Here is a 121,896-nt window from a genome sequence, read left to right on the forward strand (position 1 = left end):
TGTCCATCTCACAGGAACCTTTATTTTTAACAAGCTGGAATTTTGTTTTTTTAAACTAATAACTGAGGACCTTGGTCTTTGTGCAAACTGTTTGATGGAGAGGTCAAAGTCCTTCTCTTTCACACCCTTACTCACAAGTTTGTTCATTTCTGACATTTTGTGAGTGGTGTCCAACGTTCAACGGATATGCTCATATTTTCAAATGTTGATGAGGCATTTGGCCTTCTTGCTCCCCCAGGTCAACCCATGACCTGTTTTGATGGAAAAGGTTAACTTGCAAATGTTTGTGTTCTGAAGTCGGCTTACCATAATGCAAAGTGCAACCAGTGCTCATGGTTTTAACTATGCACTGGGAACAAATAGAGCTAATATCAAGTAATTACAACACTTTACAAGATTGTAGTTTTATCCAATAGACAAATACTACAAGATTTCAATCTATCAACATAATCAAAGCATATTAAGGGAGCTACAGGTGTACAGACATTTTGGTTTAACTGGCTGCTGGGTGAATGAATTTACTGATCATTAATGTAAATAACAGTCATACAACTCTACAGTCTTGAAAGGTTAGAGGAGGGGCAACAGCTTAGCCTGTGAGGCCAAGGTTGAGAGATTTAACCAACCACCTGCTGAAACTAGAGAAATCATTCACCCTAATTATAAAGTCATGAATTGATTGTAAAATAAAATTATAGATGTTTTTTAAACATATAACTGAAATTTATCACACATGAATAAATGTAATCAAATTAAGACACGTCATACTGTTGGACTGACTGTGCCGCTCTACTTGTTCCTTAAAAAAAGGAGGTTGCAGACACTGGTCAAATACCAACTAGCCCTGTGGTTTGAATCAACAGACCCCTTTGTCCCATAATGTGTTGATTTGGTGGATTTTATATGAACCCTTACCACAAATTCTGCTCAGTAATCCTACTCACTCTCACAGACTGAAAAAGTTTCTTTTATCACAGAGCTGCTACAGACAGACTTCAGATGATGTAATGAAGTCTTTGGAGTCAACAATGCATCGAGGCCAATATGGATTAAAAGTCTAACTCCAGTGGCTCGATATAGTGCCGATACATTACGTCACCCTTGTGTGCTGTTATTCATTTCTTGCAGCGTAATTGAAGCAGCCGCAGATGATGTCATCTAAACACAGGACTTCCATTCAGAAGTTGTTTTGTTGCTCCCGTACACGACCGGGTCCGGGCAGACCGGCCCCATCACCATAACTCTAATAAATGGACTGGATACTGCAGGCTGAGAGAGCGCTTGGCCTCCGCTGAGGAGATTGGCAGGTGTTTGATATTCAGGGAAGGCAATCCCCCCCCTGCATCTGTGTCTCTCAGTCCCCGAAAAATGCACGACTGAGACTAAATTATAGACTACCAGACTTGGAACCTGTTTGCAACGGCGGTGAGTCATCTTAGAGAGACAATGACGGAGGTGACTACCTCTAACCCATGTGCTCATGAGATTAATGACCTATCAGCCCGTTTATTGACACAAACAAAATGACTCCTCTTTACTTCTGCCAAGGGTCTCTCTCTGCCTCTCCTTCCTGGCCTGTGTAATGTGCCTCGCTCCGTCACCCTGTCCCCCTCTCTCTGATGTGGTGGCCAAGGTTAGAGAGGAGCAACGAGAAAGGGTGGGGAGTCGGAAAAGACAGGAAGAGGGGGGTCTAAACAAATCTCTGTCCTGCCAGGACGTCCTCCTGCCAAGGTTTGTCTCGGGTTGGAGGAGATGAAGGAAGGCGGGGCTGGGCGGGGAGGGAGGCGTGGAGGCGGGGAGGGGGTGGGGAATGACGTGATCCCCTTTATCCCGGCCAATAAAACAGAGTGGCCAGTGAGATCCGGATCCGTACGTGCCGTCAAATTCAATAAGGTAGTGCTTTAATGTTTTCTTTTAATCAACCAAATTGCATTACACACTGCCTCCTCCATGAGGCTCCACAGTGAAGAGGAACAGGGGACAGAGGAGTCGGGACTGTTTGTGTGAGGCAGGGGGGGCTTGATGCATCCAGGGGGCATTCCCAGAATCTAAAGGCGTTTTGGGGATGACCTGATGTTGCATGTTTTCTGAAGAGCATGTACTGCTCAAAACGCTCTTCCTTGACTCTTGCTTCGCTGAGGAAGCAGGGGCCAGAGTGGAGTCAGGGTCAGACTGAGGACAGACAAGGTGTACAGACAGACTACGTCATAGCGGCGATGAATGCCAGCACAACTTTCAGAGCAGCTTCTTTTAAGGCAGAACACACTCCATCCTGGATGATCGTGTCTCTTATTATGAGCAATGCCTTTGACAGTGCCTTCCTTTCCTCCTCCTAAACCTCCTTTCTTCCTTCAACTTCCTCCTCATCATTCTCCCCTCCTCACCCTCAATGACCTCACTCCTCCTCCCTTCCTTCCTCAACATATGACTCATCCTTTTGTACATCGGGAATGCTCTTCTAAACACTTCTTCATCAAAGTCCCTTTCCCTTCTTCGTGGCAGGGCGAGGGATTGTGTGTCTGCGTCATGTACCGTAGTAATCACAAATCGCCGGATCAGCTTGCTGCCCCAGTCCTCCAGAGTTACCAGGATTGTAATTCTGATTGGGGTTTTTCAGCTGGATGTTTCGTTCCACCTTGGATCAGACCCTGCTGTTGTGGCCCCGGAGGATTACAGCCTGCTGCCGCTGTCGGCCGTTCATCCGTGGACAGATGAAACTTCACAGAAGCAGTAATCCATCGAAGAAGGGAGGCTTTGCTGCTCAGCTGCCTCAGCCACAACTCTTAGGCCAACTGACATTTAACGTAATGATCAGTCAGAGTGGCCGAGCGTTTACACACAGGAGAGGTTTCCCGAATGCAATTAGACCTCAGTTGTAGCATGAGCTAAAAATGAATCACCAAAGACAATGCAATGGTGTGATTCCACTCTCTGTCTAATGGTAAACTGTGAATGGAGTGACTGGAAGAGAAGCCTCAGTCTCAGCTGTGATATTACAGTGGTTTCTCCTCCAAGCTTGAAGGGATGACCACAGTAACAATCTACTGCACAGTGTATAGTCTAGGATGCAGATCTTGGTTTTTAGCAATCCATCCTGGCATGAGTCATTTACAGTATGCTATTAAACAGAGGAGTTATACAAACCTACAAAACTACAAGAGCACAACATAAGGATATCGTGCCTCATTGGAGTGATGTTGACCGTCATTGGCTGCCATTACAAGCCAAATTTGAACTCGTAAAAAGTAGTTGATCTATCTTGTTTTTAAAACAGGAAGTATCTGATGTCTTCCCCTGTCCTATCCTTATATATCTTTTTTAAATTACAGTTTTGATGTGTCTGAAATTAAACGAGAACCAATCTTCTGTATCCATTGTAATTATTCCCCAAACTCAATCTAATTTTGGTAAACTTTTCGAAAGGCAGTTGCATGTATGTCAGTGGAAAAGTGAAGGGTATCAAATACTTTCATTGGCATTAATGTACCATTACACTGTGTTTAATCCAATGAACAAAACGACTTTGGCAGCAGGGAATTCCATTCCCTTTGTGATTACTCCATCATTAAACATAATTTGTGTTTTGTAAGATTTTGGTGTGGGCTGCACGGTGGTGCTACAGTTGCAGCTGCAGCCTCATAGCAAGAATGCCACTGGTTCGATTCCCAGCTTGGCCGGTGGGCTTTTCTGTGTGGAGCTTGCATGTTCTCCCCATGCATGCGCGGGTTGTCTACAGGTACTCCTCACACAGACCAAATACACGCTTGTCAAGTTAATTGATCACTCTTAAGTGTCAGCAGGTACGTCTATATGTCAGCCATTTGATTGACTGGCAACCAGTCCAGGGTGTACCCCACCTCTTGCCCAATGACAGCTGGGTGACCCTGAACAGGATGAGCGGTTCAGAAAATGAATGAATGAATGATTTTGGTATTTGAACTATTTGTTACATGTGATATGCTGACATAAATGTTGGAGAAGTGATCAGGCTGTTGGGGCCATTGAAGTATTTTTTTTTTTTTACTCCACCTGTTTACAAAACATACAATTAATCTAGGGATAAAATGGTAAAGTTCTGGGGCCACTGATGGCATGCCACATTTTTCTTCATAATCCTCTTTTAATCTGCCAGTCTAGTGACAAGTGCTGCATGTGCCAACATAGCTGTCAAACACAACATCACAGAAAAATGCACAACTCCACGTGAATTATCACAAAAGTCCAAATAACAAAAAAAATGTTATAGCAAAAAGTATTTTTTAACACGAAATTATAAAATAAAATTATATTTTAAAAAAAATAGTTTTGCTTGTAGTTTAAATGTACCGGTATCCCATCTGTTATGGTGGCAGAAGCAGGCTTTGTGACACTGGATTGTTTTGGCTCCACTTTTTGGGAGCTTTCATGCCATCCAGCCTCTCATACAGTCTGACATGATAACTCAAATGAACTGGAAGAATCACGTTTCAAGACTGCACTTTGTGTGATAGTAATCAAACACTCGACAGAAATTTCAGGATTATTCTGAAAAAGTTTCTTTACCTACAGTAAAAGAACATTTTCTGAGTAGCCTGTTAATGTGATGTATTTTATGTTTCATCTCTGTGCAAAGCAGTCAATGATTTAAGACAGATTGAAAATTACATGCTATGAATTAAAATAATTCATTTTAAACACAATTAGTTCTAACAGCCGTCAGAGACTTGGCAAAGACTTGTGCGACAGCTTCACAGACGAGCAGAAATGTCACCTCATACAGTGAAAACATCGGGGAAGACAAAGTGAAACGACAAAAGAAACAACAACAACAACAAGCTGCATGGTTCGTGTTGAACCTGCCCTCCGAGGTCCCTGATGGGTGGATGACTTCAGCTGCAAAGTCACTTTGACTCAGTGAATCAGGAATCAGGTAACGGGATCAGGCTTCATTAGGTGACTTCAGCCGAGCTGGCAGACGGCCAGGTGAGCTGGACGCACAAATGGACATTGATTTTTCAATAAGGCCCTGAAGCTGTCAGCCAACCAGGCTATGGTGATATCTTCTCTCACGGGGATGGCCTTCTCCCGGTGATGGCCTGACTGGCACCCGACCGCAGGCCACCACATAGGCACCCACTTCATCTGCAGTTCAGCACATCCCCTCAACCCTGCCCTATGCCCCTCATACTGCCCTTAATGTGTATAAATGAGAAAACTGGAGTGCTGCTGAGGCTATAAAACCCAGCTATAAAACTAAAAATGGACATCAACACAGACATATGACGTTCTTTAGATGTTGATCTCTTAGTTGAAAAGTTGAGCCGTGTGTTTGATGGATACCCCACTGAGACCAGTACTCCATGGTTTCAGAGGGGTGAAAGTGGAATCATGTTTTCCCCTTAGCTCATCTCTAGCATGAGGATCACGTCTGGTTCTCAACTGGCCTCTTTGACCCAGGACGGATACAACACTTGATATTCTGGCTAACCTGCCCTGAGCCTGAGCAGTCAGTTCCTCTCGTCTCAGTCAGCAATAAGGAAAAAAAAGAAACTTATAAAAATGATTAGTCTCCCTTGCCCCCTCGTTCCACTTCAGGAGTTGTCCCAAAACTCTGAGTTTGCCATGAGACAGTTTCTTGACCCAGAAAGGTTTGAGTCATCAAAACAAAGATCCTCCTCTGTTTGTTCATTCTGTGACTCAAGGGAACAAACTGTGACCAGCGTGAAGGTTCAAATACCGCAATGTTATTGTGAAATCCTCAGAGCTGCTTGATCTTTACAAGTGTGAAGTGGTGTTTAGAAATGTTTGCAACTAATAACTTTGTCTGGATCTGGGATGAATGACTTTTTATACTCATCAAAAGCAGCCAACATGTATCCATGACCCAATATTCAGCTACAAAATTCTCAACCCGGGCATCGTTTCAGCCAAGAAGGGGGATCTTGGTGGGATCATATTCTGGCTGGGCTGGCTGGTTTTCTGCAATTTATCTGTGTTTGAACAAAGAATAAGGCGCTTTAATTAAATGTCCAGCAGTTGAAACATTGAACTGTTAAACCAGGAGAACATAAATCTTTCACTCAGACAGGAACATCCAGGTGAGCAGCACTTCATTTAGGAAGTTAGCGTCCCTGAATCAACAAAGAGCGGCTCATAAAACCTCCAGTTTAAACTGGATATCAGGGCTGTAAAAGAATCACCTGCAGTCTTTTGGAGTTATTTTGCCCTCATGCATCAATCAAGTCACAGTTTAATGCTCGGACTGGCCAGATTTTAATTTTTCTTTGAGCTTTATTGGAATTTGATTTGCCAAGATAAAGTTAAAGCCATTAATCTTGCTCTCCCCACGCGTCCCTTCCAATAAACTCAGTGAAATTGGCGTCAATTTCTCCCTGCCCTGAACCTCTCAGATGTGAATGAGTGTGTAGGTATTTGATGACACAATTTTGTGCTTAATTCAAATATTTGCAGTCCGAATGGAACATCGAGTGAAAGTGCTGCAGACGTTTGAAATGCAGATGAAAACCGCAGCCTTAATCACTTTCACAGTTCTCAACAAAGGTCCAGAGAAATGGTGGCGATGCAGCTTCCTGCACGTTTTCATTAGATATTAGTGATTCAAATTTATTCAAGTCCACTTTCTAATAAAGGACTGACAGTAGGCCATTCAAATCCTCCAGTAAAGCATATCCTTACTTTGAGTGGCAAAGCACCTAACTGCAATTATAAAATGAAAAGTCACATTGTTTTCACATGGCTGCAGTGTGATCACTTCTTTTTCAAAAGGAACTGACTCTGCTCAGTCATCTTTCCTCCTCTGTTCCCCGTGCAACTCCAACTTTAAGACTCCTTCCACATCTGTCAACATCACTTACCCAAGGCTGTCCTCTGTGTCTCCATAACCGCCACCATTGCAGTGGCTGCGACAAACACACGCACCCTCACTTCCCTAACTGCCTCCCATGCTCCGTCATTGTCCCAGCGTGGCCCGAGCTCCACTCACAGCGTCTGCCACACAAGTCGCAAACGGAAGTGCGGCTAACACAAGTCCCCTGGCTCACACAACCACCGTTTCACTTCACCCCTATTCTATTACCCACACATTTCTTAGACACATTTTCTCAAACTGACTAGATTCCTGCAACAATTAAAGGCATTTCTCTCATTCTCTCTTCTTTTCTTCTTTATCCTTTTGGCAGGAGGCACGGCCATGTTGGTCAGGTTGTTTCAGTGTTCTCCGGCCAAAAGTGACACAACCAATCGAAGGATGCAGCCATGATCTGACAAATAAAAGGAACAAAGGATTAGAGGGAGAAGGACGTCTGGGGTTCGTGAAGCAGTGGGAATCACACAGGGCGTGCCATTGTTTCTCAACCACCGATAGTTTTTGGCAGCCGTCGTGTCTTTTCTTCCCCAAACCAAAAAGCCATCCTCCTCTGGCAGGGACTCATAAAAGAGACATAAAGGGGTGAAAACAAGAAGCAATTGTGTAGCTTGAGGGTTGTTGCTGTACTGCACTGAACTGGGTTCTTAACCCACCTCTGGGGTGAAAGAGTGATGGTGAGGTGAGGTGAGCTCTGTCGTACGCTGGGGATGTTTTAAGTCAGTGTAAGGGGTCACGTGTGCTTGTCTCATGTGATAAATATATTGTAATAGCAAGATGGTTGGTTGGTTGGTTGCAGTTCAGAAGATGTTTGTTTCAGAGTTCAGAAACAGACATTTGAGAGCCCAGAGCTTTGCTCTAGCCTCATATAAAAAGAATCCAGACAGAGTGAAAGAAAGTTTGATTCTACTTTTTGTACTACAGTAATTTGATCTAAGGTTTTTTTCTTTTTTACTTTACCTTGAGATTTTTAAACTTTTTTTCCTCACAATTTATGCTGACTTTTCATGTCATCTTTCTGTAAAAATCTACCAGAACTTTACATCAGACAAGCAACTGTATCAGTTCATATTATGTCTGCTATAAATTGTGGTAAATTTGAATAATAAGTGGCTTTTTCCAGAAAAAAGAGTCAGTTTTGTTTGTTTTGTCATGTTTTTTTTCTGTATTTTTACTTTTTTGGAGTCAGAACACTGACAGTATGATTTGGTATTGTAAAAAGAAATTTGACATTGTAGAAAAGTTAAATTGAAACTGAAAACAAGTATTGGCACTGTAAAATGCAGACTTGGAAAAAAAATACAGACTTAAAAAAAAAACACTATTTTTTGAGGATTTTTTTTTTTTAATGTTATTAAGTGTTTTTCAATACCAATATTCAGATATGTTTTTAAACATTTTTGTTATTATTTGAGCGTCACTGGTTTTCAGTTTCAACTCTCTTTTTTTTCAGTCTCAACTTACTGGCAGTGTTTTGGAGGGGAGGGGTGCGGTTTGGGGGTGGGGCTTGGAGCACAAGGTCGCTTCCAGGTTTTCAGGAGAGGAGAGTGTCTCTGTCAGCTACCGGCAACTTGTTGCCCCCACGGCTGTGATCGTACACTGGACAGTAATGGATGCAAGTTCAACTCAAACTGCAAACCCTCAGAAAGTCTGTTTCTCTCAGTCAGTGTTTTTAGGGTCTGGCTGTGGCACTTTTTTGTTTTTTTTTCGTCTGTCAATCTTCGAGCGGATTAAGGCCATTTTTTGATGAAGTAAGGTCAAGATTTATAGGGATAGTTTGGGTTTTTTGACATGAACCTGTATGGCATCCTCATCTATAGTTATGAACATCAGCACTGACTTACCCCTGTCAGCGTCCTGTGACCCGAGATCTGGTGCGGTTTTGGTCCAGACGAAAGTAGTCCGGCAACATAGCTAGGGTCACGAAAATAAAAAGTTTTTCCTCTCAAAACAATTTGTGTCCAAAAGAGTGATAAATTTGCATCACAAAACTGCAAACCGGAAAAAAGTCAGACTCCGTTATCGATTGGCACTACTTTCTGGTGCGTATCACTGCGCCGCGTGGTGCATCCAGCTGACCGGCGCACGTTGTCACTGTCATTACAACTTAAAAAAGTTAACGATAACATGTCTGACTACGACACTGATGAAGATGACATTACATTTAGCACAGAGCCAAGGGGATTTATTTATGAACCTGAATATACTGATGCTGAAATTCATCAGATGGCGTTAGAACAGGTAGAGAGAGAGACAAGGCACAGTCATGTCGCTCCTAGAGCCACAGCTGGAGCCGTGAAAGAGAGGGTGACAGACAAATGCTGGTTCACTTGTCAGAACTGTGCAGTCATGTCGACAGAGGTGGAGTGCTACTCTACCCGTTCTAACTCCATCTGACGAATTTCAGCATCAGTATATTCAGGTTCATAAATAAATCCTCTTGGCTCTGTGCTAAATGTTATGTCATCTTCATCAGTGTCGTAGTCAGACATGTTATTGTTAACATTTTTAAGTTGTAATGACGGTGACAACGCGTACCGGTCAGCTGGAGGCACTGCGTTGCGCAGTAATACACACCAGAAAGTAGTGCCAATCGAGCTGATGTACGTAACTATAGATAAGGATGCCATACAGGTTCATGTCAAAAAACCCGAACTATCCCTTTAAGTTGAAATGACGAGAAAAAGAAGGCCCTGGGGTTCACTGGTAGTACACAGGGTACAGTCAGCTCCTCAACAGCAACAGGCGCGACCAACAGTAGTAGGAGCTGCCATACAGGAGCCTAAACGACAGTTTCAGGATACATGTATGTGTGACAGGGTCAGTCTTTGACTTTTTTATGGCATGTGGTCATTGTGTCCGTTTGTTGTTGTCACCAAAAATAAAATATGATCTGGTTTGTATGCTGTTTGTTTTATTTTGAAAGTCATCTGGCGTATTTAGATTGTTTCCGGGCGCAACTTCCTGTCCTGCTGACGAATCACAGCTCCAGCATTCGGCAAAATATTACAGCAGTATAGATTCTGCAATCTTCCGGACCGGCCAGACAACCAGCAACAAGGCAGATCCAGTGTAAGTTGATTCACTGTCTTGAACAGGCACTTGCCTGATCCGGTGCCGTGACAGAGTGGAGCCAGGCTGAATATGCCTCTGGTGTGTTTCAGCCATTGGATTAATATCCCAAAATAGCAAAATGAATTCTGGCGTTGCAATGGAATGACTTTAAGTCTGAACAGTTCTTCAATCTTTCTCATGCTTCAGGTCAACAGAGTAGATGAATGCATGTTGTGCAGCAATGAATGTGTCTAAAAGCAGTTTGGACAGATTCCCATCATGTTTTCTCCCTGAACACTGGCTGGGACAAATCACTGTCATGGATGAGGCTGTTTTTCTGGCCTCTCAGCAGCAAATGTACTGCTGTAATGGCGTAACAGGCCACTTTATCATTGAAGCTGAGGGACAGGACAGAGGGAGACAGAGGTACAGGGTAATGGAGACGGCCAACATTGGACTCCGTTTAATATCATTAACTGCATGTCCACTTCCATTTGTTCCCAGGCTTAGACGTATGTGTGTGTGTGTGTGTGTGAGAGAGAGAGAGAGAGAGAGAGAACAAAGTGTCAGAGAAAGGAGACATAGGACAAATACAAAATCCTCAGACAGCTGGACAATGTCAGATCCATCCACGTGAAGAGTGCATGCTTTGGAAAGTCTCAGCAAATTATTTACGACTTTACCGCTGCTTTCATGACCAGAGCACTCATCCAAACATCATTAACTAACGCCACACAAATCCTGTCTCCTCCATACAGCCAGGTGCACAGAGGGCACAGCAGGACAAATGTAAAATACCCCAGCAATCAAGAGCTGAAAGGTTTTTGATGATGTCCAGGTTGGAAAGTCCTAAATATTCCCACCTACGCTTCAGGTCAATAAAGTTAATCATAAAAGGCTATTTATTTTAGGCTTTCAGAGTTTGGTTTCCATCTCTATTTCTCGTGGGAAAGGTCCGTGGTCAAAAAATAAAACACATGCTTCTTTTGCTTGATCCACAAATGTAAATTGTCTAAATGATGTTGTTGAAGGGGCTTTTTAACAGGCCCATGGAGGATACTGGAACAGGCCGGGAGCCCTGAAAAGAGCGCTGGGTGGCTGATGGCTCTTGCAGCCGAGCAGGTCCTGAGAGGGGTTCGTGTAAATCGACGCTGAGAGAGTGAGAGCTTATTGTTAGTAATTAGGGAGAGATGAAATTGAATGCGATTCCTACAGCAGTACAGCATGCTGCGCTAATGTAACAAGGCGCTCATCAAGTCCATGCCACAAAGCCATTATGAAAAACATCTGTTTCAACATCTCCCACTTCCCATCGCAATGTGCTTGAGAGGATTGTGGCACTGTGACCTTGACGGTGTTCCGTTTTTACTCAACCTCAGTGGCTTTTTCCGTGCCAGTACCTCTGCTGGCTTCGAGGCAGAATTATGACCATGGAGGTTTGCTATTGTTCTGTTATGACTGCTAACCGTGACTATTTTCTGACAGTCAGAAATGTGGTTATTCCCATTATGCTATAACAGGGCAGGGGGTATGGACGATTGACTGTGTTGTGGTGTTTTGTCAAATAAATGAAATGGGGACCATGTTTCTGGAATTTTCTAACAATGAATAAGCGAGCGCTAATTAGGTAGCATTAACAGAAAAGTCTCAGTAAATATGTAAACTTGTTCTGGAGCTGAAGTGGATGTATCTGCTGTTATTGGCCTGCACTTCACATGATTTTGTGGGGTAAAAGGAAATAGACGTGTGTGTGCTCAAGGTTGAATGCACAAAGCAAACTGCACAAATGATATTCATGTATACAACTGCCTGCACAGTTCTGCAGCCATGTAGTATGCTCCAGTTTTATAACTTATTGTGAGTGAGATGTGAGCCAACAGCATTGCCCCCGTCACATAGCTGCACTGTGCACTCTCATCCTGACAGCATGAGATTCTGTCCCCATGACATATGGGATAGAAATTTCACAGTTTATATAGAATAGAAAAGAAAATACTTTATTTATCTCTGAGGGGAAAATCAGGAGGAGTCACAGCAGCAATCAAGAAAACAAAAGTAAGAGAGTCTATAGAAAGTGCAAAAAGGTCCATAAGAAAATAGATGATGACAGCTTGTCCATCATTGTCCAGTTCAGCCAGTCTCCACCTCCACAGGGTCCAGGACTGAGCTTCTTCAGTCTGTTCAGTCTCTGTCTCCTGGATCCTGTCTGGGATAGTAGGTGAAGTTCTTCCAATGTGGTGTTGGTGTCTGGTGATATCTCTGTCAGCCATGTCTGTGAATAGCATGATGCTACTCTTCCCTCTGTTGCTGGGTTAGCATGGCTAGCTTGTGCATCTTATTGGAGATAGATCTTACGTTCCCATAATGATGGATGGAAGGACAGGTCCATGTCGTCACTTCTTAGCTCACGCCTGAGAACCAGTACGATGTCCTCACCGCCTCCTCCTCACCTTGTGGGGAAACATCAGGTCTTGCACCAGTAAGCATTGACATGCTACAGACTGCTAACAGCTGATTTCACATGTAAACAATGCAGCCATGGTTACACGTAGGATCTCCAGACAAACACAGAAGAAAAATAGCAAAAATATCACTGAAAAGACAAAAAGTTTGGTGTCCATGGCCAATAAATGAGCCATACAAAAAAATGATCCACTCCAAATACAAAGATTATGAAAAAGAGACAAAAAAAAAAATGGACAAAGAAGACAGAGCTGCTGGCAGCCACAACCAACAGGGCAGCGCCTAGCAATACATACAAGGTATTTCCTAAAGCAACTTAAAGTGAGCCAGCATGAAGCAGTTCATCCAGCTATGATAAAAAACACTTATCACGTTTAATGTCACAACCTGTTTGAGCCACAGACGCCTCAGGATGATTTAACACTAATAATATCATAAATAATTCTGTCAAAGTAATATTAATAGACTTTATACACATATAGTATCACCCAGGTCACCCAGTGGTAGAGTATTTAACTTAATCACTGAGTCAAGAGTGTAATAATGCCTTTAAATGCTCCAGTGCAAATGTAAATAGGTTTTAAGCTAACTGTGGGAATACACCAGATGTGCCTCAGCTCCGTTTCCGCTCTATCTCCATTGCGCGTTGACTGCGTACATCATCGCAGACCAACTGCTTGTTTAGTGTTTTACCTTTGCAGGACACCAGAAAGTTTCTATGCTTCCCACTTCATACAAGAGCCCCATTGTTGTTTGTGCTGTACAACCTCAAACCTGTTGAATCCTGGCCCCGCCCATTACGTTGATTTGTTGTTGTAGTCAATTTGAATATGATCTGGTTTTGAGACAGTTTGTTTTATTTTGAAAGTCACTGGGCATTTTCAGGTAGTTTACATTCACTATTACCTGTCCCACTTGATCTACTTTTTGTTAATTGACGCATCACAGCTCTGGCATCTGGCAAAATAGGATTAATGCTAATATTGTACATAGCCTCTTTACAAATATAAATAAGTAAATGAGTAAAAATGAAATTTAAGAAGAGTAAATAATGGCTAATTTAGAAGTGTGCAGATAGCACTGGTGAACAGACACACTATATAGAAAAGCGCTATATAAGCTCAAGTCCATTTACCATTATGTTTGCAGTTTGTGGAGCCTTTCACCCTCAGTGTGTACTTTAGGTTGCGTCTCTTTGGCTCTTTGCACTGGTTAAAGTGGTCCTAAAGCCGCACTAACCTTTCCTTATTTAGGTACTCTTTTTCTTTCTTTCTTTCTTCTTTTTAAAATGTACAATTTGACATCTCAGACTGAAAGAATCCCATTTGAAGGCCTGCTTCATATACAAGACCACAGTTGATATGATTCCTTCTGCAGTAAATTTAAATAGTTCAAATTTCAGGACTTGTGATTTTCAATGTATTGAATACCATGAATGATATAACACAGCTGACCTATGGATAAGTCCCTCCCTCTAATGTGATGACCCAATCACAGTTTGTTTAGCCTGTCCATACACTTGGACATTCACTGCCTGTACATCTATTGAAATGCTTTGCAGAAAGTCAGTTTCAGTTTTATGAGGTTTTTGTGAGATTTTCAGTTTAAAAATGGATGAAATGGTGTTGATGGGGTACATGCAAGTTCAACACAACGTATCCTGAGAGGCTGCACAAAAGAGTGTGTTTTTTAACCCGTTCTTAAGACACATCTTAACCGAGAAAAGTGTCTTCTTTGGATAAAGATGTGCGATAGACCGCAACAACAACTCTACATGAATAACATGAACAGGGATGTTTACATGTGTTCTAACATAGGCTGACATTTTGTTTTAGGTGGCATATTGCAACTTAGTTGGAAAGAAACATAAAGCTATCTTTATTTAACACTAGAACTGCCACTGCAGTCTGATGGACAATTTGGGATTTCCCCTAATGTTGGCTTAAGTTAGCCTACTGTTAGCTCTTAGCTGCATCTTTAACCATGTTTCTTTGTTGGTTGGATTTCATTTGCCTATTTTATTCTAGTTTTTGTACTTTAGTACATTATTGTTAGCTGTCGTCTAAAGGGCTCTAGTTAAAGTAACGTTAACATCCGGGGCTTAGCTTCATTACCTTATCTGCAATAGTCTAAATAACAAAGGTTGGCAAATGTTGCCCTGAATGATTCAAGGTAAATACTGTCGCACTAAACAGAGACACTCTTAATAAAGATGATAAAGGCGGTTATAATTTTCTCACGAACAATGCAAGTCCTCAAACTTTTTGTTTGAGATGGTGATGGCAATGAGATTTAGTTTATCACATTTGCACCTGGACCTTGAATATTCATTGTTTGTCCGGTGAGCGGAGGCGGGGTTGGCTTAGCTATAGGTCAACTGAGTGGAATTCATCATCAGTTTTATTTAAGCTGGGTCCTTCGACAGTGAAACGTCAAAAAGCTTTCATTGGGCTTAAAAACATGTAAATACAGTGCAGGTTTGACAGCAATCAAAAATCTAAGATTTAAGCTAAGAGAAGACCTAAGATAGAATCAAACTTAGCTTACCTTCTCTTTCTCTATGAAGTCATTTTTCATTCAGTGAAGTTGGGAAACAGTGTTAGCCGTGCAGGCTGCAACTAAATCCAAGACCTTGGTGGTTGAAACAACCTCTGTTCATGTTAGCCTCCCCAGGACGCTGTAAGCTGTGTTCAGACACGAAGCAAAGCAATTTAACCCCTGGGCTGTTTGAGTGGTCTGTGTTTACAGCAAGTTCACAAAGGGCTTTATATTTTGTGAGAATTATAGACTGTATAAAAAAAGCATGCTGCACATTCAGAGCTCTCCCTGGTGACTGGCTGCAGTATAGATTTAAAAAGCACGCCACAACGCTACTATTTCAACAGATGGTCCATTCGTCAAACTGTTAGACGATAATACACATCATTTTTTTCAAACGTGTTTTATGTCAAAGTACTTCTCATCAGCCTAATTTTTGTGCAATATTCACGTTTGTTTTTACAATATTATTAAGAAATGACTTTGAACGTAGCTTCAAAGTGCATGATTTCTGCAGCAGCATCAACAACTTGACATTTCCTTCGAGTACATTGATACGATGAATTTTATCAAGTCTTTTGCTGAATTGACTTTAATTTAGTGAAGCATGACCCTGAGATGTGCTCTACAGCATCTTGAGACTTAGGAGAGACGTAAAGAGGAACACTTATGTCATGCTATGTCCTTCGCCCTTCTTTAGGCTGGTTTTCAGAAGCTGTACGACGAGACCTGAATGCCCAAAGCTGCTGGATCACATCTGTTACCGACTCCTGGCAAAGCACCTCTTCCATTATACCTCTGCCTCAGAGGAAGTCTCCTCATAGATCACCTTTAGTGCCTTGCTTACACTTTATTCTCCTCATAAACAATTCTTAAAGGTAGCAGGACAAGAGCCTTGCAGAAAGTTTACACAATAGCACTGCAGAAGACATATATCTTTCCCAAGTAACTTCTTATGACAGTCATTTATAATTTTCACAACATCCTGACATGTTTTATTTCACTTTGTAAACACAATAAATTCTTTGCTGACCGTCATTTCAGAATAAATTACAGATAAATCAACTCTGTCAGACTGCGGGAGAAATGTAGGGAATAAAATGGAAGGAAACACAAGTAGGGCTTCTGGGTATTGTTACACATTCTCGCTGGTTTTTCTTGCTATCTTTGACATTTTTGCATGCTTCTCCTTGGGTTTGGGCATAAAAAAACTGTGTGGACTCAATGCTGGGCAGAAGGAGTCACTGAGAAACCAAAATATTATTTCATGGAAACCTAATACGTGGGTACAAGTCTGACAGCTAATAAGTTGGCGTGTGTCCTTGCTATGCATCACCCACAGAGGGACACCCGCTGGTGTGTGAAATCCTCTGGATGACCTCATTTTTTGGGACCAGCTTTTAAACGAAAGCACCTTTCTGCTCTCCTACACAAAGTATATATATGAAAAACAAATCACTGATCGAGTCCAGTGTGAGTGGATTCATCGAGATTAGGGAGGCTGTGGCCTTGCACTTCTATTGTTCCTCATTTTTGTTTTCAAACTTATAACTTAACAAAGACACCCTTCCAGGATGGTTTACACTGGCCAAGCCATCAGTATGGGCCTTGAAAGCCCTGGTGCAGAGGTCTGCCTGGTGTTCATGTGGTCCAAGATTTCCGGAAGGTAGCACAAAGACAGCCACAGCACCTAATGCTGTGTCATAGCCCTGTGCTAGCATAATTATAATGTCAGTCCGTTTAAAAAAAGCAGTCTTACGGGAATTTAAGGGCCCCAATACTGCATCAGCAGCATGCGCTGGGGCCATGGGGCCATAAAACACTCATCTGTGACCAGCAGTAAAAGAAGCAGCAGAGAGAGAAAAAAAATGGCCTTCTGACAACACAGTATTTAGTGCAATAATAATCACACCCCATTTTTGCTTTTATTGCATGTAGGCTTGATGGATTCATTGCCTCAAGGAGAGAACACATGGAAATGTAGTTGTCATGGGTGTGTGTGTGTGTGTGTGTGTGTGTGTGTGTGTGTGTGTGTGTGTGTGTGTGTGTGTGTGTGTGTGTGTGTGTGTGACTATGGCAGCACTGTTTCCAAGGACTTTCCTCACTCATGCAGAGCCAGAAGTGTGTCTTATGTTTGGAAACATGGAAGGTTAGAGATGCCTCTGCACTATCTGTTGTGTGAGTCACTCCCACTGTATCTGTTTCTTAATGTTTGAGGTTTTAAACTGGAAACTTTGAACAAAACACAACTTATTCTCACAGGGACGCTGGGAGTTTCAAGTAACTGACGGACACCTGTGTAAATGAATAGTGTAGCTTTTTAGTAACAGCAGGATCAGTTCAGGCACACTGCCATTTATCTTTCATTATGACTTGTCATCATTTCACCAGGCTACTCTGTTTAATATCTGACATTATTAATAGTTAAAGCCCGAGGGTGAAATTATGACTTTTAAATGTGCTTTTCCTCCTCTAACAGTTTGTGCAAAAGCCAAAAAGACCAATGTGCAGCATGCCAAAGCCAATGAAATTAAAGAGTATTTTAATTTCATCGGGACATGGGCCTAGATGAAAGGCCTTCATCATCATCATCAACATCATAATCATCATCATGACCAGTTGCTCGTAAAAAGACAGAATCTGTACCAACTTGAAAAGCAACCAGAAGAAGATTAATTTTGTTCTCTCTGCTTTATTAGAGTGAAGTGACAGGTAACTTTTCACTAACTAGTCTTTCAAACTGCCCTCTCATGTAAAAGCTAAAAGGCTGATTCAGGTCACTGTTTTAGCACATCATGCTGCACTTATCTGTGTTAGAGGGGCTTATTTATCCTCACCGGTGGTCTGACCACAAAACAGATAATCTGGAAAAACAGTTGGATATGATCATTACCCGGGACGCGTCTGTCAGAAATAATAAAGAACAGTCTGAGGTCAATCTGAGTGCATCTTCTTCATAAGAAACCACAGAAGAGAGACTGAGGGAATGACCAGCAGTGACCTTTAGACGTTTTTAACAGCATCTGCTTATCCAAACAGAAGCAGCCACAGCTGGTAATATTAGCCATACTAAATCTATGAAACTACTAAAACTTTGCTGATTGATTTTATAGCAAGACCTTTTACCAATTTATAGGTTGTATTAGATGCTTGGCTCTGATTGGTTGGAATCCCTCAACTATGGTAAGTAACCCTGATTAGGATGAGGAGTGTCCGGGATAACCAGATCATATCAGTCATATCAGCTCAAGGAAAAGTCTGGCACATTTATTTATGTGTTTATGTAATATGTATGATCTCACCTCCTCCAGTGAACAATGTGGCAAAAACTTTCTGATAGAATCAAGTAAAAAATAGAGAATGATTTTAGTGGGGCTGGGACAATATGCTATTCTTACGATTCAATTTTAGTACCCTTTTTTTTTTGGTGCGGATTTGATTTAAATTGGGTTTTTTTTTTAATATTTACTATTTTTGCTATTTTTAGGTAGATTTTTTTAACACCAGAGCATGTGAAAAACTTAAATAGTGATGCTAATGTCTACAGACTTTATTTGGAGCCATATTTTCCCATTAAATGCACATCACGTGAGTGAGAGAAAAAACATTTCACCCTGCTGTGTTCTGCTGGAGAAATGTGCTAACTTTTTTCCAACCCAGTTTATAAAAAAGACTTCAATGAAAAATTTGAATTTGACGGAATATATATATATATATATATATATATATATATATATATATATATATATATATATATATCTATATATATATATATATATATATATATATATATATATATATATATATATATATATATATATATATTTATATATATATATATATATATATATATATATATATATATATATATATATATATATTTTTTTTTTTTTTTTTTTTTTTTTTTTTTTTTTTTGACAAAGATCCCCGATTTTGATATTGATATTGTCAAAGAAAAAATTCTGGTATATTGATGTTTTATTTTTTCTCCCACCCCTAGTTTTTGGCACTACTCTTAATTTCTTCTGAGCAGAAACGAGCAAAGAAACACACAAGGAGATGAGTGAAAGAGACATCAGACAAATGAAAGAAAACAGATGCCAAGAAACCACAAATCCCAGAAATATATGAGTTTGGTCGTGTTACTGGTTGAATACAAACAGGTATCCATGCTATTTTCCGCATCTGTAAAGAAAGGAAACAGAAAAATGCTGTTCAGACTTTATCTGGAAGTCTAATGTGACTTGGCATGTTAAAATAAGTAAAAATTGTTAAGTTATATATTATTCAATAGCTACAGTTGAAGTTTGTTGTTGCACATGGTTGGAAGCCATACCAGCCTTCCAACTGAAGTCTGTGTGAATAAATAAAAAGTAATAAGCTCTGTTTTGGGGCTTCATTTTATTTAAAGGATAGGACAGTTGACAGAGCAGGACACGAGAGCAGGAGAATGAGGAAGTGGCACTGGGCTAGAATTGAACTGGGATTGCGTGCTGTATCGGTGTATATGGTGGCCCTGAGAGCTCAGAGCGCTGCAACCTAAGAAAACACATGCAAAAAGATAAAACACAAGCAAATTAAGGAAACATCTTCATCAATTTGACACCACGCACACAGCATTTAGAAAACGTACTGCGAACACTAAAATGCAGCACATTAAAAAACACGCAAATACATCCCAACACAACAGAAGTGTTTCCAGAGGATGCTTAAAAGTGATGCACATGTCCCGACATGTTAGTTGTTGCTGCAGATTTTCAGTCACAGTTCTATTGCACATACACCAATACAATGTTGAATAAATCAAAAACACCTACTTTTTACCTATTTTTTTAACACAACTGATGGTGAGAAAACCATAATAGAGCTGTTACTGAAAATCTTTGTAAACAACAAACGTGTCTGGACATGTGCATCACTATTAAGTGTCCTCTGGAAATACTAGCATTGTGTAGTGGTTAGGGATGGGTATCTTTCACATTTTTCAATACGGTACCCATACCTGGTACCTGGCAATCAGTACGGGTACTCAGCGGTACCAATTTTCTGTATTTTCTGTGCTACTGTCATAAAAAAAATATCAATTTATTGAAGAATAAAATGTGTTTTTTTTTGTTTGTTTTTGTTTTTTTCAATTTAACATATTTATTCTTCAATATATAACCTTTCAATGATGTGTTCATGTCCAGCATGGAAAATTACCCACTCTTCCACTCCCTTACAGTCACAAGGATGTGTTTAGATACCTAAACATGGTACCTTTTGATTTTATGTGAATCAGTACCTAGTACTTTTGACAGAATTTGGTCAGTACCTATAAAAGTACCTAACTCAGTACACATCCCTAGTTGTATTTGCAGCTTTAAGTTTTTTCTGTTTTGTGTTGTGTTGTGGTTATTGCAGCGAGTTTTCTAAATGTTGTGCACATGTTGTCAAATTGATTAATATTTTTTCTTAATTTGCTTGTGTTTTGTCTTTTTGCATGTGTTTTCTTAAGTTGCAGGGCTGTGAGCTCTCAGGGCCACTGTAGATGAAACATTTTTAAATTATGAAAGCATCCAGAGATTAGTATGTAATGTCAGCTTGTCTGTATCTTGAGTTGTTAGGCTGGTAATATCTACAGGAAAGAAGATTTATACTGAGCAGGTGGTTATGTGGTTAGACGAGACCCCAACATGAAGCTTGTTAAAACAAAAAGGAGCAGAGAGGCCTGAACACAACATATTGAACTATGGGAAGTACAGGATGAGTCACTGTGTGATATCATGTGGTTTAGGATACAATGCCCATGATAATGATTCAGTCATGATACAGGGTTTCTGTGATCAATGACAAAACAAAATGTATTGTGAAAGGTGGCAGGAAGTGCATTGGTTTAATAGGATTACATGAGACCACTGCCTCGTGGAGTCACAAAGCGGTGACACGGTGAATCAGGTTGGATTGGAAATCAGTTCAGAGAGCAGTATTAATTTTTGATTAAACTGTTGATATTATTAGTATGCAAAAAACAATATCATACAAGCCAGAGTCTGATAGGATAGGAATATTTTATGGTTTGATAATTGTGTATAACACCAAGTTAAAAAATCATATGAGGTGGATATGAAGGGAACATCGTTTACACCATGGGAGGAATTTGATCTGTGTTAATCAGCAAACTGTGGGCTGTGTCTGTTTGTTCTGTGGCTCTGAGTTAATCAGCATAAATATATAAATACAGGCCAAGAGTAGTCATTCCCTCAAAAAATTAGGGGGTGTTTCTTTGTCAATACAAGACAATGTTATTCTAGTGTGTTACTTTATCTCTTGTTCTTGTAAAAATGTTGATTTAAGCTGCTGTAATGTCTGTTGTAGCCTTCACAGTGTTTGGGACAAATAAAAGCTTTGGAGATAAAATAAATTGGTAAAGTCTAATCATTTCAAGTGTGAAATCCTTTAATGAGGAATCCTGCAGATAACAACAGAAATCACGTAATTTGAGCTCTGTTGTTTTGAGCTGAGGATTGAACCTGGGTCACTGCAGTTATGAGCAAAAAGTACAGAGCCCCCTCCACACCAACCACAACAGTCTTACTTTCCACAGCGCTATTTCTGTGTCAAACCACTGCCTGTTTCTAGTCATGTCTCCTTCATGTAATCCTTTTGTGGTGGGAAAATGTACTTCTCACTTGTACACTTTAAGATGTTGGGCCATTTCAGCCAAATGTAAGAACACCACACTCTCAGGATCGTCACAGGATTTATCGCTCATTGGAAATGATAACAGTGCATATGCTGTCGATGCCATTTGGAATTAAAATGAAAATAGAAAATAGTCTGGGATTTTCCCAAAGATAAAAATACAGCAAAGCTGACTGCATTATATAATATTTGTCCAGTAAAGGTACGTAAAACTCGTCTGTATTGCCAGTCACGAAAAAAAAAGGAGAAATCTGACCACACAGAGTGATATCAAAAATGCAGGCTCTGCCTTTTTGATGTGAATGGAGACAAAATGATGTTTGTCTTCATTCATGCCCCATCCAATTGCAAGAGGAGAAAGAAGTGTGTAAGTATGAAAGTCTGTGGTTTTGTGTTATGCCTTAGAGCCCGATGCAGTGGGACTAAAAGGAAAATTATCAGCCAGGAGATTTGGAGCTCATGCAGAACTTCAATTTGATGAGTTAAGTATAAATTGCTATAGTCCAATCTGATAGAGCATTGCACTTAAATCAAATAACGATGGCCAAAGCAGAAGTTTTTACTAGTTGAAACGCAATATTCTGAGAACTTCATTGAGTTCAATCATCTGTTCAATGTTAAATTATAAAACTCAGCAGGTTTGCCAAGATTGCCAATTGATATCAATGTACATCTCAGTTAGAGCGAACATGCTTCTAATGTAGCGTATCGGACAAAGATCTGGTAGACAAACACAAACACACACACACACACACACACACACACACACAGCTAACACCGCATGGAATGCTTTCAAATATCTGACCTCATGTGATCCTTAGTTCACACGGAAACATCCCAGATACTCAAGAGTCTGATGCTGTGATCAAGGAAAGAGTCCAAAGGGCCTGAGCCAATAAAAAGCTGTGGAAGGTGTCCAGTATTTCTGGACAATTGTTGAATAAGAAGTTCTTGGCTCCGTTTGCTCTCTCCATCTGAGCAAAGGTTTGGGCTGGAGGCCTGTCTTCACAGTCTTGACAGGATGCCATGGGAGCAGGCCACAGCAGAAAAACAGGTCAATACTGACTGTTAATGCCGTGATTGGATGGTTTGTGGTCCAACCATTTGGAAGACTGAACAAAATAACATTTTACTGGGGTTCATAAACCTCTGGTGGATGTTCGAATGGCTCCTCCATAAAACCGAAAGTGTCGAAGGCGGGACATTAAAGCCAAAGCTGCAGCATGACAAAATGTATGGAGCTGCAGAGTTTCAGAGGAGTCTCACACTTGGCTGGAGAATGAGACACCAGTGCCTCTGGTGTTATATGGGCAATATAAAAAGCCAGTTAAGATCAATGAGTGCTAGATAACAAGCACTTAAGAGAGGATACAGTGTTTAACAGAGCAGAATGATAAAGTATATAAAACTGTTCACGGAAAGCTGGAAAAAAAATCACATCTTTAATACTCAGTAGTTTGTGTAGTCATTTGGACTTTTACTTTTGATCGTCCCCATCAATAACTTTTCTACCTTCATTCTTTTCTTTCGATTTCTTTCTTTTGATTTTCACTTCCTGTATTAATAGCTTAATTTTTTGTTTTTCTATTCTGTATAATCAATCAATCAATCAAACTTTATCTGTATAGCACTTTTCATACAGAACTTTGTAATAAAAACTGCTTTACATGGGAAAAAAATACATTCAGTATACACACTCACTTACTCAAATACATAAAGACATGAAAACAAAACTTAGAAAACAGAATTAGAGGACTTAGGACATGCCATCTAGAATTAAAATGAGGAAACACAGGAGCTAAAACTAAAATAGTAATTAATAAATTAAAAATAAATAAATAAATAACAAATACTCAAAAATATTAAAGGGTAAAATAAGTACATTTTTAAATACATACATAAATAAATAAATAAATAAATAAATAAATAAATAAATAAATAAATAAAATGATATAACAAAATAAAATAAAAGTTGGATAAATAATATGGTAAAAGGAGAAAGTGTAACATCAGGTGCATAGTAAAATCAGCTAAAATAGGATACTAAAAGGAAAAGCTTTAAATTTTAATTAATAAAAAAAAATAATAAAAAAAAATCTGAACTGAAATGTAGAGATAAAATAAAATAAGAGGGTTACAATAAGTTAAAATATAATATAAAATGATAAAGGGAGGTCTTGAGTTTTTTTTTTAAAATATGTACAAAAATATTACAAAAAGATGTAGAAAAAAGTGGGTCAGAGTCGGCAGCACAACCAACTTTCTTTAAAAAGGGGAGTTGCATGGACAGTTTTTGAAAGGTGGTAAAAGGGATACCTGGCAAAGCAGATGACAAAAGTTGATCAGACCCAGATGTGGACAAACAATGTCACCAGGAGTCAAAACATAGAAGGAAATTTGTCCTCTCCTGTCTCTTGAAATGGGGAGGTAGGTAACCAGGTTCAGGTGGCTTCATGTTCAGGCACTGCCTGCCCTTTCTGTGTCCTAACAGACTCTTCTCTTTGTTTTTTCCTTCTCTCTTCTCTCCTCCTTTTATTAAAAAAGATGGGGAGGAAGCACAAACAGCCTGACCTGCTTGGGGTGAGCTCTGGCTCAAACAAACTTCTCGCCAAGACTCTGCCTTTCCCTGTCCTCTGACATCATTTTACAGACTCTTCCCTCCACATTCTTTATCTCCTCTCTTGTTTCTTCTTATTCTTTAATGAGAAAGAAGGTTTAGGTTGAGCATAGAGCTGTCTTGTGTTTCTACAGATTTTTTTTCCCGTTAGTTTATCTTTTTCTCTGTAGTTGATACACGTGTATGGCTGGAGGTGAGAGCCAGCGTGAGGGGGTTAGTTCAGAGATGCTGGAGCCGACTCTTCAGCCTCCTCGAGGTGTTGTGAGCCTAACTTGATGAAACACTTGTGAAGGGAGGTGTTTATTTGATAACCCCGGTGATGTACTGGCTCTCATTGCCTATCTGCCTCCATCTGTCTTCATGCTTGAGTCGTAAAGGACATTAGGGGCCGTGTGGTAGGCGATGTAATTTATCAGTATAAATATTGGAATAAGGGTGTGATTAGATGGGTTCTCTCTCAGAGCACTTATCCTTTCATTGGAGCACGAGCACCATGTGTGTATGTGTGTGAAGACAAAAACAAGGCAAAGAAACAGCAGAGAAAGGAAGCAAGTTCCTGTCACAACAGCAAGGACAAGATGTTGTTTTTCTTTTTTCTGGAAGCAGAAGAGCAAATGGATTATGAGTCATTCTGATGTATCCGTGAAGTCTTTATTGATAGTATTGAAGGCTGACTCATCTGATGAGCTGGAGTCCTATCCAACAGGGAAGCCAGCAGACCAAAACACATCTGTTTATTGAGTTCAGTAAGTGGTTCATCATCTGATTTGATGTGATTTGAGCAAGTGCTTCCCATTGAGAAGACAAATGTTAGACTGATGTCTTGTGTACTAACAATGAACTGATGGTAGTTTGGAGTTGATCAAAAGCCAGTACAAAGTGGATACTTTGAGGTCAGGTTGAAAATGCTGTTAGCTCAAGAGGATGTTCTTGACTTCTGGTTTTCATTATGTGCACTGGGAGGATTGGGCTCGATCAAAGGAACAAAGTACACATTATAGCATCAAATACATCTGGTTAGTAGTTTTATTTGCATCGCTAAGAAATATCTGAGCATATGTACTGGCTTGGACTTGTTTATTACCTGACATGTTCTTACTCTGTCATGGTTGGTTAGTTTCTTCTGCCCCAAACTGTTTATTTTTCTTCTGTCTGACAGGAAAGGCACCTTCATCTTTAAGTAGCAGATAACACCTGCTGCTCCATCACCACTTTGCCCGCTCTGCTTGAGGTGAAAGTAACACACGTTTACACGCACATGTGGAATTTGGCCCTTTGGTGTTGGAAAGATGATACTTTAAGGAGTGTGGCGAACTCCAGAACGGAAGCCCTGCTGTGACCAATATATAACCCAGCATGAGTCATCCCGCCAAGACCCCACGGATATGTCGACCTGCTCTTTTGTACTGTAGCTGCATCTGTTGGGCCCCTTCCAGCTAAGGTTTGCATCTCGCCCTCTCTGATCATCTTCAGATGTTCCTCTTCTTCCTTGGGGACAGTGCAAAGGTGGAGAACAGGAAAGAGGTATGGAGAATCAGTCATCTCTCAAAGGCCCTGGGTGTTTCATTTTATACACTGCTTCCTGATCTAATGCCACTGATTTGATTTGTGTAAGATAGAGATACACTTCAGGGATGCTTTACTCACTCAGCAGCTTTGAATTATTTTTAAGGGGTGTGTGCTGGTGTGTGAGTGTGTCGGGGTAGGAATGAATGGTTAGACTCTCATTGTGATCGGACAATGGACAATAAGAAAGACAGATGTAATGATAAAATCAATCAGGGTCTAATACATGGTCCCATCACATGGCTCACCACAGCCGTTATTCCAAAGATATCACCATTTCAGTTTGAAGAAATTAAACAGAGCCACAGCTTAGGTTCTTTCCCACCGTGCCGTCCAGTCCAGTGTGGTCGGAGAGAGCCACAGGGATTGGAAGGACAGTCTGGCTGACCCTTACCTCAAAGAAAATCCCCCTCAGGTGCCAGAGGCTTCCAAAAAGGAGCTAATGTTACATTAGATCTTCCCACACTGATTTCAGGTGTCTAGCTGAGGTTTGGCTTTTCATGGCACTGTTTCAGATGAACTGAATCCTGTTGCACCACAGGAAGTAAACGGCATTATTCAGTAAAACACTAAGCTGTGTCTTCAGACCTCTAACACCTTGCATGCAGGGGACATGCTAATGCTAAGCTACAATATGAACACTGCAAAAATCTGAAATCTTATCCAGTGTTTTTGTCTTGTAAGTGAAAATCTTATTATTATATTCAAAATGAGCCACATTCAACTTACCAGTCCAGAAAGATTATTTTACTTCAAGTTTTAAAAGACAAAAATGAGGTTGGAATGCTTGTAACAAGTTTAAAAAAATCTGTCAAAAGAACAAGAGAAAGTTGCTAGAAAATTTGTTTGAAATTACAACAATGTCTTGATACAAGTAACTTTTCTCTTATTCCATTAGCAGATTTTTTTTACAAGCAAACTAATTTGAAACAGCATTTTTCTGGACTGGTCAGGGAAACGTGGCTCATATTAAGTCTAAAAAGAAATTTTCTATTGAAAATAAGATGAAATCACTTGATAAGATTTCAGTTTTTTGCAGTGATCTCTTGCAGATCTTGGTAGCTTTTGACATGATATCAACAGTAAAACAGCTGAAAAGAAGCGACTACGGATAGCCTCTAACACCACACCAGAACACAAGTGGAGCTATTCCTTTCAGGATAATGTTTGTTGTGATTTGGTGATATATAAATAAAGATTGAAGATATAACGTGCTATGTCAGGCTCAACGCTTGGACCACTTTCACTGGATATACTTCAGTGTTTTATTGCATAGGACATTTCCTACTGTCTTTTATTTATTTTTGTTTGTTTGTTTGTTTTTTTTAATGCTGGACATCTGTTAGCTACTTTGACAGGGGAGCTGTTTAGCTTTGTGCTGTGTCAGTGCTGATGCCTATCTGATCACAGTTTGTCCAAACCAATAAATAAAACTGAAATGATTGTTGAGAGTAACAATTAAAGCTGTAGCAATCAAACATCATGGATTATACATCATGTCCTCCCTGCATACACATACTTGTGGCTCAATCATGCATGGGTGGCTAGAGTGACCTCACCCTTTGTAATCTGAGCCATACTCTATTTGACCATGTGTTCACATGTATATTTATTTTTGAGCCTACACAGTTGTAAACTCAGCATGTTAGAAAATTTTCACCTTAATATTTTCTTCATCCATGCAGTCCATTCAGTTAAATGTACTTTGTTGCAATGGAAATAAAGTGATTTGGAAAATCATCTGTCATTAAGAACTCAGAAGATGTCCCTGTAAGAAATGCATTGTCACAAGGTAACCCCGATAGACACTGGTTCACAGACCTCATTCATCCCTCATCCCCAACCTCTCCCACTCTTTTTAACAGTACACCTATCTATAAAGGCAAGAAAAAGACCCTCAAAAAAGTGTAATTTACTTAAGCAGAGAAGCTTCATAATCATGCAAAACTGTCAATCCTTTTTTTACCTGGCAACTTTTTGGTCCAACAGTCAATGAAAGTCCCACCACCAGTAAATGCACCACTTTAAAGTTACACCAAAAACACATTGTCTACATACTTGAGTTACTCATTAAATGATTTTCCTGACATTCATCCAGCAAAGCAACTTTCAGTGTCAGTCTTAAAGGAATGTAATATGCAGATCTGGTTGAAAGTATGAAGTTCTGTCCCGTTCAGTGTTATGACTGCATGTCCATCGTCATGGTTAACACACAAGTACATGTGTGTCATGTGGGATGGAGAACATTCTTGTACTTGCCTTCAGTCTTAATGCTGCCGTCCACTCCTCTGGAAAGCAGTCAGAGACAAAACAAAAGGAGAGGATGAAATAACATTTGCTTAATATACAATAGCAATACCCTGGGTATGCTTGTCAGACAACTGCTGGGGGAAGATGGACAGTGAGATTCTGTGTCCTCTGTGGTCCGAAAATGTGATGAATCCAAAATACCCACATATTTTCCCAGACACCCTATCTCTTTCACACTCCACTTCAGCCAGCAGGCCATATGTATTGTACTTCACGCTTCCCAAGCCCTGACTTGCCTTCTCCTGACCACCACTTCCTACCACAAGACCCCTACTGCTCAACAAGGCCCCGAGGCCAGACCAATCGTCTACCCAACACTAATGGCTCTGTTCAGAAACTGAGATTTTAGCAACTGAGCCAAGCACTCTCCAGGAGTCAAATTTGACATGGAGACCTGGAGACCATTCTCGCAGACTCCACAACACAGGGGCAGATCTGACACCCCCTGCATTTCTCTCTACCACTCAACAGCAACCTAATTTTTTTGAAGAGGAGATTTTAGGATACGAGTTGCCTTAGAAGGATTCTTGGAAGGTCCTTATTTCATGGGATCTATTTGGAGACCAAGACAAAGCACAAGGCTTAACTTCAGAGTCCTACACTGGGTCTTACCAGAAGAATGGATGGATACAGTTGATTAGAGGTTTCTATTTTTGGCCATGCAAGCAGCAAGGCTTTAAGGATGGCAAAATCAGTTCATCAATCAGTCCAACATAGCAGTCCGAACTGAAATACTTCAACCAAAAACTGATGGATTGCCGTATTGGGCTGTACAGACATTCATGTTTCCCAAAGGATCAAGCCTAAACACTTTTTCAAACCACAATATTTCCCTTCAGTGCCACCAGCACGTCAAAGTTTCCCCTTTCCCTGTCAGAAATCTCTCCATCTACAAGACTGATTGACACAATACTTTGCACAACCATTCATGGTTTCTAGATAATGCATCCCAGACAATCCACGGACTGTTTGCTCAGCACCATGATGTGAGGTTCAAGAGTGAGATGTCTTCACAGTTTTTGGACAGATTGGCATAAAAGTTGGACAGTCATAATTCACATAATATTAACTGGTTTATTTAAGACTTCAACTGAAATCCATCATAAGGTAAACTCCTGAAGATCAAGCTAGCAGACAACAGTGTAAGATAAAGGAGGGTTCAGTGGCAATGCCTGAAAATAAGAAGTGCAAAGACATAATATTTGATAATGTCTTCAGTGATACACATTGATGTCAAAATACTCTCATAAATTTTTACTGCTGTCTAATATTTGTTGAAGAATAGTGTGCACGGGACTGGGAAAACTGACTGAATGAATACATGTTTTTCACAGCTGAATTATTTTTACCCAACATATAATAAAACAGTAAAGTACACTCTGCTCTAAAGTGCACATCTGCAGAACATTGACTCTAATGATCACTCGGAAATGAGATGGGAATTGATGGTTATTTAAGGGTCAGTCGCTCTGGAAGTCCGAGCATCGCACGCAAGTGCTGCGCTCTCTGCCTTAACAACTCGTTGACTACTTCCTTCATCTCTATGAGCAGCTTGGAAACAGAACTCTGTGTGCGCCATGTATTTTCTAGATTGTATTCCATCTACTGAAATCTCTTGGTTTAGACAACACTGTAAGGTCACAGGTCATCAGTGATAGAGATCACTGCAGTTGTGTTTTTTACACACAAACAAGAGCTTGACTGCTTTCCGCAACCAAAATGTTTTGAAGCCATGTTTGTTAGCAGTCTACTAGCTGCTTTTCAGGAGGCAGTAAAACTTTGTGGTTAGTGTACGCTCAACCAATTAGTGCTGTACTTCAAAACAGCATCACAGAGATTGTAGATAACATGATTGGTATCAACTGTGTTTCAGTTTTACATCTAAGTTTAAAATGTGTCCAAAATTTAGCTTTTAATGTATTAAGTGCTGACTTTGCATCAAAGCAGATGTTTTGCCAACACCAGAATATGGCAGAAACTAGAGTACCGCCAAGATCTGGGGCTTTATTCCAGTCAGAATAAAGAATTAATTGAAGGTCAAGCTATAGTATCAACTCAGTAGAGAGCCTTAAATGTCTTTTTTCTTGTTTTAGGGTTCACCGGCTCTTATATACTTGGCAATGAATAATAAAATAGGGGAAGCTAGTATTTGGTTGATAGCAGTTAGACTCTTAAGTGACATTAGATGTAATGCCTCAAATACATCAGATACATCTGGAGTCAGACTCTGTTTCATTGTGTGCTGACAGTGTTTTTCAACTCACACCGGCTTCGTGTTCAGTTCAGCAAGCCGTGTGACCGACAGGAGTCTGGAGACTGAAAAGTTCCCGCTCTTCCCACTCTATTAACAATCCTCTCCTCATTCATGTTGGGCTGTGAAATCTCAAACCTGTTGACTCCTGGTCTGCTCATTATGTCTGTTTGTCGTCATAGTCAGAGTAAATACAAACTGATCTTGACACGGTTGTTTTATTTTGAAAGTATCTGGGTGGTTTTTGGTAGTTTCCGGTCACAACTTCCGGTCCCGCTCAATCTTCCCTAAAATAGGATGGCTGCGTATTACCTGCAACATGACATACTAGCCATGTAGATGGACTGCAAAGGAGCAGATCCAGTGTAAGACGGACTGAGCACATCTGGTGTATTTCAGCTGTAAAACTTCATTTGGAATTGGGATTGCGACATTATCCTAAAAAGCTCAACCTACAGTCCTACAGCTCTCAGAACACTTTGTGTCCACCTTGGATTTTATTTTATCCCAGTTAGTGAATGAAAGCCTGTGCGTGTGACCACCATGACATTTAATTCATTTGTGAAGTCATTGCCAAGGCTCAAAGGAGGAAAGACTGATGACAGTGACTGGATCCCAACACTGGACTGTGGTTATGTCTGTCAATCAGAGGTTGGACATTCAGTGACTAAAAGAACAAACTACTGGGAGAACAGAATTCAGATTGATTTGATTCTCAGAAATATAAATCACTTTCTGGAGAATTCCTGATTACAGTGTCCTCCAGCTGGACGTGTGTTGACTCCAAGTGTTCATGGACAATATGTCAACATTGAAACCATGTTGGATCCTCAGACAGCACTTCTTTCCTGTATTGAACGCTCAGATTTATTGAACAGCCGTGACAGCCGTTGAATTGATTTCTCTCTGCGGTCAGGGGGAAAGACTGCAAATGAAACATGTCTACACTACATTTGATGTTGTCAGACAGTTCCAGAAAACACCCGCACCCATCAGTGTATCATCATTACGTTACTAAATAATTGATTATCTCTGTCTAACTATGTTAATGATCATAAAAACTAAGTTTGATTTCTCATCTGAATGTAATAATGAGCCGATGCACTCTTTGTTGTAGGCACCTTAAGTTGGATGTGTTGTTTCATCTTTTAACACATTGTTTTTAAACCTCACAAGGTTTTCTTCTAATAGAGCAACTTTACAATACCCCTACTTTGATGCATACGTTATCCCCAGACAACAAAAGGGCAGTCACGGGAGTATTTTCCAGAAGTGTGGATAGTTTATCAAGAACAAAACCATGACTTAACATCTGTGTGTTTAAGCTGCGCCATCAATCATTAAAGTGTAATTTATTGAGGTATTAAATAGAGTTTAACAACACTTTCCTGCATTTTTTCAGCTTCTGTTGTGGTCCAAAATTCTCCAAGAACAATATCTGGTTTATGTCAGCATGTTGGGAAATGTGCAGTTTCTCGGTATCATCCACTGTAAAACTTGGACGCTGTGCAAGCTAGCATTACTGTTTGGCTAATGCTCTGTATCAGTGTGTGAATCTACAAATATGCTGTGAAATGTGAACCACTCAGCACTTTGGGTCTTTCTATCAGACTTTTATGTGCCGTTACCCAGGATCATGATTTTATATTATGCACCTGAGAGACCAAATAAATCAATTGTTAACAGTAATACTACAATAACACTTTAGAGTTAGAAAGTTGTAATGAATGCATTCCTTTTATTTTGTCATGCAATTAAAAGTAAATTGCATTAAGAATGTCTAAAGTAAAATGAAATTGTCGAAACTTTTATGATCAGCAGTAAATGTGTTCTGTATCATTCTCAGACAACACCACACGTGCTTCTACCACTACATTTTTCACTATTTCTAAAAATAACTCCACCAGCCAGCAGCTTTGGGATTCAAAGCCACTGGCTTGTTGTCATCCATATAAAGCTCTGGCTTCCCACTTGACTGGCTGATGATGAGTGACAGCATCCCTGATTCCCAGACTCCAGCGCTGGAGAGAGGAGGGTGGGTTGAGATGCCAGCGAGCTGGATCAGGGCATGTGTTCTGGATGATTTGGTGCAGGCTGGACTGGTCGGCCATGAATAAATCACTGCTTCTCTGCTCCTTGATGATGGATCATTTGCTTTCCTTATTTCACTGTTAACAGACAAGGAGCTGTGGATCCATCCCTGGAGAAAAACTTGGTTCTGTTTAACCCCTCTAGCTTTCAGTTTGGCTGCTGCAGTGGTTGACAGTAGCAATGACATCAGCGGTGGCAGATAAGTAATGAGATGGTATGTATCGCCAAGGGGAGTTATTTATTCACATGAAATATAACTAAAGTGCCAACCCCTGATCTGTCACTTTGAATAATGGTGTCCTCTGTTAGTCTGAATGTAGCCTGGATCATAAATCTTCAGGGACTAGACAGAGCCTACAGGGACCAGCACCGGTCCCTTTACCCCTTCAAAGGAAAAGTCAAACAGAAGTCATCGCTCCTCTTTCTCATTCGCCACCAAATAAAGCTACACCTCTTCTCACTCTTCTTAGACGTCCTCCAGCAGCTGGCACTTCAACTTTTAATGTAGAAAACTCAAATTCAATGCATGCAGCTATTTCTTCTTAGGCTCTGTGATATCAGAAAGGTTCATTTTGTCTTTACTTGTGTAAGTACATCCACCAAGCATTCAGGTGGGCTTACAGGCTCTACTCTTATGAAAGCTTGATAAAACTCCAGTAATGTTTCAACAGAAAATAGCAACCCGCCGAGTGTTGACGCATGAAGGCAAAACAGAAATGCTCTCATTTCGAGGAAGTTAATAGTTTTGGTTTTTAATCCCCCGCCTTGAGACCTCTGGGAGGAAAAAAAAAGCCCAATTTGAGCAGTGAGGAAACCGGACCAGTCTCCATGTTGGACTGATTCAGACCCTCCACAACAAAACAAATTTGCATCAATGACTTTTTTTCCATAAGGGGAGAAAAATCTTGCAGAAACTTTCCAGAGGTATAGAGTATAATTATTGACAAACAGTCAGCACAGAGGTAACCTGACCCTCCTGGTGAGCATGCATCATTCAACATGTGATATGTATTACTTATTCCCATCTACACATTGTTCCACTGCTGGACTCTACAGTGGGTTTGATGTGAGCAGGCAGCGGCAACTGAGATTACTGAGTTGGATATAAGTGTCTCAGCTGCCAGATACAGACAAATACAATATGCCCACAAGTGTCATTTAGGTACTTCTATCCAAATCTTCTGTAACAATATTAGTGTGTAAGGCAGTCTAAAAAGGGATGGGTACCTTTTACATTTGAAACGATACGGTACCGATGCCCGGTACCTGGCAATCGGCACTGGTACTCAACGGTACCAAATTTCTGTATTTTTTTGTGTTTATGTAGTAAAAAAAATATTAATTTGTTTGAAAACAAAAAAAAATATTCTCAATCTAACATATTTTTTCTTCAATATATAACCTTGCAGTGCTGTGTTCATGTCCAGCATGGAAAATTGCCTACTCTTCCACTCCCTCACTGTCACAAGGATGCATTTAGGTACCCAAACATGGTATCTTTTGAATTTATGTGAATACCAGAACCAGGTACTTTTGATAGAATTCGGTCAGTACCTATGAAAGTACCTAACTAAGTACCCATCCCTTGTCTTTTGTCTTTTTACCAGTTTTCTTGGCAAAGGGTGATAGGATACTTATGGAAGAGAAAGATTTCTCCGACTCTCAGCTTGATCACCTTTCTGACAAAGTCTGTCTCGTGGTTTTTGATCCGTCTCTTATGTCTGTTTGGCCTTTTATGAGTCATTAAGTTTACAAAAAGGGTGGCTTTTGTGTCCACCTGTATGCATGCTAATGTGCCAGGATGCTAATAGAGGTGCCAATTATCATGTAGCAAATGCTGGTAAGAGAATTTTTGTTGGATAATCCTTAAAAAAGAGGATAGGAACAAACACAAAGTATAAACAGACATCTGTCATTGACCACACAGGAAAATACGAACAATGCAAAAGCTACTTCTCATGTTGTTAAAGGCAGCTGTTGGATTGCTTTTAGCTAACAGTAACAGTCTGAGATGTTTCGTTGGTTGCCAATCTGAGAAATCACAGTGGAGATACAAATATTTCGTACATTAATTGAACTTCTAAACTGCAGTGATCCCACAGTTGCACAATCAATGAGGGTTATGGTTACTTCCGCAGCCTCAGAGATATGACCGTCTAACCTTTAACTAACATCTACTACATTTATTTAACACAGTTCTAGTGTGGACCTCAATCTACAGTACAACTGAACACCCACAGTGCTGCTATTTCTCAACAGAATAACTCCTCAAAGATTCCAGATACAGAAACTTTCCTTCCAGGTCTTCTTCTTTGACTGGGGACTGGGGCAGAATTCCATGGCTAGGTACAAGATTTAGATTTAAAAGGCCTGTCCGGTAAGAGAGCCAACAAACCAATGCTTATTATCCCCTGAGACAATAGATAAAAGGCCCTCTTGCTGGTGGCTGTCATCTTTGTGCACTAAAAACTTCTATGTGTGCTGCATCCATTAACCAAACAGCTAAAACTTTGACCACAACTTCATCCTGACTTTTTTTTTCCAGCTGGTGGAACAATCTAAGGAATACAGAAAGTTTGATTTTAAAGTGGTTAAAAAGCTGTTCCAAAGCAAATGAATTCAGTTTCAAGACACTAAATTCAATTTCAGATCATGCTTTTCAAATTCAGTTTCTGTTGCCACATATGTTTTACAGTTCAACAGTTTCATTTAGCAGACGCTTTTGTCAAAAGCAACTTACAACTCAAGCAAGAATTTTGACAGAGGGGAAAACTTAGTGCGACAAAGTGCTACAAGTTGTTTGGCTGCAGGTGCTGCCATTAAGTGCAAGAAGATTTTTTTTTTTTGTCATGTAGAATAATGTTGCCAACTAACCACAATTAATTGCTGCAACAATGTACTTCAACCTTCAACAACAGTCAGTAATTAGAGCTGAAAAATTACTAAGAGCTGAGTCTTGGAACTTCTGACCCATTCTACCCCCGAGGACAAAGAGGAGAAGGGTCAGATTAGGTGCTTGAGTGTTCCCTGAACAGTTGAGTTTTCAGACATCTCTTAAAGTAGAAAAGAACTCTGCAGATCGTATATAGTCAGGTAATTCATTCCACCATTTAGGAAACACAGAGGAGAAGAGTCTGGCTAGAGATTTAGAGCTGTGCTAGGCTGCTATCACTATCAGGGTAAGAAAAACAAAGATGTCTGCCTAGCTCTCTGATGATGGCAGAATGATGCAATTTTAGCCATTCCAGGTTTGGAAGTTTGGGGCACAAAGCATCAAAAAAATTGAAGATTATTTTTTAGAATTGTATGGTTTTTCAGGGGCCTCTGTTTCAGTAAGTAACTTTGCAGATATATTTTGAACCATCATGCCAGTAACACACTGGAAAATAACTAGGACACGCATGAACCCCCATCTTGATATATATATACATTTTCTTTTACTGTTTTTAACTTGAACCGTCATTTTTCTGTAAAATCTCCTGAACAATCTGTAATGGTAAAACTTACAATAGTTCCTCATGAAGCTTAAACTCATTCACTCAAACCCATCTTCATGAACTTCCCTCTTCACACTCAAGACTTCCTTCAGCTTGTCTGTCCCTATCTGCAGTGTGGTGCTTAGCAGTGAGTGTGCAGCAGCTTTTAGAGCTTTTTCTCAGTCTGCCCTCTGCAGCCAAACAGCACTGGGGGAGCTGAACCAGCTCTGTAAAATTGCAGACAGACTGTGAAACAATGAGGTGAATATAAAACTCTTTAAAACTCAGTTGAGCTGTAAACTTTGATAAGTTTTTGTGGTTGATCACTAAAAGAGTAGAGTGTTGCGTTGATCTATTGTGCGCTGACATTGTGCCTCAGACGATAACTTCAGTCAGAATTCCTGATGATGTGATCAAATCATGTTTGTTGTCTGCCTTCATGGTGTATATAATTATTCCCTCTTTGTGCTGCATTTGATGCATAACTGATGAATAATTAAGAATGGACAAAGTGGATCACTGCCAATATTGATTGTACTGCATTATGCTTTTTGCATAATGCAGTACAATCTTCAATGTCGAATGTATTACAATAAGCTACATTAATACTGGCGGCTAAATCCTCCACGTAGCACCTTCAAAATGTGTTTTCATGTGTAAATCCCACTGTGACCTAAGATGACTATGTGGTGAAATTAGACTCTATGGTTTGGCTCTGGAAACTGAAGAAAAACGTGCAAACTGAAGCCAACATTTATACTAAGGGAAGGTCACAAGGGCAAACACAATTCAGCTGATCAGCTCTGCTATTTCTCAATATATGCTATGTAATGATCTATACGTTAGAGTTTTCACCTACTGTGAAGGATCAAAAAGACATGCTGGACCAATGCCTGAAACTTTAGCCTGATCACTCAAAAACAGATTTAATAAGTATCATTAGTGGCTCTATGAATATCTAAGTTTTAGTGCTCTGAAATAGAGAAATGCACAATTAAACGTTTTTGCTGTGTGCAGTCCAGATGAACAAAGTGTCCATTAAATTCCTGCCACAGGTAATGGATTTGTAGCCTAAGCTTTTTATACTCTGGCATGGATTTTAACTATTCATTTAGTTAAGGACCCAACTCATAAATTTAGCTCTTTTATTTTGTTATTCTGTTTTTCTATAAGTCTGTTGGCTATACCTTAAAGCTAAATCTCTGTGTTTCTGTTTCTCACTTTATGTGTCTCCATGGGCAGAAAGTCCTCCACACCCAATACTCTCCTCCAATTAGCATTTATTAAAAAATCCCTACCTGGAAGTGTGAGCGGAAACTGGCTTCAAGATTTACACGGGTAAAAACTGTATGAATAAGACATTCTGTTTGGTTTACACAAAACTGCGTAAATGTCTGCAAAATGTTACAGTAGCTGCCAGCCAACTGGAGAAGCACTTTGTCGTCGTGCCGTGGCCCACGTTGTACAAAGTCCAAACACTGTGGAATGAGGAGTCGACTGCTGTCTGGGAGATAGAGACTGAGTGGAACCCATCACTATTACCTTGGCTGTTTGTGGTTGTCCGTCTGCCATATTCCTCTCCCCACAAGCAGATGGTAGCATCACTAGCCTGCCAAGTTTACACTGTTGGGAATGCGTGTGTGAGTGTGACACAAGTATCCACTAGTCTACACGTGTGTGTGTGTGTGTGACCACATATAAAATTGTATGTGGCAATATCACGGTAGAGTTCATTCCAATCCATCGCAAAAGACGACTCGAAAATTCCCCTTTATCTTCCACAACAGAGGGTGCACTGTGAGTTTTCGTGTCTATTACAGATCATGTCACGGGGAAGTGAGTGATGTGTCTTGACTGGATATATACGAGAGAGGGTGTAATACGGTAACCTTACTATGCTGCAAAATGAGACGGCATGCGAAAGTGGGGAAAGGAACACAGGCAAAGCAAGTCGGCCGACCACATCGCATGTCAGGGTGTTCTACAGATGTAGGCTTGAATCTCTCAATGATGCTATAATTTTCACATATGAAACAACACCAGACTGGGCCGGGCTTTACACTGGGGATCCTAGGGTTACTTAAAACCCGTCCATGTTTGCCAGTTATCATAGTCGGGGAAATTAACAGTGACCAGCCACCCCAGAGACGGTGGAGGAGACAAATGGCTACCATGAGGATAGACGAACCAGCCAACTGATAAATGAAACCATGCATGGCTCCGGCTCTTCTGATGGCATATGGATGTAATTAATAATGATATAATGGGGGACTGCTTAAAAGGAAGACATGTTGTTGGAGTTAGGGAAATATACTATGAAGTAAAGCTTGTCTGATGCAGTTTAACCCCTTAAAACCTGAGCTTTTGTCTGGTGTGCAATTTTTAATTCACCTCACTATTTGAGAGAAGTAAGACCTACAAAGTACAAGAACTAAACTTGGTCTTTGTACGGGAAGTTTGTTTATTTGTGTTTTGAGTACTGTATTACTTGTTTGTTAGTAGTGTTTTTGTATGTAAATATGTTGTTTCTTTCACTAAAATGGATGTTATGTTGTGATTTCACCAAAAGATGATGTAGGCAGTGTTTTTAAATGTGGCTAATAGATCAAAGTTTTAAAAAATGGAGTATTATGGGTCTGAGAGGCAAAAATGTTATGTCCTCATATGTGGACGCTGCATCTTAAAAGGTTACCTCGTCAAAAAGGCAGCTAATCATGCAGTAGAATGACCCATATTAGTTGTACATTTGTAATATTGAGCCATCCGTGTTGCTGCTGCTTCTTTTCTTTCTTTGTTTTATTTTTTCTGTTTTTCATTTTTATTTATTTATTTGTTATTGTTTTGTTTTTGTTTTTGTTTTAGCCACCGATCATGAGCCTGATGGTTTTTCTCTGAGTGCTCTACAGCTGTCTACAATCCTTTGCAACCTGCAGTCTTGTTTTGGCTGTTTAGTTCCTTTTATCCAGACAAGTTTTAACGAGCTACATACACCAGATGCGTCTGCAGTGCCACTGCATTGTGCTGCGTCTTTACTGTGTTGCGTGTTCAGTCCAACATGCTGAATGACTGACAGACAGCTGGAGTCACAGACCGAGGAGTTCCCACACTTCTCACTCCATTGATAAGTCTCTCCTCATTCATGTTGGGCTGTAAAACCTCAAACCCGTTGATTCCTGGTCTGGCTCGGCTCATTATGTCCATTTATCATTGTAGTCGAGCTAAATACAATCTGATTTTGACACGGTTTGTTTTATTTTGAAATCACCAGGTGTTTTAGGTAGTTTCCGGTCACTACTTCCTGTTCCGCTCGACCATCCCTGCACAGAATTTACGCGTCACAGCTCCACGTTCGTCAAAAATAGGATGGCTGGGTATTACCTACAACACTTAAAGGTAAAAAATTCTGGCACAACTTCACCAACTTCCAAGGCGCTTGGAGAGAAAGAATTTTGAAGAGGTCAGAAAAGCTCCAGCAGCACTTGTAGTTTAGAAAACAACTTTATTAGACCAACGTGTTTCGGCTTGTGGCCTTCATCAGGGTCCTCAGAAATGAGTTAAAAACAGCACTTAAAAAGGGTAGGGCTGGGATTGAACAAATTAGAAGAGACAAACATTTTCATGGATTGTCCAGTCATGTGAAGCTACATCTGATTCAGCCAATGGATTGACTGCAGGGGTGTGTCACTTTAGCCACTCTGTGATTTTTTGATTTTTGACCAGTGAGGTGCTGGTAGGGGGTGAGGGGAAATGTCCAAAGGGGAAGGATCATCGGCACCATTTTGGTAGAGGGCCTGAAAGACAGCTTCAATTGGATGGTGCTGGCACTGGCAGCCATTTTAGAATGTTAATTGAACAGAGGATCAGATGTAGCTTCACATGACTGGACAATCCATGATAATGTTTGTCTCTTCTTATTTGTTCAATCCCAGCCCTACCCTTTTTAAGTGCTGTTTTTAACTCATTTCTGATGACCCTGATGAAGGCCACAAGCCGAAACGCGTTGGTCTAATAAAGTTGTTTTCTAAACTACAAGTGCTGCTGGAGCTTTTCTGACCTCTATTACCTACAGCACGACAGACTAGCCACGCAGACGTACTGCAAACAGAACAGATCCTGTGTAAGTTGACACATTGATTTGAATGAAACATATTTGATCCGTTAACCATGATGGAATGGAGACGCACTGCAAATGCATCTGGTGTATTTTTACTGTAACTCTGAATTAGAACTGTTTGCAGAATAAAAATGTCTGGATTTTTTGGGGTTGATTGTTGGAAATAATACTGTACCACAGAGTCAACTTCTTACTAGTCAAGTTCTGACAGAGCAACAGGGATTTTGGAGTTAATTGATCATGCTACCTCATGACTTCAGGCCAACATGTCAGTGACTGTTATCTGCGAGTCACCATAAACATCTGGGGCTGTGAGTATCCAGCCTTAGTTAACCATGTTGGACTTTAAATTAGTAATATTACCCATTAAAACATCTAAAGACAGTTTTTACTTTGTGTGGGTTATTAAAAAGTTGGTTTGGAGCCAAGCTTATAAACAAAAACAACACTTATGACTCGATATTGAGAGTAAATAACAAGTAAGTGTAATTGTGTTCAAAGTAAAACTATGCTGTATTATGAAACTATAATCTTTTCTAATTAGAAATCCTAAAATACAAAATTGTCATTATTGTGATATATCTGGTGCAGTTCTCTGTCTGTATGTAGTTTTAGTATGACCCAGGCCTCATACTCAGTGGCCGTCTTTGGTTTAGGAGTGTTTTTGGTTTATTTACACAAATCTATGTCTTCATTTTTCACAGTCTATAAATGTCCATGGAGAATGTAGTCATAAGCATTGAATGACTTGTGTTTAAACTCTTCTCTGGTGTATACGCTGGATTTCTCCACTAAAAACGTTCATACACTTGCCCATGTCTTCAATCCACGCGCTCAAGACTTTTACCATCCGTCAAAGTGATGTTGTTTAGGTAAAGATGTGTTTTTCTGTGGTTAACCTTCTTGTGTAGCTTGACAAACCATTGTACTAGGCGGTACTTCTGTTGCCAAAATGTGTGAGCAGTCGTAACTGTTTATAAACAGTGAAGGAGTCTATATTCTCGTACTTAGGAGGAAAAGCAACACTTATAGAGTCATAGAAGAGCTGTAAAGCTAACGCTAGCTTTCAAAGCTAATTAGCTGCTGTCTGTAGCTGTAGCTTGAGATTACCGGAGTCGCTTGTAAACACTCACCAAAAACAGCTGTCACATAAATTTACGTAAATAAAAAAAAGACCTTGTTTGCTCGGATATGTCGTACAGCAGACGGATACATTAGCATAAAAATAAAAATGCAGGTTCAGCAGCAGTAACTCAAAACTGGATCTGTTTAACTTGGATACATTCAGCCACTGACAGTGTGGTATGTGGGTAGTGGAAATCAAGAGAAGGAAGTGATTACACCGCATGAATGCTGCAGTGTGGAAGAATATGTGTCCCATTGTTCCCAGTTGGAATGAGGTTTGGCTCGTTGCCGTGGAACTCCTTTGACTCCAGCACCGGAGTTAAACAGTGTTTACTATTTCTGGATGTATCATGTCAGTGCACAAAGATGAGATATCACAATTTCTATGGAGGAAAGGAACATGTTAGAGCTTGTTTGTATCCATAAACCCATGTAAAGGTTTGTGTGTGTGTGACTCCAAACCTCCCATACTTCCACTTGCTCCCAGTCTCAGTTGCATCCCTCTCAGGGTATAAAATATCCCTCTGTGGTTGTCATTAATGTTCACCCAGGAAGCTCAATCAGAAGCCAATTCTGGTTTTCCCTCCTTTTTGTAATTAGGCCCGAGGCCCTGTGTGGGGTGAGCCCATGCATTCTGGCTGAGAAGACACACAGAGAGGGGATTTGTGGTTTGGGAAGCTAGGGCTGGAAAGAACAACTGTCTTTTGGAGCCAACAACTTGCCCCTTCCTGATTTGACACATGCCCTACACTGTGACAGAGTTTGCAGACAGGATGCAGCCTCGGCATGTGCACGGCCCCGGCTTCTGCCAGAGAGCCTGGAGCAACAGAGCCAGCGCAACAACCAGAACGACCAGTGGAGGCCACAGAATATCCCCTGGAAGAAGATTGCAGCAGTCTGGAGCCTCCTGGTCAAGAGGCTTAGAAGTACAAGCATTGCCTGAAGCCAATAGTTTTAATTCCAATGGCATAAGCTCTTCATACTGGAGAAATCACCACAAAGTCTCACACACACTCTATTTCACGTAAACACAAACTCAAGCTGACATACAGGCATGCCTGCACAATGTTTGCACGTTTATTATCACACTTTGGTGACCACACATTCTCTGCCTCTTTTCCTGATGGACACACACATATGAACAGTAAAGTGTTTGTCATTTTCAAGCTTAAGAGATGTTGTTTTGTCTTGTCAGAGGATAAACTTTAAAATACTCCTGTTGGTTTACAAAGCTCTGAATGGATTAGGGCCAAAATGTATCAATGATCTTCTTATCCAGTATGAACCATCAAGACCACTCAGGTCATCTGGAACAGGTCTGCTTTCAGTCCCTAGAGTCAGAACCAAACATGGAGAAGCAGCATCTTCATGAGCTTCTATGCTCCAAATATCTGGAACGAACTGCCAGAAAATATCAGTTCTGCTGAAACTCTTAGCTTCTTTAAATCCAGATTGAAGAGCTTCTCAAAGAAGAACAGCTGCCGTTTATTAGAAAATTTTGACAAATCTTAAAAAAAAAAATCTTTTAACCACAAACACTGCAACTCTGCTTTGCAACTTTTATGCTTACACAGATACTATGCAATGACAAGAAAAGGTCTTAAGGCTAGACGATCTTTTCAGTTAATATGCAGTGATTATATTTTGTTTTGTAACACAAACATCAGCTATTTTTCAAACCACCTACTATCCCTGGATGTCCAACTAATCCGGGGAAATTTCTTAGTATACAACGGACCAGTCTACCTGGCATACTGTTTCTCAAAATGCACGGCGCTGACACCGTTTGTCTATGCGGGTGGCAGGTTTTGGTGAATAACCGCCATCTACTGGAATGAGTCGGCATTACAACTACAACACTACACTTACATCAGACGGTTTGTGAGATAGAAGCTAAATAATGCGAAGAAACATCAGTAAATCTCCAGTCGTAAAAGAGCTGTTTACTTTAAAATTCATTAAAGCCCACATAAACCACTAATTCACATTTTTTGAACTATACGTGGATTATATAGAAGTGTTTTTTTTATCAGCTGTATAAACTAAAAATCCCTTTCAGGTTTATTCTCAGTAAACGATAAAACTTTTGGTGTATGATTAGAAATCTAGTATGATGATTCTGTTTGATATGATTAATAAAATAACTAAAAGACTGAGATCTGCCCATAGATTGTTTTGTACATTTATAATAAAGGCAAAAATCCCAACATTATCTGTAGCTCCGCTTCTGAAACTGGAAACTAGAGTAGTATACTACAACACAGACCCAACAGATCATACTACATACTACATGCAAAAACAGTAGATAGTATGTAGTGCCTACTACATACTACATACTACATTCACATGTAGTATGGAGTAGGTGGTTTAAAAAACAGCCATCCTCTCCCCCAAAACAGCCCATCCCTACTGAATGAATGAGATGCTATTGACTCTCAGAAGATTTTTCCTAAAAAACTTATGTTGGTAAAAGCATTTATGCTTGCTCCCACAAAAAAGTAATTAAAATTTGGATAGCTAGATATGAAAAGAAAAGATCATCTGCACTAATACACCAAAGTTAAAAAAGTGCAATTTTTAAGGAATTTTTCAAAGCGCATTAAAGCTGATCAGAAAACATAGACGCTAATTTGAGCTCTGTACACATGTAACCGAACATTTTAAAAAAGAATATTACCCCCTCATTTGCTTTTAAAAATACTTTCATCCACATGCAGTGGGCAAATCCGCTAGAAGCATGCCAAACCTATAATAGGTAGTGTTTTTCTGACTGAAAACCCGTGCCATCCAATCAGAATCAACCCCTATCATTCAGCTGTGACGTTTGAGAACCAAAAGCCGTGTTTCCACCAAGCAGTCTGGTTTGGTTCAGAACAGTTTAGCACAGTTTAGTACAGTTAAGCCTGATCCTGTTTGCGTTTCCACAGCCAACCACACCCTCCTATAGTAGGCGTTGTGTAAGATGGATGCAGACAGCCGCATCCATAACATAACAGCATGACGCCATAGCAGCGCAACACAGTGTAACCCGCTGATAAATCCAACAGAAAAGAAAAACACGACAGTTAACAAAGTGCAACCACGGAAGACACCCAGCAATTTGTCCTCTTTGTGATTGGCATGTGGCTCTTTGTTACAAAGCGCAAGATCAAGCTGGATCAAGCTTTGATCCAGAGAGCATTTAGTGCCACCAGGAGAAATTTAGCTGCTGTCGCACGGTAAGTAACAATTCTTTCTACCAATCAACAGTCTGAAGTGTTGTAGCTCCACCTTCTGAGATTGGATCGGTTTAGTCTGGCACCCCTACGGAAGTTGCCAAAAAGTGGGACAGCTTGTCTTGGTTATTTGGGGGTCTGTCCCTGGATTGGTCAGTGGAAACGCTGTGAAATGCGCGTCGTGCTAAGACGAACCCAACTAAACCGCTTGGTCGAAACAAGGCTAAAATCTCTGTTTCCCAGCGTCTACAAAAGTTTTCCAAAATCTTCACTTTGACCAGAGTTTTCAGAGAACATTGTTTTTAGTGATGTAAAACTGCAGTTTTGTGTAGGCGACGGGCCTAAATATATAAACATGTATGCAGTTTCCAAATATCCACGTGTGGACATGGCCTTAGTTGCAAACAACTTTCTGATTGGAAGCACTCTTGCCCAGAAACTCTCCTCTACATGTCCAGTATCGTTGGCCTGATCCATCCTTCCTGTTACAAACCTGCTTCTCCAGCGTCTGCATTCCACAAAAAAGAGGGAGTGGGTCGGGCTGCCCCTGCTCAAAGCCAAAACACTACTTCACCACCAGGCCCAGTCGTGTGACTGGCTTTAGCCCTGCATGCCTCATCCATCTTTAGCTCCTCCAGCTTCTCCCCCTAAAATGGACAGAGATGGATGAGCTTGCCTCAGCCCTGTTCTCCTTTTCCGATCACTCCCTCACCTTGGGAATCTTCCACTGCTCTGGTCCTGAGCATCACAGAGCAGTTACTGCCCCCTAACCTGTCCTCCACATTCACTTTGATTTCCCAGATGCCCCCTTCCTTACTTCCCTTGTGGCCTTTTTGCTGGCTCTTCAGCTGCTTTTATCAACAAATTCCTTTACCATCTCAACAGTTCCGCAAAAATCAGGGATGCTTTTCCTCTGCTCTGATGCTTTTACACTACCCAAAGCTTTGGTGGGCACAATAGTTTCTTTTTGTGGTATTTTCCTGCTTTAATAACTCTGTCAAAGCTCAAGGTAGTTCATGATGCTGCCAAATGTGTACTGAAGAAGCCATGTGTTGATCTGGCATTGAGGAGTCTGATGCTAGTAGTGATACTTGGTCTTTGATATAGCCTACCACCTGATACCAATGATAATCCGATGTATATCTCAATAGGCAGAAGAGACTGAGAATTAAGTTTTGGTAACTTCAGGCTTTTCTACCTAAATTAAATAAAAATATATTTAAACTGACTATTTCGATTCAGCATTATAAATGCTGATCAGGCCTGCTCAACAATGCCATATAATACAGAGGAATGTGTTCATGTCCTTGCTGTTTTGAATGTTTTTGATGTTGACAGACAGACCCTTTCACACACACACACACACACACACACACACACACACACACACACACACACACACACACACACACACACACACACACACACACACACACACACACACACACACACACACACACACACTTATGGACAATTTAGTGTGTTCAGCAATGAATTAAAATTGTACATATTGTAGGATTTTGTCAGAGTTGAAGGTGGAACAAGTATGAAAAACCTCTAAGCCCTTTGCTGAAATTCTTTCATGATATTTTAGCCCTGACAAGAAAAAAAATACACAAACCCAAAAGTTTTGTTTAACCAAGAAGGGCGTAGGACTATGTTAGGTAGATCTGCTCTGTCTTCAACTCTTTGCCACTGATATCTGGTCTTACTTTATTAAACTGATACACCCAAACCAGGATCCATTCAGTGCATCCCTCCTGACAAGACGTGTGGGAACAGCACATCCTCTTGTCACTGTTTACAATAATTAACCGTATTCTTCTTACCTCTTTGACTGATGATCAGAAACTATCTTAAACAGAGAGGTTTTGCAAATTAATGCAAACTAGGAGCAACACAGTCTCAGGTGTTGGAAGACGTCTGGTTCCTGTTTGAGTGGAGAGCAAAAGAAGCACAAAACATCAGCCTCGGTTCAAACTCTGAACTCATTGTTGATTTCCTGACAGTGATTAAACTTTTATTCTAATCTACTCTATCAGTCATCTGCATGCTACTGAAGCCAACAATCCACTCTTTGCCTCTTATCATCAGCTTCATTTGAAATGCCAAAGCTGGTAGTGGGACCAAATCGATTACAGTACATAGAGGAGAAGAAGAAGGAGAAGTGTAAACACAGACCTCCTGGCTCCTCCTTTTCTCTGTGTGTTAATTAGTATCTCATTGATATGCGTGACCACCTCTCCATAACATGTAATGCTCTTATCTTACAGTTTACTGCCTATCAGACCTTCTAGACTCTAACGTCTTTACTTTTTGTTGTGAAACACATTAGTGTCATGATTACTGTAATGATTATGATGATGATAACTATTATCATTGTCATAATAATTACTATCACACTTCATACTCTAAAGGTCTTTAACATGACTAAAATTTAATTATAATTAGTCAAACAGTTGTGAGACAATTGAAGGCAAAGTGCATAAAAATAAGAATATTTTACAATGCCAACCAGTTTGATTGCTCATCCCCATTAAGCACAAGTATGATTCACCAATTGTCAAGTTTTTACCATCAGAAACTACAGTGATATCACCTTTTCTCTGAAACTTTGGGAAAATAAATCTCAGGGCCTTGCTAAGTAAACTCCCCTCTTTTGTTTAATCAGGCTCTATCTGAGTTATGCAAACCTGTATGTCTTGGGTCTGTATTTGTTGTGGAGAATCATCCCATGGCTCACAGTTTTTTATTATTATATGATTTGTTCTGTTAATTTTTTTTTTTTTAATCATTGTTTTCTTTTTTCTCTTTTCTTTTTTGCCTTTCACTTTCTTTTTCCTTTTATTTATATATTTGTTTTCTTTTAGATTTTTTTATATTCTGAGTAAACTTATGAAAACGTAAAAAGAGGAATCCCTCTATTGTCTAATTACAAATGTTTTTTGAATGGGTGATTCTTAATTAGTAAATTAAAGAAAAAGAAACTACAATAATATCAATTTAAACTGTTTGTAGTAAAATAACCACACATTTGTTGGTCCCCTTTTTACCTTCCCTTTGTCTTCCAAATGGTGCATTTCCAGCAGGAAGGGGACGTGACCCTCATAATGATACATTAAAGGATAAAGGCTCAGAAATTAAGAAACACAAAAAAAAATTACTGTCAGTTTATCATAGTTTAAGTTAAGTATATTTTTCACTTTTGTTTTGAGTTTCTATAAAGTCTGTTCTACCGGATGCTGCTAAATGCTACGCACTGCTCCTTTAAATAGAGGATTCACCAGTTGGCAGACTGACACTGCCAGTTCATGGAGCCATGTCTGGCTGAGCTAAAAATAGTTTCATTCCTCTCATTGTGGAAATGCTTTTTGGATACATTTTGTGGTTTAAAAATTCAGAAGCCAAGATGTTTGTTTGTCAGACCTTTTAGTCGTATTGATAAAGTGCCTCCTGAATGATTTATGTGGCTGTCTCTCATATAAAGTGACGTTAAAGATGTATGCCGTCCCTTTAAATTATTGTAACGTTTCAACAGTCCACTATAAGGAGAAGTTACCGATAATTAAAACCTTATTTTGTCTTTAAATAAGAAGCTGGACCATGACAGCAGTAAAGCGCCGTCCTCTCTCGTGCTCGTGATGAATGGGCCGATCAGGCACAGCTCAATCCTGATGTAAGCTTATCATCCCAGAGCTCATCCTCTTCTCCTAACCTGGCCAATGCAGAGAAGTGGAGGACAAGCAAACCCTCTCTGGGAGCTAATCTCTCAGGGAATCCAGGATTATGGGCAGCACTAACAGCGAATCCCCTACATACACTAAGCTGAGCCAAAGGCTTAAGTAGGGTTACAAAGTTCTCTCCTCGCCCCCCTATCTTCTGGTCTGGCTCTGCTGTCCAGGTATGGAGCGGTGAGATCAGAACTAGTGGGACAAAGGTAGAAAAGGCAGTCAGGAATTCAAACCGTTGAGGTGAGAAGTGATGCTGTAGTTTTTTTCCAGACTTCAGCACACGTCAGCACCACAGGTCTATTTTTCTTGACTGTACAAGGATATGTTTGGAGAGCAGAGCTGAGAGGAGGGGAGAGGTTTGTCAGATTCAGGAACAATAAATGGAACATAACCCACTTTCTCATGCCTAGCAAAAAAAAGGAGACTAATTACTGACACTTACTCACATGCAGCTCAAATGTTGCTGTTATATACATGAGAGTATAAGCCTTCTTTCATGTGCTTACTCTCACACATTGCTGCTCTCAGTGCAGTTGTTCCACTCATGAGTTCTTCATCTAGACTACAGATGGCACTATTGCCTCAGTATGGTTGGCACTGGGTAAAAATCTCTCACACTGATGGCTCATCAAACTGATTGATAACCTTTATTCCCTTTTTACAGGTTAATAAACCTTTTCTAGTACAGGAGTGTTGACATGTGAAGCTCCAACAAAGTAGGAACCACTCTCCTCTAAATCAAACGGCTTTCACCCTGTACTCTTCAAAAGAGGCTTCATTTAGCCGCAGCCTTTTTCCTGTAAAAATAACTCAAGTCAGTTTACACTCAAACGTTCCCTGGCTTTCATTGGTTCCGCCAGATTGGTGAGGCAAATCAAATGCAGACATATTTATCCACTGACCAAGGCCAGAGAGTATTAAAAAGTTGAGAAACTGCTTTCCACCGTCCCCATCTACGAGTGCCTGACCTCTCTCAATGTAAAGACGGTCCAAAAGAGACCATAAACTCAACACTCAGGTTTTCCATCAGCAGAAGAGAGAAATTATGAGACAATTGCCATGACTTAATAAACAAAAAAGATGGGAGTAACAGCTGACCCTGCACGGGTGAGTGATAAGTTGAGATGATCATTTGGATCTGATGGGATTCAATGACTGAGCGCCGTAAACTGAGTGGAGCGCTCTAACAGCAGAGGAAACCAGCCTCTCACAACACTGAGACGTCTTTCCTCCCCGCCTGTCATAAAAGTTCCAAGATTCATGAACACAATTTTCTTTCCTCTCAAACTTGTGGCGTGTTAATTATTGGCAGCGCTCTCGGAGGCTCTCTAAACTGAAATGACAGAGGTGTTCTTAATGTGCTGAAGTTGGTTCAGCTGCTGTCAGGGGTAATTGAAAGGCATTTCCCAGCTAGAAAGAGGAGTCACTTTTTCATGCCCCTGCTGTTACCGCTGCTGCCTTCACAATGACAAATGTCTCTCATGCTTCTCCAGAATTATACAGCGGAGTACAACACAAGCATTGAGAGGCATGGAAATACTAAATACCGACAGACTTCCTCTGCTCCCACACTGACGAAGAAAACGTACTTTCAACTCGGCGCCATAAACATGTTTGACAGATCAGAGAAAAGAAAAACTTTAATTAGATAAAGAGGCTTAATTTACAGACAGAACAGAAACAGTTAAGGACCTCAGTGCAGACAGGTGGGACTCCACATTGTCTTTATAAATAGCATCTACTGTACAGCTTGTTATCTCTCCTGTCACACAGTTACAGCCTTGATGTGGACGTGCTAATTAGCAATATCAGTTCAAGGTGAGTCTGACAGACAGCCCGGGATGAGAGGAGGTTTAATCCAGGCTTGGGGAAAATCACAGCTGGGTTAATGCTATGAACTTGTTGAAGTAAGCTAGCGTATTTGAAGGTTCCGTGGGTGGGGAGATCTTCGCACGTACGACAAAGAAATGCATCCCAAATGTTCATGTCAAGTTCGATCAAAAGGACGACCAAACTTTAGGGATTAGGAAAAATAAAAACAGCAGTAAAGATCCGGTCAGGTCACATCAGAAGGCTGTCTGAGCTGCCGTGTTGCTCCAAGTCGTGTTTAAAAACATGGGTAGAAAGGCGAGGACAGGGGTTGTTTAGGACATGGTGATCTGCATGGACTCCAACATCTCCTCCACTGCCTTCATTGAGCATTTGTTCTCCTTGGTCCCGCGACCGGCAAGCTGCATGACGAGAGGGGGAGTGGAAGGTAAGAGAACAGAGAGGGGAGGAGAGAGAAAACATCAATTTGTTAGGTCTCAGAAATTCAGAGCCAAACATACTTAAAAGCTGCAAAACACTCCCAGTGCTCGCCAGAAGCAAAAACAATCAGAGACATCAGTGGTCATTGGACTGAATTGGTGAACCGGTCATGAAAAGTAAAATAATACCTCTAATCTGGGGGTTTTTCCTCAACTGTTGCATGAGTCTCGTTTTAGTTCTCTTTGTGTATGATAGCTCCAAGACAGGATGCCCGCATGATTAGTCAATTTCCATGGCCTCTAGTACAGGAGTACATAACACTCCTCTCTAATTTCTGCTCAGTGTCCAAAGGGTTTCACAGGAAGTGCCGCAAATTATGATCCACAAACACATCCAGTATTACTCATGCATGCATATACGGACACACACACACATTTTGTGCCCAATTAAACTGCAACAGAAAAGGCATCCCCTCCAAAAATACCAAGGAGAAAGACAACTTCCTTCACCTGAGGCAGGGGTAGGGATGTGATCAGGGTCAGTCTAATTAACCTCACTTCACCCACATTTACTGATGGACATACATCTTTTTAAAACCTTTCAAATACATATGTTTAGTCTACTTTACAGTAACTGTTCTAGTGAGAGAGTGGGTTCAGTCAGAGGTAAGACTTGTAGGTGATTCTGTTTGTTTTTTCTTTTTTCCCCTTGTTTTTATTCCAATTTTTTTTAAACCAGAATGTATACATAGCCATGTACATAGCCATGTACATGATACATGGAGTTAGTCCCTGTGATGTCACCTGTTCATTTTGATACACCTTTTTGAAGTCTATTGTCAGCAAGTGCCATATCAAAACTGCTTCACTCAACCTCACTCCATTAGAGGTTGGATGAAGTAAAGGGGCGGGCCTTAAGCTTCTTCACAGACATCTACAGGGTGCCCACCTGTCAGTCAAACCAGCTCTGCCCTCACATGGGCAAAATTTAAAATTTTAATAACTTAGAATGTAATAAATAATGATCCTGCCCCATAAGGTGAGCCCTTGAGTGGGTGACCCGGGATCAAATCTAACCTGCTGCCTCATTCCCACAAGTCACTTTCCACTTTGAGTACATTTCCTACTCTACCCATAAATACCTAGTTTAATATATCAAATTTATGAAAAAAATTCACAGTCCAAACAGTGTAGATTTTCAGACCCCAACCCTTTTCTAAACAAGAGTGCAACCATGTTTATTTTTGCTGCAAAGATTTATATTTTCAGAGCTTCTGCAGCCAGCCTTTAGTGGATGCTCGATGAACTGCAGCTTTCAGTGCATTTCAACAACTACAGGAGCTTTCAGCAAGTAAAACAACCCCCAAAATTACACAAACATCTCCAACAAGTTCAAAGGACTGATCCAGGTATGATGATGAACTGAAGTGATGAAAATGTAAGTAAAATGTTTACTTTCTTGATATTTTCATACACAATTGTACCACTTTCACTATTTGCATTGCATAGGCAAGACGATTTCTCTGTGCAGGCACTTGTTAATCTTTGCTGTAAGACTTTTAGCAGTTACACATTTTTGAAGGGTGTTTTACAATACAAGGACAAAAAAATGATAACACATTTTCAAAATGATGTGAATGAGCCAGCTTGGCATAAACTATGTCAACAGTAGCTTTTACTGTGGACTGAGCAACAACTTATTCTTTCACACAAAGTAACACGAAGTGCCCCAAGCCAGACTGAAATAGGTTGTATTTGCACCTTGTCTTATCATGCACGTTTAAAGCCCCTGTGAGGACTTGGTAAATGATCTTGAAAAAGTCTCCCTTCTATATGTCATCTGCATTTTAAAATGGGATTATGAGCCCAAAAATAGGTTATTTCTAAAAGCTATTTCTCATCTTCCTGGTTGGGTCAGACGAGATTGATTTAAGGCACTTTGTCCCGTGACAGTCAGCCGTTATTCTGCAGAGGTCTGTTCAAACTGGAGAGTCTATCAATAAACTGAAGAGAGAGGTTTCGTTTGCTCTGCTTGGTGAGGTTGGAGTTGGTAGATGAGCACTGGTAGGACATCACAAGGATTCACTAACATTGCAAGATGATGAGACGTCTCAAAGCAGCAGTGAATAGCCCTAAATGTAGCCAACTAAAAAAATATGGTAACAACTAAGAGTACAAAGTGTTGCTTGTTATCACGTTTTCAAACAATAGCACTCCTAAATACATTAATTTGTTGTTTTGTATCGGGTAAGCTGTTAGCTTAAACAAAGAAAAGTTGTGTTAAAAAGAAGATCTACTCTTAGGCCGTTTGCTTCAAGACAAGTGTAAGCCTTGTTAAGAGTCACATTTTAAGGGTTCCAAGCGCTCATGGGAAATAGTCTTTATCTCTAAAAAATACTAGCTTTTCTGTATTGTCCTCACAGAGCTCACAGTGTTTTCCAGTTACATATTTCTATCCACTTTCTCATCAAAATAACTGCAGAAGGTAAAGATTACAAAACCCAAAAGAAAACAAAAAAGATTTGGATAGCATAATGCTGAAACTCACAGGATTGTATGCAGAATATAAAAGCCCCAACAGAAACAAACACAAGCTTTCAGCAGGGAAATCAGGGAGGTCTGTAACCACATGACACAGAATAATCATTGAAAATATGGAGAAATTCATAAACTCTCACAGAAGTGAAACACATTGACAGCTCAGGGCAGACAGATTCATTTGCATAAAGCTGAGAGTAATCAGCACCTACAGGGTGAGGGACAGCGCTTTGTTTCTCTATGACAGGCTGTAGAGCTCTGTAACTCAAACAATACTTTGTTTAAACCAAATAATTCAGAAAATTACCATTTGTACTTGATGATAAAATATAAAAGGGCAGCCTCCCTGCTGTTGTAAGTTATTACAATAAATCCTGAGGGGGACATGTGGGTGTTTGCCAAATTTGTAATGAAGAGGGCTAAAAGAGGAACTTGAAAGTACAACCAAAAGTTCAATTAGTAAAAAAGTTGTGAGACTTGGAGGCTGGTTGGAGCTGTAAACATTTAGTGTAATATACTCAAGTGGCTTTTAAAAAACAGGAAAAGTAAAATCCCACAGGAAACTTCAGCAAATCAATCATTTAAGTAAATGAACAAAGGAATAAAAAGCATAATTCGAAAAAGAAAATGCTGCTATATTACATCTGTAACAAGGAAAAGTTTGAGGCCAAATTGCGGCAAAGTTGTTTAAATTAAATCATTACGAAAAAAACACCTTTACAATGAGCCAAACACAGGCAGGGGTTCTGTTTTAATGTTAATGTTGGACTAAAGAGCACATTCTGCACCTGCATCCTCAGGGAGAGATAAACATCTTGAGAGTGTGCACACAGACAGGAGAACATGCACCTCCACTGTGAACATAATTTCAATAAGTCAAACACAAACAGCGGGCTGCAGAGATGTTAGTTTTGTGCCCTCACCAAGACCATCTTGGCCTCCTTTCAAAACACACAAAGCCTTCATCTACATTTAAACTATTTGTGGAAAAACAGAAAACAGGCTTCACTGGACCCTATGTTGAACATAAAGCAACGCCTGTAACGCTGTGAGGAGTTCAACTTTTGGCCTTCCTTCGGCTTCTACAAACAGGAACTAACTGGAGCCTAATTGTTGCCCTAACTCTATTTCCATGGCAAAAACTATTTTCCTTCCTCTTTAGCCAAACTCTAACTAGGAGAAGGAAGTTGGCTAAGGTGTTCAATTGGCTACGTAATTTCCAAGTGTGACTCATTCTTCTAGATTTAGGGTGTGTGTGCATACGTATGTGTGTGTACGTGTGTGTGTGTGTGGTTGGAGTAGCTATAATGATCAGTGCATTTCATTGCCTTGCTGCCTAATGCGCCATTACCCCGAGCCCAGTAGTCAATTATCTCCTCCGCCTGAGGTGAGACCACCACATTAGCTCCTGCCCTGTTCTACAACAGCAGGAGCAGACCAGACAGATCCACATCTATTTAGAGCTTCTGATAATAGAGTCGTGACGCATCGGGAGCCTGTGGTCCGTGACAGAAGAGCTAATCAGAGAATCTGTTTAGAGAGTAAGGGCAGGAGGGCAGGCTATGCTGCGTTGCTTTGAAGCCCCCCATGCACCTCCATCCCACACGTCTCCAGGTCCTCCACATGTCGACCAACCACACTGAGGTAATTACTTTTTTCTCCCTAGTCAGTTGTGACCTCTTGCTGACGTCTGCTCCCACTTGCACTCACCTGCCCACCTTCTTCTCTCACTGAGGTATGACAATCACCAGGTACTGAGGTCTAATAAAAGTGGACGACTGACACAAGCAACGCTTTAAAGGGGCCATCAATCAGCGCACACAAGCCCACAGCAGCCTGCAGCTGTCTGACAGAGGCCCACAGCACCACTCCTTGCTAAAGGTTTCAGGAGTCATTTAACTGAAGGTGGGGAGTGAGAAAATAAAGGACACAACCTTACAGCTTGTCATGTAACCTGCCTCACACAGCAACCAGAAAAAACATCTACAGGGTAACACACACACACACACACACACACAAACACACACACACAGCCGAAATGAAATCTCCATAAAACCTCAGTTTTAGCAGGTGATTAAAAAAAAACTTTGAGGGTAATAACACAGAGGGGCCGAGAGAAGGTTTTCTTGTTCCCTGGAGGACGAACGTGTGACGGACTGAGGTGTCTCCTAATCATCAGCAGGGGTCAAACTACATACAGTATAAACTTTCCCAACACACACACTTTGTTCAGTGGCCTTTAACTGCAGACAAACTATTTCAGCCTGTCATAACAACAACTCAGCTGAAACCATTCCCCTCTGGACCAACACAGCGTGGCCTTCACAGTATCACTGATGTCATCCAACTTGTATGTTGTTTACTCATTTAGGGGTGTGAAGTATGTATTTTAAATCAGGGATCTGGTGTAAAAAAAAGCATTCAAATAAGAAAAAGCTCACTTTTCTGTGAAAAAAATCTGCATGACTGGAAAAATTGTATGGACATTTTACAGGCCTGCGACAACCACAAGTTGTTCATCAAGAAATTCATCTGAATTACTCATAATGACTTAAATTTAGAACCAGGCTCATGAATCAGTTAGGTATTAAGAATCAAAAGATGTGCTCTGAGTCATATTTCAGGCAGAGAGCTGACTTTTCGATACATTACTGTAATCATCACCAAATACAGATGTGTGTCTGTCTGTGGGTAAAACCCTCTCCCACACCTCTTTGCCAATAAGAAAAATATTAACATGCTACTCTACTGGTTCTTCTTCTTTCTTTACTTTAATAAAGAAGTAGTGTGTAAGGATGGGGACTGAATTAGCTACTTTTATATTCCATCCATAAATTCCATTGGTAGTAGCAAGTACTGATTCATGTAAAATCAAATGGTACCATGTTTAGGAACCTAAACACATCCTTGTGACTGTGAGTGGAAGAGTAAACAGTTTTCCATGCTGGACATGAATACAGCATTGCAAGATTATACACTCACTGGCTACTTTATTAGGCATACCTGTTCAACTGCTTGTTAACGCAAATTTCTAATCAGCCAATCACATTGCAGCAACTCAACGCATTCAGGCATGTACACATGGTCGAGACGATCTGCTGCAGTTCAAACCGCGCATCAGAATGGGGAAGAAAGGTGATTTAAGTGACTTGAATGTAGCATGGTTGTCAATACCAGACGGGCTGATCTGAGCATTACAGAAACTGCTGATCTACAGGGATTTCATGCACAACCATCTTTAGAGTTTACAGAGAATGGTCCCAAAAAGAGAAAATATCCAGTGTGCAGCAGCTCTGTGGGACAAAATGCCTTGTTGATGCCAGAGGTCAGAGGAGAATGGACAGACTGGTTCAAGCTGATAGAAAGGCAACAGGAACTCAAATCACCACTGGTTACAACCGAGGTCTGCAGAAGAGCATCTCTGAACACACAACACGTCCAACCGTGAGGCAGATGGGCTACAGCAGCAGAAGACCACACCGGGTGACCCTCCTGTCAGCTGAAAACAGGAAACTGAGGCGACAATTGACACAGCAACACCAAAACTGGACAATAGAAGATTGGAAAAACGTTGCCTGGTCTGATGAGTCTGGATTTCTGCTCCACATTCAGATGGTAGGGTCAGAATTTGGCGTCAACAACATGAAAGCATGGATCCATTCTGCCTTGTATCAACGGTTCAGGCTGCTGCTGCTGGTGTAATGGTGTGGGGGATATTTTCTTGGCTCACTTTGGGCCCCTTAGTACCAACTGAGCATGGTTTAAAGTCCACAGCCTACCTGAGTATTGTTGCTGACCATGTCCATCCTTTTATGAGCACAGTGTACCCATCTTCTGATGGATAACGCTCCATGTCATAAAGCTGGAATCATCTCAGACTGGTTTCTTCAACATGACAATGAGTTCATTGTACTCAAATGGTCTCCACAGTCCCCAGATCTCAATCCAGTAGAGCACCTTTGGGATGTGGTGGAATGGGAGATTCCCATCATGGATGTTCAGCCGACAAATCTGAAGCAACTGTGTGATGCTATCATGTTAATATGGACCAAACTCTCTGAGGAACGTTTCCAGTACCTTGTTGAATCTATGCCACGAAGGATTAAGGCAGTTTTGAATGCAAAAGGGGGTCCAACCTGCTACTAGCAAGGTGCACCTAATAAACTGGCTATGAGTGTATATTGAAGAATATGTTAAAAAAGTTTGAGATTTTACCGTCAAACAAATAAATATTTATTACCACATAAACACACAAAAGTTTCAAAAATTTGTACCGTTGGGTACCAATACCAATTGCCAGGCACCGGGCATCGGTACCGCATCATTGCAAAGGTGAAAGCTACCCATCCCTATCTGTGTGAAAACTTACTTCATATACCTGTTTATATTCTAAGCATCATTGCAAAGCTTGGTGTGATTTGCTGACGATATATCGAATCAACTGACAGACTTGAACAGAATCGTGTCAGGAACTGTTGTCATCTTGATCAAACGTGTAAGCTGACAGTCAGTGAATTTACCTCTCCCTAAACTCAACACCAGCTGCCCCACCAGAGACATTTTGAACCTTCACTTGTTTTCTTCAGATATTTGGAAACTGTTCAGTTCCCTCCAGATATCACTCTCTTTCTACACTCTTTGTGTCTCTCCTTTTTCAGGCCCCAGATTTATGATAAAAGTTAGCAGTTTCAGATACCAATCTTGTCCCCTGCCAGGATCAAAGACTTTCAGAGACAGCAAGGTGAGGTCAGCCAGCATAATGATCAAAGTGATGAGCAGTGCGCACTCAACATCAATCAAAGATTTTGACTGATTGATCCTGTTGACCGACCCACTTCTACATTTTTCTATATTTCAAGCAGATCCATATCTGCATAGATACCAAGTGTTGACCTAAACACAACAACCTGCACCTCTTCAGCTGGAACGCCTCTTTCTTCGTAAACTCAAACATCTTTCTTCAAGCTCTTCCATGACACATGAAAGAGCGAGAAATAATACGAGCGTTCAGTGACGTTACTCGCATGCACACTTTTTCCAGCAGAGCTGTCACACTCATCTGAGTGCTCGACATGTGAAATGTCTATAAGGCGAGGAGAGCTGAGTGTGCGGTGAGACGAGGTCTTTAGAGGCTCAGTGGGGAGCCCCTTGCTCTCTCAACAGGACCCACACATGTGGAGCAAAAACCACTTATTACATGTTCAAGTGTTGCTGCCCAAATAAGCAACATATGGCACAGAAGATGGCTTTTAAATGTGCCTTTATATTTGGGTTGCCATGACAGTGGGATAAACAATAATAGTGATACCATCTGAACAGCTCCTCACTTTTACACTACTGTGTATGCAAGTACAAATAGTAGGTTTAGAAAATGTTTGCAAAAGCCTGCATTCCTAATCTGCATTGTTTGGCCACTTTCCTTCTGCTGTGAGTCAGTTAGTGTAAAGTTTGTTGTTCGAGCACATTTCTTTATCATCTACACTAAAAAGTGAGCTGTGTTCAAGGTTGAGGTGCGACCTTTTTAATACTACAAAACTCAGAGAGTGTTATTCTATTGCATTGCTGTTTATTAGCAAGAGGACAGCACCTGGAGAATCAAGTGAGTGCTTTGCTGCTAAAGCATGCTGGATACACTATTAGGGCAACAAGCCTGGCAGCGTCATTTTTGACACTTTTTCTCTCATTATGTCGTAACTGTGCACTTAAAGAAAACTGTGTTAAACTCTTTAGTGATTAAACCTCATAAAATGCTTTTTTTCTTAGCGAAAAGGCTCCTCAATTAAAGATGACCAATGACCAGCGGAGGGGGTAACGCATATTTGAGTGAATTGAGTGCTGCCCTGGTAGCTAAATGACCACAAAACAGATGGTGCTAGAAAGAGCTTCATAGTGGCAAGAAACATACATGGCAGGGGCAAAAATGAAATCAGAGTGCACTTGCTCTGAGCCTTGTGCTTTTTGTAAAAAGTAGAAAATATTGTGTTCTTTCACATGAATTATGAAATCATTTGTTGATGGCTGAGTGAAAATAAAATGTTTAAATAAAAAAAAATGTAGTCTGTAATTTAACATTGCATAAGTCTTTTGCTCTTTCTTGTAATTTTCGGGGGATTTTTTGTGTACCATGTCTTTTTCCCCCTTTAACTACTAAATAAAAAATATTTCAAATAAAATGGAACAAAGAAGATACATATTCTGGGGGATATTGAAAGCAATGGAGGTCTTCATCTGCAACAGCCCCAAAAAATACTCTTATACTTCTTATACTTTTATACTGGGGTGCTTTCATCTCAGGCTTTAAGGTACAAGTTTAGCCTTTGAAAATCCTTTTTTCCATCAGCACAAAATGTGCCCTCATAGGTCCCCCACCTGAGTGTACTGATCTTTTTGACGTATAGGGGCAACCACCTGTAAACAGATTTGAAACTGTTGATTAACTATCAAAGTAGAACCATTTACAGCTGTAACAGCACAAAAAAATACAAAAGTGGACATGAGGGTCAGTGGATCTCTTCCTTTTTAGAAAAAAATGTGGAAGACATATCTGTTCTACAGTCTAGCGTGATTTTAGTCCACTGAGAATCAGCTTGTGGCTCCACTAGAGGCTCATCTGAGAAGCCAGGGTGTAGAATAAAGTCTTCACAGACTTTGTGGCCTTAAGTCAACACATTAAAAGTAAATGTACCCAGACACAGTGAAAGACACTGGGGTTGTTATTACAACGCTGCGAGCCCAAAGCATCTTTCAGGGTTACTGTGCATTCAGGGGTCATTTGGTGGGGGATATTTTGCACCAACTATGCAAATGAGGGGATTTCTGGAGATCTGGATATTGTGTGCAAATACACAGTGAAAGCTAAAACACAACAGAAGAGTCATGAGATAACATGATGTGTGGTTTTCAGTGTCAGATGGAATGAACAGAGATGTGGGAAAAATCAAGGATGCTAACCAAAAGCAAAACACAAAATATGAAGTGTAAGTGGATGAGCATCATTACATGACGTACCTTATAGGCTCTGTTTATCTGAGAAGCAGCCCAGGCAGCGTACTTCATGTTGTCCTTCTTCACTTTAGCACTGACTTTTGGACTTGCAGCGATGTGACTTGCAGACTAGAAGAAAAGAACGAAAATGTAAAGAAGCAGCAAAGGAGAAAACAAGGGAAGGGGTGTTCGTATATCGAAACTTGGTGAAACAGCAATAAATGCGTAATTGAGATGAATGTGCAACCACTCTTACCATCTACCGCTCTACTAGTCATTGTGGCAGAATGAAGAGAAAAAACAGACCTTGGCCTGATGACACTGGAGAAATCCTTTATAGGAGGGAAAAAGTGAGTGTCTTAATGCTTCATACGTAAATTGTCACTTAACGGGGCCTAATTTCTCCAACACCATTGATTCCCGGCGATGAAAGGACCTTGTATGTCTTTGAGAAAAAAAAAACGACACAGTGAACGGCGCACTATGTGAATCACGGTCTCTGCCTGCCCCGACAGCTCCCCTCCGAACCACAAATCCCATGTCTTTCCCATGTTCCTGCCATCATCTCCACACAGCAAACCCCAGAGGGCTTACCCTGCCTGCACTTCAAAGCCCTCCCCACCAGAGCGCTAAAACTTTAACTACACACCAATCAACCTGACCCTGTTTTTTCTATCACACGGTTTGGCTCCTGCTTTATTTAGTAAGCATTTTCCTCATTTCTTTTTTAACTCAGGAAAAAAACTTAATTTAGATTATGACAACCCATGCAGGCTATCCCCGAATTACTGTGTGCCCAGTTATGGAGGGGAATCCCCACGCCAGTGTTGTGAGTAACTAACCCACAACCCAGCTGTGGTCAGTGCTACTAGGTCTTTCACTGGACTGACTCAGATGGCATAAAATGGTGAAAGTTTCCTGCCCTTTAACTGAACTTTTTGCACCTGTCATGGTCTGGACCATGGAGTCCAGCATCAAAACTGCAAAAACACACTGAAAAGTCAGATCTGTGAGTGATACAGACTAAACTCCCACCTGAAGCGTCCCTTAAAGACTCGAGTGTCAGCAGATGACTTGTCAGGAAACAGTACAGGGCCTGCTTTGTCTCCAGACAAACAGGAGCGTTAACAGAGGCCGATGCCGTGGTCTGACCCTGCCCTGCTCGTCCTGCACTCTGCATACACCTCAGAGCGTTCTCAGAGCTGCTCAGAGGTGTTTGGACTACCTGAAGAATCCCAGTGCAGCATACAGGAAAACACTGGGGCTCTCTGTGTTGGACCTGCTTCCCCTCTCCACATTTCATTCCCTGCACTGCTTTGGTTTGTGTTTTTATGTCAAGTCTCACTTACATTTGATGCATTGGCACTAGCAGACAACATCCTGTTTAAACAAATATGTAGATGAAAGGCCTGCTGCGCCAAGACAACAATCAAACTGGCACCTGGTTGGATAATTTGTCAGTGGCAAAATGCTTGCAGCAGTTGAGCTGCTCTCTTTCTCGTGCTTTCCTCTTTTTCACTCCATGGCTTCTTTATTTGTTTAAGTCATAAACATAAAAAAAGTCTCACCAAAGGGCTATTATTACCAAAAATAAAGAGCTCCTTAGGGGCAGACTTTTCCAATGCTGGAGTTCACCGTCTGAGTCAGCAGTGAGCTGACCTGTCTGAGAGCCCCTTCTCCACTCCCCCAAAAAAGCTTTACACACACACACATGTGCACATACACACTCAAGTCTTCCTTGACACACTCAGTGGCCAGCTTCAACCTTGACAAACCACAGGGTTACAAAAAAAGTTCCTTTTTCCCCTCTCCCTCCCTCCCTCTTTCTCTCCCAGTTTCCCTTCATGCAGAGCAGCACTCACCATGTACAGACCAAACAATGCCCTCATGTTTCGGTTGTTCAGCCGCAGCGCCTGGGCAAAATACTTTCTGGACAGCTCCAGGTTTTCCAGCCCCCCCTGGGTGTATTTCACCTGTGTGAGGAGGCATTAAACAAGGCCAATAAGCTGTGCGAAAGGGCAGCTCAGGCAATGACAGCATGACATCTGAATAAGCAGTACATGACAGCCTTGTGTAAACACGTCTCTTTTCATGAGCCTGTCTTCCCGATGACGTTGGGTGTCTCTCGGTGTTACAGAGAGGGACCTTTCACAGAGCACTAACATTTGTTCCACAGTGTGCCCCCATGTTTGATGACGGACATCCAGGCCGATACCTACCTCAGCGTACTGCTCACAGTACAAGTGATTGTGAGGATTGGTCATCATCAGCTCCTCCAGACAAAACGCAGCTTTTCCATAGCTGTGGGGACGACAAAGAAAACAGTAAGCAGATTGATACAGCTGCGGTCGTGTCATCATTTAGCTTGCTCAACTGTGAAGCACAACATCCATGCCCAATAAATTTACAGGTATAAATTAGAACTGAAAACTCCATGGGGTTACGGGTCAGCTGACATGTGATTACATGCATGGTTTACAGAGATCTATAGAGATTTATGATATGAAATAAAGCTTATTTACAAGCTCAGAGTGAAGGTTACTCAGCAAAGACAGCTGGCAAAGGTAAAAGCCTATCTCGTGCGGTTGTTTTCTCTCCTTTGGGGACATTGAGGATCAATCTTGCAGGTCTGTATATTTTTTTAGCCTTTAATGTGTAGTTAACTACCTTCCTGAGGTCAGCACTACAGTAAAAGCTGGCACACGGTGCCTATACTCAGATGAGATCACTTCTCAGCAGCAGACTGCTGAGCTGTTGACCTCACACTAATCTGCTGCCACTCCAATTCTAATACAGAGTTTCCCCTCCACAGACCCAGGCCAAGATGAGCAACAGTATATCACTGAACACAGAGCAATAAAACATCTGTACACCTAGCAAAACAGAGGCCAACGCAAACAGAAATCTACCAACAGAAAAAAGGGCTTTGCTGACGATCTCACAGTATAAAATTGAAAGTTAAGTCATCCTCTGAGGACGTTTTAAGACGACACATTGACCAGAGCTAGAATCATCTTTACTGCAATTGAGTGGATCGAGTTTCTTCAACATTTAGGTCTTTTTCATACGTTCCAACAAAAATCAGGCGTTTTTTTTTCCTACACATGCACCTTATAAGAATATGATCTTTTTCTGACACTCTCACAACTCAAAACATAATGTTTTCTGACTTTTTTAGAGACTTATAGGGGATCGTTGGTAGGAAAAGTCAGGATCAAGTTGGGGTTTAAAAAAAATCTGATTCTGTTTACACATGCACCTGCACAACACAATATTAAGAAATTTTCTAGGGCACAGTGCATGTGTGAAAGAGGCTCATATAAGAATAAAGGGAGTGCTAAGGTGCAAAGCGTTTGCTAAAATCAAACAATCTGAGTGTTGCCTTCTACAACATGAAGATCAATCTTTTTAAAGCCTGCCATGGTAACTGGCTGAAAGATTAACAGCACAGAGGGGGAGTGAGAGAAAGGTGGGGATACAAAGAAAGAAATAAACAGGGGGAAGGGGCTGAGTTGGGGGAGAGATCAGAGGGCCTGGGAGGTTGGGGGGATGCTTACAATTACCACTTCCTCTGTATAAAGACTTTCAGATGTGCTCGAGCAGTGGCCGTGGCCTGCAACAGATCCTGCTTCATCAGCCATCAACCAGAATCTTGTACCAGGAAGACTCTTACCTCTTCTACTCTTCCTCTATCTGAATAACCCGGCCGTCAACGCACTGTTCTCTGCTCTGTTAGAGAGCAGCTCATTCCCTAAGCTGACTCTTCACCACAGTGCTTGAGTGAGGCTGTAGACACGATCGAGCTCAAGACTGTAAGCGCTGTTTCTTTTGGAAGTGAGAAAAACCATCAGCAGTGGCTTTTCCCCATTTTCATACCACACTCTGACTGCATATGAGACAGAAATGGATTCAGACTGTGCAAAGTATGTTTGAAAAAATTATTACTATTTATCCTGTAATTCTGGATGACCAGTCCAATTTTGTCTGTAGCAGTCTCATGAGCTGCAGCTGAGGGAAAACTGCACATTCCTACAGTGGCTTTGTGCAATACTTGCAAAACAGGCAAAATAATCTCTTGTCTAAACACAGCTAGCACGAGAATTGTTTTAACAGTGTCAACTTAGAGGCTATTAATTATCCTTTTTAATGTGTTAACACTGATGCCTGCAGCCGCCCTCACAACTGCTGCACACAGCCACACTGCTTTGTTTATTTTTAGCTCCCAGGGTGTTGTGCAGTGAGGGGAGGAGAGTTTATTTGTCTTCCTCGCTTCTCCATCACCCTCTGTTTTCTCTGGCCGGGGAGGGGAGAAGTGCCACCACCTTCTCCTGGGAATTTCACAGCAAGTGCTCCCTCTCCCTGCGCCCCTTGCTCTGTACTCTCTGGAAAAGAGTGGCGATAATGCCGGGCCATCCGGAAGAGGAGGAGGAGGGGAAACAGGGAGTTTGTAACCCAAAATAAAGAAAACAAAGAAAAGAAATTGACACGCCTGTAGATAAGCGGCTGTGGGAGTGAATGGTCTGATATTAGAAGTGTTGGGATAAGCTGGGAGATAATCCGCTCACCCCTGGATTTCCTCTGGCTACTACAGCAATAAAGCCTCTGAGACAAAAAGACAAAATATCCAATAAGTAGCCTTCTCACTGCGCCACACATTCCTACTGCCACTGCCTGTGTACCAGAGCAACCAAGCAGCCTCGATGTCTGTGTGTCCACTGCATGCAAACACACACTAATGCTCTCACATACAAAACCATCGTTCAACTGCAGACACTGCTTCACTAACTCCTGAGCCGCAGACAATTAAGAGGGGATAAAAGGTGACACAAACAATATTATTTTTTTCAAGCCCGGCTCTTGTCTGTCTGGCAGTTCACCTAGGCGACTGAGATATCAGTGGGAAGCCAGCGAGTCTTTCTGCTCTCATATGTAGGAGAGGAGGCTTACGGCTGAAATCCTATTAAACAACTCTTATGTGACAAACATTGACAAGGCTCTATTCAGACCCCTGGCTGACTTAGGAATCTCACCGCCTCCATTGTGACCATCCAACGGCTCTCTGAAGATCAAGCCATCAGTCTCAAATGTGGTTCTGTAAAACTGACAGACACAACTTAAGTATACTGATGCCTTACTGCCCACAAAGTACTCATTTTTCACCTGTGAGACGAAAAAAACCTGTTGATTTTGGATGTTAACCAAAGGAGTTACATCTCAAACATCCTCTTCAGGCTGTAACACAGGACGTGTATACCTAACTCCATTTCATTTTCTGTGTTTTTGAATAAATTCACATTCGCTCAGGCTGAACTGGCAAAGGCAAACATGGTGATGCTGTGCCAAGTAATATTTACTTGACAACCAACAAACAACAGTGCTCATCTGCTTCATTTCCTTGCTGTTCACCATTTCTTTTCCAGAGTCTTTATCCCACTGAGATGTTTAACATTTCTCGCTCATCTTTTATGCCTTTTCAAAGTTTATCTTCTTCTTGGATGCCTTTCAAAGTTTCTCCATTGTTCTTATGAGATAATCCATCAAATGAAAGACACAGTTCATTTTTTTTCTTCCTCTGTGGAAAATCAAGCCTCAGTTCGTCTTTGTCCTGATTGCATTATCTGGGGACCTAAATGTCTAAAATGCAAACTAACATAAGCCATTGTTAAAAAGCTTTATCGTGAAAAGCACACAGGAGTAAACGATTAAGTAAGTCAGGATGGACAAAATCAGACTTTCCCATCAGACGTGGAGTAATTAAAGTTTGGAAATCCCGCTCCTAAAACTTTGTTTCCAGTGAAGAGTATGTTTTAACTTAATTCCACATCCTCATCTTTGTGTTTTGTTTTTTTTTCATTTGGACATTGAGAGTAAATCATCCCTCACTTTTTATAAATCATACAAGAGGGCTTCTTAACTTTCCAAATATTAACATTTACAATTTTCTTGTATCTTATAAATATATTTACTCATGTTCGTTGATGTAGAGCTCTGATAACTCGTGCCATGCTTCCTGATCCCCGACAAACCTGAAAACACACAAAAAAAGACATTTAAGAAAAGAAGTCACAATATTATTATTATTATTATCATTATTATTTTTATTATTATTATTATTATTATTATTATTATTATTATTATTATTATTATTATTATTATTATTTTGATTTTCATTCTTCTTATTATTATTATTATTATGAGGGATGTCCCGATATCAGTTTTTGACTCCTGATCTGATATATTTTCATGATATGTTTTGCAGATACCGATCCGATACATTTCTCTGATAAATCCCATACTTTGTTGTGTGATTCTGTTGTAAATGATGAATAATATTTGTTGTATTAAAATGAGCCCTGTTGGTACCTCCTCGAGGAACACTCACTTCACAGATAATGCAAGACGATGTCCTACTATCATGCTATGATGCTTTCTAAAGAGAAGTAGTCCTAAACAGCGGACATGTTTTCAACGAGGTTTGATTTACAGCAGCCGTAAAGCATGACGGTGCTGAAAACGTGAAAATTGGATCGATCCCAATCACGCAACGAAACCCTCCATGATCCTCCAAAAACAGCCATATTGGGCACCAATACTGATCAGTGTATCGGATTGGGACATCCCTAATTCTTGGGGATGCACAATATTATCGGCACAATATCAGTATCGGCTGATAAAAGCTTAAAAACACGTTTATTGGCATCGGCAGATATTAATATTTCTGCCGATAGGCACAGCCGATAAGGTGTTATTCAGTTATAAATTCCAGTACAGGATAGACTTAGCTTTCTTTACAGTAAAATAAAAAACAAACAAACTTGTGATTCTCGGTATCGGTGTCAGCCAAAAGGGGTTTCAATATATCGGCATATCGGATACCGGCAAAAATCCAATATCGTGCATCCCTACTAATTCTTATTGTTATAGTATTTGTTTATAGTCAATGAACATATCACAAAGTTAATAATCACAACAAACATTAATGAAAGTCATCCAAGGCTTAAGAAAGAGCTCTCATGTATCTAACACAAATTGTGCTCACTCAGTTGATCTTAAACTCATTTTCTAGATTAAAATAAAAGCCAGGAGAGGGGTCTGACCCTCTCCCCTTCTCATAGAAACACTCACTGCTCCAGATACTCATTGAGCTCCCGGATAGCTTCAGTGCTCTTGCCCTGAGCCTTGAGGATGGAGATCTTGCGCTTCCTTGCAGCCTGTGGAGCAGAGAGTATACAGGATTAGAAACTCGGCTCCTCCAGTGTTAGTCTGAAGGCAGGTGTAAGAGTTGTGTAACAAAAGTGTGCAGATGAGCGTTTAAGTGCATCACTAATCAAGTTTTATCATGTGACTGGACTTTCTCTAACAGAGGAATCAGCATGTCCATCATTAATACAAGAGCAACTGAAGGGCAGAAGACACCAAATTTAACTTCCTCAAATATATTTGTATCATTACTGAAACATCTGAATGAAAATGAGCCTACCAGGGCATAATTGCGGATGGTTAGTGGCCATGTCCAGCAGAGGATGGACACACACATTATGAGTCAATGTTTGGGAGCTGGAATGAGCTCAGTGGCTGAGATAAAGTGGTGAGTCATCTCCTAACCAAGTGGGGAAAATGGCACGCTCCCCCAAACCCCAACGCCTGTCTTCCTGCCGGCACGGCACGCATTTAACGCTGCACCAGCCCAACTTACATCAACAGAAAATTACTTTCCGCTTCGTTTTGATGTTGAAGTGACCTTAAGGTGGATTAGATTCTCATCAATCTGAATTAGACAGTATTACTCCTGCTTCTCCGACTTTTCCAAATGTTTTACTCCCTCCAGCCCTCCTCCTCCCTCTGGTAGTGAGTGAAAACCTTAACAAGAGGCTGCCGCTCCATTAGAAGTGCAGTGCCCTGCCACAGCCTATTTTATTTATGGACTGGCACTTGATTGAGTGGGGCTTCCTCTCCTGCACACACTAACCAAAGCCATTGAGGGTTGTGTATGAGTCATGTCTAAGGGGCTGTAAATTGGGGCTTTTTTCTGACACTGCCATCACAAAAAATCCACTTATCCATCAAGCTGGGACAGGGACCTGCTGAGACTCTGCAGCCTCCACTGACATGAAATATGTGATCCTCTCAGTTGAGAAATAAAACAGGAGATCATCTTCAAACACTACAAATGAATCCCTCTATTTTTGTTAAAGGATGGTTAAAAGTTTCAGATATGGTCAAGCAAAGAGCAGTGAAGATTGACCCATTTTCCCTCTTTTACATTCTCTGGTGATCAAAAATAAAGACCCCAACACTTTGCATACAGCGAATTTCACCAGAACTTGATGCTGTGTAAGATTCAGGAATTTATGCTTAGATCAGACTAAATTACAAGCATGTGGGATACTTCCTCATCCAATGTGAAAAAAATGGAAGGAGAGAAAAACACTTCAGTGATTCTGAATGTGGATATTTGCACTTGTGCACTTCAGCCATTACCACGCCCACCTCTCCTCTCTGCAGGCTTTTTTCCCCCCTCCAAGATAAAGAACATTTGGGGCTCAAAGAAACATATGGAAGTTGGTAGCTCTGAGAGTCACACAGCACTTTATTAAACAAGAAGCAAATCCAAACCACTCCTTTCTCTCCTCCTTTCTCGAACTAATGATCCAGAAAAACCTGGCAGAGGGTCTGGTCTTCTCTTGTCATAGCTTTTTTTTTTAATTAGCAGTCTGAGGAGACCTCAGAAGCATGGAGGAGTTAAACATTCAAACTGGACTACTCACATCACTTTTGGCACTTTGCTATGATCCGTTATAATTTGAACTAACATCACAACAAGGATGGAAAACCGAGCACGCGAAATACTTTTAAAGAGGAAGAAAGAAAGGGAGGAAAGTGTGAAAAAATGTCTGTATAAATATTTATACTTTTTTAATCCTTTTTGTAAATCTATCACGCATCAGTATGATGATCTAATCTAATGAAATAGAAATCATTTTTTCATTCGACATAGAAAAAAACTGGCATGGTAAGGACTGATTTCATGGTGGATATACTTCACTTTTATGTGGTAAAAACCTCTGAACAGGCGCATTAAGTTTCTGATCATTTTAACCACACGACTGTAATTGTGTCTCACAATCAATCTGTTATAGCTTATGACTGTGGGTCAACCTCAGAGGTTGACTACATGACCCCAGTGGCTTATTTCAGAAATACTAGATTTTATATTGAACTTTTGGGTAAAAGGAGAGAGTTGGAATTCAGTATCAAAGAGTCAACTGTATGTTGAAATGAGCACAAATTGTTAAATGTCTGCATGTGTTGTGAGTGTGTCACCATCATTATGGGTCAAAAGAAGAAATACAAAGGTAGGGGAAAAAATGCATTTATGCACACAGACAAGAATTTTGCCAGACCATTGCTGTAGGTATTGGAACATAGCAAGCAATGGAAGGGCTAAGAGTTTGAAACATTTTTTGGACACTGCCATGGCAAAAAAAAAGAAAAAAAAAGAAAGAAAAAAAAAAACCTTGAGCAATTTTTGTTGATTCAACAATTTTGGTTAATGGGTACCACATCTATTCCACAGCCTGTAATTACAACAGCTCAGTTTCCAATCTCTGCTTCGCATGCTGGGATGCCTTGCAAGTCTTCTTTGTGGTCGCCAATTTTCCGCCATTTCTCAAGCCCATCCCCTGCCTCATTCTTAAGAGTCTGCAGGAGAACATGTGGGGAGGAGACGGAAGCTATCCAAGACAGGTGACCTGGATGATGTCACCATGTCATTGCTCCACCCTCTGCCACCCCGCCTCAGTGAATCAGGACAGGGATTGTGGGAAAAGGGTTGAAGGTTAAGATCCCAGAACAGGGACCTATTTTTCTTTAATTGTTCCATTCCCGGCCCCAGGTTTGACTGACAGCCGATGGGTGGTAGGGTGGCAGGATCCAGCGTGTCGAGACCAGGAAACCGACCATTCCCTTTCCCTGGAATCCCCAGAAGACTTGTGCCACGTTAGGGAGGTGCCCTGGGAATCACTGACATTACTACTCCCTTTTTCTGAATCGATGGAAAATACTTCTTGCTGTAGACTATGCAAGTTGTAAAAAAAATATTAAACTGTTTCAAAACACCCGTTTTGTTTATGAAAATAACAGTACAAGAAGGAAGTAACGTGATTTGTGGTTTTTCTTTAATCTTGTGTTGGAAAGCAAAAGTGGAAGAAAATCTTTTGAGAATATTCACTGTAATCATCCCAGTGTTATTTACTCATCAGACATGGCATGAATGGAGTCTTCTGCACATATAAGGAGTGTTGACTTTAACACAAGTTTTTCTGCTGCTGTTGGCAGACATATGTGCCACTGGACTTAAAAAAAATCAAAATGAGTTGGTTAAAAAAAGTACTGATAATGACAGAAGGATGCAGAAAAAGTGACAAAAATAGGAGACAAATTGAAGCTGTGCAGTATCTCTTCATGCTCATTTTGGTTGGGCTCTGATTAACAATATCAAATAAAGGCTGCTTTTTGCTACACTGGAGCACCAAGTTTTTAAACCTCACTTCCTTACACACATGGTGTCACAGTGACGGTTGAAGAGAGATAAACAACAGCGAGCAGTCTTGGCTATGTATCAAACTGTGCTGTGTCTGCAGCAATAAAACAAACTGTTTAGTCCATCTAAAGCAATCCATATGTACGCTCGGCCCAGAAAGTTGTTGAACATCTTTGGGGCGAGGGGTGAAGGAACAGCCAAAATAAATAAGGTCATGGTTTCTTTTGAAACCCCTTAAGAAGATTTATTTCCTTGAATGGCTGCATGTCCTTATGGAAACAATTAACAGCAGGTACATTATGTTTTGGGTTGGTGGTGGGGATTGGCAGAACACTAGCTTGACATTCTTCTGCAAGTCATTTTGCAGGGATGAACAGTGAACTGAGGATAAAGAGAGGACAGCAGACAGAGTTCCAGAAATTACTCACAAAACATTCGACTGCAGCATCAGCATAGCATGCAGCAGTTTTTACACCTGAAGTCAGAGGACAGCAAAGAAGAAGGTGGGACAGGAGCACAGCTCCGTCCCTTGAGGGTGAGGGCCTAAAAGGTCCGGTAAATCACTCTCTTCAAAGGCCAGACCTTTATTTACGCCTTACCTCCATCAAACATGCCTGCCACTGACTGAGACCATGAATCAGTCCCAACCCGCCCAGCCCCCTTCCCTCCTTTCAGTTGTGCGGGTGATAGGCTGATCAGCACTGTGGTTAAGGTCAGAGAGGCCAAAGGGAGTTTGACTTAGCAAACTCACAGTGCTAACACCAAAGTGCCTCAGCAGATTTAGAGCCCTGCGAAACACTAAGACCACAAAGTGAAGCAAAGCAGTCTGCTAAGCAAAGGGGCTTTCCCCTCTCTTTCACCGCTCCTCGGTCTTACCGTATTGGTGGGGTCGTCCTGAAGAATGGCATCGTAGTGCTTGTTGGCCTCGTCGTACCTTTGGAAAGAGGAGAATGAAATTTGTTTTTTAACCAATCCCAGTCCCAGGTCAGTGAAATTAGGTGGTGAGGAAATCAAACAAAGTTCAAGGTAATCAAGTTTGTGTATAGAGCGTGGCAGGTTCCTGTGATTACAGTGAAGCTGTACAGAAATCAGCGGTGATCTGAGGGAAGAAATAAACACTCGTTTAAGTCAAGGTTACTGCTAACACAGCAGACATTGGGAGACTTAAATCACCTCACAATGACTCATGAAATCAATACAAACAAAGCCCACTGTTTTGAAGACTGTATTTTCATTTGATTGTATCCAGTTTGATTCACCTTTAAACAAAATTAAATTGCTGCTTTAACATCTGTCCAATTCTGCAGCTAAAATGTTGGTTCGGTGTCTGTCTCTTGGCTCATACATTATACCGCAATACAGACATATGAACCTGATAAGCAACAATATCCAGCATGGCGCGCCTCAAACTGCTGGGCTGTGCCCACATGATTCTGTTTAAAGGGGAAATTTATGAGCTGTAAATATCAAATCATCCGGTAAAGAAATCTGGGAATGGAGGCATGTGCACTTCACTTGTCACGTCAAATCATGCGCTGAAGGATGATTTCAGAACTTCTTTTTCTTTCTCAATGAAGAGAAACTGCAACACCGACGTCTGAGCAGCTAGAGGCGGGGATCAGTGATCAGAAAGTGTCCTGCCCACAGTCTGCAAAAGACAGAAGCAACTCTGGTTCCCATTAGCAATGAGAAGCCCCACTTCCAGCGCTGCTTCTTCCCTCACATTCACTTTATTACTCAGCCACACTTTGGGGGAGATTTCAGATGGCACCAGGCGAGCACTCACGAGCCACTTTGATTTGCTTTATTTATTTAAGAGCTGTGTGAGTGTGTGTGCGCGCGTGTGTGTGTGCGTGTTGATGGGAAGGGCCTAGCTGTTTGAAGCTGCTTCACTCAAGTGTAGCTGTCTGTTGCAAATTAGATCCTGTGTGTTGTTTATTTAATCTGACAGAGCCGAGCAATCACTCTCATTATCACATAAACTCTGACATAACTGATAAACCAGTGATTGTTACCCGGCTGTGGGACATGAGTGAGTTAGTAAACATATTTAACTACTCTTATCTCAGTTTAGTACAGAATAAACTCCTCTTTGTTTGTCTTTCTTGCTTTCTTCTAGCTGTTTTTAATCAACTGCAGGTTGAGAGGTGGGAAGACAAAGCTGACAATGTGGTGACATGTCAATATTTACAGTGCTGACTGCTGAGGCATTATCCCACTCCTGTTTTGGTCTCTGTGCCATGGAAAAGAAAGCATGAAAAATAGTGAGGGCCAAGAAAGAAGAAAGACAGAGATGAGGAGGAACAGAAATAAGGAAACAAGGGAGGAATTAAATCCAGAAAAGTTTGAGGGACCCCCAGAATAACAGTGGGCTCTGACCGCTTCCTCCCTGGGAATCCTTAACTCTGGCTAAAGGGCTACAGGCTACCCAGCCCTGAACTTTTCCTCTCCCTGTTCCCCTCCTCCCTCAAAGAATTCTGGGTGACCATAAACACAATCTACCCCACACACAAGCTGTACTTACGCACCAGACACTATTTCGCTTGGGGTGTGTTAACACTTTTTAACCCCTACCACAAAGTGAGCACGGGATCGGACAGTGAGGCTGAGCTGCTTGTGCATTTTCCTGCCTCTGTGACTTCTGGTACCTGGTGCTTACCTTTCCAAAGCTTCCAGCCTCATGCCTGTTAAGCGCTTCACTCTGTGGCTATCTGGAAACTGCCTCCTCAGTTCCTGTAGACAGGTCTGCAAGGATGTGGGGAGAGGAGAGAGACCAATTATAGTTGGCTGTAACTTAACGTAGAGTCTACCAATATAAACACACAGTTACCAAATTTCAGATTTGACCTGTTTCAGCTCCTCAGCTCTGACTGATTTACTGACTTTTTATAGTGCTTGCAATCCAGTTTATAAGGATTTCTATGAAGGGATATAAAGATGATTGAAGATTTCATCACAGGTTGCTGTGAAGATGCTTTCTACACAAAACAGAGCTGGTATTTCTTTGATCATAAAGTAAGAGAAAAGGTAAAGACCACTGTGAGTGAGACAAGAAGTCTTCAGTGTGGTTCATACCGTTAGCATTATCCATCAGCAGGAGTCTAGTCCTACTAGATTTAAAAAAAAAAAAAAAACCTCTGGCAGCAGGACTGAGAGGATAGCCAACAGACAACTAATTGTAATGACTGAGGTCTGCCTCTTCTGTAATCAATGAGTCACTCTTATTGCCAAGCGAGTCATTTCATCCATACTGATTAAAGATGGACTTTTTAGTTGCCACATTTTTTTTCTTTTTAACTTATTCATCCATCGCACATTTGACCATTTCAGAGCATGTAATTTCAACATGAACTCAGAAACACCAAATGAAGTTTAAGCATGGCAAATAAACCCTGAGGAAAAAAGCTGTTGAACTCCGTAACTGTAGGCCAAGTTCAGCTACTTGAAGCATGCCTCTCCACTCGTTTTCTACACCGACTACATCCAACTCTCAGCAAATTGTTTTTCCACAGTACAGACGGAGTTATAACATTTGGCCAAATAAAAATCAGATTTTCACATTTGGCAAAGGAGGTGAAGCAAAGTGGGAATGGCGGAGCGAGTGAAGGATGGCCTTTGAAGCTCCTGGGTGTGTGAGGAAGAACGGTAAAACGTACCAGAGCCAAGTCATCCCGACTGCAGTCCAGCGCTGCGATCATCACCTGCTCATAAATTATCCATACTGGGCAGAAGAGACACAGACAAAGAAGACTGTGTTAACGCCCTTTCCATTTAACTGTCTGCTGTAACATAGAAAAATGATGTATTGATCCGTACAGTTGACATGCAGACTTAAGAGTGTGTCCCCAACAGCTGCACATGTGGTTTTAACTCAAACCTTTTACCAAGTGATTCAAAAGCTCAGGATTTCATTCAAAGAATTCTTTTATCCCTCTCATTATGTAACGCTGCACTTACTACGCTATAAATGGAATACATTGAAGAGAGGCTGCTTGTATAAAAAACATGGAAACATAAAACCTCGAAAGCATTACAATAATAAAGTAATCATAAATATAGAACATTTCCTGTAAACACCCCAGTGAAAGGCTTAACAGTCCTCCTATTTATTACTCCAGGAAAAGTTGGTAATAACTAACTTATAATGTCAGTAGTCATCTTAAATGAGCGATAATGTGTAATATTTTTCAGGAAGATACACTGTTAAAGTAAAATTGAGGCATAGAAAAGACGAGTTGTGAAAGAGGACAAAATACAGGGTCATGGGTTTGACGGTGTAATGGGTAAAAGTCTGCACTAGTAGAATAAAAACTGCTTATGTTGTCAAAACACTGCTCAAATTTTAAGTGAAACCAAAGTCCATGAACTAGCATTTCTTGAGATGTTAAGCTGTGTCTCATCCCTCAGTCCGGGTAGTGTGACTGTGTCAACATGTTTAACAAAGCTTCAATGGTTAAATGTGGTGGTCCAGTTGATGACAGCCTCTGGATCCCAATGATGGTTGTGTGGTCATATAAACAAAATAATTTCTGATTTGTCCATTCACTTTCCTGTGGTGCTTGCCGAGTTTCCTTTGAGATTTCCCCTTACTTTTTAAGTTAGACTGTTTGAGCATTTTGGCCTTCATTAGACAGGACAGCAGAAGAGAGACGGGGAACATGAGGAGCAGAGAGTGGCCGGGCAGCTGGGAGTCAAAATGGCTTAACCTGCAGCCCCAACATTGCCCTGTTTTACTAATAAGACCAATTCATGGTAGGTCTGACAGTTTCAGCCCTGGTACATATGTTCTTATAAAGATTTGCATATTGAGCACTGGGCCTGTCACAATAACAAATTTTGCTAAACGATAATTTTCCAAAATATTATTGCCGATAAACGATATTATTGTCAATATTATTTTGATTTTTTTTTTTCCTTTTTTTCATAGATGTAATTATGATAAATGGGATAATAAAGTGAGTACAGCATATCAAAAGCAAGAAACTTTAATTTCTTAAGAGTATTTAGCTGTAATTGAAAGGTCAGGATCTTTTAAATAAAATAAATTTAACAAACAAGAAAGAGAAAAAAAAAATAGAATGAAAATGAAATGGACTCTCTTTTAGAAAAAAAAAAACATGTCAATGAAAATAATCAATACTAATCAAAAACAATAAAACATAGACTCTGTCTCTAAAGAAAAAACGAAACAATAAAACAATAAAAACTATAGCCTAAATAAAAGGGAGTTTATACAGTTCCTGAATTGTTTGTAACATGTACTTTTTCCCAGTCAATCTGTACTGTCTGTCAAACATTTTTAACATTTCTGGCTTTCAACCGCATTGAAGGGCTGCATTTCTTTGGCAATGTAGCTGTCTTTGAGCGCCCACCATTTGGCGCTTTTATTTCTATTTACTTTGCAGACCACAAGCCTCAGTTAGAGCGGATTGTCAAAGAACAAGGCTCCACTGCACCTCCCCTTCTTCTTCTTCGTCGCCACTATTTTCAAACAAATGTGACATATCAGCTCGTTGGTGTTCATGAGCTCACACTTTGTTCATTCTGATAATAAACAAAATATTCCCACACTGGGACTGTGGCAGGCGGCTTAAGAACCGTATCTTTCTTGTCATCACTCATATTAGCGTGTGTTTCCTCCTTACCCCTCAGGACGCTCGCTTCAGCTCTCTCTGTGTGTACGCGCGAGCAGCCCCGTCGCAAAAGATGCCAAAGATCACATTTTTGACAGATGCTCACTCTGCTATAAATCTGCTAAATCTGCTATAGAACCTATGCACCCTGATGATAGGAAAGATAGACGTAGTGAGCCATCTTCTCATTCAGCCTCTTTGGTCGAAAGAGAGGAGGAAAACAAACATGCATGCAAGTGTCAGTTTATCGGGGCTGGCAAACTTACCAAGGACGTTTTTATTTATCGTTCGGTTAATCGATGTATTGATTATCATGACAGGCCTATTGAGCACTTTTCTTACCAAGCTCAATATATTCTTCTAAAATTTTTTATGTGAAAGTGAGCTTTAAAAAAAAAACTATGCTGTTACTTTTTCTTCCAGTCAACCGTAACATTAAAACATAATGGCAATGAGGCTACACAGACCAATTGATGGGATAAATACAATACATTTGACTGCCAGCTTTTCTTTAAATCGATCGGAGCTAGGTATGGATTTCCCTGCTTATTACCTGGCTATATGTACAAACACACTGACACCAAGTATCAATCCAAACACTATGGTACAGTTTTCATATTATTTATTCTTACGGCTTAAAAAGTGGATGTTCAATTGTGAAAGTTAATTATGCTTTCAAGACAACCAACTACCTTCTGACTATCTAACAAGCAGCCATGTTTCATTCACGGTTAAGTCTAAACAGCACCCTACTTTTCTGTAATAAATCCCACTGAATGTAACATTTTCATTCATGGTTTAATCTAAATGCTCACATTTATCCATTTGCAATCTCAAGTTTTGTGCTTCCTTGATAAACTGAGCATATTAGGGAATTGGAAACATTTCCTCCATGTCTGCTGATTCCATCAAAAGTAAAGATTTTGTTAGGTTGTCAACAGGAAGAAGTAAAATCATTAAAAGCATTCTTAATGTGCCGTGGCTTCTTTCAGCAGGATGTTTTCTATATCAGACATACTTTAGCTGTTTGTGTGATCAGGTTTTCTCTGGAGTCTCCTTTGCTGTTCAGTCAACTATTGTTGAGAGGTTTTGAAACATCAAAATGTAGCATTTAAGAAACAAAATCAAAAACGATAAATCAAAAATGTTACACCTAATCCGTCACAGTCTACTTTGAGTGTTTAAACCAAACACCTGATTTGGTGCAGAATTGTGCGAGCTCAACAGTTATTTTTCAACAAATTTCCTAATGAAAAGGTTGAAGCTGTGACATAACAGGCAATCTCTTATCCTCACATTTGTTTCAGTTTGAGCATACACAGTTTATGTCACCAGGATTGAAACGTTTGACAATTTCATCTCAGATATGGAGACTCAATCACAAGAGGATCATCTTTAACTTTAAATGAGCACAAATTTTAGGCACTCATACAAGCAAACATCTTACTGAACTTGAGGAGTACACACCAATGGTTCTCACAGTTACAGAATGAATACACTACAAAAACAGATTGTTTAGACTTATATATTATATGATAGTATTACACTTTATATAGGCCCAAATGGTCTAACAACTCCTGACAAAATTACATTTCAAAATATTTGGAGGCAAAAAATCTACCTAAAGTGCTTGGAACAGTCTGCCAATTGGGTAAGAAAGATTTGCTTGTCAAGTAAGAACAATGTCCTCGACCTGATAACTAAACATCCGAATATTTCTGGCCTCATTGACAAATTTGTTTTTACTTTTAATATCTTAAAATAAGAGATTTTTTAGGACTTGCCAGGTAAGTGTGGCTTGGATTTTGGTTTGGGGGTTTTTGCAGTGTGTATTCCAATATTACAATCACATTTTGTCTTTGAAGATTGTTTTCAGCTTTTACTGATAATCCATCTGTTTATTTTTACTGGCACTGCCTACTGACAGCTCAGTGAAAAACAAAACAAGGAATAAGAAACTGTAGACGTGTTTCCTTTCTTGCATATCCAAGTTTCTCTCAGTTAAGTATTTTACCTTTCCTCCCAAAATCTCCTAAATACATGTCTGATGAATTCTTATGTCGTCTTTCCAGCCTTGACTGTCTGTCTATCTGCATTTTCCACATCACAGGAAACCGAGGATCCTGTTCAGAAATGTATCCAAAAGAAAAATACATACCACAAAAGAGAGGCGAGGGGAAAAAAATATCTAACTGGAAGCAAATCACCCACTTAGATCAATCCTATCTTTCACAGTTGTTTGGATGAACCCACAATCAATAACATTAGCCTCACTGACTCTACAGAGGGACATTTAGAGGTTTTGGATGCTGAAAAGCAGATCATCATCTTAAAAAACAATCTTGCAGCCTGCACTTTATCTGTGATGTGAGATTTTTGTTGAGCTGTCTAGTAGCTCTCACAGAAGTGCTCATCCTATTAAAGCAAGTTTGATACAAATCTCCATGTTTCAATGGTGGTGTCATGGTGTTAAGAAATCAGCTTGAAACATGGGTATAAGATGGGACATATCTAACGTGTAGTCGTGGCACTTACTGTCATCTCCAAGTTTAGATGCATGATCACTGATGAGCTCTTCACCGACATCCACGATTTGTTCACTATTTCGGTAGTTATCCTCTCTCCATTTCCGCAACTTGTCTCTCATTTCTATGACAGATGGAGACGAGAAATGAGTGTTAGTGCAGTTCAGCAGCGCATGTAACAGTCCAGCTTTGAAGTCATGATGTGATTGCATGTGGCACATTTACATTTCCCAAGGCACAGACTTGATGCATCTGTTTAAAAAAATGTTGACATTGTCCACTTTCTTCACTACAAGTGCTGTTCAGGCACCATTAACCTGAAATAAATTTGCTACGTATATATAGATAATCAAACCACCACATCAAATACCACAGTTTCGTTCAACTAAAATTACACAAGGAAGAGCAGAAAACAGCGGTGACAGTACAAACGTCGTGTTATAAAGGTATTATATGGATTCAATTCAAAGGATCACCGTCAAGCTGATGCGACATAGCGTTGATGGCTAACGTTAGCTAAGGGCACGTTTGTCCTGCCATACATGGCCAAAAAAGCTTTAGACATCCGTTTGTCAGCTTCGTTCAGACAGTGTCAAGATCTCCAGTTAAATAAGCACATCAAAACTGAAGTTAGGACTGAAGTCTTTACACTTGTATTGATGAAATATGCAGAAATACCTACTACGACAGCCAACCAAGAGCTAACAATGCTAACTTCCACTAGCTAACGGTTTGACACGCTGACTAATGTTCAGTCCAGGAAAGTGAGGACTCTTTGATATGCGCGTGCAAAAGACACAGCGTAAATTGAAACTCAAACGGCTTGAGAAAAAGTTGTGTCTTGTTGATACTTCAGCAGCATCAGTATCATATTTTTGTCTTACCTTCCCATCCAACATCGTACATCTCCGACACCGACGCCATTTTTTCTCCTTTGACAACAGACGCCATGCCTACGTCATTAACTTGCCAGTTGTGGGCGTGGTTTTATGATTGTAAATGATTAATACACGATACAACTTTTATTCTACTCCAACGAAAATTACGACAACAAAAAACAACCATCAACTAATAATAATAATAATAATATCAATAATAATGATATCAATAATAATGATAATAATAATAATTTCTGTTCCAAACTGCATTAATAATTATCTATTATAAACACAGTGCAATGATGGCTCATTTTAAAAGCTCTCATAAAATCAACAGAACAAATGTATTGAATAAAAAAACTTCTTTTTTTTTTCAACGCTGAGTTAAGAGGCTGTCTTGACTTTCAAACCCAAATTGAACACGGTCTGGTTTCAGAACAAACTCAATTTGATTTAAGTTGACTGTCAGCCTGAACTTGTACACAAAATGGTTGGCAGTCACAGACGACAGCAAACATTGAGAAACAAGACGATCCTATTCTCATGCACCACTACCATTTTTATATAATCCCCTTCTAAGTATTGGTTAGGACAGTCCACTGAGCCTAGAATCTATCAGCTTCCTCTGAAAATATGAAATGTGCTTTCCAAGCACATTGACCAGTATATCCTGATTTCCCTCAGGAGCCTCTGTGAATCTCATCCCCTCTGTGTGTATGCTTGCTTACACATTTCTCTCTTACCACATTACACACTTGTTGATGTGGGCACAGCACAAACTTGCTTACACAGACATTTCAGAGATCTGATGTCATATCCATTGCTGCATACTGCACAAAACCGACTGTCATGCATACTTTGTTGGTGTTCTAATTCAAAGGGCAACAAGGAGATTGTCAGACACTGACACAGTTGAGAAGCTTTGCTTCATCGATAATTGGCAAATGCACAATAAAATGTTGTTGTTCTCTATGGGGGAAAAACAAAAATGTGTGCAGTTTAGATTACATTTAGCTTTGGCAATCTGTGCACTTGTAATTTTTAAGTCTGCACATGGCAGTCAGTTGATATGTGGTTGGGTTTTCACTGGAACACAGAATACCGGAGAAACCACATCAAAACAATTGTACACTGTTCTTTGGAGTAGAGGGCTTTCCCCTGTCTGCCAAGGTGCCACTGAAGGCCAGGGCCCTAACAGTGACCTGCAGTAAACACCGTGGAACAGCTGTGACTCCTGGGATTTCAGGAAATGATGGTTAAAGTGCTCAGTGAACAAGCTGTCCATAATTTTGAGATGCAGCTGGATGTGGTGGTGGTGAAAAAAGCTTGACACAAGGCGCCTGTTTAACTTGGAGCGACTTTCTTGTACTGAAATGTCACAATATGTGAGATCCATTGCAGTCATCTAAAAACTAAAACTGTGCTACTTTACTGGCGCTTACGTAGGTTTCCATGCTCTGGAAGCCCCCACATATGGCACACAGTACAAGCATATATTTTCCCTTTCACTCCCCATGCTTGTAAAAAAAAAGAGAAATATTCCACCTTCACAGGCATTATATTTTGATTTCTGACAGAAGCAATCAGAGTTGGCAATGCTTAAAATGAACAGTTATGGACTAAAAACTGAGGTAAGGTGAAGGTGCTTGCTGTGGTTTTGACACAGTTCCTGTCATCCAAATTTCTCTGTCAGTGGTGTTGTACAGTGAGTAGTGGAAAATGAAGACAGATGCAATTAGCAACAATGTTTGGACTTCACCTTCTGGAGACGGCAGCACTGTGTTTACTTTGAAATCTGATTAGTTTCCCTGTCTGACCAAGTTGCTTTCACCTTACCACAAATAAGTGCCCACAGATGACTTTCGCACGCTTCATCTCTGATGGACTCCTCGACTGCACCTTTGACCTGAGGCCCTGAGCGGGAAATTATGGCACATCACAATTAGGTTTCCTCACTCTTTTGCTCTTCTCTCTCTTGGCTTCTGGGCCAAGAACAATATTCAACCCTATGTCAGAGCAAAACACACTGGTAATTGATGTAACCCAAACAGTATGAAGGTTACAGTAGGATATATTGCTCCCTTGACACCTCGTATAGTTGCACGATTGCTTATTGTGGATGGAGAGTTACCACATGTAGTATATTATGTGTTGCTAGATTAGTTTTAATAGCCCGTAGTCACTTTTTGTTGAACTCTAACACAGATCCAACACTGACAGTCTTAAGATTACCCTAAAAATTTAGAGTTGGCTGCACTGTAAGCTGCGGCTAACTTTATCGTGAGTAGTGATGCTAATCCAGTACAAGAATAACTTGTCATTGCAAGCTTTTGAGATCATAATTGGACTTCCACATGAGCATATTTCTGCGATGCTCCTGGAATTTTATTGAAATACCAAAACCATTGAAGACTTGATATTGAGCCACTCTTGCAAAGCCATCATTCAGTCTCATTGAAAAAAAGTTAAATTTAAAGACAGTATTGGGCAGTGACGTGACGATTTTTTTCACCTCCAAGCCAACACTGGAAACTTTTCTTAGACTTTTCCTAGAATCACATCATTCTCATTCTAAGCTGCGGCAGTTGGTTAGATTCATTCACTGCATTTTTTGGTCTCAACTTAAGGCATGAAGCACTACTACAACCTCTCAGGGGTCTACGCTGAGGTTTGAAATGCTTAGCTTGAGCTATTTCTGACTGGCATTACTTTCTCCCTTTATTGTAGCAGTGGTTTTAGTAAGAGACCTCTGCTTAGCTACACAGATACACAAAGAGCAATCATTATAGACACTCAGGATGCACAAGGAGAGGAATGTCCACATCTCATTTCCAATACAGTTACTTTGAAGGACAATCTGGATTTCACTATTTTCTGTTTGTAACATGCACGACCACATTTTTGGAGTTACTGTAATGTTTTGAAAGTAAATCACAGAGGAAGAGGGGAGTTATGCATAACAAGAGCAGTTTGCTGAGGAAAGATTAGAGAGGTAAAATATCGATCGACTCCCCTGTGTGCCCTCTGATAATGCTGATGTGTGCGAGCACAAGTCAACTCTTGTTTGCGCATCACACATGTGTTGCACAGATGTTCTGCCATGCATGGTACCGGTAGGTGCTTTCTGGAAGTTTACATTATTTTTTAGTCCACGAGCCTGGTCGATAACCTTCATCCTGTTGCCATTGAGTGTGACAGTGCTGAAGTCAGCACTGGGCTCTGCATCAGGAGTGTGGGCTGCTGATTTATAACCTGACACGCACACTGAGCGAGGTGATGCATATCTAAAAAGTTTACAAAAGAATCATTGAAATTCATATGAGATGCTGCGATCCGGATTCAGAGCAGGGATGCTTGGCTTTGCAACATCCAACGCCGAGTCATTTGTCTTCAGGTTTTATTGATTTATATTTTGACAGATATTAGAACGAAGCCAGTGGTGGGTGTCTTTGGCAGTGTCATCTCCTCTCCCTCTCTTGGATTCATTTGTTAACCAAGAAAGCTTTCAGGGAACTGGAGAGCTGAGGTTTTTCATGGAATATTTGGCCCTCACTGCAACGCCCTTTAAGTTGATCCCATTAAGGGTGCGGAGTAGTTTCTGTGAGACTAACTTGTGGAATGATGGATAACTGATAGCAGAAATGTGTTGGTGTTCCTGACAACATCCTAGACTTGAACCTGGCTGTCATGTGTGGTCAAAGCTTTCACTGCCCAAAAGGGTTTCAGCCAACAAAATACACACATGCTTTGATTTTCAGAGACAACAATCGTGGATTTGTGTTTGTATTTACTCCCCTTTTAAAATGTTTGTTTAAAGTTTTGATAAACCTTCAACACAAATCATGGGTTACACTCACCCTGTTGGTTGGGTCGAAAGAGATACAGCTTGGCAAGGAGCATAGCAAAGATTTAAAAAAAAAAAAGTGGCAGACACATAGCCACAACAGTTAAGTAAGCTTGCAGACCACCAGGGAATAAGTCCACACAATCAAAGTTAAGAAGATCACATTTCCAATTATTTAGACATTTGAAAAGCATTGGCCTCGATGGGCTACAATATATCTGGAACTTCTTATTGACTTTTTTTGTCCATTCCTGGATGAGAAGATAGACAGCATTATTATCCACACTCTAAACACAGGAGCAGTTCATTAGCCTAGCTTGGCTTCACAATAAAACTGAAATAGAGATAAATAGCTGGTCCGTCTTTGTCTGCAAATTATAAAACACACTAGACTGGCATTTTGAGAATCAAACAGCAGATCTGAGCTTTTTTAAAAAGGATTTGAGAAGATGGATAAGCCTTTGTCTAGTGAGGTGAGGGTTTGAGTAAGGGTGGGTTAGGAAATACAAACATTAACTGTTGTGTTTTGAGCTGTAGATGTGGATTGTCTCCAGGAAGAGGGGTAGAATATGTACTTTTGTTGGTTTCATTTTTTAGGTACTGCACCACAGACAGACTTCTAAACTTTTTTCTCAAATTGCTGAAAGCACTGCAAGTATACCCAATTCACCAAACTGTATCACTTTTTAGCATGTTTGTTAGTGTTTTCAATCTTTTAAGTGATTAGATCAGTTCCATGCATACGAAAATACTGCTTTGTCATGACTTGAAACTTCCCATATTAATTTTTCTTTATGTCTTTTTGGTGAAAATCAAACTGCTTGACAGAATTTTGATTTATTCTTACCCAAGCTCAGTATGTAAAAGTTGAGTGGCAATTTCACAATAGGCCATTAGACCAGGGGTTCCCAAACCTTTCAGCCCATGACCCAAAAGACCCAGAGTGACTCTGTCTGTCCCTGTGGGAGGTCAACATTCCTCACAGCCTCCCGCAAGCACTAATAGACCAATGCAATATTGGACATTGCATCAATACAAAGAATACAAAAAAAACAACAACAACTATGATATTATTTTTAAGCATTAAAAAACTAGTAGAAACAGAAATTAAGTTAGCCAAATGCTAAAACTATTACAAAAATACAACATACAGTCTTCAATGCTGTGAGTTTTTGTACAGTTTTATACAGGGCTGGATTTTTTTTATTTTTTATTTTTGCCTTTTGCATTTGCTGACAAAGAAAAAAAAGACTTCAGCAAGTCACAGCTCAAGGCCAAGTATAATTTTTTCTGAATAAATCCTTGTCTCCACATGAAGCTTTGCAAACCCTGTGTCCGCTCCAGCTTCTCAATGACCTAGATATGAGGGAGACATTGATATTCTCATCAAAATCTCAACAAGAAGATGAATCAACAAATTTCGTGCCATTCAGCTGTTATTACTCTGAGTTTTTCTTTACTTAACTTTGGTTGGATCTGTCAACATCCTTTTTTCATTTGAATACAAGCTAGTTGCCTCAGATAACCTCTCCTGCTGTCTATTTATGAAATTATCAACATAACTGAAAGACAGATTTACACTGATCTGTGCATCTGGAAGTAACTCTGACACCCTGAATGTTTTATTGTTGTTCTCTCTCCCCTTACCGGTTTCTCAACTATCTGCAAACAACGGGTTGAGTTTTGCTTTCCTTTGAAGGGATGGATGAGAAAGCTAAAAAGGGGCCCAACAAAACACAGGAGTGAGGCATGGATCAGACTCTGTTGCTATTCAGTGGCACAGATTTATGGTTTAAAAGTTAACATATCCTCTTATGAAGACCCATAAAGCAAAAGTAATAAAGATTCAGCTCTGAAAAGAAGGGCTTAAAGCCACAACAATAAACTAAATACGCTCAGTCCTTTAAACAAGGAGAAAATCTTTACTCAAGGAGTGTTCATAGAGTGAAGGCTGTGTTCAATGTTAATTGCATGTGATCGTAAATAACATTAGTTTGGAGTCAGGAGAAGAAAACTGGGCAACATGAAGAAAGAAAGACAAGAAAATCCCAGAAATACTTCCTCCCAAGCACCTTTCTTTATGGCTGGTTGAAATAAGAGAAACCAAAGCAATTTGGCCCTCAAATCAGTGTTTAAGATACTTGATTTCTTGTCATTTTGTATTTAGTTTGTGGTGTTGAACCTATTGAAGAATGCTTATTGGCTTTGTCTGGCCCACTGCAGCTTTTTCCCACAGTTTCCGAATTCAATAATGTGAAATAACAAGTATTATTGCCTACTTGCTTAAAAGGCAAGCACACAACTCGCATTACACTGAAAATTGACAATATAGTGGAAGTGTTTACATTTCAGGGAGGAACTATTGTGGGGTTTTCATTATTTTGTTGGAAAATTGGGTTGGAAGGACACATGGAGGTTTTATTTTGTGGTAAGGGACTACAAGAAGATTACAAGGATGGTGGGAAGGGTTAAGATAAACGAACAGGCCTTTTTTAAGCCTATTTGGATATGACATCATAGGAACAATATTGTGCATTATATATTGATAATGTTATTGGTACAGGTAGCCTAGACATTTTCCCAAGTAATAAAAGTAATAATAATAATGATAATAATAATGATAATAATAATAATAATAATAATAATAATAATAATAATAAGAAGAAGAAGAAGAAGAAGAAGAAGAAGAAGAATGAAACATTGATGGAGCACTTTTCAGGACTCAAAGATGCTGTATTATTGTTTAAGTCAATGTTTAAAAAGAAACAGACAGATAACCGTTAAATCAAACAAAAACAACAGTAAAATCCTAAATTAAAAGCTAACTTAAAACGGAGAGATTTTAACATAAATTTGAAAGTTGATGTGTCTTTTTTTATATATTTCTTTTGGGAACTTGTACTGAGCATCAGCACAATACAAATTAATGGATCCTTCACAAATCAACGGACCTGCTGTGTCATAAAACCCATTTGGTGTGATTTTAATTTTAAATAATCATTTCATTAATTTGCAGATGTATTAACGAAGAAAAACTGTTCTCCCGTTTAAGAAAAATAAGCCTGTCTTTAGTTGAAAAAAACAAAAATACCTGCCCCGTGAGGCCCCATAGTGACCTAAGTGCCAAAGTATAACCTTTTCTGAAAAGTATGTGGCGTTCTTAAAAAAAAAAAATGGGGAAAAAAAGTTGTAGTTCCATGAAAAGTTGAAGAAGCATGTGGAGTTCATACTTTGCAGAACAAGAAACAGTTGTATGAAAAGTACACAAGGTACCTTCATGGCTGCTAACATCGAAGGAAACCCATAAAAACAATAACAGAGGAAGTATTTCTGTTTGACCTTATAAAGCAAACTCAACGGCAGCCAAACTGGCTGGAGTTTTAATTATTCGATATACAGTAAGTCACTGAATGACCAAGATGAAAAAGAGATACATTTCCATATGGAACGTGCCAAACTCACCTAATGACTATGTGACTCTTTCTTATTGAAAAAATATTTCCTCAAATTAAGCAGATGACACAAAGGCAGCTACAGCCTGCAGAGTAAGGGCTGTGTTTTATTTTATTTTAATCTAAGCGCGCTGTCGCTGAGCCAGAGCTGACTGTGTCAGAGGCACCCAGTAAAACAGTTACTGGCCGCAGTGAGTGGTGTCTGTTTATGAGTCATTTCTACCTGCTGTCAGGCGACGGAGAAGAGGGAGTAAAAAATGAGGGGGAGAGGTAATAAGGGAGGAATTGTGAAAGGATACTAGACAGTGCTTGGTGGTTGTGAGGAGAACAAGGTTTTACTTAAACCTATTAGAGATGAGCCATTGAGAAGCTGTTACTGGCAGTTGTTGGCCTGGTATGGCTTACAGAGGAGCACCTTTATGAGACATCTGCTGAGGTGAGGAAAGAGAGAGGAAGATAGTTCAGATGCACAGTGAAGACATTCTAACCTTGTGGAAAAGTCAACTAGTTGGAAATGATGTGGTTGTTTTCATTAAGAGTTTAGAAGGAGCTTAAGGTTGGATCCATGGTGACTATGTTTGCCCAAAAATGGTTTTCCGTCCCATAAAGAAGTCACACAGGCTTTTAGGAGAAATATTGGTGGTGTCTGGAGGAAAGCCTATGTTTTGAAATTCAACAAAACCTTCATGTGGATCCCTCTTTATACTTGAAATGTTTCACTGTAACAACACAATGTGGAAATTGTAGGAACTTTGAAAGGTTTACAAGTCACAGTCATGCATCCTTCTGAGAGGCCATTAAAACACATTTTCCATTCATGAGCAGGGGTGAATGGGTAAAATATCATTAGTATTCTATTCAATTTGTCCACATCAGGGATGTTTATTATGTGTCACTGCAACAGCTGAGATGTATACCAAGACCTCATTCCATGTCAAATTCCTGAAGTACTTCTAATAATTACATTATGAATATATATTTCACATAAATTATTAAAATAGAAATCACCTGTTATGGTTATGAAGGGCTTCAAAGACTCTAATATAACACTAAAACTTTTTGGAAGTAAAGCATTACAAACATAGCAATACGTACAGCTCTGTAGCTATAATAAGGGGGATATTGCAATTAATAAATAAATAAATAAATATTCTATTTGAAATGAACATCCAATCTGGAGTCTTATGAAAAATTTCTCCTAACTTCTTAGCCTCTGAATAAATTCTCATTTCAGCTTTCATCTGCAAAAAAATACAGAGTGGATAAATACTGATGCAGTATTTTCAATATTGTGAATACACCACTTAGACAGAGTCCAGAAATGAAAAAGTTAGTGAAACAATCCTGATTTTTTTTAATTATAGCATTGTGTCTATGAGCTACATCTGGAGCATCATGAGCTACAGAGCTCCATACAGTTTTTCATTTTATATAAAAAGTGTTTTCCACATGTTGTCATATTTCAGTGGTTGAACCAGAGATTTGGTTTTATTTAAATTTCTGCACTTTATATAGTGTAAGACTCATAGAAGAGAGGATTCATGTTTATATTTCATGTTATTGTTCATACCAGGCTTGTTGTTCTGCAGTGCTTGTTCTTTTCTCTTATCTTATTTTAGGTAATGAATGACAAGTAGCTATATTACGTCTACAGGGCTTAAAGTAAAATGCATCAGTCAATATTCTACCGTGATTGTATCAGTGTAGAGTGATTTCATGCTTGTGTTAAGGAAATAATGCAGAGGAAAAATGCCATGCTAAACCGCAATGGCAAGATTGGCCGAAAAAAAAACGCAATTAGATTATTTTCCAAACATATGGTAGTTGTTCTGCAATATCAGCATCCCAACGATTCACCAGTTTATCTCATTGAGGATACTGAGAATGCCTCTGATTGGCTTGTTTCCCCGTGACGTAAAACGCAGGAACCCGCGTTCACTTCCCTTTTTCCGGAGCAAAGATGGCGGAATACGACCTCACCACCAAAATTGCTCACTTTTTGGACCGTCATCTTGTTTTCCCTCTTCTGGAGTTCTTGTCTGTCAAAGAGGTATGAATTATAACAAAGCTGAAACGCTTCGGTGCAGGTTTTAGTGGTTTTTAGAGCCTATATTCTGCTTAGAAACTGTTTAAAGGAACAGCATACGCGGGGGAGTTTGCCACATTTTCTAAAGCCGTGTAAAGGGACAACAGTTGAAGCTCTTGTAGCCGGAAACCTTTGGCCCTGCTTTCAAAGTAAAAGCCGGAGCTGGCGTAGTAAATATATATTAACGAGAAAACAATGATTTTTCACGTTAAGTTACATCTGTATATCGGAGAATCGCTATTCAAGCACAAGAAATAGTTATAACATACTATATCGTATACGGTTGTAGGATGCATGTTGGCACCGAGTTTTCAATTTGAAAAGATTGATTCGGAAGTGTGTGATTTAATTGTTGCGGGCTTCACCGTATCAGAATAAACCACGCGGTTAACAATATGTGACAGTGTAGTAATCATTCATCATCGAAGTGGGCCCACATTAAACATCTCCCTTTCCTAACCCCCTCTCTGAAGGGTTTAATGTCCAAGTTACTTTCAAAGTTAGACACTTTCACCCGGGCTCAGTTGCTTCCGTCTGTCCTGTTTGGGTCTATTCAAAAGAACGGTGCCTGGGATGCCTTTACCCTCCTTTCATGAGCTCGAACTAGTTTGTTTTTTTTGTTTCATCATCCACGGTGCCTCTTTGACATGATCTGGGTTGTTCTGTTGGACTTCTCTCTGATAGAAAGTGTGTACCTAACGTAAACCTGATCCTAGTTCTGACCCTTAACCCCCATTGATACTTCACACTGTGCTGGTGACACACTTCCCATTTAAGTACCTTAAGGAGGCTTGATGGAAAATGGTAGATTAAATGCTGTTTATGCTAATAGTTAGGGCCTTGTTGAAATAAGTATAATAAAAAGAAAATACACCAGTCACTCAAACACTTGCCCTAAAGCCTTTCTGTAGATTATAACATTGAACCGAACATATTCAAAACATCTGCCTCAACTCTGTTTTGTATTATTGGCCGTGTCTCTTAGATCTACAATGAAGAGGAGCTTCTTAATGGAAAACTGGACCTCCTCAGTGACACAAACATGGTGGATTTTGCCATGGATGTGCACAGGAGCCTTTTCTCCGACAAGGAAATTCCCCAAAGTAAGTTTTTTAAACCCTTGGTGATTGCATACACAGTATCTACAGTTCTATAGCTGCACATTCAGAACACCTAAAACAAAACATAAAGGTTTACCGTGCTGCTCTAACTTGATTCCAAATGGATTTAGCTGTAAACATTTTACACGGCTTTCTGTACAGAAGTGCAGCTATAGCATCATGTTATATTTTCGCTATAACTAATGACTTTCATTTTCGTCTCGGTCTCAGCTCTTAGAGAGAAGAGGACAGAGGTTGTGGCCCAGCTCAAACAGCTGCAGTCAGAGACTGAACCCATTGTGAAGATGTTTGAGGACCCAGAAACGACGAGGCAGATGCAGTCCACCAGGTAAAACCCCTTTTTGCTCTGAGCAGTGATTCTATTTTTTTTTTCTACAAGATATTGTCTTGGATCATGTCAAGTCATGCATCATTGGGCTTAGTGAGGTGGAAAAACCTAAGGTATTCTTTATATTACTTGTAGTGATTCTGGATTATATTTAACCTACAACAGAAACAAAGTGTATCATTAAAATCAAGAGTTTTGTAGAGGCGACTAACCTGCCTATTTTGCAAAAGTAGATCCTGTTCAGGCTTTTGCAGGGAGAAGTCAGCAAAGACAAGTAAAAGAGTTGTACTAGATAGTTATTGTTAATAAACAAATAAAAAGGATTTGACCTGAGACGTCTGACACGATGTAAAAAGTGATGCACAAACAGAGAAACTTTACCCTCTTAGTTATTTTCTTGTCTCTTGGCTTTACTCACCTAAAATATCTTCATTCCTAATCTCTTGCAAGGAGCGGGTTAATGAATCAGCTATGCCCATGTCAGCCCACTCAACTAACTCCTCTTAACCCCTACAATCAACAATAATTGTAATTATTTTTTTCCCCACAAGATAACTCAGTACTCTTTCTATGTTTCCTTGTAATGATGTCACCCCAGTTTTGTAAAGAACATTTCTTGCCCACTTAAAAAGGCAGGAAAAGGAAAAAAGAAATGCTAATAGTTATGTATATTGAGACTGTTTTACTATCTGGAGTGATTAGATTAGTCCAAATTAGTCTTTATTTATTTCTTGGAAAGATTTGCACAGGTAGTCTAATGCATTTCCTCAATTTCAGCTTTGAGTTTGTACTGTCGTGTTTACTGAGGACACATTGTTTGAGATTTGAAGCCTGATGGTCGCTGCTGTCATTGAAAACACGTCACTGTGTTGTTAGTTTGCTATCAGTGCGTAGTAAGGAGCAATTCGTCCTTTTCAAAAACAAAAAATGTGTCTGTTTTCAGTTATGTATTGTTTTCTTCACACCAGTCAATTTGTAAAACAATAGGAACATCATCTGTGATGGATAAAGAAGTGCTGGGAAGCCAGCGAACATGCATTGGTTTATTCCCTGCTGTGGCCTTAGTAGTACATGATGCAGTCAAAGTTTGAAACATTATTTCTGGATTAGAGGATCATCCAGTGGTTGAAATGGGCTGCCATTTGAACCCCTTTAAATTAGGGTTAATACACAGAGATCCACAAAGTATTTAACAGGGTAATGGAACCTATCGGTCTCAGTGCTGCTTGTTGAACTGTTGGGTTGTGAAGTTGTGTAGCCAGAAATAAAGCCTAGCTATCAAAAATAATCATGATGATATTGTTTTATGAACAATTTGTCCTGATTAGACACATGATTATGGCTTCTGTTAGCTCAATCTCAAGCTTATCTTGTTAGTTGTTGAGGCCTTGAAAACCACTGTTGAGGTTTGAAGTCAGCATGCTGCTGATGGCTTCTTGACTTTTCAGTGCAGAAGGTGGCAGTAATGCTGTGCAGACTTTGTCAGTGTCCATTTGTTGACAGCATCTCAGACAACAGCTGCCTCTCATCCAGATCTCATAATGTTTTGTAAAACAAAATAAAGTCCCGGACATGGTATTGATAATATTTTGCCTATTTTCTGTCTATGAACAGCATCTGCAATGCAGCCAGACACATATTTTAAAAGTAATGGAATTTTTACTGACATGTATGGTATGGCCAATGGTTCAGATTTACTATCAGGATCTGTGTTACAGCAATGAAGAGCAGGCTGACATTCCTCACAGTGGAGAACTCATCCAAGACCTTATCTAGACCATCAGCAGATAGGACCTCTCTGAAGCAGAAAAATCCTGCCTTGGCCTAAAAAGTCGCTCACATGAAAGACATGCCTTCAAATAAATGCACACCCACTTGATTCACACTCCATATGTATCTCATAATCATATCTTTTCAATCAGTGTTTAGAAACCAGGTTTTAGTTTGCAGGTAGAATAATGAAATACAGTTTTAGTGTGAATATTTCAGTCATAGTTTTCCTTTGTGTTTGATAAAGCCAAGAGGACACAGAGACTTATTTCCTCACTAAATTGCTAGACATGGCTAGCAAAAATTTGAAGTAGCCAAACCAAATGTCACAAACAGACTATCACACTGTTTTAAAAGTCAAATGGTGTTCATTTCTGTGCAGCCCTTGAGTTCCAGCAGATGTGGAAAATCTACCTGAATAGGATGCGTAACACCAGGAGGGCAGCCAAATAGCAACTCAAGTTAAATGACCTCTAACTCCAGAAACTGTCTTTCTTTTTTCTTTTTCTTCTTGCAGAGATGGACGAATGCTCTTTGAGTATTTAGCAGAAAAGCATAACGTAAGTTGGCCTCATTTGCTGACATCTCACTTCTTCATTGCATTTCCCATGGCTCTTGTGTGAACCCATGGTTGTTTTAGGGGCAAAGTGGGAGGGGAAGGCCGAGTAGAGAAACGCAGAATTACTTCCCAAAACTCTTAACTCATTTTGGGGGTTTGTATGGCTTGCACAAATTCTGTGGACATTTACATTCTGTGGTGAATTGTTAAGAATAAACGGACTAGCTCGGGACTCGTGGATAGAGCCGCAAGAATGCTGGAGGTTCTATATTTACCATGATGTTTGGCTTCTTCCTCTCCCCTACATTGGTCCCCTCCCACTCCGGTATCCCGCTGACCTGCAGGCTGTCCTCAGTGCACCTCCTTTCTGCCCAGGCTGTGGGCCTCGCAGCAGTCTGTGGGAAAGGTTTGGGCGGCCCACTGCTCCCGCTTGCTGTAACAGTTCTACTGAGCACTGACGTCAGGGCAACTGCTGCGAGATACTAAACAGCAGGAAGGACAGTTATATATAGGAAGCTAGAAGGCTTAAAATGATAGCCCTATATATACATATGCAATTCAAATTTAGTTCACATGACCACTTCCTGGCAGATTTGTCTCAAAAGTTAAATATTCTCTTGCCAGTCCTTGCAAAAACATCCCTTTAGATGATATAGTAGTGGTCTACCACCGTAGCGGGAAAAGTACATTACTCCAAATGAATGTAAGATTAAACTTAAATGTGCCAAGTGGTAACAATGACAGGAGACAGAGTCAGTTCTTCACCTTAACCTTGAAACACAAGTACGATTTCTTTCAGGCACCACAACTATCAAAAACTGCACAGCATGCACAATGTTTGATTTGGAAATACACCAAAGTTTTACCAAGTCTGACATCAGTTCACCTTTTTTTTCTATTGAAGTTTCGTCAGGAGTACTTGGACACGCTGTACAGATACGCAAAGTTCCAGTATGAGTGTGGAAACTACTCCGGCGCAGCAGAGTACCTCTACTTCTTCCGTGTCTTGGTAAGTTTACTGCCTCAGTCAGTGACATTCAACACCAGTAAACATTAACGGTCATGTTCCCTGATAACTTCTCTCCTAACCTCACTTGACAGTGTCTGTAGTATTTTACTGTCTTCATTTATTTACTGGCTTAAGGCATTTCTCTGACATATTAAAACTGAACATCACATTATGTTAGCCAGATTGCTTTAATTCCTCAGAAGGCCAGTGTTGCATAGGAGAGGAAAAGAACACTTAGAAGTAATTGAATGTGAAGAGCTTACGTCATTGCCTCTTCAATTCCTTGCACGTCTTTTGTATTAAGAGGAGACTGCTGCCCTAAGACTTGAGTAGGATCTTTTACTGGGCCAAGTGATCAGTGGCGGACTGCATAATCTGTCTGTAGTCTCTTCACGGGGCGGGCCTCAGTAGACAGCTTATTGATTTGAGTGCTTCAGCCAGAAAGCTCCTCGTCACGACTTCTGTGCGTATGGCATGCTTAAGTTATGCCTTGCATCAGGAGGGTTACGCACATTTTGCAAGGTGATTAAAGGAGGATGAGCACATTGATTATTTAGGGCTGTCTTTACAAGCCTGCCCCTTCTTTTCCTGAGTTTTAAATGATGAGCTGGTCAAAGAAGACAAGCAAAAGAGTTTGATTTAATCATGAAGTCATCTGAGCTCTAAATTTGAATAATGCCAACAAATGCCAATAAATACTACAGAAAAAGATAATTACAGCCCATGGAGAGCACTGAAAGTGTTATTGTTAGTCCATATGCACACTCCCTGTTTCCTCTGTAAACACAGAGACTTGATGCCTTACTTCTGGCACATGCAGCTTGTCTTCTTTTTACCCTCAGAAATGAGTGAAAGATGAAAAAGGCGGTAAGTAGACTCTGTGCTGTTCCACTAAAAAGTCTGTGGACTACTAAGACTAAACACAGAGACTGAGTCATTGTAGAGTTTGGTCCCCCCATGTAATTTGATGTACCTTCTGAGATGATCTCTTTGATTACAGACATTATAAATTACTACAGGTAGTGGCAACTGTGAGGTGATGAGTTTTCCAGGACAGTGGGAGCTTTGAGACACTTGTGGATGTTGAGGTTTGAATGTTTTTTTCACAGAAGTTGTAAGCAGGTGCCAGTGTTTTGTTGACTTGATCCTGCGGCTTATTTCCCGTCACTTTGTATCGCTGTGTTCCCCTGTGGTTTATGACGTGACACAGTGGGGAACACAGTGCCTCTCAGACATCACAAATCACCTGTCCTGCAAAACTTTAGAGGCTTAGTTCACTGACATTATCAGGATGGACTGAGGTGGAGGATATACCAATAAAAAGGCTCAGCAATCTGTTGTTGCCGCCTTTTTCCTGTGTTGAAATTTTTTTGCAGTCCTTAAAGGGGCTGTGAAGAGTTTCTAAGTGATCTTGAAAAAGTAATTCACACTTTAAAGTGAGATTACCAGTACCAAAATAGGTTATTTCGAAATGCTAGCTTCCTGAACGGGTCAGGCAAGACCAGATTGATTTTAGGCACGTCTAAGTCTCTATGACAACACCACGCCGGCTTACGAAGTTTAGAAGTGAGAAGTGAGATCTGTGTTTTCTCTGCTGAAAACGATTTCTGTGATTAATTTTGTAGTGATGGTGGACACTGGAGCCTGACTGGTAGAAAAAGGACAGAAGAGCAGAAGTAAGCTGAACAGGAGAGTGATATAGCCCAAGCTAAAGGCTAATACAGGGGCTAATCTGTTAGTGATAATGTCCATTCCAACCCACAGTCAGCAGTCATTCTGCAGTGGTCTGTTCAAACTTTAGAGTCTATCAATAAAATGAAGAGTGAGGTTACGTTAGCTCTGATTGGTAGATGACTGGCAGGACATAACCAGGATTTACGAACATTGAACATTACAGACACGTCTCACTGCACCGTGCTGTCAGTGGTGTTTCATATGGACGGATGTTAAACTACTGTACAAACTGACAGTTCGCCTGTTGTGGCATTAGCCTATGGAAATGTTGTAGCACTGGGCTGCTAATAGCGCTGCATGTAACGGGCTACTGATGTACGGTCCAAACTTTTGTTTACTTGTTGTCACGTTTCAAACAACAGTGCTACATAACTGTACTGATAAATACCTCACCTCGTTGTGTTGTATGTGTTTATTTACCTGAGCGGTATTGAATTTGTATGCAATTCTTCTATATAAGGATGAATAAGAAGAAACACAAGCTGAAACCTCCAATTAAAGCAACCAGGGCCTCAACAGCATTTTCATGACAACCCTTTTTTTTAAGCTGCACCTGTATGTTGTAGGAAGAAACCCAGACTGAATAAATGAACAGAAAACTACAGAAACAGACTACCACAAGTACTAGAGTTTTTTTTTTTTTTTTTTACAGTGTCATAGCGTTGAGATTTTAACAGTTGCAAAAGGACCAGCACCAAAGTTGGGTCTGTTGCTTTCTCTGAAACTGCTTCAGAGTCACATCTAAGTTATTCCCCCAATTTTCCCCAACTTTACCCAGCCCTGCATGCAGTCAGGGTAGGCTTTTGTGAGAACGCAGCAGGAAATACTCAGAAAATTCACCACAAGCAATTGGCTGGAGGTGATAATGTTTATATTACTCAATCCATGTGAGCCCTGGAAGAGCGACAAGTAACTGGATGAAAACATCAGAGGTTGATGGAGGCAAAGTTATCTGCTGGAGTCACTCCACCATCACCCTTGTGCAGCAAGGAAGATATCCTGCAGTGAGGGACGTGTGAACAAGTAACTTTGTAAACTTTGTGGCCAGAGGACCTGGGTTCATGTGCGGAGGAGCTTTTGATTGCTGTTCCCTTTTTTAAATGAAGACCCAGTTTCCAGTGGAGATTTAGCTGTGCTTTGACTTCTTTGGTGTTATCTTGCATCAAGTGTTAGTAAGTTCAACTTTACTGAATGGCCCATAATGACCGTGGAACCAATAGTGAGTGGTTTCCAAGTGTCACTCACTTGTTCTTTTGCTTTCTGTGTGTCTTTGGTTCAGCATTTAGCTCTGCGGTACAGCTAGGACTCGTGCCAAAGCCAGCCCTGAAAGAATGAGAAAGAATAAAATCAACATTTTTTGTCTGTTCATTAGAGTGAAAAACATTAAGAGCATCCTTTGTTCCCAGTCTAATCGGCATTTGATACTGCACTGCGTCGCCTCTCGTCTTTGGGATGTCAGTGACTTCGACTAGTCATGCACATTTACTATGCCGGAGTGTCCCTTACTGAAAAAACCTGGCAAAAGTTCAGCAATGATGAACTCTCTGCGCTACAAACAATCTTCCTAACCCAAAGCAGTTGAGTACTTCATCTGATGGGGTTTTCACTGATCTGCTCGAATCTGTGGAAGGAAGAGCTACATCCGAGACAAGATGACGGGTAATTCACCCAAGCTTTCCACTCCCCCCTCACAAGAAAAAAAAACACATTCAGAAAAGTCTTCAAAAGGTTCCATTGGACATATCCTACTTCTTCTACAACAGTTGTTTATGGCTTTGCAACTCACTCTAAATAAACCAAAATTGCTCTAATTGAAGTATGTTGTTTGAGGTCCAGGACTGACTTTTTTTCTCTGTACCCCTCAAATTGTCAAACCTCTTATTTTAAGTTCCAGCTAGATCAGACTGTAACTAGATATCTGTTACTTACTCCTGACAATGCAAGAAGCTTTTAAGAAGGGGAAAAGGTAGAAATGGATTTCATTAGTCTGAGTCTGTGTACCACTTCCTTCTCCCTTCTTTCAGTGCTTTGTGGACCTCCCATCCTCACAGTCCCTCTTCTACCCCCCCCTCCTTGGGAGAGGTGAGGCACCATAAAGTCATTTAACGTGGGAAACCCAGTCAATTAAACGAAGGAAGCCAGCCTTGCAAAATCCATGCCTCAGGTTTTGTTACAGTGTGGCCTTGTCCGAAAAGAGCAACTTATTCATATCATCACTTAATGCAGGGATTGAATGTTAAGAATAAAGATTGAGTATCCCGGCGGATCCCCAGCACAGTAAATTTATTGTTGCTGGTCAGTCAGCGAAAATGTGCCCATTTCACAAACCAATGGAAACTCAAGGTAACTGCTGGAAAAACCCAGGTACTGAAACTTTTCTAGCGTGGCCACTAGTGAAAGCCAGACTGTGTGTGTTTGTGAGTGTGTGTGTGTGTAGAAAGCTGCCATAATGACCTGGAGGTCAGCCAAACGTAGCAGGCTGGGACTTCCAAGAGAGGGAAAAAAATAACAAACAAAACAAAACACTCCAGCAGATGAAATGCTGACCTTTATACTGGCAGGAGAGCTGATTTTTTTTCCTCCTGATCTTACAATACTGATCTTTCTTGTGACTTCTGCACTCATAAAAAGTCATTCATGATGGACCTGAGTCATTCTCTTTGATCAAAAAAGAGACCTGTGCTCTGACTGAAGGATGGTCACATTATAAATCTGTTTTCTCCTTTGAAGTGAAAGATTTCCCAAATATTTTCCTCTACCTGTTGAGCTGCTTGCTGATGTGATATCAGAGTGTACCAAGTCTTTGTTGAGTTTGAAAAAAACAACTTTATTTGTGAATAATCCAACCAATTTGTGGGGTTCCAGCGGAAACCTGTTTTTTTAGTGTTTCCTTTCCTCGTGCGTCTGTCGTGTCTCACAGTCCACTTAAGCGGTTGTCCGACGATGAACGGGGGTGTGTGGTTAGGATCTAGGTTTCTCTGGCCACTCTGCAGACACCCACCCTGACTTCCTGCTTGACTCATGTCACTGCGTCTGGTGTTTGGTGTTATCGTGAACCACTGTGGCACAGAGTTTCCCATGAGCCTAAGGGTGTAGTCCGATGTCCACTTCAGAGTGATTGCCCTGCTGAGGTTCAGAGGCTTTCTCAACCTGTGTTTCATTACCTGACTTGGTTTTTGTTTGTGTTAGTCTGTTCTGGAAATCAGAAACAGTAACCTGCAACATTCTGGAGAGTGATTATGCTCTCAAAGATGTGTCTTGTTAGAGTTAGTTCATATTTCAACCTACTAACCTTTTTATAACGACAGACTTGTCTGGAGTTATCAAGGGTAATAGTGGGAGATTATTGTTACTAACATTTTCATTACTTAAACTGTTGCAACAAATTAAACACTGTGCCCACCCTAGGTGTAATTTTACCGGTGGTAAAATCTTCACAATCCTCAAAGAAAAAAGAATGTAACACCATTTCGGCCAAAGTATCTTCATGAAGAGATTTAACCTGAGTTTGATTTGACTAGCTTGTACCGAGTACAATTATCATTCAACAAAAAAGTGTGGATGGCTGCATTTTCACCACAAGTAGTTCCAGGAACTTTTTCTGGGAGATCTGATTGATTTTCATGGCCCACTGTTGTCTTCATGTTGTCTGTTTTCTGGAAACTATTGCTTTTGTACAGTCTTTTGAACTCCTGCCTCAACTCAGCTTGTGTGTCCATCTGTGTGCTTCTGTGCACCCACTTATCTTTAATATAGATTAGAGCCCGACCGATATGGGATTTTTGGGGCCAATGCCGATACCGATACTGGGGGCAAAAAAAAGTTGATATCCAATATATCAGCCGATATCCGATACATCGACCAATATCCAATATATCGGCTGATATATATAATAAATTCATTGATTTACACAGGATATATACTGTATAAAATCACAAATCATTATAATACCCATATGATTCAAGACAGAGACAGAACACTATTAAATTAAAACAAGGAACTTAGATTATAAAACTGTCAACATAAGAACTGTAGTGTAAACCAATGATAAATAATAACAAGCTGTAAACACAATAACATTAGATAATGGTGGACATATGAATTAACAGTAGCATTTATCTCACAAAAAAGCAACTAACACGACATTAAAACGCCATTCTATAGTCTTACATTAGATAATGGTGGACGGGGGCGGGCACTCGGGCAGTGTGCAGCCCAACACACAGACACACAGGAGCAGGAGCGACAGAATCTCCGTGGAGCAAAAATTTTTATAATCAGCTACATTTTGGCCGATGTTGATTAATCGGTGACAGGCATAATCGGCCCGATCAATCGGCCTGATTGGCCTGACTGATTAATCGGTCGGGCTCTAATAAAGATACAGTTTTGTAACTTGTTTTAGATAGTTTTCAAGCTAGGGTTCCAGGGTTCCTGGACTTTTGAAAAATATGCCTACTGAGCGGAGACTTTTGTAGGTGTGGAGCAATCAGTATTAAATTAAGCCACTGGTTCCTTTGTCATAATTATAGTTCCTTAAAGCTTCCTTTTTCCTGAGAAAAGTTATTGCTGTCAAAAAGTGCCTACTTCTGAAATTGTTGCTTTATTCTAAAGTTAACATTAGTTAAAAAGGAAAAAAATGCCACTGAGTGCACTTTTATTAAATAACAGTTAGCTCTTTAAGCTCATTTTACTTGACTGTGGTTCTGAGGCAGCACGCAGCAGTTAACTGTTACTTTAACAAATGATACCCAAGTGTTCCTTGGAGGAATTTCTCTCTCTAGTAAGATCTAAAGCAGTGTCATTCACGTGGTGATGTAATGATATCAGAAAAGCAGTTCAAACCCAACAGCAGGCCTGTTGTATTTATACAGGCTAAATTTGTTGTAGAAGTCCTGTCATTTCTTTCTGCCTTTTTTTATTATTCACCTATAATTCAAGAAGTATTAAAAAAAATAACCAATATGGATTTTTTGTTTGAAGCAATGAGTAAGAGTAGGTTGATTTTTATTGTTACAGTGTGACTCTCTCCCTTTGTGTTTGTCATCTATGCAGTGTACTTTAAGGCCCCGTTTACACGACGCCGAAAACGGTCGATTCCGCAAACATTTCGTTGCGTTTTGGCCTTCCGTTTAGACGAGACCACGTTGCGTTTTCAGTGAAAACGCAAACTTTTGAAAACGCTCCCCAGAGTGGAAAGATCTGAATCCGCTCCTCCATCCAGCTTCGTGTAAACACAGAGCGGAGCATCTCAGGGTGAAACGCTGACGTCACCGCATGCGCACTCGCAGTTTCAGGTGAAGGCTCCGCGCTCAGCCACGTTTCAAGTTGAGCCAGTAGTTGGCGGTAATGCGCGTTATGGTTGGATTGCCGACCGTCTCACACAACAAAACGGCAGAAAAAGAAAGAACAGAAGAGGAGACTTCTCCTCCTGGAGTCGTATGAACGCGGATCGTTTTCACGCCGTCCTCATGTAAACGCGGGTGGCTTTTGAAAACGCAAAGGAAGAATCGTTGCGGGAGTCTCCGTGTAAACGGGGCCTAAGTGTGTGAAGATGTCTCTGGATTTGCCGAACTCCTTCACAATCTAATATCCTCCTATCACACACCTCTTCCAGGACTTGTTAATACTGTCTGCCTTACATTTACCAGTCTTCCTTTTTTTAAAGCTCTTTTAGGGGAAAATTTGTCTTTTATTGACAATGACAGCTAAAGAGAGACAGGAAGTGTGGGGGGTAGAGTGAGGGGAGTGGCATGCAGCGAAGGGTCATGGCCAGTGGTCGAACCAGTGACCAGTGATTGTAGCCTCTGATACTTTCAAGGATGAATATACTGTGCTATGATGTGAAATTTTCAAAGATTGGTTTGCTCGTACTGATAATTAAAGGCAGGATATCTCTGAGCATGAACTGTCTGCTCTTATCTCTTGTGTTTTCTGTGATCACACTTAACCCTGAATCATTGCTGTATTACACACAACTGCAAACAAAAGCCACAATTTGAATTGTCCTTTCAATACTCAGCAGTATTTTCCTGCTTTAGCACTGCTCCCACAGTAAACTGTGATGCAGACATCAATTTTAAGTTTTCACTGCTAATACATAAAAGTTGAGCAATGTGCTTTTACTTTGTGGTAATCTGAGCGAATTGAACTGTATAATGAACTTATATATTGTGGTCCCACTCAAAAGTGCAGCAAATTTGGTTTTATTCAAAGTTAAACAGTCTGTCACGATTCATCTCTCTTTTCTGTCAGGCTCCATTCTCTAAAGATGACATAATTTAATCCATTTATCCAGTTAAGATGATAGAACTGCCTCCAGTTTCAGTGCCACTGAAGCCAGAAGTGGCAGGCCTGGTCTCACATTGTTTGGATGCAGACGCTCCTGAATTAAGCGTGCACCCGACTTTTGATCACTTATGTGTCTGTCAAATACTTTTTGCTGTGTAACTTTCTGTGTTGTTTATTCTTAGGTTTCACAGTGTCTCCTCTCTGTTTTCTTTTTTTTAAGGTCCCAGCTACAGACAGGAATGCCCTAAACTCTCTGTGGGGCAAGCTGGCCTCTGAGATCCTGATGCAGAACTGGGAGGCAGCCATGGAGGACCTCACCCGCCTGAGAGAGACTATCGATAACAACGTAAATGCCCCACTTCTCAGAATTTGATACGGCTTTTAGATTCCCTTACATAGACTCTCATATTGACATTTCACTCTCAGTACAGCTCTGCTGTGGCATTTTTTCCTAGCCCACATGCGCTCATCTGACTACTTAAGAACTGGGATCAGTGTATGAAGTGGTGGTCTGTGTTTGATTGATGGCCCTTTAGGAAGAAAGAACACTTATTTATTTATTGTCTTTTAGTGGAGACAAAGAGACAGCGCATGTGGGATGTGTCCAAATATATTTATAACCCTGTCTTTTATTTTTGTTTCCATTTCCCCTCTCCTTCTCTCTGTTGTCTGTTTCTGTTTGTCCTCTGCAGTCGGTCACCTCTCCTCTCCAGTCTCTCCAGCAGAGGACATGGCTCATTCACTGGTCTCTCTTTGTCTTTTTCAACCACCCCAAAGGCAGAGACAATATCATCGAGCTGTTTCTGTATCAGCCACAGTGAGTTTATTTGATTTTGTACAATTTTAAAAAATGCTTTTGTTTATTGGTTTCTTGTTTAAACATGTACTTTCACAACCCAGAAACTTTGAGAAGGCTTTGCTGAAAAGTATTTACAGAGATAAGATCCACTTCCACAAAGTAAGGGCAACTAAACAGAAAATGTCTGTGGCTTGATAAAATTTTGTTTTTATCTCTTGGTCTGTGGAAATGTCCTAAAATGCTCAGTTGCAAATTTGATACCTTTTGGCTAAATTTGGCTTTTGAATGAGGCAGATTGACCTCATGCTTGTTATGGAACTTGAAAACCTAACCCGGTCCAAAGTGAGCATCAATTGTAGCTTTGTAATGGACCATGGCGACGTTCTACTCTGTCATGGTGAAAGTGAGGCCAGGAGATTTGGCTAAACCAAACTTTCAATTTGAAGTAGACACAAACAAGTCAGCTTGACGCAGACGCACAATTAAAATGTTTGGTGATCTTTTGTACCCTGAAAAAATTGTGTGTTTTTCCTTTTTGACTACTTTTTTGGCCAAGTTGAGCTGGCAGAAACTGTGATTTACTTTGTGTCTTCATGTCTTAAAAAAGGTTTGACTCTGAAATCCAACTGTCAACTTTTCCTTACTTCTGAAATTTGGAAATAGAGATATCATGTTTTCTTCTTTTTTAACTTTTGTTAAGTTTAACCAAAGCTGCTTCATTATACTTCACAATGAGAGTAAAGCATCTTATGTTTCTTTTTGTATTTTGATACTTTTATTTTACCCACCTTGCATTATTCTGTATTAAAAAGAGTTTATACTGTGTTGAAATTGTAGTGTAGCTCTCAGATAAATATTTCTTGGAGAAACCTGGGAAAAAGTCATTCATCCTTGAACACAAACTCAGAGAAGCTTTCATGAAACTTTTTTGGGTGGTGGGCTTCTTCATGAACTCTTCTGGTATTTTAAAGTGGTTTCAGAAGTGTGTTTTTCGTGTGGTCTGTTTACTCTCCAGGCGGAGAACGGGGCCATGTGCATCACAGATCAGAAACTTTATACACAGCGTTAAAATTTGCACACCGCCCATTCCGATGTCTCTGCTCCCGCCCTCTGTTCTGATCTGATTGCAGGCTATTATAGCTGTACAGATGATTGGGCTTCACAGACTCTATGACAGGCGACCACAACACAGCACACTCAAACGTCTGGCTCCCTGAATTTTACTCAGTTTTTAATTTTATTGTGGATGATTAAGGAGGCCTGCCCAATAATTACTCATGAAAAGCTCACCCAACCATCTGTGTGGACAAACTGAGGTAGTTTTGTGTGCTTTGCAGTTTCACAGCCTAGAAACCTCATGTTTTCCCCACTGAGGCTTGGCTCCCCTTTCCCATCTCTTGACCAGTACTTCCTTTGGCTCAGGTTGGTGACCAGTGGCTGGCCTTCAGCTCTGCATTTGACCTCTCTTACCCCTGCAGTCAGCAGATGTTGATCCAAAGACTTGTTTGTGTATTATTGACAGGCTGCTCTGACTTAAAAAGAAACATTGCTCTGTAACTAAGTATGATACAGGTGCAAACGGAGCAAACGCCACCAAATGACATGTTACCCAAAGCACTTGTGGTCAAGTTTTTATCATTTGATGTATCAAAGAAATGTTTTTATTAGCTGAGCCCTGAAAGGGACCCTGTTTTTCCCACAGCCTCTTCTGCATGAAGGAAATATGAACTTCATTTCTTGAAGCATCAGAAACATCTTCGCAAACCAGAGAAGAGATGCTTTTTGTTTCAAAACTCCAAAAAACAAGAGAAGAGATAAATTCCCCCAAGTGGGCGAGGGTAAATGTCCCCCCACCTCCCCAGATATGGTACAGTGACTCATGCAAGATTGCTTGCTATTGGAGCCCCCCCTGGAGAGTGAGTAGGTGTAAGTTAATCAGGAACACAGCACGGAGCGTTGTGGTCTTCCACGGGAGTTGAACAACTACAAAGAGAGGGAGGGAGCGAGCTCTCCTAAAATCAGGTTGACGATGGCTTTGCCAAGCAGCCCACTGCTGTTTTTAGACTCAACATCACTGCTACCACAGGTTCCCTGTCCCTTTAATTGATCCAGCTAATTAAACTAAAGTGAGCACTCTCAGAGCTCCATGTGTTCCTGCTTTCTGAAGTATAAGAGACCTGAAGGGGCCCACTCAACTTCCTCTTTTCAGTTTTAATTTGGTCAGCTTCGGGTTGAGTGGAGGGCGAAGTTCAAAGGTACTTAAAAACCAATAAGGAGTTTTGGTGACAGGTAATGCTCATTGATTACCATCTTGATAAAACACAATGTTGGTAGCTGGTGTGAGCAGACCTTACATGTTTTTTTTTTTTAATACAGAACGCTGTCTCCAGAGTTGGTGTGGGGTTAGATTAGCCTCTAACAGCGTCCCGTCTCTTGTGTTCAGACCTTAGCCAGTTGACCTGTAGATGAAACATCAGTCCCTGCTGGATTAAGTTTCAGCTACTGGGCAGGTCCCTGCTCACTGATCTATATCTTCTTGCCTGGGTTTCCTTTTCCTCCTCCCTCTCACAGGACGCTATTGAAAGAGATGGCTTAAAACTGGGAGCCACGTCCAGGAGCGAGGGTCCTGTTGGGACATTTATCTGTTTTTCTGCAAAGGCCCTTTCTCTGTCCAAATGTCAGCGGCCCAGCATGCCGCCAAAATGTTATATTATGTGTCCTCGAAGGACTGCTGTCTGTGGTCTTATTACCTTTATCCTCCTTCATTCCAGATACCTCAACGCTATCCAGACCATGTGCCCACACATCTTGCGTTACCTGACCACAGCAGTTATCACAAACAAGGATGTTCGTAAGCGTCGGCAGGTTCTGAAGGATTTGGTGAAAGTCATACAGCAGGTACCAGACTTCTAGTTTATTCCCCTTTGTGTTCAGAAAGTGCAGAGAGCTATGCCAGTAATGCTGAACTGACCCAGTAACCCAGTATCACTGCTAACACTTTCCATGAGGTTGGCTATGAGTAGACTTTAACAATGCTTTCTGTAGTGAAAGCAACAACTTAACATTATCAGTTAATTTAAATATATTTTTTTTCTCTTTTCAGGAATCTTACACCTACAAAGATCCAATCACAGAGTTTGTGGAGTGCCTGTACGTGAACTTTGACTTTGACAGTGCTCAGAAGAAGCTCAGAGAGTGTGAATCGGTGAGTAACAACATTTATTGTGCCTCTCTTTGAAAACATTTTGGGGACCACACTTTGCGATTCCCAGTCAGGCCTCCTTTCACACAGTGTTTGTATCAATATGAATGTGTGTGGACACACTGTTGATGGTCTGTGCCTTGTATCATGTGAGGAAGCATACAGCTCTTCTTGGACTCTGTCAGACTGCTCTGTCAGATTTTACTGTGGCCTGTAATTGACCCATCAGACAAGAAGATAACAGCAAAAGCTTCATAAGCCAGAGTCTCCACAGAGGCGTGCAGATATTCCTTTTACGAGGGAAGATTTGTCAATGCTCTGCCAATTAGGAGCATTTATTTCAATTTTGGTTAGTGAATGCTAAATGTAACTGTTGTCTTTGGTGTGAGAGTGGATCAGGAGAAGTAAACATTGAATAGTAACTGTAAAAGCGCTTTTTGCACTTTGACATTCTGTACAAAGTGAACACCCCTCCATAATATACAGCATCCATGAGATACTTTCTTGCAGGATCTTGCACAATTTTATCTTTTTGACCATTGTAGTTAAGCATAACACACTTGATATTATCTATGTTCAGTTTTTAGCATCCATTTATGCTTAATGTTTATTGTTTTACACCCGCCTATGTGGTTAGGTGTGCAAGAAGTCTAAAAGGATATTTTTTCCTCTAGTTCTCAAACTTCAGAAGGAGCTAAAGCTCACATTTTACAATGAATTATTCAAAAATAGGTTAATGCAAAAAAAACAAATTCTAGTAAAATAATATCTCCAGGTGAGCTACTGCCTAAAGTATTGAACACAACAACCTCTTTTTCTTTTTAAAACACTTTTTCACCTTGAACAAAAGAAATGGAGCAAAGGGATATAAATTAATCTTGGCTGTCTTGCGCAAATAAAAAAAGAAAACAGATACAACAGAAGAAGGCAGATCAGCCTTACTGCACTAAAACTAAGGAGTTACCCAACACACTTTTAAATGCATAACATAAAAAAAAAAAAAAAAAAAAGGTAGATGTCGTTTTCCAAAAAGGTTCGTTGGCAAAGGTTTGGATGAAACTGCTGCATGCTACCTGCCTGGCTCACAACAAAGATCCACAAACTGACAGAGAGCTCTCTATCACACCGATACCGATCCACAACATATGCAGAACACTCAATCAACACAACTCGACTGCACGTAACAAAACACCAGTGCAATAGGACCAGGGCTGTAACTTTAATGCAGTTGTTAACACAAAAAGTTGAATCAGCACCTCTTCAAAATCAGCAGAAACCAAACACTTGACCTTTTTGAAAAGAGGATTATGGGATGACTGTGAAAGCACTGGGTTCACTGGGGAGAATATTTTAAAACAACATTGCAACCTTTTTCATTCAGTTTGATGCAGCAGTAATACGCAATAAAACTCATCCCTGTGCTGCATTGATGGCACTGCTTGTTTTTGAAGGCTGGTCAGACTCTGGGGATGAATCAAGGCACAGTAATGAAATTCAGAAAGGGCAGGTGTCTGAGCTGGTGTTTTACTTTATATGTTTTACATAATCTGAGCTTGTAGGTTATTGTTTTAACACAAGCTGTTTTCCCTAAAGGTAGATTGAACCTGTGGAGGAACAAAGGAGAAACTCAGTTATTCTGCTGTTTTTGCTTTTCAACAGTAAACTTTTAAAATGAGAAACACATGGCCTGATCAAATGGCTCTTTCCCTGGAGAAATGTTTATAAATCATGTCAGCAACTTACTGATGGTACTGTTTTGTTTCCGTATATTTTTAAGTTAATAAAAAGAATTTTCAGCTTCCCATATTACTGTTTAACAAATGAGGAAGTTGAAACCAAACTGACTCGGGTGGATTTGTTTTCACTTAGTTGTACCCTCTAAAAATCTCTGGATGGTAAGAAAAAATCCAAAGCATGTTCCTAGAGAAAATGAGATTTTTCCTGTGCAGAGGCCTCCAGGGGCTGTATACAAATGATGACATGTACTATCAACAATATTATAGCTGTATCCTATTACAGCTAAGACATGACACACGCCCTCAATCACTGACCTTGTTAAACACTTGCATCCACTTTTTTAGGGGCTCTCTGGGTTGGTCTTGACCTTGCTTCATGGGGTTCTGTTTACAGAGCCTGTTCTGTGGTTGAAACAGATGCTCAACCACCTTTTCAGGTCAGAGCCCAAGCTATTCCAGGTGCTTTTAGTCCTGGCCTACCTGTCAGTCTTATCAGAGCATGTCCAGTTGGCACAAAAGCCCTCTGTTGACCTGCCTCAGTTCACAAGCGGGTCTAGCAAGGTGGGTGGTTCCAAAAATGTTTAACTGCACCTTTAATGCATTACCTGAGATGGTCTGCAAACATTTTCCCAAAATGGGTCTTGTTTGAAGTCAGTAATGTATTTTCTTCTCCTGCACATATTCACACGCAAACCTTTAAAAAGTGCATTACTGGTGTGGAAAGAGGATGTTTCACAGATGGTTGGGGTGGTTGAGAAAATGGAAACCCCGCTGGGATGGGCTCTTGTCTTGATGAGCATTTGTATTGCATCAATTTTGAGCCACTGAGACTAGTGGCACCCATCTTATTTACTGATTGCTGTAATGGCAAGATATGGGTATTGTTTCAGATCTCCTGTCTGCAGATCACTTCGTCCTGCTCAACAGTTGGGGCCAAGTGCTTTCAAATGGAGGGTTTAGCTTGGTTTAAATTGTCCCATTCTTACCATTCAGAGTTTTTTTTGTATCTTTCCCACTCCGACCAAATCTGGAATCACTGTCAGATGTTAGATGCTTGGATGTCAAAGAATGAAAAGTATAGGCCTTACCTATAGTCAGGCCTTCAGATTACACTTAAAAGGCCTCTGAAGCCCCTCTCAGAATTAACTTGGGTTTTGTGGTCTGAATCCCAGATGACAGTAATTAGAGCACTCAACTGTTCAAAGTTTATCAGCTTTAGATAAGCGCTGTCGTACTTGAAATGTGCGTTTCCTGATAGTGCCATGTAGTTGGGATTCATTCGAGCAGAACTCTGGGCAGAAAGCGGCTTTCGAGCTGCTCATTCAAAGAGAACTTTTGAAGATGGAGGCCCGTGATGTGAACTCTCTCAATGGAAAGTAGGAATGTTGCTAGCACTGAGAAATGGGAGCGTTTCACACAGTGGTACCTCTGGGGCCATAGCTGGGTCATGAACGTGTGCAGTGGATGAATTGTCCATATGTGGTAGCGTCAAAGAATCCGAGCAAGACTGTATTTCTTACTGTAACAAGTTACAGGTGATACTGTGCATGGACGGTTGAAAAGACTCTCTGTCATCTGTGAGTTTATTTGGACTGGCGATGGTACAATTGTTGGATGAGTGTAGTTGTGAAACTTGGCGATCCTGCACAGCAGAGCTGACATTGAACCACCAGAGCAGATGACCGGTGATAAGTCACAGACACTGTGGTCGTCTCTGCGGCTGGATCTGTTCTTACTGAACTGTCTCATGTGGTGTTTACAGGATTCTTAGATTTCGGGTTGATTTGAAGCACCTTGCAGTGGTTTGAATTACTATAACTGTATAAAGCAAATTCTTATCTTTAAACTTTTGCCAAAACAAACCTTTGCTAACTTAAATGTAGCCAGTAAGATATTCTGCCTTTTTACAGGAGCAAAGTGACAACTTCTGATGTTACTTTCCCAACTTTTCATTGAATAGTTAATCTTAGTTGTCCTCATAAGCCAGGCCAATTCCCTTATTCCTGTTAACATCAGTATTTTTTTTTTTCTTGAATTTTACCATTTAGTTGTAACGCCATGTTGACACTGCTTATCTAAGACATGCTTCTTGTCTTGTAGGTTCTTGTGAATGACTTCTTCCTGGTCGCTTGCCTTGAGGACTTCATTGAGAACGCACGCCTCTTCATCTTTGAGACCTTCTGCAGGATCCACCAGTGCATCAGCATCAAGTAAGTCATCAGTTCCACCAGACATGGCACCAGTTAGTTTTAAATCCTGACAATGCTGCATCACTGCATCTAAAGCAGACATCTCCAAAGACTATCAGGAAGTCCTTTTTGCTTTCTGAAAGCTTTGTAAGCAGTCTGTCAACAGGAAGTAAGAGCACAGGCTTCATGATAAGTGGAATTTTCCTCAAAGATAAGTGTTTATTGCCCCCTCCACTCTCAGCCGTGCTGACCCCACACATCTCAAGGATTAAGCATTGTGAGGTTTAACTGCTTCCAGGTCTCCACAGGCTACTCACTAAACTTTAAAGACCACCTGTCCAAGGCCGATTTGTGGACAGTTTCTCCTAGAAAGAGGTCAGGTTTTAGACAACCTGAGATTTTCTCAGCCTCTGTGCCGTTTAGAAACCCTTCAGGTCCCTCACTTTGTTTAAACTAAGGTCAGAGATTTTAAGTCTCCAGTGACTCAGAATTTAGAGTACAGTGGAGTTACATCAAAATAAAATGGACTGTGCTTCCCTCAAACCAAGAAATTTAGTCAAAGCTAATTATAGTAGAGAGAAGAAAAAGATGATAGTAATCATCTGTAATTAAAGGAGATTACTGGATTTGGCTGCCTCCTTTCTTCAGTTTCAGAGTGACAAAGATAAAGACGCAGCGCTTTCCAATATCAGCCATTAATCCTCATTTTGGTAGCTGTGGATTTGTGCTTGTTGCTGTGTCTCATCACCGTGAGGTTATAAAGGAGATATTATTTGTATAACTTCCTTCCTAATTTACTGCACAAATTTCCCATTGCTTTCAGAAAGCCAAACTCAGGGTGTGTTACCCACTAGGCATATTGCGAATGCCGAACGTTTGAAAGAAGGTCTGCATTTCAAATACGGTGCACAAACACTTAACGCTCTCTGGAAAAAGGGAATGAATTACTTCTGTTGACACGAAAATGATTGCATTGACTGTTATATAGAGCCATGGAGGTCTGTAGTCAAGGTTGAACCGTGGAACATGATCAGGCCCTGTCGAAATCTCCAGTTGCAGATTGTCTGGAATTGATTAGGAGTCCTGGTTCTTTTTGGCAGACTTACTGCAATTGGATCCATTTACTTGTTAAAGACCACAAAGGTTAGTGGTCACACTGAAAGAGGAAGTCAAACGGTGATTTTTCTACTTTTCACCTTTCCTCTGTGCTTTGGGCGTTCAGTTCGTCGAGGTCTCTGAAGCAGAAACAGCACATCGGGGGAAGTTTCAGGGATTTCCGTGTTTATTTTCGTCGGTGTTGTGACGATGGACAGAACATGTCTATTTCTGAAAGACACCCAAATACCAAGTCATTAGTCCTCCACCCAGAAGCTCTCTGCACCCAAGCGTGGACCCAAATGAATTTGATGGCTGTTTTTAATGAGGACATTTTTACAGCTGTTGGCCATGATGGTTTCACAGATATTTAGCTGCCGCTTGCCCACAGCTCAGGACACAAAAGTAGACCAGAAGTCGGCGTAATTGAGTTATTTTTTGCAATAAAGGCTTATGTAAAACCTACTGTAGGCAGTGAAAATGGGATGCAGCTTGCACTCGTAATTGCATACACACACGTCCTTTTGTCTAGACTTTTCAGTGTCCTGAGTGTGTTTCCAATTTGGCTTTGTTTTCCCTGTTTGATTTAAAGGAATTATTTCCTTCATCCTCCCACGAACGTCTCAGTGGTGGGACCCTGCTCTGACCTCAAACACACACTTGTCCTTTGACATTTGGAGTAAATGCTTCAGACACATGATCATTTGGGCAGCTTTTTTCCCTTCATGACGAGATAGTATTTGTACACAACAGCTCCCTGGTAGTTGGAAAGAGTGTCTTGTGTATTTGGATGTAACACTGAAGATCTTTCCACCTCACAATTGAGTCATTAAAAATACCACACGATCATTTCGGTTTCCCCGAAAATCAATTTTACCCAAAGCCCAAAGCAAGGTTTCTCCAAATGGCTCCGAGTCCCAAACGCTATCATATGTTAGTGTTTAACAATGCATTCATTTCAGGCCAAGTTAAGAAGGGGTCTACTCTTGAGAAGGAAGCCCCCAAAATCTGCTTTAACTGACTTAGACCCCACTGCATGACCCCTCTCTTCAAGTGTGAGGCTGGCATTGTGACCCAAAGGAATCCCTTAGCCTGAAGTCGAAAGCTCAGGAGCCAGAGTGAGGAAGGGGTCGAAGTGAAAGTGATCCCCTCTCCCCAAAGGAACAGGATCATGGTTGTGTAAAACAAAACCAGTCATGGAGGCTGCCTACTTGGCTTTAGGGCCAAAGGATGTCAATAGTGTAGGTTGTTGAAGCCAAACCCAGTTCCCACTCCCCCCCTCATGTCTACCTCGCTGTCTTGCTTTTTCCGACTCTTTCCTCTCACTCTGGGGTTTGTAGAGGGTTAGCTGCTGTACACATCTCAAAGAGACAATGAGATAAAGTCAGCTCTCCTCTGATATACAAATGTCCCTCTTAGAAGAAAAACACTACCAGATTTTCTTCCATAAATTAGATTAGAGGACTTTGGCTTGTTCAGGCCAGGGCCCTGGGCCTTTTGGGGCACTCGCTGTTCCTGTGCTTTGCTGCACAGATCACGTTTGGAGAGGTTTGGGGTTAGCTAAACTCCCTGGTGAGGAAACCAGATCATGTTTGTTTTGATCATCATATCTGACCTGGACTTGACTGACATGTGCCCCCACTTAACTGAATTGCCAAACAAAACACCCAGCAGTACCCCCATGCAGCAACCACTTCATCACATAGCGAAAACAGACATTGACAACAAATTTGATTTGAAATTGTCCCCATTACTTGGTTCTCATGTAAATTTTGAGGTTGATTTTAAATGTCAGATGGTGTTATGGAGCGGATATAAAGGTATATTAAGCTGGACATAACTCAGTAAGAATTGCCAATTGCTCTACATTAGCTGGATTTAGCCCTGCTGACAAAATTCTTTGACGCTAATAGTATCTCTGCCTACTTTTACATACAGTCATTAACCCTTTCATATTTGGAGTATTTGCAATGACCCGGCCATTGAAACACCTATAATCCTTTTGAAAAAATGGAATATGCTTGTATTCCGAATTACACCCTTGGGCTACCCCCCTAATACCCAAATATTTGGTCCTGTATACCCCTATTGGGATATCCCTATCCAAAGGAACATTAATTTTTGCTCTGCACATGTTTTGTTCACAAGGAAACTTGGTCTTTTGAGTCCAGTAAGTCTGACATGTTGCTGCTATTACTACCTCCACCAAGGAGGTTACGTTTTTGTTTGTCCATAGCTCAAAAAGTGGCCAACAGATCGTGATGAAATTGTCAGAAAATGTTCAAAATGGAATAAGGAAGAAGTGATTAAATTTTGGAGGTGATCTGAATCACCGTCTGGATCCAGGAATTTTTTAAAGGATTCTTTATCATTGTGAGATAGGGCCGTTTTCACCTTGTGTATATGACTCATACAAGACAAGGTCACCATAATTTCTGACAGGTGTAAAAGTACGATCCAGATCCTGAAAATATTCTGTATACCAAGATCCAGAATATGAAATATGTACCGGGTCATCATAATTTTCAACACTTTCAGGTAACAAATTATCGTACAAACCTGCAACTAACACCAAATAGTAGCTGACAGTCTGCTGAAAGGGAATATAACATTAAAGTAGGACTAAAGTCTTGGTGACAATCACAATATGCTTGGAGGTCTGCGCTCTCTGAGTGTTTTTCTGGTTGCTTCTGCTGTTGCTATGGATACAGCAGGAAGAAGCTGAAATGGCGCGCATTGAGTCATGGTGGTCTTTAGGGGTGGGAGAAAAAATCGTTGCCAAAAGTATCAGAATTTTTTTGTTTGATAATTTAAAATTGTGACTTTTTTGTTCAAAAATCTTTTTTTTTTTATTTCAAATTTAAATCTTTCATTTTAGTCTTTGTTTCCAAGTTTGGTTGGAGAAAAAGTTGAAAAGTCAGATCCCCTGGATAAATCTTTAAAGCTGACTCACATGTGATGCGCATTTGGGAGGAACATATGGTTTTTGATATAGTCGGTGGACATTACCATCATTCAACATTTTTACATGGTATGGTTTTAAAAAAGCAAACTAAAAATTGTAAAAGATCAGAAATATGGAAGAATCACCCCCCCAGAATTGTGAAAGAATCGAATCGGGGGTAAACACACCTTCCTAGACTTAATGTTCTGTGTGCGTTGAGATGTTGTCTGCGCGTCGCTGTTTTGATCGGGATACCATGTCAAAAGGAATAACCCTCTTCACTCACGCATGTAAACTGGTTATTCTGAATGTGGAACTGGAATATTGACCTTAACCCAAATATTGACTGCATGTGAGTGTAGCCAATTTGTTATCGCTAACATGTGTTATCCATCATACAACCTACGTCACACAGCTGACTCTTTCCAGACTTGTTAGGTTCCCAATAATGATTGAAGGAGCAGTTACAGGCGCCATTGTCATCGTTTTCCTCAGGATCTGATGAGCTATACTGTAATCTGCTGTTTGTTTGTGTGAGTGACAGGTTGATCTGACTCTTAGTTTCCTTTTTTCCTCCTCTGGGCTTCAGAGACACACATGATTCAACTCCCAGTTGGTGCTTCTCTATCTGATTATTCACCTCCTCAATCACTACTGTGTGGTGAAAGTGTTGAGAGAAGTGCACTGTCACTTGGAGACCGAGCACTATTTTGCTCATTATGCTGAGGTAATGTTGTGTTTGTTGTTTATGCTTTTAATGCCCAATCCAGACACTGACATCATCCCTCTTCCCTTCTTTATGTGGTTTTACCACCATTTGACCGGCACTCGTGGGTTAGAAAGTGGTAGTCTCTTTTTTTTCTTGAGGTAAGGCTGAAATTATCACTAATCCCAGATAAGATTACTTCCCACCAGAAGAATTTTTTTGGATAAGTCACACTGTACTAGCGACTGTATCAGAAGTGTGGTGTTGGTGTGGGATCTGCATTTGCGAGGCTGTGGCGTGAGAAGTGGTGTGGTCTCGACAAAATTGAGCTTACTCACTGTAGAAGTCTCAGAAAATGTGATTAATAGAGCAGGAAGTAATAATTAGTAGAGTAAATTGTTTTTATACAGGCCCCTTAACCTCTTTATTTTCCTGTTACACACACAGCACACAGTGACTAATGTGCACTTATAGTATTTCATTAGATATGTGTGTTGGTGAGGATTTCAGGGGCTGCTGTGCTTCTGATGAGAGGGGGCTTGCTGCAGTAATTGTGGGCAGTCCACAGAGGGGTTGAGGATATTTATTGGGGCCCTTATATGAAATGTGGTAGGCTTGAAGGGAGGCGGGGGTCAGACAGGAGTAAGGGGGCAGGAAACGTGGGGGGGAAGGGGTCTAGATGGGGATATTGTGGGGTCTAGCTATTTGTAAAGCCACAAGGGAAGCCAGCTGCAGTGGGGAGAGCTTTGGATCAAAGAATACCAGCCACCCTTGTACGTCCCCTCCCTCCGCTGTGACACATCCACGTCTCGCTGCATCAAAGAACAACCTGGCTTTCATTTTGAGGGACAGTCACCATTTAGGACACTGTGTCATGGAGAGCTGTAGCGGCCAGGTGGGGAGAGTGTCCTGACTGTATGTACCAAAAAATAAAGGATAAGTAAGCACAGAGGTTCACAGCATGAGGCAGCCCCAACACATCTAATGCAGTTTATTAAACAAGTCTTTAAATTAAGCTGGAGGACTGTGAAAGTGGACGTGAGGTGTGCTTCTTGTTTATGTTGGTCATCATACATCTTTTTAACACTAGAAGCTAGAGGTGTGAAAAAATATTGATACTGCAAATATTGCAATACTTTGATCTGTGATAAAATATTGATATTTCAACTGATAATATCAATATTATATGTTGAAATAAAAAATTATATTTAAGGTGAGTTGGAAGAACAATACATCTTCTGCATTCTGCACCTCCATTGCGGTAGATGGCGCTGAAGAGCTATTCTGCTGTATGATGCCCATAAACCTTGTAATAAATATAATCTCAGAGTATATTCAAAGTATTTCATCCCTAACCTTGATGATGTTGGTTTTGATGTCGTAAACATCAATGTTTTTACTCTATTCTTGGGTCAGTTAAAGATCATTTTAAGTTTAATTTTTTCTGTGTAGTAGACTGACAAATTATAATTTTAGTCACGTTTTCTGCAATATTAGACTTTTTATGGAGTGACATTTATCAGTTTCACCAACTGACCACGTCTTTCAACCAATGATTTTTTTTTGTAACATTAGTTTAATGTCACAGTAGTTTTAGCGACAAACTTGTTGCACTTTATGTTTTCAAGTTAAGTGTTTGAATAAAACACTGCATCTGACTTTCAGTATGTCAAACACAATAAAATAGAAAGGTTGTAGGTTGGAAGGTTGTTTTTTATCCAAAGGTTAACTGGAGAACATCACAATATATCACAATACTGTGATATCGTAATATTATCGTAACGTGACCCAAAAATTGTAATGTGTATTGTTATCTTGAGGTTCTTGCTAATACTCACCCCTACTAGAAGCTCAAATATTTGTGGTAAAACCTCCCTCACTGTTGATGTTATGAGTTTGTGAGCCATGTATAAAGAGCACTAAAAGGAGGCTGGTCAAAAAACGTCTGCAGAGTCCTGGTGGCTCTGGATTTCGTCCCAAAAATGCCATTTGTTGGTGAAATTCCTGATCTTCCACCATGAAAAGAGCTGTTTAATTAGGTGTTGTAATTCAGGGAAGTTATATCTTGGTTTGTATTTGGTTTGCCTCTGTTGAGCTTTCTCAAACCTGCACTGCAGCACTAACCATTTTAATGCCGCTTCTAGCTGTCCCATGTCCCAGCAGTCACAGACTTTCTTTCCTCTTTCTGTTACCATAAACTCAAGTTGAACATCTTTCTCTTTGTTTTCTTGGCAGCATGCTGGCAGACAAACTGAACATGTCTCCTGAGGAAGCTGAAAGATGGATTGTCAACCTGATCCGCAATGCTCGGCTGGATGCTAAGATCGACTCCAAACTGGTAAGATCTGTTTGGTTTTTGTCATTTATCAGCTTGCTTCAAACAGGTCATCTCAATTTATAGTAAGTGCTGACAGCCCATGTTGATGCTCGTCCCGTGTCTTCAGAGGCATTATTCATGTTCTCATTTTGTAATTGAAGACTGCACTGTAAAGATGTGCCTCTATTATATTTCACCCTTGTTGGGACCTCATCCTGAGGCTCCATGTTGAACCTGCATGTTTTAGCCTTGGCATCACAACACTTCTCTGTAATCAGCAAATCACAGCCCAGACCTCCTGAATGACATAGAATTATCCAGATTTTCTACCATAGATGTGAACCGGACCCGAGAAACCGCTGATTGGTGTTTGTGTGATGGTGTCTGTCAGACCACATTTGATTGGTTTGTTGCTGAGAGTGTTTTGTCCATTCCATCCATATTTAAAGGGCCATGTGGTGATGGGGAACAATGCCGTATCACCTTACCAGCAGGTGATTGAGAAGACCAAGAGCCTCTCGTTCCGCAGCCAAATGCTGGCCATGAACATTGAGAAAAAGCAGGCCCAGAGCAACAAGAACGAGGTGAGACTCACACTTAATGTACACACGGCGTGAACACAAAGCAGCACCCACAGCATTCATTGAAGGAAGTCTTCCCTCCCTGGATTGCTCGAAGGTCAGCACGAACACAGGGCAGTTCAAAGCTTCTCAAATGATCAGCTCAGAACAACAGGGCAGAAGAATGTTGATGAACAACCATCAACAAAAGCTCTCTTTACACGAAATAAGCCAGTAAGAGCAAGTTTAACAGAGCTAACGCTTTCATCCCTCCATTGCTCTTCAAAGGCCTAATGACAAGGTAGATTCCAAACAACCATAAAACGATGCCTGAGCTCTGTGACTCAGCTCAGCAGCGTAAATAAGGTGGACCCTCACACTGGCTTTGGGTGAACATTACTCAAAGCCTGGAGTTCCCTGCACTTAGGACCTGCTGCAGATGTCTGGCTGAGGGTCCAGTCATCCCATTTAAGTGTGTTTTTGATGTTGACCTTGTGCATTTTAGTGGTATGTAGACCCTTCAAGCACCTCAACTACACAGAATGTCATAATCACGCACATCTTCTGAACTGGAGCTGCGAGCTCAAACACTCCCTGAAGACACACACGCGTGTCAGAGGAGATTGATGGGTCGGTTCCCTCATTGGACACCTGACAGCACCAAGGCCACGGAGCTGCTACAGACATGTTAAATGTTCACTTTTTAACCGTGCAGCTCTTGAGTGGCTGTCTTTTGATGTGCTCAATTACCCTCCTCCGTATTGTTTGAATATCTGCAGCAGGAGTGCAGCCATAGCCCATAACCCTGTCCTGTAAAAGAGCAAAGCCCCCCTCATTAAGGACTTTTTGTAATTAGACAAAAGAGGCTGCAAACAACTCACAGAGCACCATTACATCCTGCTGTCCTCAAGGCTACAAATCACTTACATATAGAGAACATTTAGTGCCTACCATCTGGGCTGAGTCCCTGTCAACTCTCACAGCCACCAGCAGAACGCACAGATTACACACTGCTGCTCAGTAAACGACAGCACTTAACTGCTAGCACATGTATGTTGCTTTTCGACAATTCCCACAATCATCAACAAAATTTTGTTTTGATCAGTCTCGTTGATCTTGCAAATGGCCTTAATCTTTTGTTTCCCCCACACTTTTCTTCCAGACACCAAACTGGGCAGGTCAGGACGCTGGATTTTAGCGACAGAATGAAGATGGATCCGTCTCTCCGACTGTATGACGTCTTTTTTTCCACACTTGTCTTGTAAGGAGCACACTGCTGCTTTACACTTGGTTCAAGTCATCACCAGTTCAATAAAAGTGACCAACAAAACCATTTTCACCCATGATTGCCTTATTTCTGGACATTACAAACGGTGGTTGAGGTTTGAGTGGTCAGACTTTTTTCTATCAGTAATACTTGATGAAGTTTTAATGTGCACATTGAGTCACCGAGTGGGACAGTTAAGACTGCTGCGTGTGATGCGGCTCATGTGTGCGCTGTAATGATGAATGGCTGTTTAGTCTGTTGGTTTTATGGTGTTTTAGTGGTTCGCTTCACCGTGGCAGACGTCTCGCTGAGTGGGCCGTCAGCTGGAGGGGGCATGCAGAGGTGATGTACAGTTACCAGTGGTCACACTCTCTGCCAGTCATCCTGCCCATCCGAAGACACGAGGGAGCCATAAAGCACCATTAGGCAGACGGACACAATCTTTTTAATGTCCTGCCCCTCCCCCGCTTTCCTCTGCTTTCCACCTTCTCATAACTCAGTCTGCCTCTCCGTCCCACCTGCTCCAGCTCAGGCTTTCATTCCTTTACAAGTCTTTAAATTTTCTATTTCTAACATAATTTCACTACTAAAAGAAATACAAGAGTAGGGCTTGTTATCACCCAAACAGTCTAGTCTATTAAAAGAAAAAGCCCAAGGCTGTAAGAGAGGAAAACAGCTTTGCCCTCTGAGTTTCAGTTTGAAGAGTTCTCAGCCCATTACTGAACCAACCAGCTACAAAATAATTCATCACAGTGACCACGGAAATGTGCCGAGCTGAGGCCATAAACATCTTTAAGAGGGGAAGACGCTGCTCTGCTCGGCTGTCTGTCAGTCAATCCTGTTTCCCATGCAGGTGTAATTTATGCACCTACTCAGGATCCACAGATGGAGAGCATGAAGTCCCCATCTCTCACCACAGCTCTGTTATTCTTTCCACTTGTTTTGTTTTTGCCTACAATAAGTCAGTCCCCGCTGCCGACCGCAGCGCTCCGAGCTGGTTACTGCGACGTGTCTGAATGGTTGACCTCACTAAATGTGTTTTCAGGAAGGAAACCTGGTTTATTTGTTCTAAAAAAATGATGAAATCAGACTCGAGGACCTTGGTCTCAGATTGTTTACTATTGTACTTTAATTAAAGTTAGAGTTCAGAGACAAGGATACCCCTCACAATAACACGTGAAAGCAGATCAAACTTTGAAGAGCTGCTTGTGTCTGTGGGGCTGACCTGAGGAGCTAACCGAGAAAACAAAGTTGTTTAAAGATGTTTAAAGATTAGCAAACAATTTTTTTCTTATACAACCTTTTTTTCTGGCATATTTAAACTTGAACAACCTTGAAAACTTCAGAATCTATCAAAACCAATGACAAGTAATGAAACAGTTAGGGCAGCCTCTCATGGGGGTCTGTTAAAAAATTTGTAGACATTCTCATCTTCTCATATTCACCGGGTATCCACGAGGTCTTAAAAAGTCTTGAAATTTCTAAAATCCAAGAATTTGAATTTAAGGCCTAAAAAGTCTAAAATTCTCTTAAAATCTCATAAAATGTCTCAAATACAATTCTGAAAAGTCTTAAAAATGTTTGACTGAGAGTTGTTGTGGTTTAAATATCAAGTAAATAGAGCTGGCTTAAAGCTCATGTAAGTAATTTTATTTGAGTTGATTTTGGCACCCCTAGTGGATTAGGTGACTTCTCTTACGTCTTTGCTGATAAGGTTCACAACAAAAAGGGTTATGATGTTTTTTAGTTTGTTTAACCATTTTCTATTCTACTGGGAAAAAGCTGTGAAATAATTTGAATATTTAGCAAAGAATTCTGTGCCTCCAATTTTCCATGTCTTTCGTACTTTTTTGCCGGTATGGATGGGAAATGGGTCTTCATTTTTATTCATTTTAGTCTTAAATCGTCTTTAATTTGACCTGCGGGGACCCTGATTAATTTTCGCAAACAAATGAAAGATTTCTTGTTGTCTTTGGATGTTTGCATTTTCACTTTCTTGAGTTCATCTTTTAATTCGGACTCCAGAGCAGCTACTGAACAGACCTTGAGGTATTTTTTTTCCTCTATGTGGTGACAATAAAAGTGCATTTGTACATGTGGACTATAATTCTCCTGCTTTTGTTTCCAAATGTCATTGAAGAGTATTTCTGGACATTGATATTTGCCTCTTTCCAGCCCCAAACAGGAGACCTTTCTAAGTTTAACTTGAACTTTCTCTGCTGGCCTCACTCTCTGACATTTAGAAGATCCTGACTTAGATGTCCACTGTGGCCTGGCACGGTTTCTGACTTTTTACCTAAGCAAAGCATGACATCAGCCCACACTGAAGAGTGTCCGGTCTGAATCTGTGATGCACAGGGTGTATAGCAGCTTCTCTCATTGCTGTTATGGCACTGAGGGCTCCCAGCCAGACCGTCCAAATGCTGACGTCACCTCACTTATGTGCGCTGCAAAGAGAAGGAGGGAGGGAGGAGAGGAAAGGAGGGCTGGAGAATATAAAGTGATTGGTTTACCGGCTCCCTTCTCCATGACACATCATGAAAATAAAAGTGCCGGAGGCCTAAATTATCACATTCACCTTAACCATGCACTCTCTTCTGTTGTTTTAGAGAAGGATCCAAACCAGCAGCACAGCCTGTGGCTAACAGCCCTCCTGACCACAATGTCTGTCACTGCTCTCTGGATAAATAAATAAACAAAGTCAGGACAAAGGTCGCTATAGGTTTTGGCAAGGAAACAACCATGATTCCTTTTTTTCTCTCTCGAGGTTTTCCCCCCACAGTTTTTTTTTTCTTCAATCACTTCCAGTGATGAAATGGAAACTTGCTCTTTGAGTGAGGGAATGTTTTACAGCCTGAGGGTAGACATCTCTTTTTATTTCACTGGTTTCTCTGAGGCTCAAAGTGTAAAACCAGCGTGTGAATTACATTTTGTGAGATGGGAGATCTGATTAATGCCAGCCGAACTAGAGAAGAAAGAAAGGGTTAATATTTACAGTCATCATTTTAAACTGAGCATTTCACCTTTTTCATCAAGGTTGTCTCTTTTTCATGACTGATTATTAGTTTGATTGGTGCAGAATAACAGACTTGGATTAAAAAAGCTCTCATGAAAATAATTTCCTCAAATAAATAAAAGATTAAGTGCCACACCTAGTGGCAGAAGGGGGTAGAGCATTCTCAACTTGTGTTCCAATCAGGTTGTGGATCAGTTTCAGAGTGATACAATAGTCCTCGGTTTTTTAAATTACTTTTTCTCTCAGTTTTGTTTTTAAGATCTTCGCTTTATTTCATTTGAGCTTCCCCTCATTTGATCCACTTTCATTGACTTTCCTAACGCTGCTGTCACATTTCATCCCGGGGTCTGTAATTGACGCGCAGCCAGCGTTTGAATGTCAGTGAGGCGTGGATGGGAGCCAGCAGCTCATGAGGTAAGTTGCT

At 40.6% G+C, this 121,896-nt stretch overlaps 2 protein-coding genes across 2 annotated transcripts; one reads left to right on the top strand and one right to left on the bottom strand.

Annotated features, from left to right (window-relative positions):
* Positions 1-48,722: 48,722 nt before the first annotated feature.
* On the bottom strand, positions 48,723-79,530 carry emc2 (ER membrane protein complex subunit 2). The gene is made up of 11 exons (XM_074684074.1): positions 79,454-79,530; positions 78,580-78,693; positions 74,068-74,132; positions 73,071-73,156; positions 71,288-71,345; positions 66,994-67,079; positions 65,835-65,894; positions 62,088-62,169; positions 61,731-61,841; positions 59,893-59,997; positions 48,723-50,328 (listed from the first exon to the last, which is right to left on the bottom strand). The coding sequence occupies exons 1-11, from the start codon at positions 79,518-79,520 to the stop codon at positions 50,242-50,244; spliced, it is 921 nt and encodes a 306-aa protein (XP_074540175.1). The 5' UTR covers positions 79,521-79,530; the 3' UTR covers positions 48,723-50,241.
* Positions 79,531-88,653: 9,123 nt separating this feature from the next.
* Positions 88,654-118,536, top strand: LOC141801303 (eukaryotic translation initiation factor 3 subunit E-A-like). The gene is made up of 13 exons (XM_074684298.1): positions 88,654-88,793; positions 89,815-89,932; positions 90,161-90,278; positions 92,566-92,608; positions 93,512-93,616; positions 101,862-101,987; positions 102,334-102,458; positions 105,212-105,338; positions 105,544-105,645; positions 109,479-109,588; positions 116,548-116,650; positions 117,079-117,213; positions 118,352-118,536. The coding sequence occupies exons 1-13, from the start codon at positions 88,704-88,706 to the stop codon at positions 118,385-118,387; spliced, it is 1,338 nt and encodes a 445-aa protein (XP_074540399.1). The 5' UTR covers positions 88,654-88,703; the 3' UTR covers positions 118,388-118,536.
* The last annotated feature ends 3,360 nt before the right edge of the window (positions 118,537-121,896 follow it).

Source organism: Halichoeres trimaculatus, unplaced genomic scaffold, assembly GCF_033239565.1.
Source record: "Halichoeres trimaculatus isolate MK-OKI-2021-1 unplaced genomic scaffold, fHalTri1.1 fHalTri1_scaffold_12, whole genome shotgun sequence".
NCBI lineage: Eukaryota > Metazoa > Chordata > Actinopteri > Labriformes > Labridae > Halichoeres > Halichoeres trimaculatus.

Excerpts from the sequence above, each read along its gene's own strand:
- LOC141801303 (XM_074684298.1), top strand. The coding sequence starts at position 88,704 with ATGGCGGAATACGACCTCACCACCAAAATTGCTCACTTTTTGGACCGT. Across the intron at positions 105,646-109,478 it reads AGCTCAGAGAGTGTGAATCG|GTTCTTGTGAATGACTTCTT; the intron begins GTGAGTAACAAC and ends CTTGTCTTGTAG. Across the intron at positions 117,214-118,351 it reads CCCAGAGCAACAAGAACGAG|ACACCAAACTGGGCAGGTCA; the intron begins GTGAGACTCACA and ends CTTTTCTTCCAG.
- emc2 (XM_074684074.1), bottom strand. The coding sequence starts at position 79,520 with ATGGCGTCTGTTGTCAAAGGAGAAAAAATGGCGTCGGTGTCGGAGATG. Across the intron at positions 71,346-73,070 it reads AGGCTGGAAGCTTTGGAAAG|GTACGACGAGGCCAACAAGC; the intron begins GTAAGCACCAGG and ends CTCTTTCCAAAG. Across the intron at positions 62,170-65,834 it reads CTCTACATCAACGAACATGA|CTATGGAAAAGCTGCGTTTT; the intron begins GTAAATATATTT and ends TCGTCCCCACAG.